At 41.0% G+C, this 144179-nt stretch overlaps 2 protein-coding genes across 2 annotated transcripts; one reads left to right on the top strand and one right to left on the bottom strand.

The window, feature by feature from the left end:
- Positions 1–4357: 4357 nt before the first annotated feature.
- Positions 4358–35105, bottom strand: TTC9 (tetratricopeptide repeat domain 9). Its single transcript, XM_036844241.1, has 3 exons — positions 34463–35105; positions 8311–8493; positions 4358–5965 (listed from the first exon to the last, which is right to left on the bottom strand). The coding sequence occupies exons 1-3, from the start codon at positions 34866–34868 to the stop codon at positions 5886–5888; spliced, it is 669 nt and encodes a 222-aa protein (XP_036700136.1). The 5' UTR covers positions 34869–35105; the 3' UTR covers positions 4358–5885.
- A 21360-nt stretch (positions 35106–56465) lies between these two features.
- MED6 (mediator complex subunit 6) lies at positions 56466–105907 on the top strand. Its single transcript, XM_036844297.1, has 9 exons — positions 56466–56482; positions 87082–87176; positions 90054–90213; positions 91289–91380; positions 93007–93089; positions 93395–93503; positions 94931–95046; positions 104868–104895; positions 105502–105907. Exons 2-9 carry the CDS (start codon positions 87155–87157, stop codon positions 105630–105632), a joined length of 741 nt encoding a protein of 246 aa, XP_036700192.1. The 5' UTR covers positions 56466–56482; positions 87082–87154; the 3' UTR covers positions 105633–105907.
- Positions 105908–144179: the final 38272 nt, after the last annotated feature.

Raw genomic sequence — 144179 nt, 5'->3', positions numbered from 1 at the left:
CTGGGCTGGCGGGAAGAGAAAGTGCAGGCACTGGGAGTGGGAAGCAAGGGCACCTTAATCTAAGCAGCTGCAGATCAGCTATTTTGGCCTTGCAGCCAGTTTTGTCTTTCCTGCTCTGAGGCACGGGATGTGGATACCATGGCGTTGGAAGGAGAGTGGGCGATGGCTGTCCTCTTCCCTGACAATTGCCTTCTCCTTGCAGCGCAGAAGCCGCTAGCCTCTGGGAGCAAGTGCAGCAAGAAAACTGTGTTGATCTTTGGGTGTGACTAGGAAACACCTGGTTCTGAAAACCATCAGAATTATTCCAACCGATTGCTGTGGAGTGTGATATGCTTGGAGAAGGCATGCGATGGAGTATGGGGCTTCCTCTGCTCCCCTAACCCCCAAGTATCTATACTCGTTCTATTTGATCAGAGAGTAACCCAGGGGCCTGCTGGAAGTTCACTTTCTTCTAGAGTGCAGTGTAGGGAAATACAGAAGATAAACATACGGGTATTAGTAGCCACACTATACATGAGGAAACTGAGGCTGAGGAGGGTGGGAGGAAGAAATGAATGTTTATTCCATGCTTACTCTGTGCCAAGTACTGAGCTGGGAGACAGGTACTTCTTAATCCTCCCAACAGCCTTTTAAGAAATATGACATTATGCCATGTATAGGTGAGGAAAATGAGGATCAGAAAAGTCAAGCAACTGCCCCAAGGTCACACAGCTAGTAGACGTCAAAGCTGGTATTCAAACAAAGCTCCATCTATCCACGCCGAAAGATCACAGGATTTGAAATAGTGGAGCTGCATGTTCTGATTGTCTGCTGGTCTACCTCAGCAGTGGCTCCTTAACCTGGCTGGTCAGCGGAAACTTTTCAGGACATTAAAAAACTACAGTATCTTAAGCATCATCCCCATGATTCAATGGATCTAAGGCACAGCCTGAGATTATGTATTTTTAAAGAGCTGCTTCAAGTGATTCTGATGTTTTGGAAAGCACAGCACTGGAGCACGTAGCTTCTCTTCTAACCCAAGTCTCCCAGGATTTCTTCAGTCCTCAGAAGCCCAGATCCAGTCCAGCCCTGCACTTAACTTCAAGTAACATTTGCCACCGAGTCCATCATTCATTCCAGGTTCAATGCTCAACGTTTATTGGCCACTTAGTATGTGCCAGGCATTGTACTAGGCATTCTAGCTGCAAAGATGAATAAACCACAGTGTCTGCCTTGAGGAACATCCAGATAGTGGGCCAGACAAATAGAAATAGGAAGTTCCGATTCCTATCTGTAGCAAATGCTAGGCAGAGGTAGACTCACGTTGTTTGGAATGCAGACTAAGGGGTCAAGGAAGGCTTTCAAGCAGTGATGACTTGAACAAGTCCTATAGGAGTTACCATGGCAAAGAGTGGATTGGAGGGGTGAAGCATAGCCAACCAGGCAGAGGGAACAGCATGGAAAGGCCCAGAGACCCAAGAACAATGGGTTCGGGGAATCACAAGAAGCTATGCAGCAGTAGAATGTAGGGAACCTTGGGAAGAGGACCAGAAGGTGTCAGTGGGAGAAATCACATGAAAGACCTTGTGTGTTATGCTGAGTTTGGCCTTTATTCTAAAAGTGATGAGGAGCCACTAAAGATTTCTAAGCTGTGGAGTGACATAATCAGATTGTGTTTTAGAAGGGCCACTCTGATAGAAATGAGAGGGTGAACCGTAGGCAGAAGAAGCTGGCAACAGAGGAACAAATTAATTGCAGAATTAAGAATTTATGTATGTCAAAAAGCACCATAAACAAAATTTGAAAGCAAAGCACTTGGAAAGCATATTTGGCAATGTTTCTTGCCAAAAATAATACTCTTAATAAAATTACATGTTGATGATAAAGATAAACATACCAATATCAAATAAATAGAAAAATCACAAAGAAGGAGGTACAAATGGTCAATAAGCATATGAAGATGCTATTCACTAATAAAGAATTGTGAGTTCATATAACATTGATATACTATTATTTTCCTATCATATTGGTAAAGATTTGGTAAGTGATAATAGCCACCCGTAGTGAGGGTGCAGGGGACAGGGCACTCTCAAGCCTGCAAATAGAAGAGTGCTTTGGTACAAACTCTCTGGAGGGCAGTTGGTAAAATATATCAAAATTCTTAAAGATAGCCAAACGATATCCTTCTCAGATTTTATCCTAAGGAAATAGTCCTAGATATGGGCAAAATTTAGCTACAAGAATGCCTGTTGCAATATTATTTACAATAAAGATTGGGAACGAATGAGATAATCACTATTGGAAGATTGGTTACCAAATGAGGGTCCACCCACATAATGAGGATGCTGTTGAAACAGTTTGGGAGACGAGCAAAAAATGTTACCTTCATGATATAGTGGGTGAAGTAGCACAAGGTGCAAAAAGTGTGTCCCATGTGCTACCATTTGTGACAAAATAGATACACACATTTGAAAATGCGTAACTGTCTCTGAAAGGATATACAAGTAGCTGGAGAGAAACTAGAGGCTGGCGGACAGGGCAGGAAAGAGATTTACTTCTGACTCCAGATCTTTTGGTACTTCTTGAATTTTGTACCTGTGTATGCATTACATATTCTACAATACAAATACACATTTTGAAAAGTAAGTTATTAAAGAGTATGTACAGTATGATCCAATCTTTGTTTAAAAAAATGCATGTGCATGTGTACATTTATACCAAAAAAACCAAAAGATACATCCAAAAGGATAACAATATCTGTCTCCGGTAGTAGGATTATGGGGCGGAATTTATCTTTTTTTTCCTAATATTTCTACAATACACATGTGAGGCTTTCATAATAATTACAATAAAAGTATAATTTTTTTTCCCCAAAGAGTCTATCACAAAAGTCCAAGCAGGAGATGGCAAAGCAGGTCAGATCCAGGATGAGCGCTCCAAGTATAGCTCAGCAGTGACATCTGCAAACAAAACGTGTAATTAAATAACAGTCCCTGTTTGGGGGAGGGATGAGGAGAAGGAAGCTGATGGTTTGTTAAGGGGAACAGACCTGATGTTGCCTACCAGCTCTCTGAAGTCTCTGGACAAACGCACAGGAAGTTCAGTCCCACCATCTCAAACAAGTCCCAGGCAGCTTTTTTCTTTGGGATCATTTAACTTTGGGTCACAGTGAATGGAGTTCCCAGCACGCGTACCTACGTTACCAGACAAGCAGAAAGCCTGGTCGCTTGTTCTATGAAGTCCCATGAGGTTGTCCTCACCTAGTTCTGGTTTTCAACCTTTTTCTTTGGAAGGATGGCAACAATCTTCTCATCCCCATCTGTCCAGCCCTGCCCCAACTCACTCGGTGAGGCAAGACCCCTCTCCTGCTCCACGTTGGGAATAGTTACTCTGAGTCCTTCTTCATGGCACGAAGACCAAAGGAAGACCCTGCCAGTTTGAATTGGCTCTGCACGCCACCTCTGACCTCATCTTCATCCTTCAGATCCTAACAAGCAGTCTGCCAACTCACAGACTTTCTGGGCTGGAGCCTCAGGAAGAGGGGAGTTTTGCACGTTTGCCTGTACTATGTGTGCTGCAGGGTGGTTTTGAGTTGGGGTCATGTGAAACCATTTTGGAGGAAGAGGGCAGAGAGAAGGACATGGTAGGCGTGGGGGAGAATGTGGCAGCAGTAACAGCTTTTTTCCCTTTTTCCCTTCTCCAGAGGGTGAGCTATAGGCAACCAACTGGGGGCCCCTGGATATTTCTAGCACCTTCTTGCAGCCCCCGTTGGAAGCCTTTGAGGAGCTATGTGAACATAACCTGTGCTGCTGGCTTCTGGGCCCCTCAGAAGTGATTGGATCCTGCAGTGTTGGAGCCTCTGATTAAATAAATAACCCAGAATTAACTTTGTGTTTCGTTTCAATCTCTACCTATAATTGTGACTCTTCCCCAAAGCTGGGGATGGGGTGAGGAATGCTAGGTGGATTGTTTGGATACACGCTGGCCCATCAGCAAGGAGAATAAACAATACACAGAAATAACTGCTGCGTCTCAGCTGCCGTTTCCGCCACTAGGGAGTCAAGCGTTAGGGACAATTTTTCACCTTGGGCTAAATACGAAAGGCAGCCCACGTACCATCATTGACGTAGTCAAGGTTTGTCACACATACTGTCCTGCTTTTGAATGGTTGTAACTACCCAATATTATACTTTTTAGGGCAGCAACTAACTACAGAGTAGTTAACAGCTGAAGCTCTGGAGTCAGACAGACTCGGTTCAAATCCCGGCTATGCCACTTACGGCCGTGCAACATTGGGCTAGTTTTCTCTTTTTCAGTTTTCTTATCCATCAAATGGGAATAGTAGGGTAATTGCACGAAAGAAATGAGATTATACATGTAAAGATCTGAGGATAGTGCATTTAATAAATGCTCACTATTAATATTATTGCATCTGTATATATTTTAATTTGTACAATATTGTCTCACGGATCACACAAAAAATACATGAAAGTGCTTTGAAAATCTTAAAGCATCATATAAATTAAAGGTATCATCGGTAATAATCTCCTATGACTATTTCTCAACTCTTCCAACTCCTTGGAGACTGGGACTACATCCTATGTCCCAGGGCAAACTGCACAATGACAGGCAAACAAGAAGTCCTCAGTAAATGTCTCTTATCTGACTGAAGCAACATGGCATCGCAAAAAGGGCACAGGTATCAGGAGACTAGGCTGGGATAAAATTAGTTTAAGGCAGGAGAGCCAATCTGCAGGCATCATTTAGTCATTCAACAAATATTTGTTGAACACATTCTATGTGCTAGATATTGAGTCCAGGTAATTTCATCAAAAAAGAGGCTACAAGTTCCCACATAGCCAAATCCCTGGGCAGTCTCCACAGTCCCAGCCTACTCTAAAAGCACAAAGGCGCAGCCAGCATTGTACACCACTGAACAAATGGCGCATTGCTTTGGGGGAAGCCCCATCCTACCTGGCTGCCAGCAGCCCTGATTGAGGGTTGTGGGAGGGAGTAAAAGTGAGGGAGTGGGCCACTTTCAACAGAAATGACAGGAACTGCTGCCTGTTAATTTATTTTTATTTACACTTAATTCGTCCGCAGTTCAGTCTCCCAGTCTATACAATGCTCTTTCCCCTAGATATCATCTCTCCCTCCCCCCATCCCTATGTGGTCAGCCCCTGGCCCACTCTACCCTGCCCTTCTGCTGTCACAGCTGCCTGCTGGCTGGGAGTCTGGGAGAATGGTATGTGTGGTCACCAGAGGGCACTGAGAGTGGGCTTCGATGGCATGTGAATCCTGGCAGAGTCTCAGATCCCCAAGTAGGAGAGGAGAAAGCACAAACCAAGACAACGCGTGAGGGAGGGAGGCAGGGCCTGAGGTTCTTGTGGGTGGGGAGCGGGTGTGTGTGCAGAAATCCAGTGTACAGATTCTCAGACTCTGTTGGCTTTACCAACGCTTCTGGTGTCTGTCGCATCCCTGGATTTGTCACAGTTGCCTTGAGATGCTGCAGTCTGTCAGGAAGCTGTGGAGGGGTCCAGCCCGTGGGCTCCGTGCCTGACGCCTTTGGGATGGTTCACCTGCCAGGCTCTGCCTCTGCCAGAAGCACTGGCCCAAGTCAAAGCTGCAATGGCGTTCCCAACCTGTGACAGTCCTCTCCAGCTGTTCCCGCTGAAGTTAGGTCTCTCCCAGCGGCTGCCCTACTGGAAAGAGGATGTCCCTTGTCAGGGCAACCCACCAGATTCCAAATCTGCCCGTCTCCTTCTTTTCACACTGGGAGTAGACAAAGAGTTGAGGGGCAATAGGAGGAGGAAGTGGGGAGAAAGGAACAGAACCCTCGGAAGGGCTCTCCACCAGGGGGTGCCTGGATGCCGCGGGTCAGGCTCGGCTCTAGAAAGGTGTTCTCGTTACATGGCTTCCTTCTCTCTCTGGGAGCATCGGCTGAGCTTCATCTCCGTCAGCTGGATATATCGAATCACGTTGGTGTCTGTGAGGAGAGAAACACACCTTAGGGAACAGCTGGTGAGGGGAACTCTTGGGTCTACGGAGAATCAGACCAAAGCTGTATCTGCAGACCATGGACAAGCCAGACTCACTCAGCCAAGGTCCAGCATGGCTGAGAGGGCATCCAGGATGTGGTTCCCCTCCTTCACTGCTCCACGCGGACAGGTCCCTGTGACCCAGAGGACAGACGGCAAGGAGAGGAGAGGCAGGGGACTTTCTCCCCTTATTTCTATGGAGCAGCAAACCCCAGTGGTCCTGAGTCAGCACAGTTAGTTGGAGTTTAACCTCAGGCAACTTAGAAGTTTCTCTGAGCCTCCTGTCTCGTCTGCAAGAAACAACCTCCATTTCTGAGTGCCTACTTTATGCCGTGTTTTTAACCTTCATTGTCTCACTGAACCCTCATTATAATCCTGTAAGGTACGTTTCCTCATCCTCACTGTGACCAAAGTTAAAACTGGGCCCCGGAGAGATTAAGTCAGATGCCCAAGGAGACACACATAGTTGCTGCATCTGAATCCAAAGGCTGCCTCTCCTGGGGATCATAATATCTTCCTCATAAAATTGCAGTCAGGACCAAAATAGATATGTCTAAAAGGGCTTAATCCAAATGACCAATAAATATGAGTTGATTGTAATGTTTTTTAGTTGGAGAGCTTGGAAGAAATTTGCTTCATTGTCTTATTTTGTTCTCACAAGTAAGGTTAGGCAGCCACTTCACCACAAACTGGGGAATTTCGCCCCAGTTCCAGCCCTTAACTTAGTGAGTGCGGAAGGACATAGAACAACTGTTCAGCCCTGCACACACCAAAATATGAATTAGGCTGCCTGAGATGTTTACTTCCGGAAGTAGAAATGAATGCTGTATAATATTCCAAAATGCCTGCCAGGGCATCCAGAACAGTACTGGCATATGGCAGGTACTCAAGAAAATTCTGCTGAATGAGTCCCATTCTTGGTCCTCAAGTGGCTTAAAGTAGAGTTGGGGGAACACGATTTATATACAGAAAACAAATCAGCAGCACATAAAAATAAAGATATTAGTGTTCTTTCAAAAAATAAAGAAAAGAAGTATATTGGGTATTTGCAAATTCATCCTAACAAAACTCCTTGGAAGGAGAATTGCATTAAAAAAAAAATCAGCCATATGAACAACCATGGCAACAGCAAGTCAAAGTCATGGTTTAAATGATACCTCCTCAGGGGTTCCCTGGTGGCACAGTGGTTGAGAATCCGCCTGCCAATGCAGGGGATACGGGTTTGATCCCTGGTCCGCAAAGATCTCACATGCTGCGGAGCAACTAAGCCCGTGAGCCACAACTACGGAGCCTGCGAGCGGCAACTACTGAAGCCCATGCGCCTAGAGCCCACGCTCCACAAGAGAAGCCACCTCAATGAGAAGCCCACGCACCGCAGCGAAGAGTAGCTCCCGCTCACCGCAACTAGAGAAAGCCCCTGTGCAGCAACGAAGACCCAACTCAGCCAAAAATAAATAAATAAATAAAATTTAAAAAAAATAAATAAATGATACCTCCTCAGAGAGGGTGTTCCTGACCACCTGGTCTGAAATAGCACCCTCTTTAATCTTGACCCTTTGACTCTGCTTTATTTCCTTCATAGCACTTACTACTACTAAATATTACATTATCAATTTGTCTGTTTGTTTACTGTCCATCTTCTTCCATTATAACATAAACTCCTTGAAGGTAGCAACTTTTTTTTGTTCCCTGCTATTTACCCAGCACCTAGAAGAGTTCCTGGCCCATTGTACCTGCTCAATATATATCTGTGGCGTGAATGAATGGCGGGGCTAGTGGATGTGATTTAAGCGAATGGTACAGATAACGCCTTCTCTAAGGACTGGGGTCTGACTGCAGGAGCTGGAGCACGCTTCCTGGAAGATGCTGGGCTTAGCCCCCAGATTATCCATTTGTATTCTGTCTCATCAGCCAGAATGTGAGCTCCTCACAAGTGGGGGCCACGTCTTCTTATCTACATCCTTGGCACCCAGCACAAATCTTGGCACATAGTAAGAATGCAATATGTACTCGTTGAATAAGTAAAGAGGGCTGGATTCTGGGTTAGAAAAATGAAGAATTCCATATTCTATTTGAAAAGAAGAGATGCCCAAACTCCCTGGAACCCAGACCCCAGGCAAAGGCATGGACTATGTGTTCTCCTTGTTCCAGGACCTAGCACACACCTGACCCCTCATTTGCCATTTCCCTCCCTGCCTGGCCCTGCCAGCCAGGAAATCTGACCATGGCAATGAGGCGGCCTGGGAGCTGCCCCAGGGGGCTGGTGGTAAGGAAACAGCAATTGCTGCCTTACCTGTTGGCTGTCGGGTCCTTGCTTCTTTCAGGTAGTAGAGTGCTTTGTCATAGTCTCCAAGGTGGTAGAAGGCCACACCGGACCGGTAAAGGGCCTTGAAATTCTCCCCTTCTTTCTTCAGGACTTTGAGGCAGTACTCTTTGACTCGTTCATAGTTCACCAGCTCAGACTGCAGCAGGCAGGCTACAGAGGAAGGGAGAAAGAAGGGAAAGTGGAAAGTGCCATCAACACAGCAGCAGCAGCCTCTGAATGTCTCCCTTTGGTTTCTCCTCTCTGACCAGAGAAGGTTTACGAGTGCTGGGGTTTATGCCATGGAGTTTGTCATCAAATAATCCTGGGTTCTAGGATCCAGTTTCATCTTCAACAAGCTGTGTGACCTTGAGCAAGTTACTTGACCTTGTATTATGGATTGAATTGTGCCCCCTGCCCCCCTCAAAAGATATGTTGGAGTCCTAACCCCCAGTGCTTTACAATGTGACCTTATTTGGAAATAGGGTCTTTACAAAGGTAATCAAGTTAAAAAGAGGTCATTAGAGTGGGTTCTAATCCAATCTTACTAGTGTCCTTATAAAAAGGGTACAATAGACTGAATGTTTGCGTCCCCCCGAACATTCACATGTTGAAAACTAATCCCCAGAGTGATGGTATTTGGAGGTGAGGTCTTTGGGAGGTGACTAGGTATTGAGGGTGGGGCCCTTATGACTGGGATTAGTGCTCTTATAAAAGAGACCCCAGAGAGCTCCCTCACCTCTTCTGCTATGTGAGGACACAGTGAGACAACAGCCACCTATGAACCAGGAAGTGGGCCCTCACCAGACACTGAATCTGCGGTGTCTTGATCTTGGACTTCCCAGCCCCTAGAACTATGAGAAATAAGTGGTTGTTGTTTGAGCCACCCAGTGTGCAATACTTTTGTTACAGCAGCCCAAAGAGACTAAGACAAATGAGAAGTTTGGACACCAAGACAGACACACAGGAAAGATGATGTGAAGAGACACAGGGAGAAGACGGCCACCTACAAGCCAAGGAATGCCTGGGGCTACCCGAAGGTAGGAGAGAAGCACAGCTCTCAGAAGGAACCAACCCTACCAACACCTTGATCTTGGACTCCTAGCCTCCAGAACCATGAGACAGAACATATCTATTGTTTAAGCCATCAGTTTGTGACACTTTCATTGTGGCTACTGTAGGGACAAGCCACAAGAGGCAATGATAATACTAACCTTGGCCAATATTTGTCAAGTGCTTCCCTTGTGCCAGATGCTTGCTTCATTGCTTTACTTGACTCACCTGATAGAATCTTTGGGATACTATAACAAAGGTCCAACTATTATTTCCATTTTACAGATGAGGAAGCTGAGGCCCAGAGAGGTTTAAGTAACTTCCCAAGGACACACAACATGAAAGAGGCAAGGCTGAGATTTAAATCAAAACTGTCCAGCTCCAGAGCCCAAGTTCCCTACTGAGCTGTTGAAGGGATTACATAAAATGACGGCACAGTATTTGACACAGGGCTTGGCACATAGTAAGCACCCACACTGTTACTTCATGTAATTATAATTCTTTGCAGCCCCTGCAATCCTGTGGCGACAACTGCCTCTGACTTTCCTCAAGTTCTCTTCCACACGTTTGTCTCTGCAGTCCCTGGGAGCAGGGGCCTCAGATGGGCTAGTGACCAGCCTTCTACAGAGCACACCTCTGGGCATGAGAGACCTGGGGGTCCCAGGCAAGAGGAAGCTGAGGCTGGCAGGTGCCTATGTGGGGCTCCTTCCTATTCCAGAGTCAGTTATCTCTGAGTACACCGTCTCCCCCTTGAAGCTTTCTCTCACCAGCGATCAGTCACAGGGCCAGGGCTAGGGCGAGGGTGAGGAAGTTTGTACCCTTGAGAGTGAGCACCTCCTTACATATTGTGCCCTAGGGGCCTCACTTGCCTCACCCTAATCCCAGCCTTGCTGAGCTACCTCGGTCTCCATTCCATCCCTCAAGCATTCAGTAGGCGTTGACTAAAGGCAAAGAGGGATGTCAAACACACTGGAGGAATTTTTTTAAAGGGGGTGGGGTGGGGTGGGGGAAGGGCACCTGTCTGCTTCTTCAAAGTGAATGAAAACAGACTGAGGAGGTCAAACCGCTGCTTCCTGCCAAGACCTGGCTGGTGGGACGTGGGAGGGTGCTGATGCGCTGCTCCTTTGCACTCAGGTTCCTCCCACATTGGAAGAACCATCCTCGGGATAGAGGCAAGTCACTGATTTTAATCTTCAGGGGTCTAACTTCAGCTGTTTTGATCCCTTAAATAACTTCCCAGGGACCTGAACTGCTGATTAAGAGACCAGATCTTTCATTGGGCATTTTAGACAAAAAAACAAAAAAACCCCAAACAAAAAACATCCTTTTGCAGGCTGAGTTGGAGGTATGACAACCAGGAAGTGGCAGAGAATCAGCCCAGATCTGGAAATTGACCCATCACGTTCCACTCGCTACAGGGCAGGAAACCAAACAAGTCGACAGAAGCAGCAGTCTGCTAACCCCGTGGGCATGGGCGTGGGTGGCTGTGGTCTCTGAGACACGCAGACCTGCTGGCACACTAGGGGTCCACCCTGCCGAGCTGATGCCACCAGCTCCCTGCCCTCTCTTCCCTCAGCTGTGGGGTGGAGGCCCCCCTGCCCCCCTGCTCCACCCCGATGCTGCTGGAGTTTGCCTTGGTGATTTCACAGCTCTGCCGACAGGGAGGGGTTCTGTCATGAGGTTCCTGCCTGGGAATAGGGCCTCCACACCCTGTAACCTGCCAGGCCCCACCTCCCCTGTGGTCTGAACCCTGGTCCACAGCCAGGTCTCACAGTTCACACCAGATCTGCAGGGGAATTCCAGACATTTTCACTGAATGAGTCCTGGAAATCGATTGCTATCCTTCTTTTGCCCAAGGTGGGGGGATGGTGTGTGAGGGGGAGGACTTTCCCATTTCCAGGCCTTTTTGCTTCCCCCCGGCCCCAGTTTTAGACATTCAAAAACTGTTTTTTAAAAGAAACAAAGATCCATTTCCTAGACTGCTTAGGTCAGCAAACAGAAGTGTCTGAGGATGGAGGGCTGGACGGGAAGAGGGCTCTCAGCTGAGAACAGAGGACACGAGATGGCGCGTGGAAGCTTGGACAGGAAACCCTTCAGTTCTGGGGGCAGCTGTTGGAGCCAAGTCTCACACAGGTAGCAGCCAGTGAGGTTCCCACTATAAATATTTTAAGCTGGGTAATTTTTTTTAGGGGGGGAATGTCCTGTGCATTGTAGGATGTTTAGCAACATCCTTGTGTTCTACCCACTAGATGCCAGTTGTGACAAGCAAAAAAAATGTCTCCAGATATCGCCAAATGTCCCCTGGTGGGGGGCGGGGGGAATCACCCTTGTGTGAGAACAGTTGATGTAGGTGGAAAGGAGAAAAAGCTTTCTATGTGGTGGGGGGGAGGGAGGGAAGGATGGAGGAAGGAAGGAAGAAGGAAAGAAAGAAAGAAAGAAAGAGAAAGGAGGAAGGAAGGAAGGAAAGAAAGAAAGAGAGAAAGAAAGAAAAAGAAAGGAAGGAAGGAAGAAAGGAAGGAAGGAAGAAAGATAGAAAGAAAGAGAGATTATGGCTTATTTGAGGAGGTTTGAGTAGCCAAGCCCAGCTGGAGCAGAGAGACTGAAGGGAAGGGTAAAAGGGAATAAAGCTAGAGAAGCAAGATGAAACCAGGACACACAGACCCTTCTGGTTCATGTTGAGGATCTGGGACTTTATTCTTAGGGCGAGAGTGGATTTGGATGATAAAATGATGGTGACTCGGTTGACTCAAGCTGAGGCAGAAAGGCAGGAGAAAGGGATTCATTCAAGCGGCACCCAGGAGTCAGAACTGACTAGCATTAGGGAACCCCTGAAATATGTCCCCTCTGCTGTTACACTCATGTGCTTAGAGCCCGTCATCCCAGGAGATCCTAGATTGCCATTTTGGATTCACTGATGATCCACGAGTTTTCTTCCACATTGTAGCAACCTGGTCTCCATTTGAAATAAGGTTTAAAATACGAGTCTCTGTGCTCTACAATACAGCACAGATCAACATTCTAAAGAGTACTGGGCTGGGAATCAGAAGAGCTGGATCCTCGTCCCACCTTTGCCACTAGCCAACATTAGGAAAATCACTTTCCCTTTTGGGGCCTCAGTAAAAACGAGGGGCCCACATTTCATTGAGTAATCTCTACCATCCATTTCCACCTAACAGCCTGTGAATATAAATGTTCGCCACTTAATAGAAGGATGAAATTGTTTCACTGGTTCCTCTTCAAAAGGACTTCTGTTCTATTACTTTTGGTAAGGCATCTTCTGCTGGAGATGACAATCAGAACTGGTGAGGCAGCGACTGAAGGGCTTGTCTAAAACAGTTCTGCTATGTGGAGATTTGTTTTGGCACAGAGACGGGATTATGTTCGGATGTGGTCTTCCCAAGCCAAGGCTCCGGGGCAGGATCTTCCCTGCAGGGCGTAAGCACTGCCACTGTTGGCCAGTCCCAGCTTAGGAGACAGTGGACTTGGGAAGGCAGGCCTCGGGCTGGCTGGAAAGGGAGCTTGTTCTTGTCCATGGCCTCGGCTCTGAGTATATATTTGGCTTCAAAGATGCAGTTATTAAGCGGCAGATGCCCGGTGGGGAGACATGTCCAAAGTGGACATGTGGAGATGGGCCCGGGCTCCCAGACCACCACTTCTAGAAGCTCTTTTCAGAGAAATATTATGAACTTTCTGGTCTCTGGGTCTTCTGACAAGTTTGAATAAATGCTGCATCCTGGAATCAACCAAGCTGTGGAGAATTAGGACAAGCTTCCATTCATACTTGGAAAGGAGTGCTAGAAGGGAAACTGCCTTCCCTGAGCCTAACATGGTGGCAGCAGTAGTGGCCAGTGCAACTTACAAGAGAAAGGTAAATTTGGAGGACAAAATTGGGGCGGTAAATCCTCAATCACTCCTCCCATGTGGAGATTCCTCTTCCATTGCCAACCTTGGGTGGTTAGGGTATGATTTTATGAAAAGAGCTTGGCAGGCTTTCTTAGCTCCGCAGAGGAGTCTGCAGTAGGAGAAAGAGAATCAGCAACTTAAACAGCCCCAAGCACTCACACACAGAGACAGAGGAAATCATAAGTTTGATGTTCCCCAAGGCAACCACACCGAGACCACAGGCTAAAACATGTCAGGCTCTCCTGGCTCTGGCACCTGTTTTGTTTCTGTTTTTCCTGGTGCATGCAGGGCATGGTGACAGCCCGGGCAAAACGCCACTTGTTGGCATGAGATGAAAGGAAACTGGATGGGAGGAGGAAGACCAAGTTCATGTAGCCATTGGTTTTCTTCTGACAGCCGATTCACTACCATTTGCCCTTACCTGCTGGACGGGAGGGAAGCCTGGGCTGGATGGGAGGGAAGGGAAGACCCATCTGGGGCCAGGAGTGAGGAGGGGGAACCCGCTGTTAGGAGTTGAATTGTGCTCTCTGTTAGGAGTTGAATTGTGTCCTCCCAAAAAGGTATGTTGGAGTCCTAAACCTCAACACCTCAGAATGTGATCCCGTATAGAGAGAGGGCCTTTACAGAGGTGATCAAGTCAAAATGAGGTCAGTAGGATGGACCCTAATTCAGTACGACTGATGTCCGTATAAAAAGGAGAAATTTGGACACAGAGTCAGACACACAGAAAAGACGATGTGAAGAGACACAGGGAGAAGATGGCCACCTACAAGCCAAGAAATGCCAGAGGCTACCAGAAGCTAGGAGAGAGGCCTGGAACAGATTCTCCCTCACAGCTCTCGGAAGGAACCAACCCTACCAACACCTTCATCTTGGACTCCTAACCTCCAGAACTGTGAGACAGTGTTTCTCTGTTATTTTAAGCCATGCAGTTTGTGGCGCTTTATGATGGTGGCCTTAGGAAACTAATGACCACCTTGCTCGTCATTTCTTTGGGAAGTGGGCCCAGGAACTGGCTATTATGTTCCTGGGGGAAATTTTCCCAAACCAAATTATTTGATCCATTTTCAAATTGATTTCAAAGGGTGCTGGCATAGTAGTCAAGTGGAAAGAGCTTGGATCAGGATAGAGGTGACGTTCAGGATATTTAACAACTGGTATAGGTCCTAAACACACTGAATAGGCACATGGGATTGTGCCAGTTCTGGGCTGTTCTGGCTGCACGTCAGTGCTGGATCTGGAGATACCGTCCTAGGCTGGAATCCAAGCTCTGCCACGCACTAGCCCAGGCCCTTGGGCAGGTTACTTCATCTCCCTCGGTCTCCTTCTTCTCATGTGTTAAATGAAGATAATAATACCTATTTTGTAGGAACTCTTGTGATGATAAAATGAGGTAATTAATGTTTGTTATATGCCCCACACAGCGCTGGGCACAAAAACTGATTCTCATAAATGCTAGTTCTTTAGGAAATCACTGGTCAAATGTGGTTTCCCCAGCAACGTGTTATGTTAATCAGAGGAAATTTCCATTTTGAATCCTACACACAGTGCAGGAAACTACAGCTTAATTTAAAGCCAATTTTCAAGAATAGGTCAGATATATTTTGGAGGGTAATTTAGAGGGTCTTTCTTTCTTTCTTTTTTTAGCATCTTGATTCTTTTTTTAAAAATTGAGGTAGGGACTTCCCTAGCGGTCTAGTGGTTAAGAATCTGCACTTCCACTGCAGGGGGTGTGGGTTCAATCCCTGGTGGGGGAACTAAGATCCCGCATGCCACGTGGTGTGGCCAAATAAAATAAAAAATTAAAAATAACAAAAAAAATAAAATTGAAAAAAAGTTTTAAAAATTGAGGTAAAGTTGACATAACATGATGTTTGTTTCGGGTGTACAACATGGTGATTTGATGTTTGTATATATTGCAAAGTGATAGAGGCTCTTTCTGTGGGAGAGCAATGGGAATGTAGTGTGTGCAGTGAAATGATGGGTATTTTTACTTATTAAACTTCATATCCAGGACTCTTATGACCCACCCAATTTTACCTTTCCATAAAAGTACTGATTTTCCTCTCTGTGTACATGAATGCTTACACTCAGTGTTCTGAAAACAACTTTCTTCTCTTGATTTCTCTCTTTTTTTTTCTTTCTGGACATTTATGTTGCCTCTACATTTTAGATACTGAAGTAACTTTATGATAAATATACTCATGGAGGTTTTGTTTATGTTAAATATAACCTATAATCCCAGGGTTACAATTACTAGGTCAGGGTGTGTGACCGTCTGCGTGGCCTTTGCCACGTAACACACAGATCTTTCCCCTTGACAGTGGCTGTTTACTTAGAGCCTTGGGCCCTCCCAAACGCCTAGGAATCTTCATTTCAGAAATAATCTATGTTTGGCTTGCTTTTATTTCACTGGGTTGTGGGGAGGGCCAAGAAGACAGCTGGGAGGAGACGGGCAAACCCCAGTTTGCACAAAGAGATGTCTACTTTCTAAGGGAGATGAAGAATTTAGGGGTAAGGCAGACCTGGGTTCTAATCCTGACTACCCCTGGCCAGTTATGCGGCCTTAGAAAGTGACTGGCCCTCTCTAAGACTAGTTTCCTCGCCTCTGAAATAAATACAGCAACTCTATCGAACTCACCGGTCTGTTCTGAGGATGAAGTGAGAAAGTGCACCACAATGCTGGATGCAGTGCTGGGCCCACAGCAAATGCTCCGTGGACATGAGCTGATTCAAAGATCAGCAAAAATGCTCCGCCCCCAAACCTGTGCAGCGAGGGCAGAGCTCATCCCCGATTTCTCATTTTTCCTTTCATGGTCTCGGATGTACATAAACTCATACTTGCCCCAAATGTTTCCCACACCTAGGTTTGATGCTTGGTTTTACTTACCAGTTTTCCTTTCAAAAGTGTGCTCAAAGGTGTGTTTTCCTATTGGCGGTGGGTGGGTATATGCAGAGAACATGATAAAAGCAGCTTTGCAGCCAGAAAAGGGGGCTTAGGGAAAGAATGGGGTAGGGTTCTGGGACTATTTTCTTTTCATTTATAGATTAGACAGCCTCTGAGTCAACAGTTGGTTGTACCCTCCCCCCACCCGTCTACATCCCTAAACTGCAGACGTGAATGCTGCCTCCTGCCTGCTCTCAGCCCTTCTCTCATCACGAGTGGATGATTGGGTACCACCGCCGATATTTCACTGACAGCTTTATGGATGGGGTGGCAGACAGACCCAAAGTTGCTGGGCTCCTCTGGAGTCCTAATAATTTGGGAAAGCTAGGAGCTCTAAAAGCCGGCTGTGGCAGGAAAATGAATAGGCCTGGTTCCTGACTCTATAGGGCATGAAAGAGCCTTTGAGAGAAGACGGAAATAGTTTTACGGAGAAGTTGCTGGCCAGTTTCAGTGCCTCTGAGTTAGTTGATACAAGACAATGTCCCCAGCACCAGCATTCACCCGGCATCCTTGGGTTAAAACGGCTCGCCTCTCAGAGGTTCAGCTTTGAAGTGGGTAAAAATGAAGGTAATTACGGCTGCTCCCCACCTTGAAGGCTTGTGAGCAGGATGAGAAAAGCCAGGGTTTCCCAAGGGCCGGACCTTGACATCTGATGAGAACCCCACAGTGTTTCTCATTAAATCATCCATGCTAACTGATCATCATTAGTTAACATGGAGATTCTGGAACCCTGTAATCCACATGTTTTTCTTAAGTCTATTTTTTTTTTTTTGGCTGAGCCACACAGCATGTGGGATCTTAGTTCCCCGACCAGGGATCGAACCTGCGCCCCCTGCATTGGAAGTGTGGAGTCTCATCCACCGGACCGCCAGGGAAGTCCCTGTAATCCACATTTTTAAAAAGTCCCCAGTGAGCACCTGCAGGTGGGCCGTCTCACCTGAGCTAGTACTTTACATTCTACCACTCTCGATGTATGTTTCTTCAGGAACATCTATTGGTTAAACCATGAGAGCCCAGGATAACCATGGGAGGCCCCAGGATTACCCACAAGGGCAAACAGGTCCCAGAAAGCCATGCCCTAGAGCCGAGAAATGGGCACATGTAGGCAAACAACTGTTCTCCGACAGTCAACATGTGACATTTTGGGTTCTTTCCTTCGTAGTGATTAGAGACTTCTGACTGGCGAATAGGAGCCCAGGCCAAGGAAATGAAGAAACAGGGTAGAACGCTGAGATGCTTCATGATGAGCTCAGGAGAATCTAGCCTTGCACCATAGGCAGTATTCATCTATCCTCCCAGAAGGGTAGTAAGAGTAAGAGCAGGTAACCTTGATCAAGCATGAATTGGCCAGGGAGTGTTCTAAGCATTAACTCATTTAATCTGGACAACAGCCTATGAGGTAGGTTCTAGTATTTTGCCCATTTTCCAGATGGGGAAACTAAGGCCCAAGGAAGTTCAGTCACTTGCCAAAGGTCACAAAGCTAATATGCATCAGGGCCAGGATTTGATTCTAAGCCATCTGTCACCTGAGACCGCGCTCTTCAGCATTACCCACAGTGCTCTCCTAGAATGTTCAACTGCCTATAATGAATTTTAATTCAGTTCCTTCATTAGACAGCTTTGAGGCTTGAGTTCTGCTTCTTGCCAGGTGCAACTGTGGGACCCTGTTGGTACCAAACTGTGCTCATTTTATTTGTATACTTTATCTGTATACATCTCATTTGGAAGCTTCCTATATAACCCTCTGGGACCCTCTACCCCTCTTATGTCTCTGCATTCAAAGACAAAAACAAACAAACAAAACCAAGTGCAGAGTTTCCACCAAGGCTTCTCTTTTTTAAGTCCTAAAACCACCTGCATCTCCAATTCCATTGAGAGTCGGCTGTGATCCTAATAGGGCTGACATGACACATCTCTGGTTTCTTCCTGAAACAACATCCATCTTAGCTGCTGCTGGCCAGACTAACACCAACAGTATTATTTTTTAATTGAAATTTTTATTGAGATAATATTAGATTCACATACAGTTGTAAGAAATAATACAGAGATCCCTTGCACCCTTTATCCAGTTCCCCCAATGATAATATCTTATAAAACTATAGTATAATATATTGACTACCATATTGACACTGATACAATCTGCAGATCTTATTCAGGTTTTCCAGCTTTACTTGTACTCATTTGTGTGTGTGTGTGTTAATTCTATACCATTTATCACATACGTGGTTTCCTCTGTCTACCGCCAAAGTTAAGTTACAGAACAGTTCCATCACAGGAGGGATCCTGTTGCCCTTTTATAACTACATCCATGTCTCTCCTGTATCCCACCTCCTTTTTCACCCTGACAACCACTAATCTGTTCTCCATTACTAAAATTTTGTCATTTCAAAGTGTTACATAAATGGAATCATATAGCATGAAGTTGTTGAGAATTAGCTTTTTTTTCACTTAGCATAATCTTGAGATAATCCCCTTGAGATGCATCCAAGCTGTTACAAGTACCAATAGTTCATTCCTTTTCATTGCTGAGTAGTATTCCATGGTATGGGCGTACCAGAGTTTGTTTGACCGTTCATCTGTTGAAGGACATCTAGGCCATTTCCAGTGTTTGGTTATTATGAATGATGCTGCTATGAAGAGTTGTGGACAGCATTCAGTCTCTCACCATTTAGTATGATGTTAGCTTTAGTTTTTTTGGTAGGTGCTCTTTATCAAGATCAGGTAATTTTCCTCTATTTCTAACTTGCTGAGAAGTTACCATCTTTCTAATACCTGTGAATTATAGTACAACCCGCCCTAATGGTAACGCTTTCACAGAACATGTAGGGTGGTCTTTTTCTAATGAGGCCAGATCTACAGGTACAGTCATCAAGTGAGCCCTTTTGTTTTCCAATGAATAAAATCATTTTTCACAGCCACAGACTCAGCTCACGTCCATCATGGCAGCTATTTATGACACATACCTTCTTTGCTTTCCAGACAAGCATCTGTAGGGCATCTGTAAACCCTCACACAGCAAAACTACATCATACTGGTTTACACATATTGTATGCTCAGTAAGTAGCAATACCAAACATTTATATAGTGTTTCATGACTCACTTGACCTTGACAGTGACTCTGGGAAAATAGGTCTTATTAGTCCTGCTTCCAAGAGGTGAGGCTTAAAGAAGTTAAGCGATTTGCTAAGGCCATTTGAGTTTTAGGGAAAGAGCCAGGACTGTCTAAGCCCAAGCCTACATTGGTTCCACTCCAGCAAAGCTGGTGGGTAAAGAGACCTGGACTCACTGATCCCTGAAGGTCTTTTCCAAGTCTAAGGCACTGAGAAGCGATGACAACTTCCTGCTGACTCAGGAAGCCAGCACCCTTCAAGTGGCAGTATCTTCATTCACATCATTCCTGCCCTGCCTGGCATCTAGATAGAGTTCCCCCATCACTGCTGATACTGTTCCCATGACCAGGAGTCATCTGGCTTTATCTCATGGGCTAAATCTCCTCTGATTCCATTCACATTAATTTCTGACCTTCTATTTTTCCAATCTAGCACATGCTTACACTGGATTCAAATAAACATTGCCAAGTGTTTCTTTTGTTTTGTTTTGTTTTAGCAACATTATTCTTGGAGGTCTCTTTACACCACCCCCAAGCTGCCCTTTGTTTCCCGCCCTTCGAATTCTTCACATGGATGTCCCCAGCATTCAAGGGCTGCTGCATCCCTCTCACCATCACCACACAATCCTGGGTACAGGCTCTTCGTAAACTTATTCGATGAGGATGCATTCATCACAGCCTGTGCCGGGGCTTTGTAAGGAAGTGGAGAGCATTCAAAAGATATTGATATCTTCAGGGAGTCTATATTCTTCTTATTCACCCTCTATTGGCCACTACTTGGCCGTGAACGTGGCAGTTGAAAGAGCTCAGGTGAAAAACCAGTGTAAAAATCTTATAAGCTAAAGGCTTATGTTGACAGTCCTTTAAGGGGTATCAAAATCTGCTCAAGAGAGTTGTAATGCCAAAGCCTGAGGTCAGCTCAGCCTTTTGGTGCCTGTCACATGCTCCTGTTCATGAGGGAAGGAGCAGACTTGGGTGCTACAGCAGCATACTTACAACTTATCCCATCCACGGCCCCCAACTCTTATCGACTTCCTTGTAGTATATACACAGAGAGAAGTGGAGTAGTAGGAAGAAAGTAGGACAGGATTACTGTTTGTCTTCATTAACACCCTTTCTTGGGTTAGAAGTGGGACTTTGGAAGGGCCAGTTGGGCCATCTGGAATATGACAATGAGTATATACCCAGAAACATTCAGAAGAAACCCATTGCCTGATAGTATCTTTACCTAGTTGGCTCTGGCCAAGGACACATGTCATGCCCATTGGCAGGAATTCTGAGCCAGGATGGGAGAAAACCTCAGAAGCCAAAATGCCATCTTGTTCTCTTTTTAGACTTTAAAAAATACCTCTCCTGTTCTGATCACCTCTCCCTCCATCCTTCTGTGACCCCAGCAACATCTCTCCTGTTCCTATTGCCTCTCCTGCCATCTTTCCATGACACCAGGGCAAATACCACGTAACCAGATACGTCTGGGGATAAGTTAGTTAACAGGCACACGTGTAGCAGAAAGAGCACCTCTGTGGCCTCTCTGTGGCAGCACTGTGTGTATTAGCAAAGTATTGGAAATAACTTAAAGATCCATCAGCAGGAGACTGGTTAAATAAATAACAGGGCATTGGTATAATGGAACATGACACGGACATTAAATCATACTGTAGAAAAATACTTAATGACACTGAAAAATGTTTTTAGTGTAAAATATTGGTGGAAAAAGTTGTGAACGTTTGTGCAGTACAACTTGAATCTTGTGAAAAATAAATGTGTGTGTGTGTGTGTGTGTGTGTATCAGGGTGAAGACTGTGTTATAACAGGCATCAGAGTTCCTTTTAGGGAAGAAATTATCTTTTTTTAGAATACCCTCATCAACTGTGATTTTATTAAAAAAAAAAAAATCACTTCTGCCCATTATGTCTTCAAAGAGAGCAGTGGGGGAACCTGGGAGGAGAGATGCAGTAAAGGCTTCTGAAGGGTTTACTGAGCAGAAAGCACTGGCTGTTCACGGAGCACCAATCTGGAGAGACCCAGGGTCATGAGAGGACTCCGGGCATTACGGTAGAGGAGTGCCTGTAAGGCGGGATTAAAAGGAGGCTCCAGGGGACGTGGCTGCTAGGGCTTTTATTCCCAGGACACCTGATCAAGCCAGGGGCTTTCCTCATCCGACATGAGGAAGGCAGCTCAGTAAACTGGCGCCAGCATAAGACACGAGGGGACAGGCAGAGCAGGCGCGAGGCTGCCAGCTTAGCAGCTTCTCCCTCTTGCAGGGGCCTTGCCTTCCTCCACAGCCTCCTTTCCCCAGCGCACCAGTCAACGCTCTTGCTTGTGAAGCTCCCCAGGGAACCCAGCTGATCACAGCACGCATCTTCTCTTCCTGGAACATCCTTGTTCTCTGCTCTCAGACTCTGAACTGGTCTAACTTGTGAGAGAATCCGAAGTTCTTTCCCTACTAGTTCAGTTCAAAGAACGGGTCAGAGAATCCTGGGGCAGAGGATGGAAAGTGGCAGAGAACAGACACCGTGTAACTGAGGCTTATTCGCTTGCACAACCTCAGGCCAGAGACATGTCTGCCTGGAACCCAGTAGTTTCTTTCTTTCTTATTTATTTATTTATTTATTTATTCATTCATTCATTCATTCATTCATTCATTCATTCTTGGCTGTGTTGGGTCTTCGTTGCTGCACGCGGGCTTTCTCCAGTTGCGGCGAGCGGGGGCTACACTTCATTGCAGTGCGCGGGCTTCTCATGGTGGTGGCTTCTCTTGTTGCGGAGCTCGGGCTCTAGGCGCGTGGGCGTCAGTAGTTGTGGCACGTGGGCTCAGTAGTTGTGGCGCACGGGCTTAGTTGCTCCGCAGCATGTGGGATCTTCCTGGACCAGGGCTCGAACCCATGTCCCCTACATTGGCAGGTGGTTTCTTAACCACTGCACCACCAGGGAAGTCCCAACCCAGCAGTTTCTAAGTGTTTTCTGGACCGCCTTATATTCTGAGAAGCTGGAAGCAGGCAAGGACCTCAGGGCCCAAAGGCCCTTGGTTCTGCTGGAGCTCAGTTGCCCTTCAGAGGAAGCCTGATGGCTTACTTGTTCACCCAGCCCCGTGGGCCCAGGTAGGAAACATCCATACCAAAGGCTGTTGGTTCACACCCTGCTCGCCTCCCCTGCACTTAAGAGCTGAAACTTGCTCTTAAGTGGCTACAGTGCAGGGGAGGCGAGCGAGGTGTGACCCCTCTTTTGCTCACTTGCTTCCCATAGTCCCCCACAGCCTCCTTTGCTGAGTCCTTTCTCCTCCCCTCTTGCACACTTTCCCGCCATAGTACCTACCGGAGTAGGAGTTAGATTTACACACAGCCATCATCTATTAAGCATCTGTTACGTGCCAGGCACTGTGCTAGGCATGCGTGCATGTGTCCTTTAATTTCAATCACCATCACAATCCTGTTTGGTGCACACTACTACTCCCACGCTATAATGGAAACAGAAGCTTGTCAAGATTAGGACCATCCCAAGGTTAACGGAGGAGTCGATGGGAAGTCAGGAGTCAAACCCAGATCCTCTTACGCTAAGTAAAGATCTTTTCCATCAGGCCACCTTGCCCTACAGGTTTTCTGTTCCTCTGTGCTCCCTTTCTTCCCTCCCATCTTCACTGGCACACACAGGAACGCAGCCCTTCTCTCTCTCTCTAGGTATCAGAGAAAATTCCACACAAGTTCCAATGACCCAGTGGCACCTACAGCCTGAGGTTCGGGTCCATTCAGGAAAGGAGCTCAGTTCTGACTCAGCAAGAGCAGTAGGCCCAGAATCACATCCCTCAAATGCTCAGATCTGGCCCGGACTCCTCAGGGCTCTCCAGTCTTGAGTCAATGGTGGCAACCCTCTGAGATGCTATAGCTTAGCCAGCAACTGTTCCCTGAAACTCTTGGCCCTGCCACTGGCAGTCCATTTCTTAAAAGCTTTTTTTTTTTCCCTCCATCAGAACTTCCTGGCCTAATACAGCCAGTCTTGCCAGATTTCTTATGGTGAATGACTGCCTGAAAGTTTGAATTTTGGAATAATCTGAGAAGGTCTAGCAGCAGTAGGTAATCTCTGGTGCCATCAATTTAGATTCCAGGGCCCAGGCAATATCTTATAGAGGCTTCCAACCCCTACTCTGGTTTCTCTCTGAGACCCTCTGTCTGACTCTATCGTCCTGGGAGACTGCCGTTTACTTTGGTTTACCCTCAAATTTGCAAGGTTACCTTGGAAATCTTAGTTGAGATCTTTATGCTTATTTGTCAGCACATATCAGTAAACTGGAACAAAAGAGAGCTTGTTTCCTGTTTCCTTCCTAAATCTGGTTGCTTCCAGAGGAGAGAGGCTAGAGGGGGGAGAGGGGAGCTAGAGGGTCTTCAAAATCCTAGACGGTTCAACACTTCTGAAAGGGGGACTTGGAGGGCATCTGACCCAACACCAATTGTTTACATATGAGGAAACTGAGGCTTAGAGCGATGTGACTTTTCCAAAGTCATGGAGCAAGTTAGCAGCAGGGTCTAGATTAGAACCCTGTTCCCACAACCACATGCCATGTTTTGAGGAGAACACAGTGGCTTTGAGATTTGGGCTGTGAACAGCCATGGCAAGTATCCAATAAAGATCTGATGAGTGAGTGAGTTTCCTTCTGGGTGCTGTGTCTGAGCTACTGATGGGCAGGATTTCCTAGACTCAGGGGCCAACAAGAATCTTGGACATGGACCACCCATACGGTCCCTTCCTCCACACCAGCAGCACATCACTAATGCTCAGGACCAGTTTGTGTCACAAGCTCTGACCCAACTTTCTTCCCTGCCTCACCAGCAGATTCAAACCGTCACTCACGTGCTACTGAGTCCAAAGGGGTGTCCCCCTACTGTGGGGTACCATGCTGCCAGGATCGAGCCCTATGTGTGCATTGGGGTGGTGGGCAGTGCAGAAAGGATAAGTCATATTATGGGATACTAAGAGAAAGTTTGGGGCTTGGGATAAGTTTGCTTGACATCTTTGGTGTCACAGTCTGACAGGATTAGACAAGGCACAGATAATATCCAGAACGGCATTAAAAATTATGTGTATAAGGTAGGTTTTCTTCGGGAATATAAAAGAAGAAAGCAAAACTACCCATAATCTTTCTACACAGATAATCCTGTCATCGTTTTTCTTAAAAAATAAAAGTAATAATGCATATACTTAGAAAAGTCATGCACTATAGAAAGATTTAGAATAAAAAGTTAAAAAAGGACATGGAGGAACCTTAAATGCATATGACTAAGTGAAAGAAGCCAGTCTGAAAAGGCTACACACTGTATAATTCCAACTATAGGACATTCTGGAAAAGGCAAACTATGGAGACAGTAAAAAGATCAGTGGTTGCCAAGGGTGGGGTGTAAGAGATAAAGAGGCAGAGCACAGAGGATTTTTAGGGCAGTGAAAGCACTCGGTATGGTACCACAGTGATAGGTACACGTCATTATACATTTGTCTAAACCCATAGAACGTACAACACAAGAGTGAACCCCGAAGTAAACCGTGGACTTTTGGTGATCGTGACGTGTCAGTGTAGATTCACCAACTGTAACAAATGTACCACTCTGGTGGGGAGTGCTGATAACGGGGGAGGCTAGGCATGCATGGGTGCAGGGAGTATATGAGAAATCTCTGTCCCTTCCCCTCAATTTTGCTGTAAACCTTAAACTGCTCTAAAAACAATGAAGTCTTAATCTTTAAAAAAAAAAAAAAGTGAAAGTCTCTCCCCAATTTCTCTGCCCAGTCCCTATTCAAGTGAAGTGAACAGCTTCACTTGCATGGTATCAGATAATCTTCTTGAAAGCAAGTACTGTACTAGAGTATATGTTGATGCTAGTTTATATCTTTTTTCTTTTTTTAAACACAAAGCAAATAAACACTGTTTTGCATTCTGCCTTTTCACGTAATAACAGATTTTGGAGACGGGTCTCTATCAGTCCACACGGAACTCTCCCATTCTGGGTAATGGCCACCCAGTTCAGAAAGAATGGAGAATTATTCTTTCCAGAGCTGGAAAGGACCTTGGAGATCCTGGACTCCAACCCTCGGTTTTTAGACATCAGAAAACTACGGCCCAAGAGGTAAAATTCCTTGACCCAAGGCAGCTGGTGAGTTAGAGACGGAACTTGCTGCCCACGTCACTCTTTACCGAGTCGCGCTTCCGCTGTGTCCTTGCTGGGGACGTCTGAACACATTCAAAGAACATCCCTCGCATTCTGCTCAACAGAAACACTTTTGTTTTACTGTATTAGCAAGTGCTTTTTTTGGTGGAGTACGTGCATTTGGGGAGCAGTTTTTTTGTGTGCGTTTGAAACAAAATGGGAGAGTCAGCCTCAATAGATATTTAATGCAGAAACCACGCATCAAGAGAGTTTTCCTGGTAGGTACTACTCAAGTATCCCTTTTGTCTTAAAACTGTTAGAACTAAAGGTGGAAATTTCCTTCATTGGGCAGTTCCCACTTTTTTTTTTTTTTTTTTAATTATTTATTTATTTATTTGTTTATTTATGGCTGTGTTGGGTCTTCGTTTCTGTGCGAGGGCTTTCTCTAGTTGCGGCAAGCGGGGGCCACTCTTCATTGCGGTGCGCGGGCCTCTCTCTGTCGCGGCCTCTCTTGTTGCAGAGCACAGGCTCCAGACGCGCAGGCTCAGTAATTGTGGCTCACGGGCCTAGCCGCTCCGCGGCGTGTGGGATCTTCCCAGACCAGGGCTCGAACCCGTGTTCCCCGCATTGGCAGGCGGATTCTTAACCACTGCGCCACCAGGGAAGCCCCCCACTTTTTTAAAAAAAAATTTATTTATTTTTGGCTGCGTTGGGTCTTCGTTGCTGTGAGCGGGCTTTCTCTAGTTGCGGCGAGCGGGGGCTACTCTTCGTTGCGGTGCGCAGGCTTCTCATTGCGGTGGCTTCTCTTGTTGCGGAGCATGGGCTCTAGGCGCACGGGCTTCAGTAGTTGTGGCACGCGGGCTCAGTCGTTGTGGCTCGCGGGCTCTAGAGCGCAGGCTCAGTAGTTGTGGTACACGGGCTTAGTTGCTCCGTGGCATGTGGGATCTTCCCGGACCAGGGCTCGAACCCGTGTCCCCTGCACTGGCAGGAGGATTCTTAACCACTGCACCACCAGGGAAGCCCCAGTTCCCACTTCTTATTTCTATTCTTATTTTTGTTCTCCTAAATATCCCTGCCCACTTAAAAGGATAATTTACACTTCGAATACTTTGTAGTTTATAAAGTACATTCATACGTTATCTTCTTGCTTCTCACCCTTATCTTGCGAGTCAGGCAGGCATGATTATACCCATTTAATATGTGAGGAAACTCAAGACCAGATTAAGTTCACATATGTAGCAAATGTGCCACCAGCTGTCACACGAGCCTCCCTCAGTTCCCCTCCCACTAGACACAGGGCCAACTGGTCTATTTACTGCTGGGTTTGGGGGAGGGGTTGTTTTTGTTTCTTGGGAGATAAGGTTTTGGCTCACAAAGTTAGAACTTATCAGCCAGTCATAAAAACACAAACTAAAAAATAAATACGACTTTACAGGATGTTAGGAGAGAAAATGTTCCATGCCACACAGAATAATACTGTGTTCAATCTCGTTTAGCACTTAAACCAGAACATATTTTTAAATGATGGTATCATCACTCTCATGACATTAAAACTGACCAGGTCTGGAGTAATGCATCTGGACAAGTCCAGATGTTATTCTTCTAATGGGTCATTTCCCGTCATTGTATCCACAAACTGGTTACTGAAAAGTAATGGCTGAAATGAATTCCTCCTCTTAGCACATCCACTTAAATTTCTCAAGACCTCTTAACTGGAATTCACACACTCTGGAGCAAAGGGGATAAAAACTAGGGGGAGGTATGGGTGGGGCTTCTGTAAGCCTCTAGGCTCATTAGAAATTATGACTCATCAGATTCTCATTCCTCTCAGGTCACCTTCCTAGTGACATAGAACCTGGTTACAGAGAGCAGGACGGTTTCCCCTTAACCACCCAGGATGGTCATGGAATGGGAATCCTAATCACACAAGGCACAATCACGGTAAAAGGAATAACTTACAGAAGACAAGACTGGAGGATGGGCAAGCGAGTTGCCCTAAAAATGTCAAGGCTTTTCCTTGTTACAGTGATGAGATGTATTTTTTGTTGCTTCAAAAGATAGATAGAATATGGCTGGATCGACAGAAATTTCAAGGAAGAAAATTTTAGTACCTAAGGAAGAAACGTCTAAAGATGGAGGTTGTGGGGTGAATGGTTAGGACTATAGTCTTTGGAATTACATACCTGGCAGATGAGAAATCCCAGTTTGCCACATACTACTGTGTGACCATGGGCAAGGGACTTAACTGTTCCAGCCTGAGCTTTCTTTCTCACAAAGTTATACAGGTATATATGCAAGTTCATGAAAGGCAGTGACCTTGTTCTTTATGTTTACTCCTGTGTTCCCAGCCCTCAAGTCCGAGTGTCTAGCACCTATTAGTTGCTCAATGAATATTAATGAAATGATTGAATTTCTTGGATCCTTAATATGAGACAAATGCTGGAATAAGTATTTTCATTCCTTTCAAACACATTTATGGAACATCTACTGGGGGCCAGAAGCTGGGCTCATCATGGTAGTCTTTACTACCATTATTGTTACTGCTATTATTATTATAGTTGTTGTTTTGTGGTGGTGGTTATTAAATAAGTCACTACAGGTAGTGGTGACTATCCCTATTTTTGGAAGTGCCTAAGCTCATGCTGATAACAAGGTGGTAATGTTGACAAGGAAATTCACACACCTCTGTAAGGTATGGAGTCATAACCAAATCTGAAATCGTAATTCTGGTTTTCCATAACTCTCGAGCTAGCTAGTTAGCACTTCCTTAGCACTTTTGTTCTTTTCACACAGACACACTGTGGAAGGGAAACCTTTGCTCCACAAGCTTCCTCTCTGTAAACCTTGTCTGTAATTTCAGTGCTGTTTTAAACTCCTTTTGGCCGAAAGAGAAGAGAAGGCCCACTTGGATATATTTCAACCCAGGATTCTTCTAGTTCAAGTCAGCTCTCCTTGGCACTACATATTCCGCTTCCTTTTTTTTCTTTTTCTTTAATTGAAGTATAGTTGATTTACAAATGTTGTGTTAGTTTCAGGTGTACAACAAAGTGATTCAGTTTTATATATATATTATATATATATGTATCTCATACTTTTTCAGATTCCTTTCCCTTATAGGCTATTACAAAATATTGAGTATAGCTCCTACATCCTGCTTCTTTTTAAAAAATATTTGGGAACTGTTGGTTTTGAGTCCTACCAGACATGGCATCATTTCATTGCTGATATGAAAATGTGTATGTATGTTTAAAAGGAAGATAATGAGCTTTACACTGCTTATGATCATTTCAAGGCCATATGAACACCATGAGGAAGACTAAACTCTTTTAATCTTCTGTAGTATTATCTTTGGCTTTTTAAAAAAGTTTGTTTGTTTTTGCTGCACCACGTGGCTTGTGGAATCTTAGCCCCCCAACCAGGGATCGAACCCAGGGCCCCGGCAGTGACAGCAACGAGTCCAGTCTTAACCACTGGACTGCCAGGGAATTCCCCTATCTTTGACTCTTTAAATGTCTGGTACCACTGTCCGTGCTGGAGCTGTGCTTGCTGCTATGTAATTAGGAATGGACCACACTAATCGCGTTGGTGATAATGGGAAACTCTGGTCCCAGCATGGACATCTGATTTCCCAAAGCCAAGTATCTGGGAATTAGGAAATTGCTGGTTGGCTTGTTGGTTGAAACATTTGATTTTCATCCTAGCTCTCTGGAGGAGGCACAACCTGGTGACGAAAGCAAAGAGCTGGCAGGAGAGAATGTCCCATCTGAAGGTCACTCCCAACCTGTGACGCTCTGTGAAGCTTTTGGCTGCTGCATATCTTGGCTTTCCTGTCCATCCTGCAGCCAAGTCCCCTTGCCTTGGATGGGGCACTCCCATGCCTTTTGGCTGTAGGGACTCTTACTTCAAGATATCTTAGAGAGTTTCTGGCTACGAGCCACCCAACTCACTACTTTTGCAGGTAAACTAAGGAACTTCAGAATCCACTTTAGAAACTCAGCCCAAAGTCTACATTCAGAATATTCTCTCCTTGAAAGCATTCTACAAGTTTCAATTCTCACATCCTTTCTTGGAAGATGATCTTTGAAGCCACATTTACAAGCTTAAGATTTATCGGCCAAGGGGCTGCCTGAGGAACAGCCTCAGGTTAACAATGGCTTGGCCAGTCAAACTCTCCCATCCAGATGGCAGTATCTTGGCTGAGCATCTTAGCATGAAGCCCCTCTTCTTTCCCCTCCTTTGCCAGTTCTTATCCCAACAATTCATCTTCTGGCTACCAGGTTACTGCTTGTCTCTAGCTCTTGACCTCTTTTTTTTTCCCACTGAGTTCTTGCATTTGTAATTTATCCATCTTCCTGCTTGGTTCTTTGGTTCCCACACCAATTTCTGTGGGGTACCTTTTGTCTTAGAATCTGCCTCAGGGTCTATATCTAATTCTGTCCACCTTAGGTGTATACGCTCAGTCATCTTCTGGTGTCCCATTGCAGGGGCGGCTTTAAGGGTGCAGTCACATAAGACCCATGCTCAGAAGGGCCCTGTATTTGGTTTAATGCTCTGCTGTTGACTTCTTGAAATTCTTAATTATTTTATCTTTGAAACTGTGTTTTGTAAGTGAAGCCCGACTGGATAATGGAGCATGAAGTTGAGCAGAAGACAGAGGTACAACTATTCTTTGCAGGCCCATGTAGTATATAGCATTCACGATGCCCCATGAGCACAGAATTCCAGTGGATCCACAATGCAGGGGAGTTCAACAAGCATAAGTAAGAGGGTCAGGTCAATAACTAAGCAAGCACACACATTGACAGCCCAAAGAGGCCAGGCTTTCCATTCAACCCAGAAATTGCTTCAAATGCAGAAAGAGAGCAATAGTGTTCTAAGAAACAAAAATAACCTAAAACCCCATCACATCCTTTCTTGCTTAAGTGCCCTGTACTAGCCAACCACTTATGCTGAAAATGATGACAGAGGAGGAAAGACTAGGGTAGGAGTATGCAATAGCTCCTTTTCCTTTCCTTACTCATCAGAAAGCCAAGACTGGTAGAAAGTGCACCTATAAAGTATGCATATAAAAAGTGAAATAAAAGCAGTTGAGTTTGTTTTGTCAGCATTTCCATGGTTCCAGTAAGAATAAACTACATATGCATGTACAAGCTACGAAACGTGAATTGTATAACTTACATGATTCATATACCAGTTAAGTGTTCTTATATTTCCACTTAAAACTGGCATTGCACACTATAAAGATGAATAGTAAATTCATGCCAATAATTTAAAATTGTAATTTTCTTGAAATGACATTAAATAGCAGATAAAAACACCATTTCCAGTCGAGAGAGAAACCATGAAAGAAAGGGAAAAAACTTTATCTTTTAGAACTTTTAATGACAACTTTCTCCTGCTTTTTTGAACACGGAGCCCCACATTTTCATTTTGCCCTGGGCCTCACAAATTATGTAGCTGGCCCCGGTCCCATGGCTTCAAGACACGTCCACAAGCACTGATAAAGCTGGCTCCCATCCAGGCCTTTTTCTTGCGTGACTTCTTTAGGCCTTGTCACTCCCCTGTCCTGGGACTTTCAGTTGGCATCAATGGATATTATCTGCCCCTTTGGTAAAAAACAAAACAAAACAAAACCAAAAAAAACCCTGCCCAAACATAGCTCTAAATGGATGGGAAAATGGAGGTAAAATGATGTGGTAGGGACTTATACAAAGTCACAGGGTATGCCAGGAATAGGGACATAAGCTGACTCTTGTCTAGCCTTCAGATCCAATGCCATGGCCTGTCTGCACCCATCTCCACTGTGGGCATTTGAGGCCTGAACATCATTTGAAAATACCAACAGAGTCATGCATTGCAACCTTTTGATCAAACCCAGCTGGGGCCACTACCGCCCCACAGGAACAGCTGTAAAGCAAAAGGTTCTGTCCTTCAAGAGGTTTTGCACAGAACATTCCAAGGCCCCAGGGGAGTCCTGTGTCTTGTTCAAGGTCAGTGGGAGTTGATCGACAGGCCAGTACATGCTTCTTTTGCAGCCTTGGTAAGAATCACATGCCTACATCTGCCCAGGCAGGATATCTTTTCTAATCATTGTATCAAAGTCATTAGAAATTCTGAAGGAAGAAGATGCTTCTCATTTCCTTCCTTGCATTTCTTAGAGAATAAGACATGCAAAATCAAATCTGGGGGTCTTGCACCCCTGGCCAGATCCCTACTAATCAGAAGGAACTCCAAGCCAGAACAGACCACAACCACAGGCACTTTGCACATTGCCTGCACACCCTTCAAGTGGTCACCTCAAGTCATCCAAATGGATTTTTAGGTTAACATCTCTTAGCAGATTCTAACTGCCCCCTTGCTGTTCTCTTGGAGCCTTCCATGCAGAGTGCAAGGGTCCACTGAACCTAGGTTTCCTCCCGAAGCCTCATAATAGTCTTTTGTTTGGTGCTGAGATGCCCTTAGCAACACAGCCTAATCCCCCAGGTGTTTCTGGGCTAGTTCATGTTGCTTCTAAACCCCAAACCTCTCCCTCTATGCACAGCTGTGTGGAAGGACAGATCCTTGAGAGAACCAACATCTTCAGACTGCTCTCTCCTGAAGCCCACTGGGTTGCTCAGCCCCACACTGCAGCCCCAGTGGAAGGGCCAGTTGCCTTTTTGCTGGAACAAACTTGCAGTTGCTGTCTCCTCCCTTTAATCAGGCACGGAGGGTGGGGAGGGAAGATTATCTTATGGGCCACGCTGCACTGTTCTGGTTCTAACAGCAATAACAGTGATCATCTTTCTTTCTCTTTCCATCAAATGCTCATTGTAAACATACATTTAAAAATTTTAGGTTGCCATTTAAAATAATCTTCACAAAAATATTTTAGTGAAATGTAAAAATGCCCTGACACAATGGCAAGTGGGAATAAAAACAGGATACAGGAGGTCCTTAGCTTTGTAAATAGTTTATGTTTAGCTATAGAAAAAAATACAGGAAGGAAATATATCACAATGGATTTCTTTAGGTTGGTGGGATTAAAGGTAATTTTGTATTTTCTAAAAGAAAACACATTTTATAGGTAAGCATTACTTTTGTAATCCATAAATTATTAATATTCATAAGTGGTAAGCACCCGAGAAGGCAGCAGAGGGGGAAATCTGCCATTGCTACTTTCCATTCTCTCACCACCAAAGTTTTCCAAAGTGTGTGGAGGGGTGGGTATGGAAGTGGAGGAACCATCCAGATCTTAGCCCTGCCCTGAGTGGGCTGGCCTGACCAAGGACACAGCTTTGGTTTCACCTTGGAAAGGTAACCACTTCTGGGGTAGAAAGTAGGCGGTGCTTGCCATCGGCTGGCAGCCAAAAGCATGGGGTGAGGGGCAACCCTATAATGCCCATGGAAAACGCTAAATATAAGACTCGATTACCACTCTGAAATCACTGCATTAGTGACCCAGAGAGCCCCCTCCTCCACCCATGGCCACGCTGCCCTTTATATTCATCAGGCAGTAATGAATATGCCAGAGACTTACGGGAAATAAAGGGAATCATGGTGTACCTTGTGATGGCTTGAAATAGTCCATCTATGCTGTATTCCTACTACTTTATCTGCTGCCGTTATTACTAGTACTGCTATCAGCACCACCATTTCCACAATTGCTACTACTACTATTATCATTAATCCTTTAAGTTTGTAAACTACTTAACAATCTACAAAGTGCCTGGGCTTTGCCTGATTAAAGATGACACTGGACATGCCGTTATGGGAAGGCAGAGGTAGGCTGGCACTAGAGATCTCAAAGGGCACAGAGCTGACTGGCACTTAGGAACAGAGCAGAATTATTCATACATTTTTTTTCATCCCCCAACTGTCTGGGCCCCAGACAAATCCACCGTCCCCAACCACACCCATTCTCACAACTTGACTCTGCTACAACTGTCCAGAGCTAGTTTAGGCAACTTCAAGGGTTAAGGATTAGGAGTGATGGCCCTTATCTGGTCAGAGGAACTGGATCATGCCCAGATCCCACCAAGTGGGGTGGGAGAAGAGGAGAGAGAGTGTTTTTCAAATATAAGGCCATTGCCTCTGCCAACATCTTCCACTTTCTCACATGAAAGCCCTGGAGTGACCCAGACTCCTCCGGTTTTAGAGACTTTAAAATTTTCTGTGCCAAAGTTAATTTTTAAAATGCCCGACTTTGACCTTAATCCCCAAAGTGTGCTCGGGAATGTATACCTCACCTTCTCATCCCAATAAAAGGGCTCCGTTTTCCTCAAGCCTAGCAGCTAGCTGGTGTGAGAACCAGTGCTACACGGAGCGAGGCAGGGAGGAGAGCGAGAATGCAGCACAGCTCAAGCCCAACCTTGGACTAGCTTTCCTTTGAGATCGCTCTCTTCACCTGGCAACCGCGGCCCCAGCAGAGCTCAGAGAGAAGAAAGTGCATTTTGGAATCCATTTTGCTTGAGATGCTGAAGGCATCGTAGCAAACTGCCCTTTGCTACTGGGGCCAAAAGAACTTGGGGAAGGACTTGACTCAGAGGGATGCGGTCAGCTGCGGGGAAGGCGAGGGCGAGCTCTGGCGCCAACGACCCCTGAGGCAAGCGGCCACTGGGCATGCGGTGGGTGCGGGTGGCCCACCCTGGGTGCTGCCTCCTGCATTTGGACCCAGGGCCACTGGTGAACAGTAGTAGGAGCAGCAGTTGTCGCCAGGCCGGCTGGGTCCCCATCTCTCTGTCCAGTTATTTATAGGCGAGATTTACGAGGATGCGGGGGAGGAATGCGAGATGACAACGAGTTTCGGAAGGTATAATCCTGAAAGTCACACTTTTCCCAAAGAGCCCCCCTCCCAGGTTCTCCTTCCCAGAGCGGCACGGTCCCAGCGGGGGCGTGTGCGTCGCGGCGCGCCGCGGCGGTCGGCTGCGACCCGGAGGCCCGGGGCTGGGGAATGGGGACCGGCGCCCGGCGGGAGATCGGGAGGGCAGGGGGAGGAGGGGCCGGGGGCGCGGCGCGGCTCACCTGCCAGGCTGTTGTAGCAGTCGATCTCGATGGCTTCCACCGTCTTGCTCTGCTCCTCCGAGAGGCTCCCGGGGTTGGGGGCCCCGGCCTGGGAGGCCGCGCGCGAGTCCCGCTCCCGTTCCCCGGAGGCCGGCAGCAGCCCCTTCAGCTCCAGCAACGCCCTGTGGTATTTGCCGATGGCTTCGCGGAATTTCTTATCCTTGTAGCACTGCGCCCCTTGGCTCTTGAACTCTTGCGCTCGCCGGATGAACTCGGCTGGCTCCGCAGCCGCGCCACCCTGGCCCCGCGCCGGGGTCCCTCCGCCGCCGCCCGGGACGCACAGCGGCGGCTGCGGCCGTTGAGCCTCGCCGGCTGCCGGCGGGCTCGGGTTCCCCTTGGCCCCGGCCGCCGAACCCTTCCTCTCCATTCGGTCGCCACCCGGCGCCCAGCGCGCGCCGCGATCCGCCCGCCGCCGCCGCCGCCGCCGCCGCCGCGCCCTCCCGGGTTTAAAAGCGGCGGGCGCCGGCCCCACGCCTGGCAAGCTTGGCCGCGGCCGTGACACCCCGCGGCGGTCTGTCGTCCCGCACTCCCATTCTCCTCGCCAGCTGCGGGAGGCTGCTCTCTCCTCCTCCTCCTCGGATTGCCTTCCCCTCCTTCCCTCCTCCCTCCCTCCCTCCCTCCCCCACTCCCGCGCCGCCCGCCCTCCTCCTCGCCCTCCTCCCCTCCCTCAACCTGCGGGCGGTGGCGACCTGGCCCTCGCGCGCTCCGGGGCTAGCGGTGTGGGGGACCGAGGGCCTGCTGGGGTTGGCGGTGATTGTCGCTGACCCGGAAGAAGCTTGGCTCGCCTGAAAGAGGGGAGGATTAATGACAAAGACGGGCCCGTTCTTTCCCATTCAATCTAGCCCTCGGAGACGCGCCTAGTCTGAAAGAGATACACGGGGGAGGGGGTCTGTGTGTGTGTGTGTGTGTGTGTGTGTGCGCGCGCGCGCGTGAGTGTTCTTTGCAGTGAGGCGTTAATATTTTTAAGGTGGCAGGGCCTCTTTTTTTGTGGATGCAGGTTGTCGCTGAGGTGCGTCTCCGTGTGTGGCTGCCCAGGCGCCCAGAACACAGTGGGCACTTCAGCGTGTAGGGCGCTGTATTCCAGGAGCCGCCGTGTGCTGACGCCTGGGTGTGCAGGCAGTTGTGCAGAATGAATCACAGACATCAGAGATGGAAAACACCTGTTACTGTTGGTCATCAAGGCTGGGCGTGCGTTCGAATTTCCATTTACAGGACAGTTCTGCCCTGCTTCGGGAGGTTCCATCCCTTGGTTCATTCATTCTTTCAGTCTGCCCTGAGTGGCGGCTGTCTACTGGGGATTTGCTGAGGTCAGGGGGCAGACAAAGATAGTCAAGGAAGGGACTGCCCTGCTCACCATTAACTAACTCCCAGTCTACTGGCGGAGATACACCACCCACCGGCAGAGTCACTCTGCCAGGCAGAGATTGGTAAGTGTCATCAGGGAGGAACAGAAAGTCCTGTGGAGCCCCAAGGAAGGGAAACTTTGTGCCGGAAATGGCCTTTGAAGGCCTTGACGGACGGGTAAGATCTGGGCACGAGGAGGTAGAAGGAAATGATATCTCAACCAGAGTGAGGAAACAGCAGAGGGCATGAAGTTCGGAATCTTGGCTGTGTTTAGGGCATTAGTGGTTTGATTTTTATGGCCTAAACAAAAGTAACTGGAAATGATGGGGTTAGATTATGGAGGCATTTGGATGAAGGGTTTGCATTTGATTTTGTAAACAGTGGAGAAGCCTGGCCTGTTTTTTAGTGCTCCCCCCTCCTTTATGATGCTGAGAAAAAAAGTATATGTATATATATTCTACAGCAGTGGTTTTTGAAGCATGGTTTCCAGACCTGCAGCATCAGGATCACCTGCAAAACAGAAATGCAGTTTCTAGGGTCACAGTCCAGACCTACTAAAATCAGAAACTCTAGGCATGGGATCCACCTCCCCACGCTTGGTTCAGATGCACACTCACGTTTGAGGACCCCTGCTCCAAAACCTTGCTACTCAAAGCGGAGACCTTGGACCAGTAGCACCAGCATCACCCAGGAGCCTGTTAAAGATGGAGAATCTGCAAAATCCCAGACCTACTGACCCAGAATCTGCATTTTAACAAGATTACCAGGTGATTCTTATGCCTGTGAAGAGTGTGAAAAGCACTGTTCTGGAGGATTTGCAAAGTACAGAAACGTATAAAGAAACCCCCAACCCTACACCATCACCCAGATATATTCTTTGTTAATATTTTGATGTAATTCCTACTGGTTGTTTTCTATACATCTGTATCTGTACAAAGTGCTCTTTTAATGAACATGAGTGGTATGGGACGATATATACAGTTTCCTGCTCTTTTTACTTTACATTATATGTGATTAAATAGTCTTTTAAAGCCTTATTTTTAATGACTTCATAATATTCCTTTTGTGTCTATAGCATAGCGTACTTAATCATTTTTCTGTGGTCAGATAGATTGATTCCAATTGTTTGCTATTATAAAAAACACTGAGATAATACAAATAATAGATACCACTTATATCATAACAATCCAGTGAAATAGGTGCTATTATTATCCCTATTTTGGACACCAGGTCACAGAGACTTGCCCAAGGTCACACTGCTAATAAGAAGTAGAGCTGAGATTTAAATCCAGGCAATCTGGTCTTAGTATCTACGCTCTTAACTAACTATATTTATACTTAAATTTTTGTCCTAATTTGTTTTTCCTTGCAAGAAATTATGCTAATGTCTAAAAATGTCTTGGAACATACTTTCAATCTGCTTTTTAGAAAGGTTGTATTAACTTGACCTCCCACCAGCAACGTACTAGTTTGCCAACATCCTTGCCACCACGGAGGATTAAATTTTAAAAAATGTTTTCTAATTTGATAAATAAGAACTGTGTATCAAACAAACTGGGATATCTCTAATTTCAAGGGTGAACATTTTTCACATGTGTACTTGCCATTTGTATGGTACTGAGGGTTTTTATTTGGACACAGCCTTAATGTACTAAATTATACCTTATATGTTACAGCACCTTACTTTTCTAAGTGCTTGAACGTCTTTAATCTCATCTAATCCTCCGCATAGCCCCAGAGAAAGAAAATGGTTTTTTTTTAACATCTTTATTGGAGTATAATTGCTTTACAATGGTGTGTTAGTTTCTGCTTTATAACAGAGTGAATCAGCTATACATATACATATATCCCCATATCTCCTCCTTCTTGCGTCTCCCTCCCACCCTCCCTATCCCACCCCTCTAGGTGGTCACAAAGCACGGAGCTGATCTTCCTGTGCCATGCGGCTGCTTCCCACTAGCTATCTCTTCTACATTTGGTAGTGTATATATGTCAGTGCCACTCTCCCACTTCATCCCAGCTTACCCTTCCCACTCCCCACGTCCTCAAGTCCATTCTCTACGTCTGCATCTTTATTCCTGTCCTGCCCCTAGGTTCTTCAGAAACGGAAAATGATTTTCTACTCACGCAGTGAGTTTATAGTAGTTTCTGATCAGTGAGAGATCATACTAGTTCAGTGGTTAAGAGGCTTTGGACTTAGACAGGTGTGGGTTGGAATTCTAACTTTGCTGCTTCCTGGGCAAGTTATTCAACTTCTGACAACTTCAAATTTCCTCACTCATTAAATGGGGTTACTACTTACTTCATAGAGTTGTTGTGAAGTGCATTGTAAGTGCTCAACACATTATGACTTTAATTATGACTCATTAAATCTCGTCGTTATTGGATTACATAATAATGTTACGGCAGACTCAGTCCATATTTGCCAACCCCTGGCCCTTTTCACTTTAAGGTATTGTGTCAGGTAGAGCAAAGAGAAGAAACTGGGAGTTGGGTGCTCTGAATTTTTATTGTTACCTTCCTACTTAGGTAGGAAGAGCCACTGAAAGCAAATATTAGATGAAGATCCAGGCCTGGGATTTGGCTACTGTCAGAAATAAGAGGTGAATTGGGTCGTGATGGTCACAGTATTTAAATGTGAGAAGTATTGATGTGCCCAATTGCTTTTTGTTTTCCTGCTGTGTCCTGGCTTAACGGTACAGTGTCTCATTCTTCAATGTTTGAGGACAGAGCTGCAAGAGACATGTAACGCACGTGGTACTATCCTGTGTAGGAAACAGAGCTCAGCATAAGAGCTTCAGACTAGCTTGGATGAAGGAGAACATGAGTGAGGAAGGGAGGGAATGTTATGGGTGGGGGGATGGTGTGAGAGGAAACTGACTATGCCCATCTGTCCCACTCTGCAGAGCCGTGTGTGTATGTCTAGAACAGTTTTGTTTGCTTGCTTTCAGTATGCTTCTGTCTCTGTCTAAGCCACTCATTGGTAAGTGTGTGCTGGTTTCTCAGAAATGGCCTCCTCCCTTCAAATGGAATTAAATAGGTGCCAAAGAGAATTTCTCAAACATCTTTTCATTAACTGTTGACTATATGCAGAGCACTATTTTAGCAAGTGAGTGAAGATCCAAATGACAGGCAATTTGGGCATGGATTTAGGATTCACAAACTCAGTGCTTCTCAAACTTTAACACGCATGTGACTCCACAGATCTTATTAAAAAGCATTCCCTGATTCTACTAATTTAGGGTGGGCCCAAGAATGTGCATTTTTTAAAAAAAATACTTATTTTATTTAATTAATTAATTTATTTATGGCTGTGTTGGGTCTTCGTCTCTGTGCGAGGGCTTTCTCTCTAGTTGCGGCAAGTGGGGCCACTCTTCATCGCGGTGCGCGGGCCTCTCATTATCGCGGCCTCTCCCGCTGCGGAGCACAGGCTCCAGACGTGCAGGCTCAGCAATTGTGGCTCACGGGCCTAGTTGCTCCGCGGCATGTGGGATCTTCCCAGACCAGGGCTCGAACCCGTGTTCCCTGCATTGGCAGGCGGATTCTCAACCACTGCGCCACCAGGGAAGCCCAAGAAGGTGCACTTTTAACAAACTACCAAGAGATGATGATACTGCTGGTCCATGGCCCACATTTTGGGGAGAAAGTATTTAAAGGAAAGGGACATTCCATCTCTCCCCTTCTCTCCTGGTCTTTGTTTTCTCCCAGAGAAGACTTGTTCATTAGATTGGGCAGATTCCAGGAAATTAATTGGTCCACATTTCACAAGGGCAGGGTTCTGAACCTCCATGCAGTTTCCTCTTCTATTTCGTGCAGCAGGAATAGGTAAGCTGAGCTAGAGCCTCCCCTTGGGATCTCGCCATCTTGTTTTCTCTTCCTCAAATGCATAGCCAACAATACTTTTTATTGCTTCTATTTCTGGCCCAGTATGGCAGGACAGAGGGTGAGATTTTGGTGTGTAATGGGGAGGGAAGCATTCGTGTAGGCCTTTACTATTGGCCTTTACGTTTCTCCAATCTTGTTTTTACAGGAGAACTCTGCACTAAGAAATTGGGCACCTATTCAGGTGAAAATAAAGTAATATTTTGACTTCTCATCTATAGATGCTTCTTGAATGTATTGCTTGCTCATGAACCTCACAGGGGAGAGTGATGATTGAGCCATAGTAGGTTTCTACTACATGGTTGGTTTCATTGATTCTTTGGCCCCATGTCATCAAAACCTCTTCCTTCATTCCTAACAGGCAAGCACTGGGCATAGGCCAATGAGTCCTATGGATGATCATACCACTAATGGTAATAGCTCATTGCCGCTGAGACGTGTTGCAGGATTTCTTAGAGATGTATGTGGATTATTTTGATGGGAAGAATTTGGTGTGGTACACAACAGAAGGCACAGTGCTCCTGCTGGCTTTATGGGCCTCAGACTCTGTATCTGCCCTTGGTCCTGACCTTGTTTCTGTTTCTTTGCGTCTCTGCCTTTCTCACTGCCTACTGGTGTTAGAAGACTGAAGCCTCCCTTTCTTTCCAAAGTCTCTCTGGAGCTTTCTTACCTCCTAAACAGATGGCATGTGCTGCTTTTTTCTCTTCCTTCAGCTCAGTTTTTTAAGCATATGTGAAAGACATATATTTGAATATCTTTTATACTAATCTAAGCTGTTCAGGGTTTGGTCACGTGCCAACAAAACCAATGCTATTTTGGGGATGTTTTTCTAATTGCACTCAACTTCACAATTTACCTGAGAAAATTACAACATTTCCATCACCAGTTTTTAATCCATATTCAACCTTCAAAAATCCCTCTATGGACAAGTGGGAGATTTTTAACTGTCTCATGCCCAGATGTAACATTAACCATATGAGGCTAATGTGAGTTTCATATTTTCATCCCCCCACCCCCACCCCAACAAGAAATTTCTCTATAATTCCAGAACCTGGTTCAGTCTGGTCTTATTTAGAAAAATAAGCCCTCTCTATCTATCCTTACACTCTCCTGCTACTCAGTCCATTCTGCACCCCCCAGTCTTCCCATCTCCAATATCAATTGTAGCCCTCCATGGGGTCTATGATGTCAGTTATTTGGACCTGCTACCCTGTCTTCCTTAAGGGATTCTTCCTTCCCCTATTCCATGTGGTCCTGGTAGAGCTGTCAATCATGGTGTCTATATTATGATTCATTTTTTATTTTTTATTTTTAAATTATTTTTGGTTGCGTTGGGTCTTCATTGCTGTGTGCGGGCTTTCTCTAGGTGCGGTGAGCTGGGGCTACTTTTCATTGTGGTGTGCAGGCTTCTCATTGCAGTGGCTTCTCTTGTTGCAGAGCATGGGCTCTAGGTGCGTGGGCTTCAGTAGTTGCAGCACACAGGCTCAGTAGTTGTGGCATGCGGGCCCTAGAGCGTGCGAGCTTCAGTAGTTGTGGTGTGTGGGTTCAGTAATTGCAGCGGACGGGCTCTAGGGTGTGGGCTTCAGTAGTGTGGCACACAGGCTCAGTACTTGTGGCCCATGGGCTTAGTTGCTCCACAGCATGTGGGATCTTCCCAGACCAGAGATCGAACCTATGTCACCTGCATTGGCAAGCAGATTCTCAACCACTGCACCACCAGGGAAGTCTAGATATTATGATTTATAATAAGAAATATATAATTGATCTTTATCTCTGTTTCTGGCACAGAGCTTCTAAAACCCTTGGAATTTCCTGAATAATGAGAGCAACGAAGGTGTCTTTTCTTTATATTGATGAGATGACTTTTGGAACTCACCTAAGGCTGGAGGCTGGTTGCTAGTGGAGTCAACCATGTGATTAGAGGACTGGAATTTTCAGTCCTTGGACATCCAACCTCTGGAGAAGTGGGGAGGAGTTGCAGCTGGAGTCCAATCACCAATGATCAGTTATTTAATCGATCATGCCTATGTAATGAGACCTCCATAAGAAAACCAAAAGGACACGGTTCAGAGAGCTTCCGGGTTGCTGAACACACGGAGATTTGGGGAGAATGGGATGCCTGGAGAGAGCATGGAAGCTCCGTGCCACTTCCCACATATCCTGCCCTATGCATCTCTACTATTTGGCTGTCCCTGAGTTGTATCCTTTTATACTAAATCGGGAATCTAGTGAGTAAATGGATTTCCTGAGCTCTGTGAGCCTTTCTAGCAAATTTATCAAACATGAGGGGCGGGGTGGGGGGGATCATGGAAACCTCTGATTTATAGCTGGTTGGTCAGAAGTACAGGTAACAACCTGGACTTGTGACTGGCATCTGAAGTAGGAGGGGGGTGGCAGTCTTGTAGGACCTGTGGAGTCTGATGCTATCTTTGGGTAGACAGCGTCAGAATTGAGGCTAATTGTAGGACACCCAGCTGGTGTCTGAAGTATTGCTTGTTGGTGTCGGGTGGAACTCCCCCTCCCCTGCACTGGAATTGGGTGCTCAGAACACCAGAAAGAGTGTCTGAGCCTCCACCTTCTCCTGCTAGTGCCTATTCTAGGCTTGGCCAATCATATCATACCATCTCTCTACCCTGTAGTGTTTGGTCAGGGAGGAGCACATGACCCAAGTAGAGAATCAGAATTTTCCCTGAGAGATATATACAGACATTGGGAGAGAGTGGTTTTTTAAGTTGGGAGGATTTGAGGTGGGGGCTATTGATGGCCATCTTGCTTACCACCTAGGGAAGGCCTATCTGAAAACCAAAGTTGAACAGAGATAAAAAGGATATGAGGGAGAGACAAAGCTCTAGTGGTATCCATTAAGTTCTTAGAGCCTGCAGTTTTTAATGCCCAGATACTTCCTTGGACTTCCTAGCATGTGAACCAATGGTGATTCCCCTTTACACTTGAGCTTGTTTGAGTTGTCATTTACAACTGAAAAACTATGGACTTATATGTTCCTTCTCTGGTATTTACCCTTTTCACCTACTACCTACTACCACCCTAGTTTGGCTGCTGTTACTTGTGGCTGGTAACCACAGCCATGTTCCCCTGCCTAGAAAACATTTTTTAGAGTTCTTTCACACTCTTCAAAAGTGGTTTACTTATTCATTTATTCCTTTTTTTTTTTTTTTTACAAAGGTTTATTTTTTTTAAACTTTATTTATTTATTTATTTATTTTAGCCGCAACCTGCGGCATGTGGAATCTTTGAGGGATCTTAGTTCCCCGACCAGGGATTCAACCCGTTCCCCCCTCCAGTGGGAGAGCGGAGTCTTTACCACTGGACCACCAGGGAAGACCCTTATTCATTTATTCTTAACTTTGTGTTATGGAAAAAATTTGAACATACATAGAAGAAATAGCAATGTAACAAATCTTCAAGAACCCATCATCCCACCATCATAAACAATTAATAGCAACCCATACTTGTTGCCATATGTTCAGTTTTTCATACATGTCATTCTCTCATATCTTTATACCTTTGGACTTCCAGTTCCCTGTGTGTTTCATCTTTCTGTATTTCTCATTTACTTGCTCTTAGAGCATTAGGCCTTTCAGGCAAAGTCACTCAGATTTGCTTCAAGACAGCACAAATGTCACTTCTACTGTGAAGCCTTACTGACCTCCATGTACATATTTTGTGTTCCTTCTGCTGTGTTCTGATAGCTCCTTTTTCATACTTTTATATTACATAACATTTATTCATTCAACATTAGTTCAACAAACACCCATTGAAAAAATTTACCATTTCAGGCATTGGAGATCTATCAATGAACAAGACAGGCAAAATTTTTCACATTCATAGAATGGAGGGAGACTGACAATAAATATCATAAATAAATAAATTATATAAGATGTTAGAATGTGATGAGTGCAATGAAAAAAAAGGGAGTTTAAGGGGCAATTGGTGTGTGTGCGTGTGTGTCTTCAAGTTTTAAATAAGGAAAATCAGATAGGCCACACTTATTACACTGCATAATGGTTATCTACTTGCTTTTTTGTCAACTAGACTAGAGCTACTTGAAAGTAGGAATTGTGTCTTATTTTTTTTTGTAGTTTTGTAATGGTTGTGGAAAAAATGGAATAAACAGAAGAATATAACTCAAAAGACTTTTGATATCAAGATTATATAATAAAAATTAAAATTTCCTTCTACCGCTGGACTCAGTCTTCCCAAATCCTTCCTAATGGCATCCACTGTTCCTTGTTTCTTGTGAATTGCTCCAGAGGTTACCTATCTATCTATCTACCTACCGATCTATCTATCTATCTCCATATCTATCTTAAATTGTAAGTATTATCTTGAAAATCATTGTATTTCAGTATATATAGAACTACCACATTTTAAAATATACCTATACAGTATTTGTTTATATGGATGTATCAGAATGTTTTTTACCAGGCATCAGTTGATGGGTGTTTAAGTAGAAACGAAGATGGTTTGGTGAACCACTCAACTAGTTTGGAAGTCAGGTAGCACTGTGAATCTGGTAATCAAATTTTTCATGCTTAACTAGGTCAACAGCTCCCTGTCAGGGAAGAGCCCAGTCTCCTCACCTCTGTGTTTATTATTTAATTTCACCGCAACCCAGTGAGGTTGTTATTATGATGCTTGCATTACAAAGAGGAAACCTGAGTTTTCAGAGGTTAAGTAATTTGCCCAAGGTTACACAACTTGGCAGTGGGGAGCAGGTCTGCCTGACTCCAGAGGCCATGCTTTTTGCTACCATTGGAGGTTTTGGTACGTCTGCTGGAGGTGAAGTAAAGAGGATTTACACAGACTGCTTGGTAGACTGTCTTAGATGACCTTAAAGATTCTTTAAGAATCTAGAAATTCTCTAATACTGTGCCATGCCTCACCATCTATTCTCTGTCTTTTTCTATCTGGTTTTGCCCTAGGAGACTGACCCCTGCACCAGCTGGGCTCCTTTGCCCTTTTGCTGCTGGTCAGCTTTGCCCAAAGGAAAGCCCCAACATGAGACTGGAGGATGGGGTAAGAGAGAGATGAATAAATTTCTTTCCCACTTTCTCTCTCCCTGGGGAACCATGGTTTTGGGGGTGGCCGTGTCCTGACATTATGGTAGTTATGATGGAGTGCCCCCTTCTCCTTGAGTCCACCTGTCAGTGGACTCTGATAACACAATTTCTGCCTTTTGCCCAAATATCTTCCCTCTCTTGATGGTCTCTGGATGCTTCAACATTCTTTCTTGGTTCCAATAACCGTGCCCATACTTTTGTAAGTAGTCTCAGTATTAAAAGTCTTCTCAGATGAACCATTAGAGTTAGATTTTGTTTTTTGCCATGACCCTATTATAAATATTGTTTTAAGATGTTATGCCTTTCAGGAGACCCTTAAAGACCTGATGCAGTCTTTAAGGGTCTCAGACTTGTAGTCCTGATACTATAAGACCCAACGAGGGCTTCCCTGGTGGCACAGTGGTTAAGAATCCGCATGCAGCAATGAAGACCCAACACAGCCAAAATAAATAAATAAATAAAATAAAGAAGGAAATAGAAAAAAGTTTTTAAAAAAAGACCCAACGAAATTTGTCTTTACTGGTAAAATTTCACATTAATAGGGCAAGCTATTTGGAGCTAATCACAACCTTTTTACTCTCAAATTCTATCTGCTTGGCAGCAGCCTATGCAGCCAAATGCTGAGACCTGCTCTGTTGTTGGTATGTGAAGTTGTGCGTATGTGGATTTTTTTCTCTTTGTTCTGTGCCTCATAATTTTATGTGTGCATTGGGAGTCATTTAACATTTTAACAGCCTTTTCTGAAACACACACCCATAACTTTTTTCCCTTACAGAATTGCTGGAGAGATGTATTAGTTATCCAAAACTGAGTAACAAATTATCTCAAAATTTAGCAGCTTAAAATATAATTTACTGTTCTTAAACAGTCCCACAATATCTGTGGGAGCATCTTAGTTAGGTGATTCTGGCTCAAGGTCTTTCAGAAAGTTCCAGTCAAGCTGATGGCCAGCACTGAAGTTATCTGAAGGCTCTACTGGAGGAGATTCCAGTCCCAAACTCACTCACATCATTGTTGGGAGGTCCACGTCCATTGCTGCCTTTTGGTTGGACATCTTAGTTCTTCTCTAGGTAGGTCTCTTCATAGGCTTCTTGAATGTCCTCATGACGTGCTACCTGGCTTCTGCCTAGGTGAGAGTTGTAAGAGATCCATAGTCTTTTAAAACCTAATCTCAGAAGTGACTTATCATAATTTCTGCCATATTCTATTGGTCACACAGACTAATCCGGGTACAAAGTGGTAGGGGACTACACAGGTTGTAAATACTAGGGGGTAGGGAATATTGGGAGAACATTTTTGGAGGCTGGCTACTTCAAGAGAGAAATAGGTATTTGTTTTTTTATTGTACTTATCTATTTGCTAGAGCTAAAGGGGGCATTTGTGTACTATCAAAAGAAAAATAAAATGAGATAAGCTGACCATTGCTCATAATATATATAAAAGCGTGCATTGTTTTTCCATGTCAGCACCATTATGTTTATTTATTTATTTATTTATTATACAGCAGGTTCTTATTAGTTATCCATTTTATACATATTACTGTGTATATGTCAATCCCAATCTCCCAATTCATCACAAAACTACCGCCCCCTCCCCCCTGGCTGCTTTCCCCCCCTTGGTGTCCATATGTTTGTTCTCTACATTTGTGTCTCAATTTCTGCCCTGCAAACCAGTTCATCTGTACCATTTTTCTAGGTTCCACATATATGCGTTAATATACAATATTTGCTTTTCTCTTTCTGACTTACTTCACTCTGTATGACAGTCTCTAGATTCATCCACGGCTCTACAAATGACCCAATTTCGTTCCTTTTTTATGGCTGAGTAATATTCCATTGTATATATGTACCACATCTTCTTTATCCATTCGTCTGTCAATGGGCATTTACGTTGCTTCCATGACCTGGCTATTGTAAATAGTGCTGCAAAGAACACTGGGGTGCATGTGTCTTTTTGAATTATGGTTTTCTCTGGGTATATGCCCAGTAGTGGGATTGCTGGGTCATATGGTAATTCTATTTTCAGATTTTTAAGGAACTTCCATACTGTTCTCCATAGTGGCTATATCAATTTACATTCCCACCAACAGTGCAAGAGGGTCTCCTTTTCTCCACACCCTCTCCTGCATTTGTTGTTTGTAGATTTTCTGATGATGCCCATTCTAACTGGTGTGAGGTGACACCTCATTAGAGTTTTGATTTACATTTCTCTAATAATTAGTGATGTTGAGCAGCTTTCCATGTCCTCCTTGGCCATCTGTATGTCTTCTGGGGAGAAATGTCTATTTAGGTCTTCTGCCCATTTTTGGATTGGGTTGTTTGTTTTTTTAATATTGAGCTGCATGAGCTGATTTTATATTTTGGAGATTAATCCTTTGTCCGTTGATTGGTTTGCAAATATTTTCTCCCATTCTGAGGGTTGTCTTTTTGTCTTGTTTATAGTACCCTTTGCTGTGCAAAAGCTTTTAAGTTTCATTAGGTCCCATTTGTTTATTTTTGTTTTTATTTCCATTACTCTAGAAGGTGGATCAAAAAAGATCTTGCTGTGATTTATGTCAAAGAGTGTTATTTCTATGTTTTCCTCTAAGAGTTTTATAGTGTCCAGTCTTACATTTAGGTCTTTAATCCATTTTGAGTTTATTTTTGTGTATGGTGTTAGGGAGTGTTCTAATTTCATTCTTTTACATGTAGCTGTCCAGTTTTCCCAGCACCACTTATTGAAGAGACTGTCGTTTCTCCATTGTATATCCTTGCCTCCTTTGTCATAGATTAGTTGACCATAGGTGTGTGGGTTTATCACTGGGCTTTCTATCCTGTTCCACTGATCTATATTTCTGATTTTGTGCCAGTACCATATTGTCTTGATTACTGTAGCTTTGTAGTATAGTCTGAAGTCAGGGAGTCTGATTCCTCCAGCTCCGTTTTTTTCCCTCAAGACTGCTTTGGCTATTCGGGGTCTTTTGTGTCTCCATACACATTTTAAGATGATTTGTTCTAGTTCCGTAAAAAATGCCATTGGTAATTTGATAGGGATTGCATTGAATCTGTAGATTGCTTTGGGTAGTATAGTCATTTTCACAATATTGATTCTTCCAATCCAAGAACATGGTATACCTCTCCATCTGTTGGTATTATCTTTAATTTCTTTCATCAGTGTCTTATAGTTTTCTGCATACAGATCTTTTGTCTCCCTAGGTAGGTTTATTCCTAGGTATTTTATTCTTTTTGTTGCAGTGGTAAATGGGAATGTTTCCTTAATTGCTCTTTCAGATTTTTGATCATTAGTGTATAGGAATGCAAGAGATTTCTGTGCATTAATTTTGTATCTTGCAACTTTACCAAATTCATTAATTAGCTCTAGTAGTTTTCTGGTGGCATTTTTAGGATTTATGTATAGTATCATGTCATCTGCAAACAGTGACAGTTTTACTTCTTCTTTTCCAAATTGTATTCCTTTTATTTCTTTTTCTTCTCTGATTGCCATGGCTAAGACTTCCAAAACTATGTTGAATAATAGTGGTGGGACTGGACATCCTTGTCTTGTTCCTGATCTTAGAAGAAATGCTTTCAGTTTTTCACCACTGGGAATGATGTTTGCTGTGGGTTTGTTGTATATGGCCTTTATTATGTTGAGGTAGGTTCCCTCTATGCCCACTTTCTAGAGAGTTTTTATCATAAATCGGTGCCGAATTTTGTCAAATCTTTTTCTGCATCTATTGAGATGATCAGATGGTTTTTCTTCTTCAATTTGATAATATGGTGTATCACATTGATTGATTTGCATATATTGAAGAATGCTTGCATCCCTGGGATAAATCCCACTTGATCATGGTGTACGATCCTTTTAATGTGTTGTTGGATTCTGATTGCTAGTAGTTTGTTGAGGATTTTTGCGTCTCTATTCATCAGTGATATTGGTCTGTAATTTTCTTTTTTTGTAGTATCTTTGTCTGGTTTTGGTATCAGGGTGATGGTGGCCTCATAGAATGAGTTTGGGAGTGTTCCTTCCTCCGCAATTTTGGGAAGAGTTTGAGAAGGATGGGTGTTAGCTCTTCTCTAAATGTTTAATAGAATTCACCTGTGAAGTCATCTGGTCCTGGACTTTTGTTTGTTGGAAGAATTTTAATCACAGTTTCAATTTTATTACTTGTGATTGGTCTGTTCATATTTTCTATTTCTTCCTGGTTCAGTCTTGGAAGGTTATACCTTTCTAAGAATTTGTCCATTTCTTCCAGGTTGTCCATTTTATTGGCATAGAGTTGCTTGTAGTAGTCTCTTAGGATGCTTTGTATTTCTGTGGTGTCTGTTGTAACTTCTCCTTTTTCATTTCTAATTTTATTGATTTGAGTCCTCTCCCTCTTTTTCTTTTTTTTTTTTTTTTTTTTTTTTTCAAAGACCCAAACTCCCTGATGGCTTTCAGGGAAGGGGTTTTTTTTTTTTTTTTTTTTTTTTTTTTTTTTAATTTTATTTATTTATTTATTTATTTATTTTTTTAATGCTATTCTTCTCTGCTTACATTCTTTTTATGTATGTATGTATGGCTTTGTTGGGTCTTCGTTTCTGTGCCAGGACTTTCTCTAGTTGTGGCAAGCGGGGACCACTCTTCATCGCGGTGCACGGGCCTCTCACTATCGCGGCCTCTCGTTGCCGAGCACAGGCTCCAGACGCGCAGGCTCAGTAATTGTGGCTCATGGGCCGAGTTGCTCCGCGGCATGTGGGATCCTCCCAGACCAGGGCTCGAACCCGCGTCCCCTGCATTGGCAGGCAGACTCTCAACCACTGCGCCACCAGGGAAGCCCCCTCTTTTTCTTGATGGGTCTGACTAATGGTTTATCAATTTTGTTTATCTTCTCAAAGAACCAGCTTTTAGTTTTATTGATCTTTGCTATTGTTTTCTTTGTTTCTGCTCTGATCTTTATGATTTCTTTCCTTCTGCTAACTGTGGGTTTTGTTTGTTCTTCTTTCTCTAGTTCCTTTAAGTGTAAGGTTAGATTGTTTATTTGAAATTTTTCTTGTTTCTTGAGGTAGGCTTGTATTGCTATAAACTTCCCCTTAGAACTGCTTTTGCTGCCTCCCATAGGTTTTGGATCATCGTGTTTTCATTGTCATTTGTCTCTAGGTATTTTTTGATTTCCTCTTTGATTTCTTCCATGATCTCTTGGTTATTTGTAACATATTGTTTAAACTCCATGTGTTTGTGTTTTTTATGTTTTTTTCCGTGTAATTCATTTCTAATCTCATAGCGTTGTGGTCAGAAAACATGCTTGATATAATTTCAGTTTTCTTAAATTTACTGAGGCTTGATTTGTGACCCAAGATGTGATCTATATTGGAGAAAGTTCTGTGCACACTTGAGAAGAAAGTGTAATCTGCTGTTTTTAGATGGAATGTCCTATAAATATCAATGAAATCTATCTGGTCTATTGTGTCATTTAAAGCTTGTGTTTCCTTATTAATTGTCTGTTTGGATGATCTGTCCATTGGTGTAAATGATGTGTTAAAGTCCCCCACTATTATTGTGTTCCTGTCGATTTCCTCTTTTATAGCTGTTAGCAGTTGCCTTATATATTTAGGTGCTTCTATGTTGGGTGCATATATATTTATTTTTGTTACATCTTCTTCTTGGATTGATCCCTTGATCATTCTGTAGTGTCCTTCCTTGTGTCTTGTAACATTCTTTATTTTAAAGTCAATTTTATCTTATATGAGTATTGCTACTCCAGCTTTCTTTTGATTTCCATTTGCATGGAATATCTTTTTCCATCCTCTCACTTTCACCCTGTTTGTGTCCCTAAGGCTGAAGTGGGTCTCTTGTAGACAGCATATATATGGGTCTTGTTTTTGTATCCATTCAGCGAGCCTGTGTCTTTTGTTTGGAGCATTTAATCCATTCACGTTTAAGGTAATTATCGATATGTATGTTCCTATGACCATTTTCTTAATTCTTTTGGGTTTGTTTTTGTAGGTCCTTTTCTTGTCTTGTGTTTCCCACTTAGAGAAGTTCCTTCAGCATTTGTTGTAGAGCTGGTTTGGTGGTGCTGAATTCTCATAGCTTTTGCTTGTCTGTAAAGCTTTTGATTTCTCCTTCGAATCTGAATGAGATCCTTGCCGGGTAGAGTAATCTTGGTTGTATGTTCTTCCCTTTCATCACTTTAAATATGTCATGCCGCTCCCTTCTGGCTTGTAGAGTTTCTGCTGAGAAAACAGCTGTTAACCTTATGGGAGTTCCCTTGGATGTTACTTGTCAATTTTCCCTTGCTGCTTTCAATAATTTTTCTTTGTCTTTAATTTTTGTCAATTTGATTACTATGTGTCTCGGCATGTTTCTCCTTGGGTTTATCCTTTATGGGACTCTCTGCGCTTCCTGGACTTGGGTGACTATTTCCATTCCCATGTTAGGGAAATTTTCCACTATAATGTCTTCAAATATTTTCTCTTGTCCTTTCTCTCTGTCTTCTCCTTCTGGGACCCCTATAATGCGAATGCTGTTGTGATTAATGTTGTCCCAGAGGTCTTTTAGCCTCTCTTCATTTCTTTTCATTCTTTTTTCTTTTTTTTAATTTATTTATTTATTTATTTATTTATTTATTTATTTATTTATGGCTGTGTTGGGTCTTCGTTTCTGTGCGAGGGCTTTCTCTAGTTGTGGCAAGTGGGGGCCACTCTTCATCGCAGTGCGCGGGCCTCTCACTATCGTGGCCTCTCGTTGTGGAGCACAGGCTCCAGACGTGCAGGCTCAGTAATTGTGGCTCACGGGCTTTGTTGCTCCGTGGCGTGTGAGATCTTCCCCGACCAGGGCTCGAACCTGTGTCCCCTGCATTAGCAGGCAGATTCTCAACCACTGCGCCACCAGGGAAGCCCTCTTTTTTCTTTATTCTGTTCCGCAGCAGTGAATTCCACCATTCTGTCTTCCACGTCACTTTTCCGTTCTTCTGCCTCAGTTATTCTGCTATTGATTCCTTCTAGTATATTTTTCATTTCAGTTATTGTATTGTTCATCTCTGTTTGTTTGTTCTTTAATTCTTCTAGGTCTTTGTTAAACATTTCTTGCATCTTCTCGGTCTTTGCTTCTGTTCTTTTTCTGAGGTCCTGGATCATCTTCACTATCATTATTCTGAATTCTTTCTCTGGAAGTTTGCCTATCTCCACTTCATTTAGTTGGTTTTCTGGGGTTTTTTCTTGTTCTTCAACTGGTACATAGCCCTCTGCCTTTTCATCTTGTTTATCTTTCTGTGAATGTGGTTTTTGTTCCACAGGCTGCAGGATTGTAGTTCTTCTTGCTTCTGCTGTCTGCCCTCTGGTGGATGAGGCTATCTAAGAGGGTTGTGCAAGTTTCCTGATGGGAGGGACTGGTGGTGGGTAGAACTGGCTGTTGCTCTGGTGGGCAGAGCTCAGTAAAACTTTAATCTGCTTGTCTGCTGATGGGTGGGGCTGGGTTCCCTCCCTGTTGGTTGTTTGGCCTGAGACGACCCAACACTGAAGCCTACCTGGGCCCTTTGGTGGGGCTAATGGCAGACTCTGGGAGGGCTCACGCCAAGTACTTCCCAGAAATTCTGCTGCCAGTGTCCTTGTCCTCATGGTTAGACACAGCCATCCCCCGCCTCTGCAGGAGACCCTCCAACACTAGCAGGTAGGTCTGGTTCAGTCTCCTATGAGGTCACTGCTCCTTCCCCTGGGTCCCGATGCACACACTACTTTGTGTGTGCACTCCAAGAGTGGAGTCTCTGTTTCCCCAAGTCCTGTCGAAGTCCTGCAATCAAATCCCGCTAGCCTTCAAAGTCTGATTCTCTCGGAATTCCTCCTCCCGTTGCTGGACCCCCAGGTTGGGAAGCCTGACGTGGGGCTCAGAACCTTCACTCCAGTGGGTGGACTTCTGTTGAATAAGTGTTCTCCAGTTTGTGAGTCACCCACCCAGCAGTTATGGGATTTGATTTTATTGTGATTGCGCCCCTCCTACCATCTCATTGTGGCTTCTCCTTTGTCTTTAGATGTGGGGTATCTTTTTTGGTGAGTTCCAGTGTCTTCCTGTCGATGATTGTTCAGCAGTTAGTTGTGATTCCGGTGTTCTTGCAAGAAGGAGTGAGCACGTCCTTCTACTCCACCATCTTGATCCAATCTCTAAAAGCATGCATTTTTATTACAAAGGCCAGATGAAATTCAGGATGTTGAAAGGAATTTAGAACTCAAAGCTCTTTCGGTTTTTTGTTTTCCTGTAAATTTAACTTCCTAATTTTAAAACTGGAAAGTATTATCAATGCACTTTTCAGATGTTAAAATATCATTGGTTCCTGGAACATTGCTTTGAAGCTACTCTGCTGATAGGAGGTTGTTTTCCATAAGATTATTCTGTCAATAGTTACCGTATGGTCCATTGGTTCTTAATCTTCTGCGTGGAGGAGTCATGGATTGCTTTGAGAAGTGTTGCCAGTGACAGAATCTGGTGATGGTGGTGCAGGCTACAGCATCCAGCACCTGGTGCTGGTAGCATGCTGCACACACTGCAGATTTATTTAGTGGCATGATTTAGAGACACTGTTCTTACCTACATAGCCCTGAGTCTTGCCCTGGTAATTCTGTGAGCTACCTCATAGCTTTTTTTTTTTTTTTTTTTTTTTTTTGCAGTATTTTGCTTGTTTCTATTGGCAAATTTTGGGGAATATTTATGTAATGGATGTGAAGGCGCTATGCCAGAGAGAATAAAACACAATTTAGAAAGAAGTGATTTCATTGATTTGGTCATTTACTGGTTATTTTGGGTTCAGTGCTTTTTAAAAAAAAACTGGAGTAAAATACATATAACATAATGGCATTAGGTACATGCATATTTTTATGCAACCACCACTGCCATCCATCTCCCAAATTGTTTTCATCTTGCAAAACTGAAACTCTATACCCATTAAACATGAACTTTCCCTTCACCCTCATAATCTTTTTTCTCTTGTGGTAAAAAGCATAAAATTTACCATCTTAATCATTCTTTAAGTGTATTGTTCAGATGCGTTAAGTATATTCACATGGTTCTGAAACAGATCTCCAGAACTTGTTCATCTTGTAAATCTGAAACTCTATACTCATTAAACAATTCACCTCCCCCTTCTCCCAGCCCCTGGTAACCACCATTCCATTTTTGGTTTTTATGAATTTGACTAGGTACCTCATGTAATATTTTCCTGTGGTTACCATTGCAATTACGTAGAACATCTTAGAGTGATAGCATTCTATTTTAAACTGATAATGACAGTTTTCAGTTTAAATAACTGAAGGACTCTTTAATAATTCTTGTAGAGCAGGTCTAGTGGTTAAACTTCCTCAGCTTTGGTTTATCTGGGAGCGTCTTAATTTCTCCTTAATTTTTGAGGGGCAGTTTTAGTGAGTATGATATTCTTGGTTGCCAGATTTTTTTTTCTTTCAGCACTTTGAGTATATGATGCCACTCTGTTCTGGCCTGCAAAGTGTCTGCTGTGAAATCCGCTAGTAATCTTAAGAAAGCGCTCTTGTATGTTATAAATCATCTTCTGTTGCTGCTTTCAAGATACTCTCTTTATCTTTGACTTCAGTTTGCTTGTAATGTATCTCAGTGTGGTTTTTTTTTGGATCTATCCTAGCTGAATTCTTTCAGCTTCTTGAATCTGTATGTCCATTTATTTCCTCAGATTTGGGAAGTTTTGCCATTATTTCTTCAAGTAAGATTTCAGCCCATTTCTCTCTCTTATTCTGTGAATCCCTAATATGTATATTAGTCCTCTAGATAGTGTCCAATAAGTACCTTATGTTCTCTTTGCTTTTCTTCATTCTTTTTTTTTCTTTCTGTGCCTCTGACTCAGTGATTTCAAATGACTTATCTTCAAGCTCACTGATTCTTTCTTTTGCCTTATCAAGTCTAATGTTGAACTCCTCTGATGAATTTTTCCATACTTTTGTATTTTTGAGCTCCAGAATTTCTGTTTGATTCTTTTTCATAGTTTCTATCTCTTTGTTGACATTCTCATATTGTTTATGCATCATTTTCCTGATTTCATTTAGTTTTCTATTTTTGTTCTCTTTTATCTCATTGAGCATCTTTATGACAGTTAAATTCCTTGCCAGACAGCTCATAGTTCTGTGTTTCTTTAGAGTCAGTTTCTGGAGTTTTATTTTGGTCCTTTAATTGGCCCATGTTTCCAGTGTTCTTTGTGTGCCTTATAATATTTAGCTAGGATTTGGGATTGGAAAAAAATAACCACCTCTCCCAGTCTTTGTGGATTCACCAACCAGCTCAACTGCAAGTTCTAGGACATCTCAAACTTTTTCTGATCCATTGCTCCCCCTGGTGTCTACCTGTGGTCTGCAGCTCTAACATGCTGCTTGCGTCCGTTTTCAGAGATTCCAAACTCTGGTACAAGTCGGGCAAGATAGAAATCGGTCCCTCAGGCAAACCCCCAGACAAGCTAGAATGCTGGACACATGGTCCACTCTTTTGTTTCCATATTAAGAGGGAGCTCTGGTCTGAGAGTTTTCCTCCCAGTTGCTCAGCACTATGCTGCACAGAGGAAGGGCAGGCATGGGTTTGCCAAATGCAGCAAATTTACCTACCCCTGTTGTTGGAAGCTCTTCTTGGTTTTACAGTGACCTGGCTGCTGTGGCTTCTTGACTGTCTCTAAAGTTCTCACAGAGGTAGTCTAGTCCATGTATTGTTAACTTGGTGTCTCTGTGGGGAAGGAGGGCCTGAAGCTTCTTAGTCCACCATCATGCTGACATCACGCTCTCCCCCCATAGCCTTTTAATCTATCTTTTTTCTACTCAAATCACTCAAATTTGAGTACCTAACTGGTACAATATTGTTGCCCTGGTATTGTGATGTTGGAACTGGGAAACCATCAAGGTTTGATGAATGAATGGAACATTTCAAGCCAAGGAAGAGAGCTTTTCCTGAGCAGGTGACTGTTCTTATGCAACTCAAATCACACTATTGACCATCACAAATGTTTGGATTTTATGGGACTGTCTGTTGCCTTGTGACCACCACATGTGAAGTGTGGGCTCGTAAGGAGCTGCTGAAGATGACCAAATTTTCTTTCCCTTCTCTTGTACTCAAGATCTCTTCAGATCTGCAGAATTGCATCTAAACTCCTGCAGATTCTGCTGCTGTGGCAACAATCTGTCACCAGCCAAGCTTATCATCCATTATTTATTTCCTTTCCTTACACTGTGCCTCAGCCCTCCCACTCACAGACTGCAAAGGCTTTGTCAGTAAATTCAGAGCTGAGGTGTAGGCCTGGGAGGGAGGTATTTGGATATAAAGGTTGGTAAGGCAGAGAAAAAGAATTAGGATGAACATGAAGCTTCATTTATACTTCTGTTTCTTATGTGTACCAGGTAATCTTATACTGGGGTTGTAAAATATCTGACCTATTAAGACCAGAAATCCAGGGCTCTCTGAACTTTCTTGATAAATCAAAGTTCAGGCTCACTGGTGGGATTTAAGGAGGCTGCTTATGGCTAATATTAAGAGAGAAACATGTGAAAGCATATATTATACCACATAGAGAAAGTTTATTAACAATTTCCCTTTTTTCTTTACCTCTTTCCTTTTTCTCTCTTTCCAGTTTTTCTTTACTTCTGTTTTCCAGCAACCAAGTTGTACTGTAGCTGATAGATTTATTCTATATTCACCAAGTACTTTTTGTGCTGACAAGGTAAGGTACTATATTGTTTTGAGTTGGCTACGTGGGAGAAGAGGAGAGGTCTAGTGAAGAATTCAGAATCAGAATGGATAGACCCGAATGCGGGGCTGGAAGAGCAGTACAAAGGTATTATGAGGGCTATCATGATATGAGTTGAGGACTATCAGACGGCTAGGGGGCAAGTTCAAAATAGCAAGCCAAGGGTTCATTTCCAAGTGTTGCACATTAGCTTGAAGACTTTGGGTAGCACAATGCTCCGGATTTTTTGGAAAAAAGTCTTTAAAAAAGTATAGTTGCCTATTGTACCAATCCTCTTTCAGTTAAAAGAAAAAGCCAGAGAAAGATGAAGCATTGTTTTATTTTGTTGCCTTGGTAAATCTGGGCTCTGGAGTTCCTCCTGAGCCCTGAGAAGGTAATCCAGCCAGCCTCGTGTTTCTGGAGCCAAAAGAAGAACCAAGTAGAATATTTGCTTTGTGAAGCAGAGACTCCTGCTGGCAAAGGTGACTTCTGCTGCCTGGGGAGGCACTAGGCTCTCCCAAGCTGTGGAGTGGGAAGCCAAGACTCAGCCCTTTCCCTGTACCTTCAGGACTGAAAATTAAACCTCTTGGCCTCAATTTGGTCTTGGGCCAACCTGTGACAGGCTCTACCTGCTTCTTCTTCCTTAGCTACTTCTAGTGTTTAAGCTAGACAAAAACTTGTTAAACAAGATAAACTCAACACTACCATTCAAAACCCATAATTTTAATGATGTAACTTATGTGAAATAAAATGTGATAAGGCTCCATGGTACAGGAACAAATCACTGAATCATTGAATAGGTGGCAGCAGGGGTTAGGTAGTGGGAGAGGGACCTCAGAGGCTACCCTGACCAAAGTGTAGTGATTACAGTGAGGACTCTGAAGCCAGCTTTTGTGTTCAAATCCTGGCTTTGTCATTTATCACCTGTGTGCATTCAGCAAGTGACAACTTCTCTAGGCTTCAGAGTCCCCATCTTAAGATTGGAGACAATAGTACTTCATAAAACTGCTGAGAGGATTAAATGCAAAATTCATGTCAAGTGTTTCATTGAGTTTCTAGAGCATAATAAATGCTTGATACATGTTAGTTATTTTTGTGGTAGTTATTGTCACCATCAAGACTAAGATAATAGATAGAAAATGGAAGCCAGCATAGCTAAAGAATGTGGGCTCCATGACCTTGGGAAAGCTATTTAACCTCTCTAAACCCCAGTATTCTCTCTATGATCATTGTGGGGTTTACATGAAAAAAATGTTTTCTGTAATTAGCTCAATATCTGAGCAACTGAGATATGAACTGAAATATAGAGAAGTTTGGTGCCAAACTAGAAAATCATCTCAGTGCTTTCTAAAAATGGGGGGATGGAGAGGAGTTTGGAGTTGAAAGAAGCTCACTAAAGTTTGAATTCAAAGGTCTACTATGTTTTTTAAACAATAGAGGCCAACCTAACTTACATTCAGGCAAGGGATATCATCATTCTAGTTTAGGCTGGGCTCTTCCCTAGGAGAACACCTAAGTTTTTGCAATGATGAATTTGGCTTAGAAGTGGGAGTTATGAGACTGGCAGCTATAAAGGGTGTTTAGACATTACCCTGTTCCAAACACTTAAAAAATTAGTTGTTGTTTGTGTTGTTTCTAGAAAACAATGTGACTTCATTACCACCCTCTTTGAGTCACCTCTCTCAAATGTAGCCCAGGTAACTGCCTGGAATGAAAATGATCTAGAATAGTTTAACAGATAGGATCTGCTTCATAACAAATACCAGGGTTTTTTGTTTTTTGTTTTTCATGCTGGATCTTAGTTCCCTGACCAGGGATCAAACCTGTGCCCCCTGCAGTGGAAACACAGAGTCTTAACCACTGGACCACCAGGGAAGTCCCAAACACCAGGTTTTGAGAGGTCTTTATTCAACAAGTAAGGGCAGGAAGCCAGAATAGAATATTAAATCAACTCATGCTCACGATGGGACAATAAAAGTATCCATCATACCTGTTTCCTTTAATATTTTTGACACAGCCCCAGCATTCCACTGTATACTCAATGGCTGCCAGAGCTCCTAAGTTTACATATGGGATTTATGGATTTTACTTGGTTTTATCTGCCCAGTAGACATATTCACTTGGATAATTTAGTGGCACGTGAAATACAACTAAAACAAAACCCACCTATTCTACTCCTTTCTCCAAACTGCTCTTCCCTCTGTTTCCTATTTCAGTAAATCATTCACCCACCTGCCAAGCTAGCTATCTTGAATTTTCCCTCCGCTCACCCTGGTTTCTTCATCAATTCCTATCAGTTCCACCTCTTAAACATCTATCATTTTAGTTCATTTCTTACTGTTACTTCTTTAGTGGAGGTCATCTTCTTTTCAGGCTTAGATTATAGTAACATATTTCTAAATTCAAGTCTGACCTTGTCACTCGCCTCCTTAAAATCTTTCTTTAGTATCCTACTGCTCTCCATTCCTCCGTGTAGTTTACAATGCTCTTGCCCCTGAGTTCTGCTCTAGGTTTGTCTCTCCCAATCTTCATATATTCTATGCTCCAGTCATTCTGAACATTCACTTTCTTGTTCTCTCTTGCCTCTCGGCTTTGCTTCATGCTCTTCCTTCTGCTTTGTAATTTGTCTTTCTTTCTTTCTTTTTCTTTTTCTGGCCACACCGTGTGGCTTGTGGGATCTTAGTTCCCTGACCAGGGATTGATCCCCAGGCCCTCGGCAGTGAAAGCGCAGAGTCCTAACCACTGGACTGCCAGGGAATTCCCTGCCTTGCATTTTCTTACCTCTCCTGTTCAGTTGGTAAACTCCTATTCTTCTTTCATGTGTCTGCTTAGACATGCCTTCTTCCAGGAAGTCTTCCCTATCTCCCTCCTGTGTTTTGTATCCTCTCTTTATGCTCTCAGACTGCTCTGCTTCCTCCATCATAGCTCCAATTATAATGTAGTTTAATTCTCAGATTTTTTTGTCCATATCTCTCACTACACTGAAATATTGAGACCATGTCTATCTTATTCACTGTTATTTCTCTGTCATCTAGCACAGTGGTTGGCACAGGAGTTTACATTCTAACTATTTTTTGAATGAATTTTGAATAATTACACAAAAATATTCTTTTTTTTTAAATATTGCAGCTCTCCTAAGGTAAAATCAGTCATACTTAGAGATATCAACATGTAATCAGAAATTGAAAGATCCTGAAGTTCTCTCTTGATCTGCATCTCCTACAAGTCCATCACTGGGACTTGCCATCCCATCACATGCTCAGTCCAGTGCAGGTAGCCTGTAGAAAGAAAGAGTGAGCCAATTGCTTGATGCGGGAGTGCTGAAATGCTGACTATGGTAATAGCTTGAGATGTCAAAAGTTTCCATCCCTTACAGATTCAAGAACCTATAAACTCATTGGCTTCTTATTGAAATATTTAGAAATGACATGTGACACATTATGTTTGCATTGAACAACCAACAAATATTCATTGAGCATCTACTATGTGCTGGATCCTATTCTAAACATCAGACAAAAATCCTTTGAGAAGCTTTCATTCTTGTGGCTTACTTAATCCTCTGACAAACCAAACCTACTAAACCCCTCATTACTAATCATAATGTAACATCTGTGGGAAAGACTTTGTTAGACTTGTATGTGCATGTGTGTGTGTGTGTGTGTGTGTGTGTGTATAAATTTTTTTTTTTTTTTTTGCTGTGTTGGGTCTTCGTTGCTGCATGCGGGCTTTCTCCAGTTGTGGCGATTGGGGGCTACTCTTTGCTGCGGTGCACCAGCTTCTCATTGTGGTGGTTTCTCTTGTTGCAGAGCACGGGATCTAGGCACGTGGGCTTCAGTAGTTGCAGCACGTGGCCTTAGTAGTTGTGGCTTGTGGGCTCTAGAGCACAGGCTTAGTAGTTAGTTGCATGGGATTAGTTGCTCCGTGGCATGTGGGATCTTCCTGGACCAGGGCAGGAACCCGTGTCCCCTGCATTGGCAGGTGGATTCTTAACCACTGTGCCACCATGGAAGTCCCCATTCTTTTTTTTTTTAGCTGAAGTATAGTTGCTGTACAATATTATATGTTACAGGTATATGATATAGTGATTCACAATTTTTAAAGGCTATACTCCATTTATAGTTATTATAAAATATTGGCTATATTCCCCATGTTGTACAATATATCCTTGTATCTTATTTTATACCTAATAATTTGTACCTCTTACTTTCCTACCCTTATAGTGCCCCTTCCCCCTTCCCTCTCCCCACTGGTAACCACTAGTTTGTTCTCTATATCTGTGAGTCTGCTACTTTTTTGTTAGATTCACTAGTTGGTTGTATTTTTTGGATTCCACATGTAAGTGATGTAATACAGTATTTGCCTTTCTCTGTCTGGCTTATTTCACTTAGCATAATGCCCTCCAAGTCCATCCATGTTGCTGCAACGTTCTTAAATATATATGAAAAAACTGAACATATTTGTACAGTTTTTTGTATCACCATGTGGCAATATGTCTTAAAGAAATAGCATATCATACCTGATACATTGCATGCCAGATAACACAACACATAGATGCATGGTATTAAAATGTACATTATTGGCAACATTTACTAAATATTCTTATGTTGATGGATATGGCTTCTTTGATAATGGCTGGTTCATCTATTTTGTTGTAATATCCATATAAATTTGTGATATTAGCTAATGTTAGTTGAATATTCATTACGACACTATACAAATTCATCCCCTATGGTTCTGTCACTGAAAGGATGAATTCACCTGGGAGGTCACTTTCTGCAGTCAACTTTAGTTACAGCAACCAAGAAATCTCAGTGAGCTTCTGTTGGTGCTGTTTAATACACCAAGTCTGACCCTTGTGAAATGCTGAGTGGGATGAATGCTATGATGCACCACCCAGACACCCCTTCAGGAGTGAAGAGCTTATGCTCAGCTGTTGGGACAACTCTGAAGTGCTATCCCACTGCTAGAGCTTCTCTTTTTTAATTTTTTAAAAAATTTTATTTATTTATTTATGGCTGTGTTGGGTCTTCGTTTCTGTGCAAGGGCTTTCTCTAGTTGCAGCAAGTGGGGGCCACTCTTCATCGTGGTGCGTGGGCCTCTCATTATCTCGGCCTCTCGTTGCGGAGCACAGGCTCCAGACGCGCAGGCTCAGTAATTGTGGCTCACGGGCCTAGTTGCTCCGCGGCATGTGGGATCCTCCCAGACCAGGGCTCGAACCCGTGTCCCCTGCATTGGCAGGCAGATTCTCAACCACTGTGCCACCATGGAAGCCCTAGAGCTTCTCCTGAGGCTGGCTAAACCCATTGTCAGGCTTGCATCAGAGCTCAACCTTTCCCTCTGCTGACTCTTGCTTCCCTCCCCTCTTTTCCATGGAAGTTGATTCCCAAGCCATGCTTGCTGAACACCTCAGAGTCTGTCTCCCTGAGGGCTTACTCTGTGACACTGAGTTAGACAGTTAAGTGCTCAAGGACCCTCTAGCCGTCTCAAGCAACCTAGTTTTTAGGAGATGGTTTCTGATCCCTATAAGGTGTGCCTCCCCCAAACCCTTTTCTCAGCCCCACTGCTCTCAGAGACCAGGTTCTGGGCAGCAAACCTAATTCCAGACTCTACCTATTGGTAGAGATGAGACCCGGAAGACATTGCCTGGCTTGGGTAGGATTAACCCAGGAACTGTTCAGGCTAAGTGAGGATGAACTGTCATCATGGATGTTTGAACTGGGAATACAGAGATTTAAAATGAAATTCATTTTGTTGGTCCAAGGCAGCATTTCTCAATTTTTTTTTTCATTATTGAGCCCTTAAGGAGCCTTTTTAGAGGCTTTTCTCTAATTGCCATCCTCCCCCATGACTTTTTAAGGAGGGAAGGTGTTTTTTTAAAACAATTTTATTGAGATATAATTCACAGACCATAAAATTCACCCATTTAAAGTGTACAAATCAATGACTTCTAGTATATTCAGAGAGCTCTACAATCATCACCACGATAATTTAAGAACATTTTATCAACCCCCAAATAAACCCTGTACCCATTAATTATCACCCCAAGCCCCTACCTTCATTCCCCCCAGCCCCAGACAATCACTAATCCACTTTCTATTTCCATAGATCTGCCTTTCTGAACATTTAATATGAAAAGAATTATATAATATGTGGTCATAGGACAGATATACTATACATTTATTTAGGTACTGCATATATATCTGTGCTTTATACATAAAGAGAGTGAAATTTTTTTACCCCCCCCCCCCCAAGAAACAGTTTTCATTGCCCCATTGAGAATGCATGACCCTATGTGACAGTTTCTTTCTTTCTTTCTTTCTTTCTTTCTTTATGGCTGTGCTGGGTCTTCGTTTCTGTGCGAGGGCTTTCTCCAGTTGCGGCAAGTGGGGGCCACTCTTCATCGCGGTGCGCGGGCCTCTCACTACCGCGGCCTCTCTTGTCGCGGAGCACAGGCTCCAGATGCGCAGGCTCAGTAATTGTGGCTCACGGGCCTAGTTGCTCCGTGGCATGTGGGATCTTCCCAGACCAGGGCTCGAACCCGTGTCCCCTGCATTGGCAAGCAGATTCTCAACCACTGCGCCACCAGGGAAGCCCGACACTTAGTTTCTACACAGAATTTTCCTAACCAGTTGCAGATATCAAAACTGAGTCATTTGTTGGTAATACATGATTATCAAAATGAGGTCTTTGTGTAATTGGTTTTAATTACTACCACCACCTCCAGAACTTGGCTACAAGTGAACTCTTCATGGGCTTAAATAGAAGTGGGTACACTTTTTCTGACTCAACCCAAATATGCCTTTATAAACGGAAGAACCTGATCCTTAGAAGTAGCAATCTGTACTCCATCTTTTACCTGCATCTGCCTTTGAATGGACACCTGGAGATGTCACTAGGGTGAGCATATAAGTCAAAATCACTCAACAGGGTAGGTACTTAATATATTTTTTTACTCATTGGTGGATGAACCATGCGTTAGAAACCCTGGGTTTTACTTCCAATCCTGCTACTAACTAGCTGTGCAAGTCACTTCTCCTTCCTGTGCCCTAATTTACTTATTTGCAAAGTGAGGAAAATGGGCCTCATGACATCTAAGACTTTCTCATTCCAACATTCTATGGTTAATACCAATTGCTTCTGTTTTAAAGCTACAAATAGCCCTTGAAACTTTTGTAGGATTTTTTATATCAGATAAATAAAATGGAATAATAGTGCCATTGTTCTCCTTTGGCCAGTTAATTTTCACTGAACAATTCAAGAAAAAAAATATTTATCAACTAATTACTAGGTGCTGGACATTGAACAAAACTAATATCATTTCTTCCCTCCTGGAACTTAGAATCTGTTGGAGAGAACACGGGGGGGGAGGGGGGGGAGGGGAGTGAACAAACAAATGAAAATATTTATAAGCAGTGATAGATGCCATAAAATAAAACAAACAAACCCAGTGAGAGCTCATATGAATTAAAGGGAGAGGGAGGTTGCCCTTACATGAGGCAAGCATGGAGGATACAGTCAAGCAGAGACCTGATAGGAAGTTTTAATTCACTCAACACTCAACAAATAACTATTGAGCTCTTCCTATGGGCCAGGCACTACTCTTGGTGTTAGAAATAGAGCAGTGGAAAAAAACCAAAGTCCTGGCCTCAAGGAGCTTGCATTCTGGAAGTGAAAAGGGGGCAGAGGTGGTCTACAGTCTGTGAGTGTGTGGGAGTGGTGGGTGGGATGGAGTTATATCTCAGGCCAAGGAACTAGCTGGTGGGAAGATCCTGCAGAGGTCAGCTGGGTATTCCCCAAACCAAAATCAGGCCAATGTGGTGGGAGCATAGCAAGGGTAGTGAAACTTGGTTGGAGAGGTGAACTGGAGCTAGATCATAAGCAGTTTCACAGGCCATGAAAATGAGATAAAAAGGTTAAATGAATATGGCTTATGGAAAGAGCCTAGCATGAATTTGAACTGAAGCCACTAACTCTAGGTTTAAAATTACTTTGCTGGGTAGCAATTTAGCTGATGATTGAGCCCCACATCCATAACGCAATGAGCCATATTCTTAAATCTGGAAATGCAAGAACTTCTGCAGTGTATGTGCATTGTTTACCCACAGGGCTGCTATGATACCAGTTACTTGGCGGGGTCATGGCAGTGGTGAATATGTGTGCATCCCTGGGATGGGGAGATAGGGCTATAGCTTGTCTGGATCCTTAAAGGTCAGAGATCCACAACCCATAAAAGAAGAGGTCTAATCAAAGGATTTGGACCAATAGAGATCTACAGCAGCACCAAGAAACATATTTGGTCATTTATTCATTTATTAATGCCACACTGGACACTCTGAAAGCTTATGACCACACGAGTTGCCCCAAAGAAGACAGAGACAATTTGACTATTACAATATAAATGTGATAAGTATTGTGACAGAGAAGTGCTATGGATGCTATGGGAACATTTAAAAGGGCTACCTAACTCACAGTGGTGATGGGGAGGGTCTGGGAAGAATTCCAACACAACTAACTTGAGTTGCCTCAACTAAGTTTTGAAGGACTTCTAGGAGTTGGCTGGGTAAAGAAAGGGAAGTTTATTCTAGGTAGAGAGAACTCCATGAGTAGAAGGATCAAGATGAGAGAGATTAGAGTGCATGGCTAGGGGCAAAAGTAGAGAAATGAGGTTGGAGAGGAAAATAGAGGTCAGGTCACAAAGGGCATTGTAATCCATGTCAAGGAGTTTGGACTTCATCCTGAGGACAATGGAAAACCAGTCCATAATTTTAAGCAAGGGAGGGACCTACTATAACTTCAATAATGAATAATAATTCATTCAAAAGTGTGCCAGGCACTCTTTTGAGGATTGTCACATACGGCTCACTTAATCTTTTCTAGAATCCTTTGAATTAAGAACTATTATTAGCACCATTTTGTAAATGAGGAAGCTGAGGCACAGTTAATGTAGGAACTTTTCCCAGGGTGGTTCAACTAGTAAGTGGCTGAACTAGAATCCCAAACCAGACTGTTGGCTCCACAGAGAAGCACTTAACTACCATGCTACCTATTTAATTCCTTGTCACCCAAAGTGTGGTTCCTGGGCCTGCAGCAGCAGCATTATCTGGGAGCAAACCTCGGACCTCACCCCAGACCTACCAAGTCAGAAACTGAATTTTAACAAGTTTCCCCAGGTGATTCGCAGGCGCATTAATGATTGAAAAGCACTGGCCTAACCCCCATGAGAGAACTGGGTCAGAGGTGATGAACTGGAAGATAAATACCCCATCTAAAGAGGAATACTGTTTTAGCTCCAGTTGATTGTTGAAGGTCAAAATGTAAAGAGCACCGCCACCCCTTCTGCAAGTTCATTTTTCATGTTTTGATGGCAAGGAAAGGATAAAGATTTTTCAAAATATATTGTGCGGGGCCTCACTGTGTTGGCTAACAAAAGATGCTTGTAAGTAGCATTTGCTGTAGCAGCTGCCAGTGTAAAATCTCTGGCTCACATTTTAGTGATTTAGAGGGCAGGGAGAACCTTCTGTTCCCTTGGGTCATTTATTTAGTTGCTTTTTATTGTCACTAGGATGACAAATATTTGAGGGTAATGAGCAGGGAATAGGTCTAGGGGCAAGGGGCCAAGGAAGGCCCTCCACCTGTGTTTCACCTGGAGTTTTGAGAATTGCCTGTTCTAAGTGGCTCTTATGTGGTCCATTCAAGTTCTCCAGGATAATACATTGGGGTTTGGAGCCAAAGTCATAGGTTGGTAATGAAAAGCAATTATTTTCGTGGTGTGTCTGAGATCTTATGGTTAAAGTTGAAGACAACTTGTGAAGAATATGGGGGCTCAGGATCTTGACCATCTGACCTTGTCTTTTCAGAGGGTAATCAATATACATATGTTTGGGAACCACTTTTTCAAGATATTCTGGGGGATAACTGTGAAGTGTTAGAGCCTTACAATGTATGATGTAAAAATAAGTGTCTTTAGTAAGGTTGCTCTATTCTCTAACTGCCAAGAAAGCCAAAGCAAGAAGTATAGATTTTTCTTTTGCAGACTTGTAGGGAGCCATGAGAAGTTTTAAATGGCAGAATATATATAATTGTATTTTAGAAATATCACTCTGATGGGAATACGAAGAATGAACTGCCAAGGGTAGAGATTGAAGATCAATAAGGAGAATATTTTAGTGGTCCAAAAGAGAGATGATGAGGTCATGAACAAAGTCATTGGCAGGGCTACAGCGAGGAAAGATGAATTCTCTTTGCTTCAAACATTGCCCAGGCACATAAGACTCTAGTCCACAGCTTTCCCTTGACCTCTAGCTCTTATTCCAATTGCCTTCTGGATCGCACTGTTTAATATGTTCTATAGTCATCTCAAGCTTAATATGTTCAAAACTCCCCTTCTCCTCTTTTACTCCCTGTCTCAGTGAATGATATCAAACCATTCACCCAAGCCAAATAACTAGGAATCACCCTGGACTTTTCTCACTCCCACATCTATTCAGTTACTAAGTTCTTTAAATTCTACTTTCTTGATGCCCATCACATCCATTCCTTCCACTTCATTCCATTGCTATTTTCCCTACTCATGCCCATATTCTTTTTCACTTACGCCATAGGCAATAGTCTCTCCAGTCACTTATACCCTTCAAACTGTCTTTCATACAATTGCCAGATAACGCTTTCTAAAATGAAGATCTTACCTTATTATTACTCTAAGTAAAAAATTCTCCAATGGTTCCCCAATTGCCTACAGAATAAAGCCCAAATTACTTATCACGGACTACAAGCCCTCCAATTACTGGGCTTCACTTTGCCTCTTACTGTTTCTTATACTCACTCATTATCCACCTTACCCAGACATAGGGAAATGTTTGCAATACTTTGAAAATTCCAGGATGCTTCATGTCTAAATATTTCTGTTTCCCTTCCTTTTTCCTCCCTACTCCTCTCTTTCCTCCCCTCCCTACCCCATCTGGAAAAAAAAACTTCATCTTTCATGTCAGTTCAAATGTCATATAAAGCCTTTGCTGAAAACTCCACCCCATTGCTCCCCTTATTTCCTGGGTAGAATTTCTTTTTTTTTTTTTTTTTTTTTAAAGAGCAGTATTACTCTCTTCAGCTATACTTTTTTTAAAAAAAAGATTTATTGATTACTTGATTGCTTGATTGCTATGTTGGGTCTTCGTTTCTGTGCGAGGGCTTTCTCTAGTTGCGGCAAGCGGGGGTCACTCTTCATCGCGGTGCACGGGCCTCTCACTATTGTGGCCTCTCTTGTTGCAGAGCACAGGCTCCAGACGCGCAGGTTCAGTAGTTGTGGCTCACGGGCCCAGTTGCTCCGCGGCATGTGGGATCTTCCCAGACCAGGGCTCGAACCCGTGTCCCCTGCATTGGCAGGCAGATTCTCAACCAGTGCGCCACCAGGGAAGCCCCCTGGGTAGAATTTCTTAATCCTTAGAATATAGTAATGGTATAATAATAAATATTCATAATAATTATTTATTGAATAAGTGAAAAATGTGTGTGTGCTCTTTCCCTAGTTTGTTAGTAGAAGAGTTTTGTTATTTGTTTTTAATATTACATCACTGTCTAGGAGAGCTTATTCATTCCCGTGGGCTTCAGTTACCAACTCTACATAACTGACTTTCAAAGAAGCTCTGGTTCTATGTCTTTTAAGGCTTATCAGATAGTCCAGGGGGAAAAATAAACCAGAGGCGGAGACAGTAATCCAAAGTCTGTTATAATAACCTAAGTGAGAGGCAGTGAGAATGGAAATTAGGGGAAAAATTTAAGAGACGTCAGAGAAATGAGTTGCATCCAGGTCAGATGAGGGGCCTCCTGCCACCGCTCTGAAATTACACAGCATGTGCTGACGTCTACTTCCCGAATGGTGAAGGCTGACACAAGGAGTGTTCACCGGACTGAGAAGGTCAAGTATTATCAGAGCACCACTCCTTCTCTCTTCCCTTCTCTTCTCAAACTCTAATGTACAGATTGCTGAGAAATCAGCAAAGTTGGGAAACAGGAGGGAAAATCCCAGTTTCTCCTTTCCCTACCCAAGCCCCGGGCCTAACCTTTGTACTTGGGCTTCTCAGATATAACATATAAAATAAAGACTGCCAACTACCCTTAGCAGTTGCATAACATTAGACCAAAAATTTTCCTTTATTCTCTCTAGTCACAATTTATGGCTTTTGGCAGATTGGCATGCTGGACACATGAATCCATTTCAACTTATTATCAGATCTGGATTCTCCTGGATTCACATTGAGTAGTGTGGCTCCAGGACAAAATCCTATGTGTGGTCAGGTTTGACCACAGGGAATTACAGGACTTTGGTAATTGCCTGGCAGGCCTCATGGGGGAAGCTGCCCTCCCCACATCATACTTGTGCATTGTAGTTTTCTGGAGGGAGTTGCAGTCAATGACTCAGGCCTTGTTGGGCAAGCCATGCTCGTATGCATATCTCCATTCCCAGCCCGGGCACCTCCATTTGGAAGTCTCTTTATCCGGGGCTTTGGCTGAGACATTTTCCAAGCCCCTCCACCAAGACCTCATTATCAGGGACCCTTGGCTGAGGCCGTTTTTCTCACTTTGACTCAGTACTTTTCACACCTAGCCCTTTCCCCTCTTCCTTCCTGTAGACACACAGGTCTGTAAAAGAGCAGGAGCTTTTTGTTCAGGGTTCTTTGCCAGTGAGATGATGTCTCCCATCTGTGCTTCCATTGATCCTTGCCTGGGGCCGTTCCATGGGGGAAAATGCAACACTAGGGAGCCAATGCCTTTCTCTTTTGCCTCTTGCTTGCACTGTCACAGTAAATGAATAAAGAGGTTTGATTGTTACTTTCATTTTGGCTTGTTATCCTAATTGAACACCTCAACATCTGGCAGCTTGGCACAGATCTGCCTGGTTTCTCTGTCCTTTAACTAGGTATAAGAATATCCTATCCTAACCCCGTTCTGTGAAGGGTGCTGGGCTCTTGAAACAAGAGTTTTTTCTTATACATTCCATATATTCTATTTTTTCTTTTCACTCTAGCAAGATTCAAATATTTCAAGAAAAGGAGAATGGATAATTCAGATGCACGTGAGACTACACTGGATAGGATATTAAAACCTCTTTAAAAAAAACAAATATTCTTGCTTGGCCTACAGAATAGTGTAACTAATTTTGGCCAGATGGAGCATGATTATGAATTAGCTACATGTAGATGAGATTTGAGACATAGACAATGACCCACTGCATAGCTTTAAATTATACAGACGAGGCTCTTTGCCCATGGTGGTTTAATTATTTTCTTGGAAGACATTCATTCTTCTTCATTCAGGAAGCCTAATGAATTTTATAATTACCTTTTCCTCTGAAGTCTACAAGTGATAATTCCCCATCTGGATTGGTAAAGAAGAACCCACAGCAGGAAATATTATTGATGTGTGAAAAACTCAGGACTGCACTTTTTTGCTGACCATTCCCATTTTTGCACATACGCAACAGCTGATTGAAGTGCTTGTATCTGGGAGGAGGAGAGCAAATTTCTTTTACCCCTCCAAGGTCTATACCTCCATTACTTTGGTAGTTCCTGCCTTAGTTTGGTCCATCATCATTTCTTGTCTGGATTGTTAGGAGCTATTACTTAGTATTCATCCAATTCAGCCTCCACACTGACATCTGAGTTTCCATGATCAAATAACAATCTCCATTGACTAGCCGTTGCCTTTAGGATCAAGTCAAAACTCTTAAGCAAATAAGATCTGAAACAAATGGGGCACAAGGGTCTTATCTTTCATCATCATCTTCCAGCATCATCACATTGTTTGCTCAATGCACAATACACCTGCTCTCTCTTGAACAAAATCTCTTCCACATCTGAATTTGCATTAGCTATTCCCCCAGCCAAAGTGCCCATTGCCTTTTCTCTTCTAGGAAAAAAAATCATACTCATCTTTTCATACAAGTTCAAGTTTCGGTTTTTGTGTTCAATATGTAAAAAGCAGAACAGCAAAATGGGAAAGAGTAAGGGGACTGGAGACTTGGGCTCCACCACTGATCACTGTAACCTCAAGTGACTTGTTTAACTTCCCTCAGCTTCTGTTTCCTCATATGTAAGGTGGCAACTTTTTCCTTCCACCTTTACTGATGTATGATTGACAAATAAAAATTGTATATATTTAGGCTGTACAATGTGGTGATACATATACACTGTGAAATGAATACCACAGTCAAGTTAAGTAACACATCCATCACCTCACATAGTTACCATTTTTGGGGGGGTGTGTATGGTGAGAACACGAGATCTACTCTATTAGCAAATTTCAAGTATACAGTACAGTATTAGTAACTATAATCACCATGAGAGTCCCAGAAGTTATTAATTTTTAACTGAAAGTTTATACCCTTTGACCAACATCTCCCCAGTTTTCCTCAGCTCCTGGCAACCACGATTCTGCTGTCTGGTTCTATGAGTTGTAGATTTAATAGTAAGTAACACATGAGGTTGTTGGGACGATTAAGTGCAGCAATCTTTTTAAAGTGCTTAGCACTGTACCTGCCATATTGTAAGTACTTAATATGTAAATGTTAACTATTATTCCTATTTTTGCTGACATTGTTCAACTCCAACTCAATTGTATTTTAACTTTGTTATGTTTCAGCTTAACCAGCTTTTATGCCTAGAATTATATTAATTTGGGTGAATTGAATGAGCAAGGTAACAGTCATTACCAACTCTAGTTCCTTTAGTCCTTAGCATTTATCACAGCTGTATCTCATGGAGTATGGTTGAACAAGTGATATTGAACTGCCATGTGACAGTGATACTTTTAAGTGTGATTCCATCAAGAAGTTTTAAGCCAGGATCAAACTTTTGTATTTTGGGCATTCTTAGAGTCCAGTCAGGTATTTTTAATGCTTTGCATTAATAATAAGCAACATTAAAATAACCAAATAATTTCAAGACTCTGCCTTTGTAAAACTCTTTCTACCTATGTTTGCTATGTCTGTATGGAGAAAAATACTTTTACCGAATTTATACACACAAGTGTGATTTTTAAATACTACTTTGAACTTACTCTAATTTGAAATTTGACTTATTTCATGTTAATTACACATCAAAATAAAATTTATTTTCATTCTATATCAAAACGCCACAGATACATTGTGATTTTTAATCTAGCTTTTGAGATCTGACAAACGCTTATATGTAAATATAAGTTTCTGGTAAGAAGGGTAATAAAACTTGCAGCACAAATTAATTATGAATTACTTATCTCATCTTTGAGTGTATACATGTGTACAACCATGTCTTATCATCTAAAAATACAAACTTAGGGGACTTCCCTGGTGGTCCAGCGGCTAAGAAACCACGCTCCCAATGCAGGGGTCCCAGGTTTGATCCCTGGTCAGGGAACTAGATCCCACATGTCGCAACTAAGAGTTTGCATGCTGCAACTAAAGATCCCGCATGTGTCAACTAAGACCTGGCGCAGCCAGATAAATAAATAAATAAATATTAAACAAAACATACAGACTTAAATGTCTTAAGCATGGAAGGATTTCCCCATTATTCCACAGCTCCCCATGAGCTTTACAGTTGATTTGTCTTCTGTAAGCCTGTAATAGTAACACCTATTACATCACTTTTCAATTTGTATTACAATATTGGGTCACAGGGCCATTTTATACTCACCCACAACTGACAGCTGAAGAGATAAATAAAAATGATTAGATGAATGATCACTGAGAAGACAGATTGTTTCTCTGAGTGATTTGTCCACAAATCAGACAGATACTTCCAGGTTTGTGTATAGCATGTTAAAAAACAAAGCCCTGAATGCTAGCACATGTATAATTTGGTTTTACATTTTACATGGGTATATGGTATATCCAAATAGTATATGCATTGATACTTTTCTTGCATATAACTTGGGAATAACTTTTGGCATGGACTGGAGACACAAGAAAAGACACTATTACAAAGTCTATCATCTCATACCTTTTTTCTGTTTTTAAGTTTTATTTGGCTGTTAGTGAATTTTTTATCTTGTTTTAGTCCAGATCTGTGAAATGACATTGAAGCTTACACTTGAGCACTCACAGGAAAGTAAAGAATTAGCTCACATTATATGTCAGGTTCACATAAAGCCATACTCACAAGGACAGATAATCTGTGACGCAAAGGGTCACTTTATCTGGCAGGAAATGGAAATGAACCCAGAAATTTTCCTTCTACCAATAAACATTTGGTAAATGTTTTTTATAAATACACTTTATACATGACCCTAAGAAAATAAAATTATTTTCTTAGGTCCACATATATGAAATCTAGAAATAAATAAAACATAAACTGTAAGAAAACTCAGCAGGAGACAATTATTGGAGAATACGAAGAAAAGCATAATTACTAGGAAGGCAAGCTTGGTATCAGGGTTACCAGGCAACCAATCCCAAGAGAAAGTAACATGAAAGTGGATTAGGAGATGGAATCATCCAAATGCCTGGGCAATTAGGTGTCTGAGAAGGAGTGGAAATGGATGTGTTATCATTTCGTGGAATCTAAAGAAAATTTCCTAAGTCAGCAGAGAGAGGATAAAGAGAAGGGAACTATCTGTCAACACAGACTTTATTAACCATTTCCTGACTTTTCCCTGTACCTACTCCCCTCTAATGAAATCACATTCATCACTCATTGGCAGCATCTGCAAAATAATAAACTTAAAAAAAAAAAGAATATAAACCTTTCCCCCCATTCTAATCTTGCTTACGCATAGGTAGATTTTTCCAGGTAAATATGTGTGTTCGTGTGTGTGTGCACGTGTACCCATGCACATTTGCTCTCCTGTATACTGAGCTGAGAGTGTGAGTGAAGGAAGGGAGAGGATAGCATTCGAAGTTTCCAGGTAGAACCACTTCCAAGGGCGCAAAGACATAAACATCCTCCACAGTTCTGGAATCTTCGATAAGCTCAGTATTGTAGGAGGGCTTCAGAGTGTGAGTGGTGGTTTGTGGTCTGGAGATAAAGCTGAAAAGCAAGTTGAGGCCCACTTAACATTTCATTCTGTGGGCAGAAAATAGGGAGTCAGTAGAGATTTTAGAACAAGAAAACACTTTTCAAAGAAAAGTTCCCCTAGCAACAGTGCTCAGGCAAGACAGAATGAGGGTTGAGATGAAAAGCGCAGCAATGGTGTTGCAGAGGAGGAGCCTGATACAAGAGAGGTGCCTGAGGAGGATGGACGAGATTTGGTGAAGTCAGGAAGAGGGGAGGCAAGGTTTCTCAGCTAAGATCAAGAATACAGGCAGGAGTGAAAATCTTTCAGTCTGGGACGCAAAACAGCAAGTCGGAGCTGTCCAGAAGGCAGTTGCAAATATGTTCCTAGAACTTAGGAAAGAGATCTAGATTAGGCTACTTTGTAAACCATGGTAACATAGATGGAAATTGAAGCCACAGTGTGAACTGGATCATCAAGAGAGGAGAGTGAAAAGCAGGAAGATAGAAACGATGAGGCATGGAACTAAGGACTAGAGAATTTGAGAGTAAAACAGAGGAAGAGAAGCCAATGTAAGAGGTAGAAAAGGAATGGTCTGAGAGGCAGCAGAAATGCTAGGAAGGTAGTGCTATGGAGACCAGAAAAAGATAGTTTTGAGATGTTGGGGGTGTCTAATGCTTCCAGATTCTGTAACCAACACTCAAAGGATGCATTTCCTTCTTAAGCATACATGATCGTATAAGGCATAAAGCAAACCTAAACAAATATCAAAGAATAGGTATTATAGAGAACATGTTCTCTGAAAACAATGCAATTAAGTTAGATGCTAGCAACAAAAAGATAAATTTTAAAATGCCATATATTTGGAAGTTAAAAAAATACATATAAGTAACTCATGTGTCAAAGAATAAACTGAATTAAAACCTAAAGAACACTGAACAAATGATAATGAAAACACTATACTTCAGATCTTGAGGTATACAGTGAAAAGGTTTCTTCAAGGAAAATTTATAGCCTTACATGCTTATTGAAGAAATAAGTAGAGGCTGAAAATTAATGAACTAAATGTTCATCCCAAGAAATTAGGAAATGAGCAACAGAATAAAGCCAAAGAAAGTAGAAGGAAGGAAAGAAAAAAAAATAAAAGCAGAAATAAGTGAAACAGAAAAAGATACCAAAAAAAAAAAAAAGAGAGAGAAAAAAGAAAAAGATACCACAGAGTGAGTTAATAAAGCTAAATGTTGTTCTTTAAAAAATACAATCCAGGGCTTCCCTGGTGGCGCAGTGGTTAAGAATCTGCCTGCCAATGCAGGGGACACAGGTTTGAGCCCTGGTCTGGGAAGATCCCACATGTCATGGAGCAACTAAGCCAGTGTGCCATGACTATTGAGCCTGTGCTCTAGAGCCCGCGAGCCACAACTACTGAAGCCTACGTGCCTAGAGCCTGTGTTCTGCAACAAGAGAAGCCACGGCAGTGAGAAGCCCGTGCACCACAACGAAGAGTAGCCCCACTCGCCACAACTAGAGAAAGCCTGAGCGCAGCAGCAAAGACCCAATGCAGCCAAAAATAAATAAGTAAAAAAAAGAAAAAAAGTTTATTAAAAAAAATCCAATTGGATAAACCATTAGTGACATTAATCAAAAAAAAAGAAGAAAAGATATGATTAAAAATGGGGACATATGTGCAGCTATAGCCTAGATTAAGAAGACAATATGAGAATACTATGAACAATTTTAACACTAATAAGGCCTAGGAATTACTTCTTTCTTTCCTGTAATCTTATTGAGGAAACTACCAAATCCTTTACTTGTAGGTCCCTAAGAGTAAAGCAAAATCTACCAGCAGATTTGCAAGCTATTGCCTCAGCCACTCCTTTCCCAAGGTTTGCTGGCATAGTCACTTGAGATATAGCAATTTGACTTTCAGCATCACTTTCTAGGGCTCTACTTGCTGTATCAGTGTTTAGCCAACGATCTTCTTTGGGATACTCTCTTTGCTTCACTCCAGAGTTAGCAAAACAGCTCAGGGGCATGCTCAGCCCAACAAGATGAGACTTGTTAGCCATCTTTGAATGCCATAGTGAAGTCTAATCAATTTAGTCAGCTTTTGCAATTTTTTTAAAAATAATTTTTTTGGTATTTATTTTTATTTGGTTGCACCGGGTCTTAGTTGTGGCAAGCAAGCTCCTTAGTTGCGGCTCCCAGGCTCCTTAGTTGTGCATGCAAACTCTTAGTTGCGGCATGCACGTGGGATCTAGTTCCCTGACCAGGGATCGAACCCGGGCCCCCTGCATCGGGAGCTCAGAGTCTTAACCACTGGACCACCAGGGAAGTCCCAGTCAGCCTTTGCTATTGCTTTGTGATGCTGCATGGAGTCTTATTGGAGGTTTAGTACTGCCCAATCTCATGGATACTTGACCACTGTCCTGCAATGGGAACAAAATCCAAGGAGAGGTTCTTGGAGGGAAGATGATTCTCTTTCTTCTGGACTACGCTTATCTGTACTCTATGTTTGGGATTCTAGGGTTGGACTCTTAGTGATCGGGTTTTTTGGTCTACAATTATAGCTAATTCCTAAGGTGAACAGCTGCCTTCAGAGGTACTGCCCAGGGTCAGGTTTTGGTGTTTGCCATGCAGGGGAAGTGTAGATTTTCTCACAACCCTTAAAATACAAAATATTTAGTACCATATCTCTCCATGGACCATCGAGGCCACTCCCAGAGGTTCCAGGGAAAATTTTCAGAAATACCTCCTAAGCAATTCCGAGGTAATTTTCTGTCCTGTTCTGTATTTTGAAGTAGCTGGCTTTTTGCTCATTAAATAAGAGAGAAAAAACTCACACAAGTTTAATATTTTCTAGAACATTTTTCTGGTAGGATATCACACAAAATACAACCTTGTGTTTTTCTTTTTATTCTGTGTATTTCCAGAACATTAGCATAAATGAAGTTGTTGTTGTTTGTTCTACATTGTTCTAAGATCAAGAGAGATTTTCAGGAGTTTTCTTATAACTTCCCACAAATCCACTTCCACTTAACAATCCCATTACATTTATTCATTATTTTTTTTTTTTTTTTTTTTTAAGATTTTTAGAAATTTCATGTAATGTCTGAAACATTTATATTAACATATTTCCATACAAATAACCCAATGAAAGTTTAGTATTAGTTGTTTTGTTTGTTTTTTTATACTGCAGGTTCTTATTAGGCATCAGTTTCATACACATCAGTGTATACATGTCAATCCCAATTGCCCAATCCAGCACACCACCATCCCCACCTCACCGCAGTTTTCCCCCCTTGGTGTCCATATGACCATTCTCTACATTTGTGTCTCAACTTCTGCCCTGCAAACTGGCTCATCTGTACCATTTTTCTAGGTTCCGCATACATGCATTAATATACGATATTTGTTTTTCTCTTTCTGACTTACTTCACTCTGTATGACAGTCTCTAGATCCATCCATGTCTCAACAAATGACTCAATTTCGTTCCTTTTATGGCTGAGTAATATTCCATTGTATATATGTACCACATCTTCTTTATCCATTCGTCTGTTGATGGGCATTTAGGTTGCTTCCATGACCTGGCTATTGTAAATAGTGCTGCAATGAACATTCGGGTGCATGTGTCTTTTTGAATTACGGTTTTCTCTGGGTATATGCCCAGTAGTGGGATTGCTGGGTCATATGGTAATTCTATTTTTAATTTTTTAAGGAACCTCCATACTGCTCTCCATAGTGGCTGTATCAATTTACATTCCCACCAACAGTGCAAGAGGGTTCCCTTTTCTCCACACCCTCTCCAGCATTTGTTGTTTGTAGATTTTCTGATGATGCCCATTCTAACAGGAGTGAGGTGATACCTCATTGTAGTTTTGATTTGCATTTCTCTAATAATTAGTGATGTTGAGCATCTTTTCATGTGCTTCGTGGCCATCTGTATGTCTTCTTTGGAGAAATGTCTATTTAGGTCTTCTGCCCATTTTTGGATTGGGGTGTTTGTTTCTTTGATATTGAGCTGAATGAGCTGTTTATATATTTTGGAGATTAATCCTTTGTCCGTTGATTCATTTGCAAATATTTTCTCCCATTCTGAGGGTTGTCTTTTGGTCTTGTTTATGGTTTCCTTTGCTGTGCAAAAGCTTTGAAGTTTCATTAGGTCCCATTTGTTTATTTTTGTTTTTATTTCCATTACTCTAGGAGGTGGATCAAAAAAGATCTTGCTGTGATTTATGTCAAAGAGTGTTCTTCCTATGTTTTCCTCTAAGAGTTTTATAGTGTCCAGTCTTATATTTAGGTCTCTAATCCATTTTGAGTTTATTTTTGTGTATGGTGTTAGGGAGTATTCTAATTTCATTCTTTTACATGTAGCTGTCCAGTTTTCCCAGCACCACTTATTGAAGAGACTGTCTTTTCTCCATTGTATATCTTTGCCTCCTTTGTCATAGATTAGTTGACCATAGGTGCGTGGGTTAATCTCTGGGCTTTCTATCTTGTTCCATTGATCTATGTTTCTGTTTTTGTGCCAGTACCATACTGTCTTGATTACTGTAGCTTTGTAGTATAGTCTGAAGTCTGGGAGTCTGATTCCTCCAGCTCCATTTTTTTCCCTCAAGACTGCTTTGGCTATTCGGGGTCTTTTGTGTCTCCATACAAATTTTAAGATGATTTGTTCTAGCTCCGTAAAAAATGCAGTGGTAATTTGATAGGGATTGCATTGAATCTGTAGATTGCTTTGGGTAGTATACTCATTTTCACAATGTTGATTCTTCCAATCCAAGAACATGGTATATCTCTCCATCTGTTGGTATCATCTTTAATTTCTTTCATCAGTGTCTTATAGTTTTCTGCATACAGGTCTTTCGTCTCCCTAGGTAGGTTTATTCCTAGGTATTTTATTCTTTTTGTTGCAATGGTAAATGGGAGTGTTTCCATAATTTCTCTTTCAGATTTTTCATCATTAGTGTATAGGAATGCAAGAGATTTCTGTGCATTAATTTTGTATCCTGCAACTTTACCATATTCATTAATCAGCTCTAGCAGTTTTCTGGTGGCAGTTTTAGGATTCTCTATGTATAGTATCATGTCATCCACAAACAGTGACAGTTTTACTTCTTCTTTTCCAATTTGTATTCCTTTTATTTCTTTTTCTTCTCTGATTGCCGTGGCTAGGACTTCCAGAACTATGTTGAATAATAGTGGTGAGAGTGGACATCCTTGTCTCGTTCCTGATCTTAGAGGAAATGCTTTCCGTTTTTCACCATTGAGAATGATGTTTGCTGTGGGTTTGTCATATATGGCCTTTATTATGTTGAGGTAGGTTCCCTCTATGCCCACTTTCTGGAGAGTTTTTATCAGAAATGGGTGTTGAATTTTGTCAAAAGCTTTTTCTGCATCTATTGAGATGATCATATGGTTTTTATTCTTCAATTTGTTAATATGGTGTATCACATTGATTGATTTGCGTATATTGAAGAATCCTTGCATCCCTGGGATAAATCCCACTTGATCGTGGTGTATGATCCTTTTAATGTGTTGCTGGATTCTGTTTGCTAGTATTTTGTTGAGGATTTTTGCATCTATATTCATCAGTGATATTGGTCTGTAATTTTCTTTTTTTGTAGTGTCTTTGTCTGGTTTTGGTATCAGGGTGATGGTGGCCTCATAGAATGAGTTTGGGAGTGTTCCTTCCTCTGCAATTTTTTGGAAGAGTTTGAGAAGGATGGGTGTTAGCTCTTCTCTAAATGTTTGATAGAATTCACCTGTGAAGCCATCTGGTCCTGGACTTTTGTTTGTTGGAAGATTTTTAATCACAGTTTCAATTTCATTACTTGTGATTGGTCTGTTCATATTTTCTGTTTCTTCCTGATTCAGTCTGGGAAGGTTATACCTTTCTAAGAATTTGTCCATTTCTTCCAGGTTGTCCATTTTATTGGCATAAAGTTGCTTGTAGTAGTCTCTTAGGATGCTTTGTATTTCTGTGGTGTCTGTTGTAACTTCTCCTTTTTCATTTCTGATTTTATTGATTTGAGTCCTCTCCCTCTTTTTCTTGATGAGTCTGGCTAATGGCTTATCAATTTTGTTTATCTTCTCAAAGAACCAACTTTTAGTTTTATTGATCTTTGCTATTGTTTTCTTTGTTTCTATTTCATTTATTTCTGCTCTGATCTTTATGATTTCTTTCCTTCTGCTAACTTTGGGTTTTGTTTGTTCTTCTTTCTCTAGTTTCTTTAGGTGTAAGGTTAGATTGTTTACTTGAGATTTTTCTTGTTTCTTTAGGTAGGCTTGTATAGCTATAAACTTCCCTCTTAGAACCGCTTTTGCTGCATCCCATAGGTTTTGGGTCGTCGTGTTTTCATTGTCATTTGTCTCTAGGTATTTTTGATTTCCTCTTTGATTTCTTCAGTGATCTCTTGGTTATTTAGTAACGTATTGTTTAGCCTCCATGTGTTTGTCCTTTTTACGTTTTTTTCCCTGTAATTCATTTCTAATCTCATAGCGTTGTGGTCAGAAAAGATGCTTGATATGATTTCCATTTTCTTAAATTTACTGAGGCTTGATTTGTGACCCAAGATGTGATCTATCCTGGAGAATGTTCCGTGCGCACTTGAGAAGAACGTGTAATCTGCTGTTTTTGGATGGAATGTCCTATATATATCAATTAAATCTATCTGGTCTATTGTGTCATTTAAAGCTTCTGTTTCCTTATTTATTTTCATTTTGGATGATCTGTCCATTGGTGTAAGTGAGGTGTTAAAGTCCCCCACTATTATTGTGTTACTGTCGATTTCCTCTTTTATAGCTGTTAGCAGTTGCCTTATGTATTGAGGTGCTCCTATGTTGGGTGCATATATATTTATAATTGTTATATCTTCTTCTTGGATTGATCCCTGGATCATTATGTAGTGTCCTTCCTTGTCTCTTGTAACATTCTTTATTTTAAAGTCTATTTTATCTGATATGAGTATAGCTACTCCAGCTTTCTTTTGATTTCCATTTGCATGGAATATCTTTTTCCATCCCCTCACTTTCAGTCTGTATGTGTCCCTAGGTCTAAAGTGGGTCTCTTGTAGACAGCATATATATGGGTCTTGTTTTTGTATCCATTCAGCCAGTCTATGTCTTTTGGTTGGGGCATTTAATCCATTCACGTTTAAGGTAATTATCGATATGTATGTTCCTATGACCATTTTCTTAATTGTTTTGGGTTTGTCTTTGTAGGTCCTTTTCTTCTCTTGTGTTTCCCACTTAGAGAAGTTCCTTTAGCATTTGTTGTAGAGCTGGTTTGGTGGTGCTGAATTCTCTTAGCTTTTGCTTGTCTGCAAAGCTTTTGATTTCTCCATCAAATCTAAATGAGATCCTTGCTGGGTAGAGTAATCTTGGTTGTAGGTTCTTCCCTTTCATCACTTTAAGTATATCATGCCACTCCCTTCTGGCTTGCAGAGTTTCTGCTGAGAAATCAGCTGTTAACCTTATGGGAGTTCCTTTGTATGTTATTTGTCGTTTTTCCCTTGCTGCTTTCAATAATTTTTCTTTGTCTTTAATTTTTGCCACTTTGATTACTATGTGTCTCGGCGTGTTTCTCCTTGGGTTTATTCTGTATGGGACTCTCTGCGCTTCCTGGACTTGGGTGGCTATTTCCTTTCCCATGTTAGGGAAGTTTTCGACTATAATCTCTTCAAATATTTTCTCTGGTCCTTTCTCTCTCTCTTCTCCTTCTGGGACCCCTATAATGCGAATGTTGTTGCGTTTAATGTTGTCCCAGAGGTCTCTTAGGCTGTCTTCATTTCTTTTCATTCTTTTTTCTTTAGTCTGTTCTGCAGCAGTGAATTCCACCATTCTGTCTTCCAGGTCACTTATCCGTTCTTCTGCCTCAGTTATTCTGCTATTGATTCCTTCTAGTGTAGTTTTCATTTCAGTTATTGTATTGGTGATCTCTGTTTGTTTGTTCTTTAATTCTTCTAGGTCTTTGTTAATCATTTCTTGCATCTTCTCAATCTTTGCCTCCATTCTTATTCCGAGGTCCTGGATCATCTTCACTATCATTATTCTGAATTCTTTTTCTGGAAGGTTGCCTATCTCCACTTCATTTAGTTGTTTTTCTGGGGTTTTTTCTTGTTCCTTCATCTGGTGCATAGCCCTCTGCCTTTTCATCTTCTCTATCTTTCTGTAACTGTGGTTTTTGGTCCACAGGCTGCAGGATCGTAGTTTTTCTTGCTTCTGTTGTCTGCCCTCTGGTGGTTGAGGCTATCTAAGAGGCTTGATGGGAGGCTCTGGTGGTGGGTAGAGCTGACTGTTGCTGTGGCGGTCAGAGCTCAGTAAAACCTTAATCCACTTGACTGTTGATGGGTGGGGCTGGGTTCCCTCCCTGTTGCTGTGGCGGTCAGAGCTCAGTAAAACCTTAATCCACTTGACTGTTGATGGGTGGGGCTGGGTTCCCTCCCTGTTGGTTGTTTTGCCTGAGGCAACCCAACACTGGAGCCTACCGGTGCTCTTTGGTGGGGTCAATGGCAGACTCTGGGAGGGCTCATGCCAAGGAGAACTTCCCAGAGCCTCTGCTGCCAGTGTCCTTATCCCCACGGTGAAACAGAGCCACCACTCGCCTCTGCAGGAGACCCCCCAACACCAGCAGGTAGGTCCGGTTCAGTCTCCCCCAGGGTCACTGCTCCTTCCCCTGGGTCCCGATGCACACATTACTTTGTGTGTGCCCTCCAAGAGTGGGGTCTCTGTTTCCCCCAGTCCTGTCAAAGTCCTGCAATCAATTCCCTCTAGGCTTCAAAGTCTGATTCTCTAGGAATTCCTCCTCCCGTTGCCGGACCCCCAGGTTGGGAAGCCTGACGTGGGGCTCAGAACCTTCACTCCAGTGGGTGGAATTCTGTGGTATAAGTGTTCGCCAGTCCGTGAGTCACCCACCCAGCAGTTATGGGATTTGATTTTACTCTGATTGCGCCCCTCCTACCGTCTCACTGTGGCTTCTCCTCTGTCCTTGGACGCGGGGTATCCTCCTTGGTGAAGTCCAGGGTCTTCCTGTCAATGATTGTCCAGCAGCCAGTGGTGATTCTGGTGCTCTCGCAAGAGGGAGTGAGAGCACGTCCTTCTACTCCGCCATCTTGGTTAATCTCCACCCACATTTATTCATTATTGAAATGCAGAAGTTTGTTATTGATCTGAGGGCCATTGTATCATCCATTCATTTACACATGATTTGTTAATTCAACAAATATTTGTCGAGCACCTATTACATGGAAGACACCATGCCAGGGACTAGATCAAGTATATCAGGCAAACACATACCTGACCATGTCCTTAATGGAGTTTACAGTCTAGAGAACTTCTTTTTAGGAAAGAGTCTTAATTCAGGCCCTGGAATTATAGAGGTATCCCTATAAATAAGGGCACACAGGTGAAGAAGTGGGAGGATATGACGTGTGTAAATTTAGACTATTGGAAAGAATGTTAAAGAAAGTAAAACATAGTAAAGAGGAGCAGTGTGTCAAGTATTTAAAAGGCACCTATGTGAGGAATCTCGATTGTAGCCACATGGAGGAAGGTGCGAGCAGGTAATTGTTGTTAATGTGCTATTAATTTCTCTTAACCAATCAGAAAATCATTCCCACCCTCTTACTGAAGAGCTTTTTGTTTTTCTCTTTCATTTGCACTCTAACACTTGCATATCAAACGATGTAAGTCCCCAAACCACAAAGCCTCAAAGGGCCATATTGTATATAGGGGAGGCAGGTACAAATTTTTAGCATATCCTACAGAAAAGGGAGTAGATTACATCACCATTACTGATTTTATAGAAGAGAGAGTACAAAGCAAATTGTGTGTGTGCGTTGGGGGGTGGTTTAACACAATAAAACCTTATTTCTTGCTTTTATCCAGGTCCCATGTAGGTCAGCGGGGTGGTTCAGCACCATGGTCAGCCATTCAGAGATCCTGGCTCTCCCCATTTTCAATCCATGACTTGAAGGTCTCTCTGATATCTACCAAGTGGAAGCAGAGAGAGATAGTGGAAAAGGCACCAATGCTTTTAACCACCTTGGCCTGGGGATGACACTAATCACTTCCATCCATACTCCATTGATGAGAACTACCTATGCAGCTACATCTAGATATAAGGGGAGTGGAAAATGTAGATTAACGATGTACTCACATAGATAATAAGTTTGTGAGCAGCTAATTCATCTGCCTCATTCAGTCTCCTCATTTGCAAAATGGGAGTAATAATAGCATCTGCCTCATAAAATTGTTAGGGGAAAACTGGATAATTCATCAAAGGGCTTAGCACAGTGCCTGATCCACAGTAAGTGGCTCAACAAACAGCAAATATTTTTGACATCCAGTTTAAATTTCCAGTTAGAACTAATACCTTTGTGGCATTCTGCTCCTTAAAGTCTTTAATAGCTTCTCATTTCCTTTGAATAAAAAAATAAATTATTTACAAGGCCATCTATCATCTGACTCCTACCTTCTTTCTTCGTCTCTTCCCACTATTCCTCCTTCACTTATATGATTCAGTTTATATTGGCCTTTTCCTGGTTCCCAGACCAAGCCACTTTCCACTGCAGGGTCTGTACACTCTTCTCTCTGCCTGAAAGGCTTGAGCCCCAGCTCTTCATGTGGCTGATTCATTCTCATCCTCCAGGTATCAGCTCAGATATATCACCTCCTCAGAGAGGTCTGTCCTGACCATCGTATCCAAAGTGGCTTCCTCCAGTTAATCCCTATCTCATCTCCCCCCATTTTTGTTAGCACAATCTGTAATGCTCTTCTTTATTTATGCACTTGTTTATCGTCTGTCTTTTCCATCAGACTTGTTGACTCCTTGAAGTCAGAGGCTTTGCTTACTGCTTTACCCTCTGCAACTAGAGTTGAGCAAAACATAGAGTAGGTATTAAATGATTGGTGGCTGACTGAATGAATGAATGAATTTGCTGAAGATTAATTGAAGATCTTCTCTGGGTCTTTTACCTTAGCCTATCCACATATTCACATTTCAGTATTATTATGTCCATACGGCTTCCAGATAGCACTCTAGGCTTCCCTCTCAGCCTTGAAAATACAGTCTATACCCAACGCCACTTCCCTTTACTCCTGAACATACTCTCCTCTGACCCTTATCATTCCACAGAAACTATTCTTGTTAGGGGCATCCTGTTTACCGAATCCAATGCCTGCTTCTTAGCCCTTATCTCACTTATCTGCTTGACACTGTGAGTACTCCTCTCTTCCTGAAACTTTTCTGCTTTGACTTTATACTACTGTAGATACCTTTGTAAGCAGTGGTTATGAACTGGGGGCAGTTTTGCCCTCCAGGGATATTTGGTAATGTCTGGAGGCATTTTTGGTCATCATAACTGGGAGGGGGCTGCTGCTACTGGCATCTGGTGGGTAGAAGCCAGGGTTGCTGTTAAACATTCTACAATGTACAGGACAGGTCCCCATACTTACAGCCAAGAATAATCTGGCCCCAAATGTCAATAATGCAAAGGCTAAGAAACTCTAGTATACAGAATGCCCTGCAGACACTTCATGTATAAGATGGACATGTTCAAAAATAAATCATTACTCCCCTTTTCACCTACTTACTTGTTACTTGTTATTCCTAATTTGATTAACAACACTTAGGCTTATAAAGCAGTATCCTGGGAATAAGTTTTTATTTCCTGCCTCTCCTTCATCAGGCCCATCTACTAGTCACTAATTCCCTTTTGATTTTATCTCCTAAATATCTGTCATCCTTTTTCTTCCCTCAGCTACTACTGCCTTTGTATGAGTGTAGACATCATTTAGTTTGCAACAGTCTCCTAAACGGACTCCCTGTTTTTAGGCTTATAAATGCCTCCAACTCATGCTCCTTGGACAATCTTTCTAAAATGGAAGCCCAATTACATTTCTCCCACTGCTTACAAGATAAAGGCTGAGCTCCCAGGTCTGGCCTACCATGCTTACCATATGTTTTATTACCTACAGATCTGTGTTCTGTTGTACTTATTCCTAATCCTCTTCTAATAAAAACACAAGAAAACAGAACCAACAAAACAAAACAAAAAGCTTGATGTTTCACACTTCTGTTTATTGGACATGATAACCCCTGTTTTGGAATGCCTTCTCCACCAGGCCCTCACCAGGCCTTTCTCCTTTGAAAACTCTGCTCTGTGCATGTGCATACTTTTATTGGGACACATACTGTATACATACCATCTCAAGTATAAAATCCCAGTTCAAAAAGTGGAGTGTAACAAAGAAATATATTTTTATGCCACTTAGAGTTAAAATTTTTGAATTCCCAGTCTATGAGGTAGAAAATTCCAATAAATTCATGGTCCCCCACCCCCTTACCTCTGTTTTGTGGTTAAATTCTGGGGGAACCTTCATAGTACCTAAGTTTTGGAACAGATATAGGCACTAACACTTCATCACCATACAAAGGGCTTCTTCAGATTTGGGGGTTCTCTTCTTGGCATCTGTGTCTTGCTTGCAGATATCCTCATCATTTTGCTTTTATGGAGCTTGAAAATCTTTCTAAGGCTTCCTATGGCTCCTTCATTCCACAGAATTATTCCCTCTCTGGCATCTTGCTATCTAGCCCAGATTAGCCAGAATGCAGACATTAGGTCTTTACTCAGGGACCCAGGTGTATTCCCTTTCTTTTAATCTTGTTAATATTTTGCTTCAGAAGCATTTCCTGTCTTGTCAAAATTTGTCTCAGAGGCATGTAATATTTTCTTCAATGGGTTTAGACTTTTAATGGGCTTAGTCACATAAAAGCTAACGACTGTCAAATTCTTCCTGCTTAGTCCGGCCCATCCCCACACTTGAGGCAGGGTGAAAAACAGAATGGCCAGTAGCTCCTAAACTGAACAGTTCATTGGATACACCTGAAAGAGCTTTTAAAATGAAAGATGTTACCACCCCCAACTCTGCACAATCAGAATTTGTTTTTATAAACGATCACAGGAGATCAAGGTCGAATTTTCGAATCCCTCATTGGTGGACGTTGGGCAGGGCTCTGCTCACTCTGTTTTTCCTCAAAGTCTCCAAATTTTTACCCCGGTAGTATGCCCTGCGTCTACCTCTCCTTCTTTTGGCGCTGCTCTCTCCTTCCTGCTAGCAGCTCCTAGCCTCTCCCTCCCCTTCTTACCCCTTCCCTCCCCACCGCGCTCCACCTCCCAGCCCCGCCCCGCCCTTCTCTGCCTCGTCCCACCCCTCTCCTCCCCACCCAGCTCTACTTCCCGGCTCCATCCCGCCCCCCTCCTCCTTGCCCCGCTCCACCTCCTAGCCCCGGCCCACCTCCTAGCCCAGCCCCACCCCTTCTCTCCGCCCCTCCCCTCTTCCCCGCCCCGCTGCTCCTCCCAGCCCGCCCCACCCTCTCTCAGCCCCGCCCCTCAGCCCCGCCCCGCTCCACCTCCTAGCCCCGCCCCACCCCTTCTCTCCGCCCCTCCCCTCTTCCCCGCCCCGCTGCACCTCCCAGCCCGCCCCACCCTCTCTCAGCCCCGCCCCTCAGCCCCGCCCCGCTCCTCCTCCTATTCTCTCCGCTTCTTCCCTTTCCCTGCCCGGTCTTCCTGGCCTCGCAGTCTCCTCCCCTCTTTTGGTTCCTCCTTAACATTCCTCTGCTCTGCAGCAGAGCTCTTTCGTCTCAGACTTGTTACGTTTACTCTGCGCCGGAAGAAGAACCTGAGAACGCCTTTGGAATTATGGCGGCGGTGGATATCCGAGGTAACCTGTGCTGTCCCCTTTGTTTCCTGATTGTTTGGAATCTGGTTTAAGGATTTATAGCTCTTGAGGGCAAGATTCCGGTTCCTTTGTGGTGTCTCCCAAGCTCTTTGGAATGTTTTCTGTGAACGACCCAAAGCGCCAATCTGTCGAAAAATTGCCTAGATTTTCGCAGTTCTTCAGGAGTCTCTTAGAAGCGTCAAAACGAAGGGGTTGGAAGAAGCTCTGGGCTTTGAGTTGTGCGGTGTTGTCCTACATACGTATCTCTACAGCAGTATTGGGGCTGTTCTGTCCAGGTGAAGGAACGACAGAGAAGGGGGTGGGGTCGTGAGCCGACAGTGTTTGGTTCATTCTTGGCACTTGGCCTGGGGCCTACCTTATTCCTGACGTTTGAGGTTCCTTTTTCTATATTAACCAAATTGGAGTCTAGCACACATATTACAAATATATTGTCATTTATATATTGTCAAAATGTCCAGTGATCTTCAGCAGTTCTGGATAATGTTTACTATATGTCTTTCGTTATGAGTGAGAATATCAAGTACCTAATTTCATTACTTGCTGATTGTTAGAGAGCTGTATTAGAGCCATGCCAATATGCTCTCCCTTGCTTCTGAATAAAAAAGAGAAACATTTAGTCCATCAGGCTATTTAGCTTTCATAACTTTTAACTTTTTATTTAGATTTGTTAGGGTCATTGCAAAGGCTCTAAGGTGGGAACATGTCCGAAGAACAGCAAGGGGGCCAGTATGGCTGAAGCACAGTGAGAGAGGAGGCGGGAAGTAGATGAGGTCAGAGAGAGAATTGGTGTGGTGACTTGATCATACAGGAATTGTGGGCCGTGGTACGGCCTTTGGTTTGTCCTCTGAGTAAAATAGAGAACCACCTGGAGGGTTTTGACCAGAGGGGATGAACGTAACCTGACTTACTTTTTTTTAGGATCACCTTGGCTGCTGAGAACACTGTAGGAGGGCAAAGGTAGAGTTAGGGAGACCGGTTAGGAAGGCATTTTTGTAATGCATGGAGATTTGGAGGTGGCTCAGACTAGGGTGGTAACAGTGGAGATGGTAAGAAATAGTTGGGGTCTGCGTGTTTTGGTAGTGTATTCTCTTTATTGGGCTGTGGTCACAGGTAGTTTCTATGTGGGAGAACTAATATATCCTATTTCACAGCCACACACCACCCTCTTAACCCCAGTTAACTAGTTTGTAACTGAACATCCTTGGATACTGGAGTGTGTGTTATTTTATGACCGGTGGAGTAACTTGTCCTTAGCCCTTAATCTTGAATTAGTAAACATTTTCTAATTCTTACCAAACAGGTCCTGTGCTAGTTCTGATGAGTAACCCACAGCCCCAGTTCCTTAAAAAACTCAACATTTAATGGGAAAACATTTGTATTTGTGGGTTATTAGTAATTAATAATAAAACTATATAGAAACCACTATGAGGACATAGAGAAAGAAACCATTATTTCTGCCTTGCAAAGTAGAGAAAGCCTTTGCAGAGATTAGTGACATTTGAAATGAGTTTAATCTAGCGTGACCATTTGAATATCTAGTAAACCTATACCCTTTTGAGAATGAAAAATGTTTCTATTTTTTTTAAAAGTGCATAAACTAGAAAAAAAAAAAAGAGGCACAAACTAGGACAGCCTTTGGTTAAGCCAGAAATAAGTTTGTTCATATTAATCTTAAAAGAAATTGACTACCAACACTACCACCATCATCATCATAATGAACATTTATTGGGTTATTACAATGTACTAAGCATCTTACGTATATAATCTAGCATGGAGATACTATTATAATCCCTATTTTATAGATGAGAAAACTAAGGCATGGGGAGGTAGAAGTTTTCCATTCTTCCTCCTTCAACCAGTAATTATATAGGCAATTTGATGTTTCATGACTTACAGCTAGTGGGATTTAGTACTGTCAGTGGTATGACACATTGCAGCCAGTACCCAATAAAAGCTCATTAATTAAAGCTATCTAGCCCTACTTATCATGTCTTTTCTTTTTCTTTTTCTATTTTGAAAAATTTAAGGTTTAATTCTTTAAAATATGAAATTGTATGGCTGTAATTAAGGGCATTCTACTTTTCATTTGCCCCTTTTACATCTTTATTATCTCATCTATAATAATAGATTCCTAACTTATTTCTGTCTCTTTAATTGGAAGATCTCCCACTAGTGGCAATGGATGTGTTTCCTTTGGCATACATATTGTCTGAAAATTTTTGAATTAGTTGCCAACATTATAAAAACTCAGGATTTCCAATATTTTGAAAGACCTCTCTAGATTTCAAATCCTATAACTTCTTCAAGTAATTGAGTTATTCTTTAAACATATACTTTTATTTATTTATTGAATCTTTGAATTTTATTTATTTTTTATACAGCAGGCTCATTAGTTATCTCTTTTATACATATTAGTGTATATATGTCAATCAGAATCTCCCAATTAAACATATAATATACTTTTATATTTCCCTACCTTTGTATATGCATTACCTGTGCTTGGAATTACTTTGCCTCTCTTTTCTCCATGGTGAGCCTCTATTTATTCTTTAACATATAGTGCTAAAACCCACCTCCTCCTCACCCCATGAAAAATCATTCCTGTTCCCTCAGGTAAGGTATTCTGCTCGCTTCACTGTGCTCTCATAACACATTTATTCATACCTTTATTATGGATCTTGTGTTGTCATTGCTTTCTTGCATACTTATCTCTTCTGCTGGACGGTGAGGGTATGTAGATTAGGGTCCACGTCATCCTTATATTCATAGTGCCTCCTACATTATATGCATAATAAATGTTTGTTGGATTGGATTTTTTTCTCTTTTCTCATCCTTTATCATTTTGTTTCCTTTCTATAGATAATCTGCTGGGAATCTCTTGGGTTGACAGTTCCTGGATCCCTATTTTGAACAGTGGAAGTGTCCTGGATTACTTTTCAGAAAGAAGTAATCCTTTTTATGACAGGACATGTAATAATGAAGTGGTCAAAATGCAGAGGCTAACATTAGAACACTTAAAGTAAGTTATTATAAGAAGGTAGCATCTTTGCCAACTGCAGATTTCGTAATGAATAGTTCTTTCCAGCTGTGGATCATGAAGTACAGAGTAGAAGTTTTGGAAGAACCGGAGTTTTGTTTGGGTTTGTGCAAATTTGACATGCAAAGGAATTACTAGTAGTCACTTGTAACCTAGGAAGTCTTTTCTTTATAACTTCACATGTTACTGTCCAGTTAAAATGCAACTATGAGGTTTAGATGTAAATCTCATTGATTTCAGCAATGCAACTGTTGTCCTTAACCAGGTAACTATATATGTTGTCTCCTCTACATCTAATTTAATGTCTTAAACCACAGTCGAGTTTACAGTAGATTTTTCTTTGTTTGACAAACAAAATTTTAGCCAAATTTAGCAAGATTCTTCAGACTTGGGATGCTAAATAATTAAGAATTTATTACTATTACAAAAGTTTCTGAAACAACTGTGTAATGAAGTTTTTCATCTGTCAGCTAAACATGGGGAGCAGGGGATCTAAGAAATTAAATTTCTGGTATTTTAAATAGCTTTTGTTATGAGGTAAATATTTACATTTACTGAGATACCTTGGTGTTGCTTTTAAACATAGTATGTCAGGAAAAAATATGTTGGGGGTGAGGGTAAGGTTTTTGATGTTTTCTGGTTGGGTACAATATATAGTAGCGATCTATATTAAGACAGGTATAGTGTTCATGTATATTTTTATATTTTATATATATTTATAGATCTCCTTGGTCAGGAAGCATCCTGATATTTTGGTTGCCTTTTTTGAAATGTAGGTTCATTGTAGTTTCATGACTGAAAATACTCCGATTTAAGTTCATCATGGATTTTTGTAGAGAAATTTTGTTGTTGTTTAAAAACGAAATCTTACTTTATCTGTGCCCCACCTACCTGGGAAAAATAGCCAGTTTTATTGAACAGCCAATTTTTAATATCAAACATAGGCAGTTTTATCCTGTTTACAGTGTTGCTATACTGTTATGTGGTAATTTGAATGTTCTACAGAATTGTTTGTAGGGCATTCATAGATCTCTGAATGTCTGTGTCCTGTTTTCAGTCAGATGGTCGGAGTGGAATACATCCTTTTACATGCTCAAGAGCCCATTCTTTTTATCATTCGGAAGCAACAGCGGCAGTCCCCTACTCAAGGTAAAAATATGTAAACTTCAGGCATTATTTTCTTCTTAAAATACCATGATTTATTTACTCCTGAGCTATACGTTCTTATTTTTGTGGATTGGGTTCTGTTTTAGGGATTTGTAGGAATCCATGTGTACGCTTCCTATGCTTTCCCTTCTGTGAGGGGCCACAGCAAGTGCACCTTCCCTCTAGTAGTGAAGTGCAGCCCCACGTGTGTAATATGTCTGCTCAGAGCTCGGGGAAGACTCAGACTCTGAGTCCAGAATTTTTATTGAGGGCTGATCATGTAGACGTCCTCTGCCTGTCAAAATTCTAGTCTCTCAGAAGGAAATCAGGTTTAATTCATGATACATGCAGTTGCACCACATTCATAAAAGATCAATGGAAAATCCTCATTGACACATTCAACCAAAATTACCAGACAAAAACTTGCTTTAGAAATCATACTGAAAAGTATAGAATTCAGACTTGATTTTGAATCAAAGAGCTAGTCACCTATTCCAGAGATGACCAGCTACATCTCTTAAATTAGATACTCTCATCAAGACCTTTGAGAATAACCTTCACCCTAGTATTGATTCCAGAGAATGACTTGCTACTGAAGTTGTGGTTCCAGAGTCAGGAGTCCAAATTTACTTTCAAAGTCAAAGATCTAGGACTTCCCTGGTGGCGCAGTGGTTAAGAATCCGCCTGCCAGTGCAGGGGACACGGGTTCGAGCCCTGGTCCGGGAAGGTCCCACATGCCGCAGAGCAGCTAAGCCCGTGCGCCACAACTACTGAGCCTGCGCTCTAGAGCCCGCGAGCCACAACTACTGAAGCCCGAGCGCCTAGAGCCCGTGCTCCGCAACAAGAGAAGCCACCGCAATGAGAAGCCCACGCACTGCAACAAAGACCAAACACAGCCAAAAATAAATAAATAAAGATAAATAAATTAAAAAAAAAAAAAAGTCAAAGATCTAGAGTCTCTGCCCAGAGAAAACGAGAAACTTAGAAGAAAGACAAAGCTGGAGACAAGAGTTCCATGATGAAAGGGTTCCAGGTACAGAAACGACAGAAGATGGCACCAGCCTCACTAGCCACTGTTTTATTCTTTAGGACCTCGGACTGGGGCACAGAGGCAAGTTCAGTGTGTCTGGTATCTTCATCCTGGGCCCTAAATCTCTCTTGCTCTAAGGTCTTATTCCCCAAAGTGTGGTTGACTGACAGCAGCCTCGGATCACTTAGGAACTTGTTAGAAATGCATTGTCCCTACTGAGTAAGAATCTGATTTTAACAAGATACTCAGGTGATTCAAATGCACGTTAAAGTTTAAGAAACACTGCTCCTAGGGCAAATTTTTTTTAGCAAACTTTTTCTGTGAAGGTCCAGAGACTAAATACTTCAGGCTTTGTGGGCCTCATGGTCTCTGAGACAACTATTCAACTAGTGCCATAGCAGCCTTAGATAATAACGCAAATGAATGAGTGTGGTTATTTTCCTATATAACTTTATTTACAAAAACAGGACTTGCCAAACCCTATCTGAAGCTTTAGTATGGGAAAATGTCAAACTTTAGTTGTTCTTTTTATGGAAATATATTTAGCAGTTTGTGTGCATAGCTATATTGATAAACTTTTTTTTTCCCCACTGCTTTAGTTATCCCACTGGCTGATTACTATATTATTGCCGGAGTGATCTATCAGGCACCGGACTTGGGATCAGTTATAAACTCTAGAGTGGTGAGTGTCTTTACATACTTTAAACATTAAAGAAAACTTCTAACTGAACTACCTTGCTACCAAGAATTAAACAGGAACTCCTCTCCCTTGTGTAAGTTGGTATAAAGTGTTGACTATTAGAATATCTTAAGCATTGGTTCCTATGGGCCAACTCCATATTCAAAGTATATACCACCCCTAGATACATAGTGATTCAGGTTCTGAAAAGCAGAAGAGTTACTGTCTTTGCATATGTAATATTTTGTGTTCACTCTGTAAATTTTGGACGATTGATGAGTAATTCAGAATTGTTTTCTCTTTATAAGCTTACTGCGGTACATGGCATTCAGTCAGCTTTTGATGAAGCTATGTCATACTGTCGATATCATCCTTCCAAAGGGTATTGGTGGCACTTCAAAGATCATGAAGAGCAAGGTAGGTGGGACACCGAGACCCTCCTAAAACACTTTTTGTTACTTGGAGAATGAAGCTGCTTTCTTTCGGAAAATGGCTATTGATGATTTCTAGCTGTGTTTTACTTCTCCATAGGAAGGTTTCATAGGATGATGACATTGTCAGAGCTATGATTCATGTAACTAGATGTGGTAGTAATAGCATTCCCATAGGAACAGGTACAAATTTTAATCTCTTTGGTACATGATAATCTTTGATAAGTTGATGCAAGGTTTTAAAATATTTAGGACATGTAGGGGAAATCAGTGATGAGGAATGAGTAATGATGATATTTCCTGCTTACCAAACTGTTGAGTCATCTTGAAGTCTGGAACCCAAGTCTTCCAAGTTTTTGAAACAGGGGAGATGCTCTTAAAGCCCTATCTCCAGATGACCAGTCTGTTTTCTGATCTTTCCATGTTACCGTCTGTCGTGATGCCAGGTCCTCTAGTTGCCATAGCTGCTAATCTGCTACTTGTTCTGCACCATATTTTACCAATAAAAGTACTTCTAGAGATGTATCTATAGCAGTATACCTATATTCTGCATTTCTTTCTAGAGAAATAGCAACTTAAAATGAATTACTATGGAAAAGGTAGCCTTTAAATAAAATTCAGACCCGTGGAATGAATGGTCTTTGAGATACAGTTATATTTATTCGTAATAGTAGGTCCCAGCGACAACATTTGACTTAGGAAAGTTTGCATCAGTTGAATAAACTTCTCCCAAGAGCTCTTTGCCCCTACCCTAATGAAATGTTTGGAGTAAAACTTAACTGGAACCCTTTCTTTATATAGACAGTCCACCAGCACACTCCCCTCCCAAGGAAAATCCCACATGTGATTAGCTTCCTAATTTTTCTTGCAAGTTCTTTTCTCTCTTGTCTTTATGATCTTCTGTTGTTTGCCCTGTTTTTTCCTGTGGATTATAGTCTTCATAATTGAGTATGGTTACTTGAGTTTTATGAAAGTTGCATTTTCCATTTGTACCTATTAGGTTTTGTGGGAAAAGTCCATTTAATACACTTAAAATATACACAAGATAATTTCAAAACAATAATCTGAATGTGACTTAGGTAATTATGGAAAATTTAGCCTTAAAATTTTCCATAATTAAGTAATTCTGGAAACATAAGAACGATGTTTATCCATGTTTACATGCTAAAACTGAAATGTCTTTAAAAGATATATCAGCTTTTTAAATGTTAGAATTTTAACCTCATTTCAGAGGGAGAGTTTGAATGCTTCTCTGTATATGCTATGTTTAACGTATTTGGGGCGATTATCTTTGGAATAGCAGACATTAAAAATAATGAAATTTGAATATATTCATGGCAGACAAAGATTTGTAAAATATAAGGCACCAAAGTAGTTAGACAATGTTTTGATTTGGACTTTATATTTTAATAGATAAAGTCAAACCTAAAGTCAAAAGGAAAGAAGAACCAAGCTCTATTTTTCAGAGACAGCGTGTGGATGCTTTACTCCTAGACCTTAGACAAAAATTTCCACCCAAATTTGTGCAGGTAATGAGAATGCATGTGGTTAATTTTGATTCAACACTTTTTCCTGGCATATTTATTTTTAATTGAGAACTGTTTCAGATGTGACCTAAAAATACTGATTTTCCTCGTTAGTTAAAAAAATGATCTCTGAGTCAAAGGAAGGTTTTTCAAGGACTTAATGGAGGAGGTGGTAAAGGGAATGGAATTAGTACTGTTCTGTGCTCTAAAGTTTAATTCCTCATTGAATCTTCATAAACTATGAGGACTGAATATAGATAATATTCTCATTCAGAAGGTTGCTGAAAGTGTCATAGATGGTAACAGAACTAAAATTTGAAACTCATGCTGTTTTTACTGTATGTGCTGCCTTCCAGCCTGATGTAGAGGGTATTTAAGTCCTTAAATGATAGAATAATAAAAACTTTGTAATAAAAAGAATAGTACATTTGATGTGGAGGGTTTGGCATGATAAATGGAGGAGGCAGGAGTAATAATAAATAGACATATAACATATACTGGTGTTGGAGTTATATGAATTCCATTATGTTGTCTTGGGCATTCCAACAACAATAGCAGGTCCACGTACTGTGGTATTAAATGAGCTTTTGCAGAGAAGTAAGTGTGAGATGGAATATGTGAACATGTTATTCTTATGGTTTGTCTCAGCTCTTACTTATCTTTACAGGGCTGTGTACACACAAGGTCATGTTTTTCCTGTGGAGGGCCTATTTAAGAGATTTTCGAGGGTTGTTTTAGACTGAGATTTTTCACACCCTGAGATGACTTTAGAATAGGCCTTTCCTTCCCCCTTCCCTGACTCTACTGGATGAGATGTACTGTTGGAATGGTGACGTGGTAGTGAAGGGAGCAGAGGCCACAGCTGGAACTCAGGACCAAAAAACCAGTTTAGAGAAATCTCATGCATTGCGCTTGAAGATGAAACAGTCTGTTGAATAAATAAATAAATGAATTATAGCTGTGTGTAAGATAATGAGTAGTGACTACAGAGTGTATGAGGTTAGGTGTGGTTGGCCATTCGTGGCAGAACACCTAGACCTTCACAGTACAGTAGCCCCTAGGCACATGTGACTATTGTGCATTTGAAACACAGCTAGTCCAAATTGAGTTGTGTAATGTGTGAAATACATACTGGGTTCAAGCACTTAGTACAGAAAAATTTATAAAATATTTCATTAATAGTTAAAAATATTGGTTATATGTCAGTGATACTATTTTAGATATATTTGGTTAAAAATAATAGAATTCATCTGTTTCTTTCTGAAAATGTGACTACTAGAAAATTTTAAATTACATATATAGCTTGTATTTGTGACTCACATTATATTTTGGGCAGTGCTGATCTAGAATATGTGAACAGAAAATGCAAAACCAAAAACATGAAAGGTGATTAATGAACACATACTCAGAAACCGAGAAAATCCCTTAGTTTGTTCTTTGTCTAGTTTCTTGAGGTGTAAAGTTAGATTGTTTGTGATCTTTCCTTCTTTTTAATGTAGGATTTATTGCTATAAACTTCCCTCTTAGTACTTCTTTTCCTGCATCCCATAAGTTTTGGTATGTTGTATTTTCATTTTAATTTCTCTCCAGATAATTTCTGATTTCCCTTTTGATTCCTTCTTCGGCCTACTGGTTGTTCAGGAGTGTGTTGTTTAATTTCCACTTATAAGTTAGCAGAAGGAAAGAAATTACAAAGATTAAAAATTATGAAATAGAGACTAGAAAAACAATAGAAAAGAATCAGTGATACACCAGAAACTAACAGAACATTTTTTTTTTTTTAATTTATTTATTTATTTATTTTTGGCTGTGTTGGGTCTTCGTTGCTGCATGCGGGCTTTCTCTAGTTGCGGCGAGTGGGGGCCACTCTTCCCTGCAGTGCGCGGGCTTCTCACTGCAGTGGCTTCCCCTGTTGTGGAGCACGGGCTCCAGGCACACGGGCTTCAGTAGTTGTGGCACGCGGGCTCAGTAGTTGTGGCTCGTGGGCTCTAGAGTGCAGGCTCAGCAGCCGTGGCACATGGGCCTAATTGCTCCACGGCACGTGGGATCTTCCCGGGCCAGGGCTCGAACCCGTGTCTCCTGCATTGGCAGGCGGATTCTTAACCACTGTGCCACCAGGGAAGCCCTAACAGAACATTTTAAATCAACTATACTTCAATAAAAACAACAACAACAACAAAAAAGCAAGGAAACTAAGAGATGGTGTTTTGAAAAGATAAACAAAATTGACCAACTTTTAGCTAGACTAACAAAGAGAGGAGACTCAAATAAAGTTAGAAATGGAAGAGATGTTACTACTGATGCCACAGAAGTAAAATGATCATAAGAGACTACTGTAAACAGTTTATATGCCAAGAAATTGGGTAACCTATAAGAAATTCCTAGAACATATGACCTACCAAGACTGAGTCATGAAGAAATAGAAAATCTGAACAGACCAATAATGAGTAAGGAGACTGAATCAGTAATCACAAACTTCCCAAAGAAATGTCTAGGAACAGATGACTTCATGGGTGAATTCTACCAGACATTTAAAGAGAATTAACACCAATCCTTCTCAAACTCTTCCAAAAAAATTAAAGAGGAGGGAACACTTCCAAATTCATTTTATGAGACCAGCATTACTCTGTTACCAAAGACCAAAAGACACTACAAGACAAGAAGACTACAGTCCAATAAAAATAGATGCAAAAATTCTCAATGAAATACTAGCAAATCAAATGTGATAGCCCATTAAGAGGATCATATATCATGATCAAGTGGGATTTATCCCTGGGGTGCAGAGATGGTTCAACATACTAAAATCAATCAGTATGATACACTACATTATCAGGATGAAGGATAAAAATCACATGATCGTCTCAATAGATGCAGAAAAAGCATTTGGGAAAATTCAGCATCTTTTTATGATAAAAACAGCAAACTAGGTATAAAAGGAATGTACCTCAACATCATAAAAGCCACGTATAACAGACCCACGGCTATCATCATGTTCAGTGGTGAAGAACAAATCTTTTTCTCTAAGATCAGGAACAAGGATATCCACCCGCCACAATTCTATTCAGCATAGTGCTGGGAGACCTAGCCAGAGAAATTAGGCAGTAAAAGGGATCCAAATGGGAAAAGAAGTTAAATTATCTGTTTGCAGATGATATGATCTTATACATAGCAAACCCTAAAGACTCCATTAAAAAACTGTTATAACTAATACATGAATTCAGTGAAGTTGCAGGATACAAAATCAACACACAAAAATCAGTTGTACTTCTATATACTAACAACTATCAGTAAAGGATATCAAGAAAATCCCACTTACAGTAGCATCAAAAACATACTTAGGGATAAACTTTTTGTTATCAGCTTTATCGAGGTATAATTGGTGTAACATTGGGTAAGTTTAAGGTGTACAACCTGTTGATTTGATATACTTATATACTGCAAAATGATTACCGCCATAGCATTAGCGAACATCTCTGTCATGTCACATAATTACTGTTCTTTTTTATGGTGAGTTCATTTAAGTTTTACTATCTTAGCAACTTTCAAATATATAATACAATGTTACTAACTATAATTACCATGTTGTGTATTAGATTTCCAGAACTTATTTCATCTTATACCTTTCACCAACATCTCCCCATTTCCCCCACCCCCTCAGCCACTGGCAGGCATTGCTGTACTCTCTGTAGGAGTTTGAACATTTTAGATTCCACATATAAGTGATGTGATATATCATATTTGCCTGTCTGACTCCACTTAGTATAATGCTCTCCAGGTTCATCCTTTCACAAATGGCAGGCTATCCTTCTTTCTCATGACTAAATAATATTCCTGTATATGTGTGCGTGTGTATCACATATGTCTCTCTCACACACACACATATATATATCTCACATCTTCTTTACCCATTCTGTTGACAGACATGTAGGTTGTTTCCATACCTTGGCTATTGTGGATAATGCTGCAGTGAATGTGGGAGTGCAGGTGTCCATTCGAGATCCTGTATTCATTCCCTTCAAATATATACCCAAAAGTGGGATTGCTGGATCATATGGTAGTTCTGTTTTTAATTTTTGGGGGAACCTCTGTACTGTTTTCCAAATTGGCTACACCAATTTATATTGCCACCAACAGTACACAAGTATTCCCTTTTTTTAATATCCTCACCAACACTTGTTACTTCTTGTCTTTTCTATGGTAACCATTATAACAACTATGAAGTGATATCTCATTGTGGTTTTGATTTGCATTTCCCTGATGATTAGTGATGTTGAGCAACTTTTCACGTACCTGTTGGCCATCTGTATGTCTTCTTTGGAAAAATATCTATTCAGGTCCTCTGCCCATTTTTTAATTGAATTGTTTGTTTTTTCACTGTTGAGATGTATGAGTTCTTTATATATTTTGGATATTAACTTCTTATCAGATATGCAATTTGCAAATATTTCCTTCCATTTTGTAGGTTGCCTTTTCATTTTGTTGATGACTTACTTTGCTGTGCAGAAGCTTTTTGGTTTGATGTAGTCCCACTTGTTTATTTTTGCTTTTGGTGCATTTGCTTTTCACGTCAAACCCAAAAACTGATCACCAAGACTGATGTCAAGGAGCTTACTGCCTATGTTTTCTTCTGGGAGTTTTATGGTTTCAGATCTTACATTCCAGTCTTAATCCATTCTTAGTTAATTTTTGTGTGTGGTGTAAATTAACTGACCATATATGCATGGGTTTATTTCTGGGCTCTCTATTTTGTTCCATTGATCTATGTCTGTTTTTATGCCAATACTATACTGTTTTGATTGCTGTAGCTTTGTAATATAGTTTGAAACCTGAGCTATCTGTATTCCCATTTATTATTTTTGTGAATATTTAGCATTATCCACAATAGCCAAGGTATGGAGATAGCCCTAATGTCCATCAACAGATGAATGGATAAAGAAACTGTGGGATGTACATATAGTTGAATATTATTCAGCCTTAAAAAAGAAGGAAATTGTACCATTTGTGGTGTCATGGATGAACCTGGAAGATACTGTGCTAATTGAGATGTCAGTCACAGAAGGATGAATACTATATGATTTCAATGAGGTATCTAAAATAGACTTACAGATGCAGAAAATATTATAGTGGTTGCCAGAGGATGGAAGAAGGGGAAAATAGGGAGTTCTAAAAAGGCTGTAAAGTTACAGTTATATAAGATGAATAAGTTGTAGAGATCTGCTGTACAACATACTGCTTACAATTAACAATATGGTGTTGTGCACTTAAAAACTTGGTAAGAGGATGGATCTCATATTGAGTGTTCTTAACACACACGCACACACAAACCCCAAACTGAAGGAGCAGAAGAAATCTTTTGGAGGTGATGGATATGTTTATTACCTTGATTGTGGTGATGGTATCACAGGTGTATGTATATGTCCAAACTCATCAAATTGTGTATATCAAATATGTGCAGGTTTTTTTCGTGTATCAGTTATACCTCAATGTACCTGTAAAAAAAAGGAAAGGGACCAGAAAATACTCTGAAGTTTTATTACTCTTATGTGTTTGTGAAGGGAAGGGTAGTGAAATATGAGACTTAAAATTTCGATTAAGGTCATATTGAGAAGAATTGTATATGCTCCACAAAGGAGTTTGTGGTTAGTTCTATAGTCCAGTGTTTATTCACTATTTTAAACCCATAACCTGGTACCACTCCTGTAAACATACGTTTACAGGTACATTAAATGTTATTTGAAGTATTAAAACAATAGCTGTCATCACTAAAGACAAATGAAAGCAGTGGTAATTTTTGTACATTCTTTTTCAAATACATCCTCTCTTGAAGTAAACTGAGATATCCTCTGCCTCATCTTCTTGACACTCAGCACTGACTAGCTGTGAATTATTGATGATGGTAGTAGGGACCCATTAAATGTTTAAAAACAGTTGCAAGGAAATAATGTAGTTACTTGTTTGTTTTAGGACGATAACCATTAATGGTATAGAAGATGCATAGGAAAATGTGTCATGTACCACAATGTTCATTGCAGTTCTATTTACAATAGCCAGGACTTGGAAGCAACCTAAGTGTCCACTGACAGATGAACAGACGAAGATGTGGCACATATATACAGTGGAATATTACTCAGCCATAAAAAGAAATGAAATTGAGTTATTTGCAGTGAGGTGGATGGACCTAGAGTCTGTCATACAGAGTGAAGTAAGTCAGAAAGAGAAAAACAAATACCGTATGCTAACACATATATATGGAATCTAAAAAACAAAAAAAAAAATGGTCATGAAGAACCTAGGGGCAAGACGGGAATAAAGATGCAGACCTACTAGAGAATAGACTTGAGGATATGGGGAGGGGGAAGGTGTAAGCTGGCACAAAGTGAGAGAGTGGCATGGACATATATACACTACCAAATGTAAAATAGGTAGCTAGTGGGAAGCAGCCGCATAGCACAGGGAGATCAGCTCAGTGCTTTGTGACCACCTAGAGGGGTGGGGTAGGGAGGGTGGGAGGGAGGGAGATGCAAGAGGGAAGAGATATGGGGATATATGTATATGTATAACTGATTCACTTTGTTATAAAGCAGAAACTAACACACCATTGTAAAGCAATTATACTCCAATAAAGATGTTAAAAAAAATGTGATGTTTGGAGTCAAGGAAGTTAGACTATGGAAAGCCTGAATTAATTCTGTGGCCATAGATAGAGAGGAAACAGATTCAAGATATATTTCAGATTTAGCATTGCCTAAATTTGGTGGTTGGATGTGGAGAGATTGGCATTATGGATGATTCTGAGGTTTCAGGCCTAGGATTAGAATCAACTTGGTGTTGAACCCAAATTCAGAATATAGGAAAAGAAACAGATTTGGGGTTAAATATAGTTGTTAGGGGTTCTATTTTCATAAGCCAACCTCCAGAACATTCAATAGCTTACTGCTGTGTTTGGGTTCTGTGGTACTCCAGCTGAATGACAGTTCCTTTTTCTCTGGCTAGGGGTCCTGACTTGAATTCCATATACTGTTCTATCCCGGTGAGCTAGGCTGGACAATGTAGAAAGCTCAAAGACTCTCTTGAATCTTAAAACAAAAAAACTTCACTTTGTAGAAAGTTATGGAAATTTAGAAACATATATAAAAATAGAGGGAATAATAAAAAATGAAACCCCCGTGTACCTATTGATATTATCCTGCTTCAACAGTTATCAGGCATGGTCAATCTTGTTTTCTCTCTTCTTGCCCTATTTCCTCCCAATTATTTTAAGCAGGTTGCAGACTACATATCGTTTCAGTGAGTTTTTACATTTTTCTTGTAAAGGTTTAGCCATAGTCATCCTTAAGTTGTCATTTTCCAGAACCTCACCTTCTTTTAACCATCCAGGGGCCAAAAGCCAACTCAGAGAGAGAGAGTATGTCAACTCTATGTAGCAGAACTAGGAGAAGGAAGGCTTTCTCTAGAACTTTTAATAATCTCTTTGTTTCTCTGACCCACAGCACTTCTCCTCAGATCTGGAGAAGAAAATAGACTCTTGGTCTCCTTGAAGCCTTCTGTGAGCTCCTAGTTACCCATTGTGTCTCCCAGAACCATTCGTAGCTTAGGACTTCTGGATCCGAGGGATGTTGCCCCTTTATGGGGGTGCTCAGGAGAATATTGGAGAAGTCCTGCATTTTTCCTTGAAGCTCCTTTTTCCATATTTTAACTTCTGTTACTACTGAAATTAACAAAACTGATGTGATAGGAGTTCAGGCCTTCAGTGCCTTTTATTATGAATGTCTTTTCAGTGCTGTTTTCAGAAACTGCTAGGACACCATAGGATATTGCTTCAGTTAGGTTTATTCCAAAGTTACCTAATAAATTTTGTCAGAAAGGCCACCTCCATTCTATTTTCCCGTCTTAAACCACATCCTACTAGTTTGTGTGACAGTATTCACTAGAAAAGATTAGACAGTGTGCACTAGGTAGATAATGACATTATTTTAATGTCTGGATATGGTCCAGTGTCCAATATAGTTCAAGTGGTTCAGTGGTAGCAGTATAAGAATATCCCCTCTCAATTTCTCATTCCTCAATGTTACACCATCTATTTCCTCTCCTGTTTTAAAGTAAAGAAAAATTATTAGTTCCCTCAAATTACTTTAGACATGTTGAAGTCCTAATATGTTCATAAAATAGGTAATAATGTTGTTGTGTTGGGGGTTCCCATGACCACCCCCATGTTTGGAGATTTGCTTGAAGGACTCACAGGAGTTATTACAGTGACATAGTAGGGCTATACAGCCAGATATAAGGAAAAAAGGCGTTGGTGGAGTCTGGAGGAATCCATCTGCAGGCTTCCTTACACTCTCTTCTTCCCATGAAGAGTCATACAGAGTACACTCTTGCCTCAACAGTGAAGATGCAGCAACATGTAAGTGATATTTCTGCCCAAGGAAGTCCATTAGAGACTCGGTGCCCACGTTTTTGGGGGAGGTTTTTCAGGTAGGTACCTTCTACCTAACACATACCAGAATTCCACATTCTTTGAAGGAAGGCAGGTATTCAACAAAAACAACATTTTTTATACAAACAGTCTAGGCATAATGAACTGCCATTATCAGTTACAAAATGGTGGGAACCCTCCTGAAATCCAAATTTCCAGATAGCAGCCAAAGGCCAACCTTGCAGCCTGGCCCTTCTAAGGATAGTAGCCTCAGGCCTTCTATGTTAACCTTTTCTGTACAATGGGTAATAATGGGAAGGTCAATTTTGGTCTTATTAAGTATAATGGTTCCCAGAACTTGTAGTTGGAGTGGGCTAGTAGGCAGTTTGTAGCATGAATCTGGAGCGTGTGACATCAGAAAATTGTGTAGTCTCTAGTCATAGGAATAGATAAGAAGCTTAAGGAGGGCATGTAAATTCAGAAAGAAATTCAGAAAACAAATGGAGGCATTAAACTTTATAAAAATAAAGAGAACACTTTTATTCTGAGATGACAGGGAAGTATCGAGAGGTATTTTTTATGTATATATGTCTGTATATAAAGGTATAATAAGTTTGGAGGTAGATAGATGGGAGAGAACTTGGGGCATTTGACACCCTTATTGGCTGAGGATGAGGGGTAGGTTGTGAGCCTTGAGGAGGAAGAAGGAGGGAGAGGAGGAGGAAAGTGTTTTAAAGCATTTAACTTGGGTAGTGAGAACAAGGAGATGACAGGGCCCCCTGAAGTAAAAGAATTGCTGTGCAGAATGAAGGATCTGACCTTGTTCCTGACTCCTAGTGCCCCCATCATTTTTTCCTGCAGTTTGATTTCTAATAGTACACTCAACAGAAGCCTTATATTCATAGAAAAATACCTCTTTTTCTTTACGTCCCCTACCTGCCAACTGTAAAAGTCAGACATCCAAATTTCATTCTACTTACTTACAGCTCATATACCCTATGCAAATAAGTCTCTGGAGTCTTGAAAGGCTCCATTATTCCCTCTCATTGGATTCTCCTTAGCTACTTTTTATAAAGCATTGTAGCCTCGGTGCAGAGGCAAAGGGCTTTGTTAATGTTCAAGGGTTTTTTTATGTTTGATTCTTTTGTTCTAGTTTTAGATTTGTGTCTTTTCTGGAACAGGGGAATAAGAAGTAGAAAATGATAAATTTACTTTTTTATGGTACATGGATAGTAGTTCCTCTTCATGAAGTCATTTATAATATAATTCTCATGCAGGTGTAATTTTAATGAAAATTATGATGTCAAGAAGCAAAAAGCTTTGCTAACCTGCCCTGTTTTCTTCTTCCTCTTCCTCCACCCCTCTTCCCCACTTTTTTTTTTTTTTTTTTTTTTTTTTTTAATTACAGCAAAAGTCTGGAGAAAAGCCTGTCCCAGGTATGGTTCATCTGATAATTCTTATCAAACTTGAAATAAGACCAAACAACCTGTATAACTCAGTAACAATCATAACATGTGAGGTGAATTACGATCATTTTGTCCTTTTAGACTCTCTAATGCTAGTTTGTTACTCCTAACCTTTGATCTGCTGATTGCCAAAAGGTGGTGCTTTTGTGGTAGTGATACTAGTATTTGAAAGATGCGTTAGAGTGGGATGAACAGGTATTGAGGGTGTGTGGAGAAGCTGAGGTGATTCGAGGTTGTCAAAAGTTTGAAAAAAGGCCTTCTGTTTCATCATTGAGAATAGGTATTGGACTATCCATTGACCTGGCATAGAATAATTATGTATCTTTTGTATGCATAATGTCTTATTTAAATGTCATGTGTTTTTGTCTAGTATCATAATTTGCTTGTATTATCAGGTTTTTGGTTTGTAAATTGGTTCTTATACATCTGCCTGATGAAACAGCTAAATTTAGAACTTGAGATAAGTAGTTCTAAATTAATTTGAGAGTCTGAACCATTCACATTAACTGTTGTCTAAATTGGTCTTATCCCTCCACCCTCCTCCGCCTCCAAAAAATATCTGCTTTTGATGCCTAGTGGATCAGACAAAGAAAGAGGCAGAACCTATACCAGAAACTGTAAAATCTGAGGAGAAGGAGACCACAAAGAACGTTCAACAGACTGTGGGCACTAAAGGCCCCCCTGAAAAACGAATGAGACTTCAGTGAGTATTGGACGAGAGAGACGCCTGCAAGACTCCTCTTGTCCATATTTTACCTCATTACTGTGACAGGCTCTTGAACTTTAAAATTCTTTGTCACAATCATTTGTATAGAATGTGCTTGTTCTTTGAGAAAGGATGTAAGGATGCTCATGCTTCCAGTCTGAATATTTTTAATGTATCTTTTGTAAACTTTTCCCTACCGGACTTGATCAGCTTCCTCCCTCACATGTTTACTGTGATATATGTTTAAAGACAAAATAAAGGTATTTGTATAAATTAGTTTATCATGACTTTTTCCCCCGTGTTTTCCCTCAGAAATATTTCCACATGCATTTTGTAAACACAAAGGATTAATGTTAAAATAGTAGCTAAGCTTATTTTCTATTATTAGTTGCATATTCCTCAGTATTAAAATAGTAAAGTTACTGACAATTTGAAAGATAAAGAAAAGGAAAACAACCTCATTCAGCAATATCACCACCCTACAGATACTATAACAATGTTGTGGATTTTCTTTGTCTTCTTTTTCTGTGTGTAGATTTTTTTTTTTCTGGCCGCACCGCGTGGCATGGAAGCATGGAGTCTTAACCACTGGACCACCAGGGAAGTCCCTGTGTGTAGATATTTTTAAAACCATAGTTTGTAATTATTGTGTTCATACACTTTTATTTTATCGTATTATGTCTGTTGTATGCGCTATTCCATGTTTACTTAGTTTTTATAGACTTTTTATATTTTATTAACTGAATAATTCCTATGAGTGATTATATCTGTTTTCTTAAACTCTCCCTGTGTTGTACTTAAGTTTTTCCCAATTTACAATTTGCATTAAGGCTGTAGTGATTACATTATTTAAATAAGGCTGTAGTGTATCATGAGTTTTCAGTATTTAGTATTTATTTCCTTAGTATGGAGTCCCAGCCGTAGAATCATTAGAATCTGTACTTTTTTTTTTAGACCTGTTATTACTCTAATAGCAAAATATGAAAGTACCAAGTTCTCTAGAATCTCGCTGACACTGAGTATTGTCATCTACATTTTTAGTGCCAATTAAGTAGCAAAAAAATGGTGTTTCATTATTTTAAGTGGTTGCATAGTTTCTCATCTTTGATTCTTTTATGAAGTGTCTGATTTTCTGTATTGTGTAAGATTTTTTAGTTTTTTTATTTTGACATAATTTCAGGCTTACAGAAGAGTTGTCAGAGTAGTACAGAGAATTCCTCCATATATACCTTTTGCCCTAATTCCCCGTATATTAAAGTTTTCCATATTTGTCTTATTCTTTAATCTCTATCTCTCTTTCCCTATGTCAAACTCCTGTTGTCATTTGCTGTTTCTCCCTCTCTCTCTCTGTGTGTGTGTGTGTGTGTGTGTGTGTACATATACATATAATACACACATATATACACCTTTTATTTTGGATTGAGAGTCGGTTGCAATCTTGATGCCCATTTTCCCTAAGAACTTTAGTGTGCATTTCCTAAAATCAAGGACATTCTTTTACATAGCCTTGGTACAATTATCAAAATTAAACCGGTATGATACCATTATCTAATCTGTAGGTCTTATTCAGATCTTGCTAGTGGTGCCAAGAATGTCATTTACAGCAAAAGAATATCCTGAATTGTGCATTAGATTTAGTTGTCCTATCTCTTTAGTCTCCTTTAATCTGGAGCAGTTCTTTAATCTTCCATGTTTTTCATGACTTGATATTTAAAGAGTAGGCCAGTTATTTTGTTGAATGTCTCTTAATTTGGGTTTGTTTGATATATTTTCATAATTAAATTCACCTCATGCACTTAAAAACATTTTTTTTCACGTTCCAAGCATTGTTTATTCCAGGATTGCGAGAATGATTCAACAGTTGGAATCTGTTACTCTGAATTAACATATTAATTGCAAGAATACACTTTTGTTAGGAATACCATGGAAAAGATGCTTATGGAGGCACGTGCTGTCAATTTGTCCCATTTCTGGTGATGTTAACTTTGATCACTTGGTTAAGGTAGTGTTTGTCAGGTTACTCCACTGTAAAGTTAGAAGTTTTCTTTTTGTAATTTAGGTATTTTGGGGGGGGAGTAGTTCGAGGTCTGTAAATACCCTGTTATTGCTCAGAACTTTTACCCTCCAGTAGCATTCACTGATAATTCTTGCCTAAATCATTTATTACTATTATGGTTGCCAAATGGTGATTTTCTAATTCCTTCATTCCTTCTGTGTTTATTAGTTGGCTTTCTGCTATAAAGAAGAGCTTTCCTTTCCCCCCTACTTATTTATTTATATCCTTGTAGACTCTTGGATTCTTATTTATTCAACGAGTTATATTTCTTTACTATCATTAATTTATATTGATGCTCAAATTGTCCCAGATTGGGCCAATGGGAACCGTTTCAAGCTGATTCTTAGGTCCTTTTGACATGACCTTGTCATTCATTGAGGATTTTCTTTATGTTTTGGCACAATAAGATATCCCAGGCTCATTCCAACCCTGGAGTCAGCCATTTCTCTAAGGATCCCTAGTTCCTTTTGGTGGAGAATATATTTGCAAATCAAGATCTGTGTGCTAGGTGTGTTCATTTGCTACTGGGGTGTCATGGCTTCTGGGCTTTGTCAGCTGATAGAGTTAAGAAATAGATACATACTGGGACTTCTCTGGCGGCCCAGTGGTTAAGACTGTGCTTCCACTGCAGGGGGCATGGGTTCGATCCCTGGTTGGGAAACTAAGATCTTGCTTGCTGCGTGGCATGGCCAAAAAAAAAAGAAAAAGAAATAGATATGTACATATGTGTGTGACATGAGTGAATGCATATATGTCCACACACATATCTATCTGTCTATTCTATATATATTAAAAGCAACCAATTCACACTGATAACACCAATTCCAGTTTATCATCACAGGGTTCACTCTGTTCTCTTTCACATTTGTAACTTTCTTCCACATTGATGAGAATTGTTTCTTGTTATCCACAATGTTTGTACTTATTTGCTTAATCCTAGAATAACAGAAAGTTGTTTTAGAGTTGCTAACCTATACCTCTGCAAAAAAAGAAACCTCTTAATTAGAATTCAGTATTTACTTAGAGTTCTTTTTGTCTTTAGTTTGTAGATATATGGTTCAGATACTGTGTTTAAAAATTACTCGGGTTAATTTTTTTTTCCAGTGTGGTTACACTACTCATTTATCAGATGTTCCAGTTCATTTGGTTCTGTTTTGAATTCCATTTTAGTTTTTCCCCTCATTATTATTGATTACTTTGTTTTGTTGTTGTTCTGTGGGATGTGAGTTGTTAGCATAGTTCTTAATGGCAGACCTGTCCAAAAGAGATTCTGAGTATCATACCCCTTCCTCATTTCTTCTTTCTTTTCCACCTTATTCCTACCTGCCCCTCTCGAAGAAATGAACCTAATTAGTCTCTAGTTTACCTTTACTGTATTTCTGCTGCACAAATGAATAGATGTTTTCTTATTTCCCCTTCTTACACAAAAGGCAACATATTATCTGAACTTCTGCACTTTGCTTATTTTCCACTTATTTAAGCATGAACTTTGAGATAAAGATATTAACTCTAGTATTTTTTCAACTTTTTATTTCCAGCAAAGCTCCTTTTTCTTTCACTTACATTATTTTAAAATTTCACTTAACAGAAAAGTACACAAAATAATAGTACAGTTCATTGTACCTGTGTAAACTTACCATGCAGGTAAAGAAATTGAACATTGCCAATACCCCAGAAGCTCCTTTATGTCCCCTCCTAATCACAATGTTTGTCCTGATTAGAGGTCACACTTATTCTCAGTTTATGGTAATCATTTGTTTTCTTTACATTTTTACCACATCACCTTGCATCCCTAAATAAATTTTTAGTTTTGATTGCCTACTTTTTATTTTTAGTATGAGTAGATTCAGTATGTATATTTCATGTATGACTTATTTTGTTCAATATTATGTTTGTGACATTTATCAACGTTGTTTCATGTTATTGTGGTTCTCTTATTTTCATTTCTGTTCAGTATTCCTTTACATACATGTATTACAACTTAAAAAAATCCATTCTAATGGTGATGGACATTTGGATTGTTTGTAGTTTTGGGCTATTGTGAAAAATTGCTTTTATGAATATTCTTTTTGGTGTATATTATAGGCTGAATTGTGTCATCTCACCCCCCTCTCCACCCCCAACATGTTGAAGTCCTAACTCGCAGTACCTCAGAATGTGATATTATTTGGAAATAGGGTCATTGCAGATGTTATTAGTTAAGATGAGGTCATGCTAGAGTAGGCTGAGACCCTATTTTGATGTGACTGGTGACCTTATAAAAAGAATGCCACATGAAGAGACAAAGGGAGACACCATGTGAAGATAGAAGATTGGAGTGTTGCATCTATAAGCTTAAAAACACCAAAAATTGACACCAAATTACCAAAAGCAAGGAAGAGGCAAGGAAGGATTCCCCTGTAGGCTTCAGGGGGAACATGGCCCTGCACATACCTTGATTCTGGACTACTAGCCTTCAGAACTTTGAGATAATAAATTTCTATTGTTTTATTTTCCAGTTTATACTCCCACCAGCAGTGTGCGAGAGTTCCTATTGTCCACACCTTTGTTGACCCTTGATACTGTCAACTAAAGAAAATTTTAGTCATTCTGATGGGTATACAGTGGTATCCTGTTGAGGCTGAAATTTGTATTTCCTGGTGATTTGATGATGTTAAGCATTCTTTCCTGTGATTGTTGGCTACTTGAATATCCATTTTTGTGAAGTGTGTTTTTTGCACATTTTTCTACTGTTTTGTCTGTGTTTGTCTTATAGAGTAAGAAGAGTCCTTTGTATGTTTGGATAAGAGTCCTTTGTTGGTAACATGTATTGTGTTTAAATGTATCTTCTCTCCACTCTGGCTTGCCTTTTTACCCTTCTTAATTTTAACGTAACTCAGTTTGTCAATCTTCTCCTTTATTGTTAATGCTTTTTTGTGTCTTGTTCGAGGTTTTTCCCTACATTGAGGTTATGAAGATATACTCCTCTGTGATTATCTACAAGCTTTATTATTTTACATTTCACATTCAGGAGTATAGTCCATTTGGTTGGGATTGGTCTATAAATCAATTTGGGGAGAACTGACAATTTAGCAATATCGAGTATTCAGAACCACAGACTTGTTATATTCCTCCTTTTATTTAGGTTTTCTTTAACTTCTCTTAGTAAAGTTATGAGCTTTCAGAGTACAGGTCTTGTACATGTTTTGTTAAAGTTACCACTAAGTATAATGTGTTTTTTTGATGCTGTTGTAAAAGATGTTTAAAAAATTTTAATTTCCATTTGTTTGTCTCTAGTATATAGACCTTGTATCCTGTTACTTTACTAAATTCAATAATTAGTTCTGGTAGCTTTTTTGTGCATTGCTTAGGAATTTCTACATCCATGATCAATGTCATCTGGGAATAAAGAGTCTTATCTTCAACCTGTATACCTTTCAAAAAATTGTGGTGAAATATAAATAACATAAAATTTACCATTTTAAGCACTTTAAGTATACAATTCATTGGCATTAACTACATTCACATTGTTGTGCAGCTATCATCACCATCTCCAGAACTTCTTCGTCGTTCCAAACTGAAACTCTACTCATTAAACACTCCCTTTTTTCCCCTTCCTCCAGCCCCTGGCAACCACCATTCTACTTATGTCCTGATGCATTTGACTGCTGTTGGTATCTCATATAACTGGACTCATACAATATTTGGTTTTTTTGTGTCCGGCTTATTTCACTTAGCATAAGGTCTTCAAGGTTCATCCATATTCTAGCATGTGTCAGAATTTCCTTTTTGAGGTTAAATAATATTTTGTTGTATGTATCTATGTATGCACACACACATTCTGTTTATTCATGCGTCAGGCCATGGACATTTGAGTTGCTTCCACCTTTTCACTATTGTAAATAATGCTAGTACAGGGACTTCCCTGGTGGTCCAGTGGTTAAGACTCTGCACTCCCAACGCAGGGGGCCTGGGTTCGATCCCTGGTCAGGGAACTAGATCCCACATGCCACAACTAAAAGAGCCTGCATGCCGCAGCTAAAGAACCTGTGTGCCACAACTAAAGATCCCGTACGCAGCAACGAAGATCCCACCTCCCACAACTAAGACCCAGTGCAGCCAAACAAATGCATAAATAAATATTTTTAAAAAAATAATGCTGGGGGCTTCCCTGGTGGCGCAGTGGTTGGGAATCTGCCTGCTAATGCAGGGGACACGGGTTCGTGCCCTGGTCTGGGAAGATCCCACATGCCGCGGAGCAACTAAGCCCGTGCGCCACAACTACTGAGCCTGCGCGTCTGGAGCCTGTGCTCTGCAACAAGAGAGGCCACAACAGTGAGAGGCCCGCGCACAGCGATGAAGAGTGGCCCCCACTTGCCGCAACTAGAGAAGGCCCTAGCACAGAAACGAAGACCCAACATAGCAATCAATCAATTAATCAATAAATAAATCTTAAAAAAAAAATAATGCTGCTACAAACAGTGATGTACAAATATCTGGCAATGCATGTGGGAAGGGGTGCAGAGCCTCCATGCCCTTTCGGGGTGCACCACTCTCCGAATCTCCCCATGTTCACTGACCGGAAAGCTTTCAGAACCTTGTCCTTTTAGGGTTTTTATGGAGGCTTCATTACATTGATATGATTGATTAAATTATTGGCTATTGGTGATCTAACCCAACTTCAGCCCCCTTTCCATCCCCAGGGGTGGGGGTGGGGTGGTATCGAAACCCTCTAGTCACAAGGTTGGTTCCTCCAGTGACCAGCTCCCATTTTTAGGTGACATAGGGGCTTTCCAAAAGTCACCTCATTAACATCACAAAAGACACCATGGTTCTCCTCTCAGGAAATTCCAAGGGTTTTAGGAGTTCTGTGCCAGGAAGAAGAAGACCAAATATATATTTCTTATTATAAATCACAATATCACACCTAACAATTATTGAGGTTGACCATCTTTTTATGTGCATATTGGTCATTTGTGTATTCTTTTTTTACATAAAATATTTTAATAAAATTAATTATAAAATTCAAGCAGAATATTTGTATATCTTTGGAGAAATGTCTATTCAAGGCTTTGGCACATTTAAAAATATTTTTTAATTAAGGTATAGTTGATTTACAATATTATGTAAGTTTCAGATGTACAACATAGTGGTTCACAATTTTTAAAGATTATACTCCATTTATAGTTATTATAAAATATTGGCTATATTTCCTGTGCTATACAATATATCCTTGTAGCTTATTTATCTTATACATAGTAGTTTGTACCTCTTAATACCCTTCTATCTTGCCCCTCCCCACTTTCTCCCCACTAACCCCTTATTGGTCATATCATTTGCAAATATTTTCTCCCATTCAGTAGGATGTCTTTTTGTTTTGTCAGTGATTTCCTTTGCTGTGCAGAAACTTTTAAGTTTGATTAGGTCCCATTTGTTTATTTTTGCTTTTATTTGTTTTGCTTTAGAAGACAGATCCAAAGATCTATGATTTATGTCAAAGAGTGTTCTGCCTATGTTTTTTTCTAAGAATTTTATGGTTTCTGGTCTTACATTTAGATCTTTAACACATTTTAAGTTTATTTTTGTATATGGTGTGAGAAAATGTTTTAATTTCATTCTTTCACATGTAGCTGTTCAGTTTTCCCAGCACCACTTATTGAAGAGACTGTCTTTTCTTCATTGTATATTCTTGCCTCCTTTGTTGTAAATTAATTGACCATAAGTGCATGGGTTTATTTCTAGACTCTCTCTGTATTCTGTTCCCTTGATCTGTGTGTCTCTTCCTGTGCTAGTACCATACTGTTTTGGTTACTGTATCTTTGTAGTGTAGTCTAAAGTCAGGGAGTGTGATACCTCCACCTCAGTTCTTTCTCAAGATTGTTTTGGCTTTTCAGGGTCATTTGTGTTTCCACGCAAAATTTAAAATTATTGTTCTAGTTCTGTGAAAAAATGCCATTGGTATTTCAGTAGGTACATTGAATCTGTAGATAACCTTGGGTAGTATGGTCATTTTACCAATATAAATTTTTCTGGTCTATGAACACAGTATGTCTTTCCATCTGTGTCATCTTCAATTTTTTTCATCAGTGTCAGTGTTCTGAGTTCAGATCTTTTACCTCCTTAGGTAAGTATATTCCTAGGTATTTTATTCTTTTTGATGCAATTGAAAATGGAGTTGTTTCCTTATTTTCTCTTTCTGATAGTTTGTTGTTAGTAGATAGAAATGCAACAGATTTCTGTATATTACTTTTGTATCCCGCAACTTTACTGAACTCATTGATGAACTCCAGTAGTTTTTAGTAGCTTCTTTTGGATTTTCTACATATAATATCATGCCGTCTGCAAACAGTGACAGTTTTACTTCTTCATTTCCAATTTGGATTCCTTTTATTTCTTTGTCTTGTCTGATTGCTGTGGCTAGGACTTCCAATACTCTGTTGAATAAAACGTGGCAAGTGTGTGCATCCTTTTCTTGTTCCTGATTTAGATGAAATGCTTTCAGCTTTTGACCATTGAGTATGATGTTAGCTGTGGGCTTATCATATATGGCCTTTATGATGTTGAGGTATGTTCCCTCTATACCACCCACTTTCTGGAGAGTTTTTTTTATCATAAATGGATGTTGAATTTTGTCAAAATCTTTTACTGCATCTATTGAAATGATTATATGATTTTTATTTTTCAGTTTGTTAATATGTATCACATTTATAGATTTATGCATATTGAGCCATCCTTGTATTCCTGGGATAAATCCCACTTGATCATGGTGTATGATCTTTGTAATGTACTGTTGAGTTTGGTTTACTAATGTTTTGTCAAAGATTTTTACATCTATGTTCATCAGTGATACTGGTCTCTAATTTTATTTTTTTCTGATAATCTTTGTCTTGTTTGGATATCAAGGTGATGTTGGTCTCAAACAATGAGTTTGGAAGTGTTCCTTCCTCTGCAATTTTTTGTAATAGTTTGAGAAGGATAGGTGTTAACTCTTCTCTAAATGTTTGGAGCATTCACCTGTGTAGCTCTCTGGTTCTGGACCTTTGTTTTTGGGGAGTTTTAAAAAATTGCTGATTCACTTTCATTACTGGTAATTTGTCTGTTCATGTTTTCTATTTCTTCCTGGTTTAGTCTTGGGAGATTGTACATTTCTAAGAATTTGTTCATCTAGGTTCTTCATTATTGGCCTATAGTTGTTCACAGTAATCTTTTATGATCCTTTGTATTTCTGTGGTTATAACTTCTTTTCCATTTCTGATTTGGGCCCTCTCTCTTTTTTTCTTGATGAGTCTGGCTAAAAGTTTATCATTTTTGTTTCTCTTTACAAAGAACCAGCTCTTAGTTTCATTGATCTTTTCTTTCTTTTTTTAGTCTCTATTTCATTTATTTCTGCTCTGATCTTTATGATTTCTTTCCTTCTAACTAACTTTGAGTTTTGTTTGTTCTTCTTTTTCTAGTTCCTTTAGGTGTAAGTTGGGTTGTTTGAGATTTTTTCTTATTTCCTGAGGTAAGGTTGTATTGCTATAAACTTCCCTTTAGTGCAGCAATTCATTGGTTATTTAGTAACATATTTTTAGCCTCCACGAGTTTGTGTCTTTTGCAGTTTTTTTCTTGTAGTTGATTTCTAGTCTCATAGTGTTGTGGTCAGAAAAGATGCTTGATATGATTTCAACTTTCTTAAATTTACTGAGACTTGTTTTGTGGCCTAGCATGTGATCTATCCTGGAGAATGTTCCATATGCATTTCAAAAGAATATGTGTTCTACTGGTCTAAGTGTGCCCTTGTTTCCCTACTGATTTTCAGTCTGGATGATCTGTCCATTGATGTAAGTGGAGTGTTAAAGTTCCCTACTACTATTGTGTTACTCTCAATTTCTCCCTTTTAGTCTGTTAATATTTTCTTTCTATATTTAGGTGGTCCTACAATGGGTGTGTATATATTTACAATTGCTATATTTTCTTGGATTGATCCTTTGATCATTATGTAATGTACTTCTTTGTCTCTTGTAACAGTCTTTGTTTTAAAGTGTATTTTCTCTGATATAAGTATTGCTACTTTGGCTTTCTTTTGATTTCCATTGTATGAAATACCTTTTTCCATCCCTTTACTTTTAGTCTATGTGTGTCTTTAGATCTGAAGTGAGTCTTTTGTAGGCAGCATATATATGAGTCTTGTTTTTGTATCCATTCAGCCACTCTATGTATTTTAATCGGAGCATTTAGACTATTTACATTTAAAGTAATTATTGATATGTATGTTCTTATTGCCATTTTTATTGTTTTTGCAGTTCTTTTTTGTTTCTTCTTCTTTTGTTCTGTTCTTTTGTGGTCTGGTGACTATTTTTAGTGTTATGTTTGGATTCCTTTCTCTCTGTGTGTGTATCTGTTACAGATTTTTGGTTTGAAGTTACCATGAGCTTTATATGTAGCTATCTGTCTATCTATGCTGTTTTAAGTTGATAATCTCTTAATTTCAAACATTTTAATAACCCTGCATTTGTACTCTCCTCCTGTCATGATTACTGTTTTTGACATACTTTGTATCTAGTTGTTTTGATATCCCTTAACTGTTTACTGTAGATATAGATGATTTTACTGCTTTTGTCTTTTAACCTTCCTACACATTTTGTATGTGGTTGATTTTGTTACCTTTACTGTATATTTGCCTTTGCCGATGACCTTTTTCCTTTCGCAATTTTCATGTTTCTAGTTGCGGCCTTTTCATTTTTGCTTAGAGAAGTCCCTTTTACATTTCTTGTAAAGCTGGTTTGGTGGTGCTGAGCTCTTTCAGCTTTTGCTTGTCTGTAAAACTTATGATCTCTCAATCAGATCTGAGTTAGAGCCTTGCTGGGTGCAGCATTCTTGGTTGTAGGTTTTTCCTTTTTCATCACTGTAAATATATTGTGCCTCTCCCTGCCTGCAAAGTTTCTGCTGTAAAGTCAGCTTTATGGCCTTATGGGAATTCCCTTGTATGTAACTTGTTGCTTTCCCCTTGTTGCTTTTAATATTCTCTCTTTACCTTTAATTTTTGCCATTTTACTTATAATGTGTCTTGGTGTGTTTCTCTTTGGGTTGATCCTGTTTGGGACTCTTTGTGCTTCCTGTACTTGTATTACTTGTATGTCTGTTTCCTTTCCCATCTTAGGGAAGTTTTTAGCTGTTATGTTTTCAAGTATGTTCTCTGCCACTTTCTCTCTTCTCCTTCTGGAATCCCTATATTGTGAATGTTAGTATGTTTGATGTTGTCCCAGAGATCTCTTAAACTGTTCTCATTTCTTTTCATTCTTTTTTCTTTTTTCTGTTCAGCTTCAGTGATTTCCACTATTCTGTCTTCCAGCTTGCTGATCTGTCTCTCTGTATCATTTACTATACTGTTGATTCCTTTTAGTGTATTTTTCATTTCAGTTATTGTGTTCTTCATCTCTGTTTGGTTGCTCTTTATATTTTCCTAGTCTTTGTTAAAGACTTCTAACTTCTTGCTCTGCATCCATTCTTCTCCCGAGTTCTTTGGTCATCTTTACAATCATTACCCTGAACTCTTTCTTAGGTAGAGTGCCTATCTCCCCTTCACTTAGTTCTTCTTCTGGGGTTTTATCTTGTTCCTTCATTTGGAATATGTTCCTCTGTTGCCTCATTTTTGCCTAGCTTGCTTTTTTATTTCCGTTACTGGTAGATTGGTTATGTTTCCCAACCTTAGAGAAGTGACCTTTTGTAGGAGACATCCTATGTGTCCCAGCAGTGCAGTCCCCTCTCGTCATCTGAGCTGTATGCTCTAGGGGTGCCCCCTATGTGGGCTGAGTGGGTCCTTGTGTTGTGGTGGGCTGACTACTGTGGGTGGTCTAGTAGGCTTGGTTGGCCTCCAGTATCTTTGGTTGCCAGGCCCTGCCTGTGCAGAGGCTGCTGGCTGCTGGTTGGTGGGGCTGGGTCATGAGTCGGCTGGCTGCAGGACCCCAGGGCTAGTGCCGGCCCTCTGGTTTGTAGAGCCAGGTCCTAAACTCTGGCTGCAGGGCCCAGGGGTTCCAGAGCTGGTGTCGGACTGCTGGTGGGTGGGGCCAGTTCCTGACACAGCTGGCTGCAGTGTCTGAGGTGTCTTAAAGCTTGTGTTGGCCTGCTTGTGGGTGGGCTGGGTCTGCAGGCTGCAGGACTGCAGTTGTCCTGCAGCTGGTGCCTGCCCACTGGTGGGAAGAGCTTGGCCCCAGTTCCTCTGGCTGCAGGACCTTGGGGGTATCAGGTCTAGTGCCTGCGCACTGGTGTGTGGGGCTGGGTCCTGGACCCTGTGTTGGGCAGGGCCGTGTCCAGGGGCAGCTGTGGGCTCAGGGGTTCTTAAGGCAACCTGCCTGCTGGTGGGTGGGGCTGTGTCCCTGCTTAGTTAGTTGCTTGACCTGTGGCATCCCAGTACTGGTGCCTACAGACTGTTGGGCAGGGGCAAGGCTGGGTCCTGAGGCTGATAAGCTAGAGGGAGGATTCCAAAATGATGCTTGCCAGCACCAGTGTCCGTGTGGTAGAACAACATCCCTAAAATGGCCACCACCAGTGTCTGTGTCCCCAGGGTGAGCTCCAGTTGCCTCCTGCCTCTCCGGGGACTCTCCAAGATCAGCAGGTAGGTCTGACCCAGGCTCCTTTCAAATAACTGCTTCTGTTCTGCATCCAGGAGTATGTGAGATTTTGTGTGCTCCCTTTACTTTGTCTCCATTTCTCCTTCCTTCCATCAGCTCAGGTCAAGGAAGTAACAAGGATTAAAAAGATCCTGAGGTGGGCTTATGCTTTGGTGTGTTAGTGGATCAGCAAGGAGAACAGCTGAAAAGGAGTGAACAAAGTGCAGAATAGGTAGGAGATGAATCAGAGAGATAAGGAGGGAGGGATGGGTAGTGGTGGCAGGAGTTGTATTGGGTAGGACTTTATAGAACATTCTATAGACTGTTATTGTGAATGAGATGGGAAATCATTGGAGGATTCTGAGCAAAGTAATGATGATATGACGCATCATTACTTGTAGAAGCATTCACTCTGTCTCCTGTGTGGGAATTGAGTGTTGAGGATCAGAATGGAAGCAGAAGACAAATTAGGAGGCTATGGCAGTAATCAAGGTGAAAGATGATGGTAGCTTTGACCATGTGGTAATAGTGCAGGTGGTGAAAAGTAATCAGATTCTATGTATATTCTGAAGGTTGAAACAATAGGATTTGCTCACAGATTAGATATGAAGTAACAAAAAGAAGAATCAAAGTTGACTGTAAGATTTTTGTTCTGAGCATCTCAAAAGATAGACTTGTCATTAACTGGGATGGGGAAGACTGAGACAAGCAGATTTAGGGATGAGGGTGGGAGGGGGGAGATAAATAATTCAGTTTGGACATACTTATTTTGAGGTGTTAATTAGACATTCAAGCGGTGATGACAAGTAGGCAGTTGGAAGCATGCATCTGGATATTAAAGAAGTCTCAGGCTGGAGGTCACATTTTGGAGTCATCTGCGTGTATATGGTCTTTAATACCATGAGGTGGAATGAAATCACCAGTAGGATGAGTGCAGAGAGAGGGGAAAAATATCCAAGGACTAAGCACTAAAACACTCCAACATTTCGAGTTGTGGAGATAGAAAGAATAGCAATGACTATGAGTAGCAGCAGCCAGTGAAGTGAGCCCCTGAAAACCAAATGAAGAAAGCAATTCAGGGAGGAGGGAGTGGTTAACTTGGTCAAATGCCAATGATAAGTTTTTGAAGATGTTGTTCCTTTTTCGTGAAATTTTTACATTTTGCCTCCCAGCTTGCTTATTTTTACGTCTCAGATCAATTGTCTCTTCCTCAGGGAAGCCTTTTCTGACTCAGACTAGTTTATACATTTTCATAGGCCCTAACATTCTCTTTTGGGAGTTCTCAACACAGTTATACTTAATTATTTGTTTAATGTCTGCCTCCTGTATTAGACTTTAACTTCCATAAGCAATATCAGAGTTGATTGTTGCTACATCCCCAGCATTTCTCACCGTGCCCAACAGCAGTAAATGTTTGCTGAATGAAAGGATGAATGAATGAACACCCACGTCCATGTATGCTATGACTAGCACATTTTAGGATGACTTAGAAAACTCCACCCTAACACTCTTGGCCTGGTTCATACTTTGGAACTTGAGCAACACCAAAGCAAAATGCTGAGTTCTTGGCCTTGACTTTTTTTTTTTTAACATCTTTATTGGAGTATAATTGCTTTACAATGGTGTGTGAGTTTCTGCTTTATAACAAAGTGAATCAGCTATATGTATACGTATATCCCCATATCTCCTCCCTCTTGCGTCTCCCTCCTAACCTCCCTATCCCACCTCTCTAGGTGGTCACAAAGCACCGAGCTGATCTCCCTGCGCTATGCTTGCCCTTGACTTTTGCCTATGAGGAACAGCAGAGAGTGTGGAAGGCAACACCACCATCCTTACTATGTGACAGATGTTTTATATGTGCTGTCTTTAAAGTTCACGTCAATCCTGTAGGCAACTGATAGTGGTGTTACAATCAAGGAAGTAAAAATTTGCAGAGATTAAAATGTGGAAGTACTATTGCTAATAAGTGGCAGAACTCGGATTCTCCAACTTTAAAGTCTGTGCACTGTCTTCTATGCTATGCAGATTTTTAACTCTTAGTTTAATGATTAAGAATACAGCCTAGGTTCAAATACTACTTCACTTTTTGCCATCTGTGTCCTTGAGTATGTTATCCAATCCTTCTGGGCCCGGTTTCTCCAACTATAAAATGGGGATAACAGCAATACCTACATGTCAGGATTGTTTTTTGAAAGTTAAATTAATTAATATTATTTTAGATTAGAACCTGATACTTGATAAGCATTCAGTAAGGGTTGGCTGCTTTCATCATCACTTGTCCTTCTGAGGTGACTCAGTTTAGCTGTCACCTCTTTTAGGAAACCTTTCTGATTGCCTCTTCTCCCCTCCAATAACTTATGCTTCCAAGAACCCTGTGTACACCATCTTAGAGCACTTATCCTACTCTACTGTAATTCTGTAAATTCTCACATCTATTTATCCCAGCTAGACATGGAGCAACTTTAGAGGGCAGGAGGGTCTCCACAGCTCTGTACAGTGTACTTGGCACTAAACACACACACACACACACACACACACACACAATGTTTGAAAGTTAGGTAATTCATCAGCACAATTACCCAGAGACACCTAATTGGGTGCTAAAGGCAGCTAGAGTCTCCCGGGTTCCTTTCTAGTAGCCAGGTTGGTAACTATAAGGTTTGGTGCCTGTTTGTTATTTTTATTTTAGACTAGACTTTTCCTTGCCAGATTCCTTTCCGAAACTAATTCACTGGAGATCTTTTCAGACCATTACCTGCTTTTATGAAAACCATAAGAACAGAAAGCACATTTTCCTGTGCTTTCCTTTGACTGCATGAGTTTTGCCTTTTAATATCTTTTTGTAATTCTCATCTCATTTCTGGCTCTTTGTTTATTAGCCTTATTCTCTCCTCTGATTTCCTCTACCATTTCTACTTCAGATATTACAAAGGAGCCTATACCTTTTAATGCTTTGTCTTAGTTATTATGCCACACACTTGTTCCCTTATACCTGGTTAAAGGGTGTAGCCACAGAGCTAATATAGTGAAAGCACTGGAACACATTTCCAGGGTTTCCTGCTGAGAGCAACCCTGCCTTAAATAGAACTAAATACTAAGGAAAAGCAAAAGACATTTAATTTTGGAAGTTAGGCGCCTGCTTATCTTTTGATTAAATGCAGAGAACCAAGAATATCTGCCTTTAATCAGACTTTCTAAAGTAATGAACTGTGGGTCATTGGGCAATGATCATGCAATGTCTTCCCTTTCCAAAGACATTTTCTTTAAATCAGTGAATATTTTGCAATACTCTGTTTCCTATTTTAAGTTCTTTTACTCTTTTCTTGAGTAGGGACTCTTAAAAACAGAGTAGTACTCTGATAAAAACATACGATACTGAGGCAAGGAAAAAGAGTTGGACTGGAATTACTGTGTAAAGAATTGTTAATAGTGAGGGAAGGACACTGCCCCTTGGAGCGGGACCGCTGTCTGAGCTTTCTGCATAGGCTGTAAGGTCACAGTAGGGGGGAGCACACTCGTATCCACAGTGGCAATGTTTTTCATCGTTGTGTACTCCTCTCTTATGACATTTCTACAATTTGCAGAATTGAGGGTTGAATAATTGACACAGCTCCTTCTCGTACATATCTTGCCTAGAGCATGCAAGGTGCCATCTTTTACTTCTCCAATATCAACTGTATCCCTCCCAAAGTGGTAGCTGGTTTCCCAACACTTGGTACCGTTAACAGTGTTATCTGAATTATGGTGTTGTGTTATTTTAGATTGGGAATTGTTTCTATATATTCACACTGCACTCTTTCACACAAAATATTTCAAGGAAGATATCTTTTGTATGTTGAATTTCCACGCCATATTGGCCACAACAATCTCCTTGTACATTAATTGTTTTGTAGCAGCTCGGGGGGCACTCCTTGCTGTTTGGTCAAAAATATATTGACATTGTTTATTGTGGCTGTTGTACATTTTGTGATAACAGTAGTTGCTGTCACCACAAGGCATCCCATCCTGCATATAGAAATTGTCAGGGCATCACCTTGAACTTCCATTGTACCACACAGGAAGGTCACATTCACTGATATGTGCTCTACAGAACATTCCAAGAGAAGCAGACTTACATTTTACATAGCAAGGTCCAAAAGCACAGTCTGCCCAAGGTTTCAGATCCCTTCTGCACTGACATTCTGATCCACAGTCACAACAATCTTCTTCACCTTCCACTACCTTGTTACCACATTGTTTCAATGGGATAATGTTTTGAGAAGCTGGTGTATTCATCAGACAGACTCCCTTGTGGTTAATGGGTTAAAATAACTTCCATAACTGCAGTTGCTAAAAGCACTGGTATTTGTATTATAGGCATTCATGATGCAATGTTTTTTCCTACATGAACAGAATTCCTCTGTATGAGACATACCAAGATTATGACCCCTGCAAAATGAAAGAAATCGATTTATCTTTGAGGAATTTATAAACTGCTAGCCCAAAATGACGGTAGCACATTCCTGAGATTCAGGCCAACTTAAATATATTAGGAAAATCCTTGCACACAAACAGATCCCCCAAATCAGGTGGCAGACGGGGATAAAGATGAATACTTTTCCATTCACTGACGCTGTCAAGAAGTTGGCTCATGTGTTGTTCAACATTTATGAGATTCCCCTGGTTCCAAATCTCAATCCCAATTAAAGAAACATGAAGGCCTAGCCATAGGTAGATGGAATCTGTTACCTTGATCACATTTAATATATCTTCTGTTGCCTTTGAGACACTGTTATTTGAATAATTGAAACTGTAATTGTCCACCACCACAAGCACACTCCACAAAGGACCAGTGGGTCCACCAGCCATGGGAATGGCCGTTTTGTGGCATTGTGGCAGTTTTGAATTCTCTGCCTTGAACTCCAGCTTCTGACATATTTATTTCCTCTTCTAAGCTGCATTTCATGGGAATTGAACCTTGTTACTGTCTTATACAACTGGTGTTCAAATGTGGTAGAGTCCTTAAGGGCTCTGTTTCATAAGTGGGATCATTTATCGGTGGCATCCCTCGAAAGGCCCCCAAATGCTGGACAACCAGGGAATTGGGAGCCCTTCCACATAACCATGAGAGTAGCAGTTATTCTGGATGAAGGGCTGATTCTCATGGAAGCCGCCCTGCTCCGTGTAGGTAGGTGTCTGGAAACCAAGAGCTTCTTAGGCTGTAGACGAATGACTTGGGTGCAGCTGTCGGCCAGCCCGCGGGACACGTCGAAGGCTCCACGTGCGCTGGGGGCGTTGGAGGCCTTCCAGGGAAGCACCACGTGGGAGACCAAGTGCCAGGTGGGCTGGGTTTGCGAGGAGCCCGCGGGGGGCCTGGAGTACCTGGAGCCTGAGCCGCAGGAGGGCGCCCAGCAGCAGGCACCCGGCCCACACCGCTTTCCACGATGCGGCCTTTCGGAGAGCTTGGGTGCAGCTGTCAGCGGTGCTAGGAAGGTGGGTGTTGGAGACTTGAGTCTGAAACTCTGCTTCCGAGGCAAATCCTCTTCCAAGGCGGGAACCCAGCCTCCTGGGTTTGGCGGCCGCCGCCCCGCCCCAAAGAAAAAGGGCGGTTCCTCAGTGTTGGTTCGTCATAAGGAACTGGCGCCAGGGTTCCAGGGTCTGGAAGGTGGGCACAGAGAGGCTTAAGGGAAAAAGCAGAGTGAGAACAAGAGGGAACTGAGCAGGCAACCACTCGGCTTGGAGGGGAGGAGTGAGAGGGTGTACAGTAGAGGAGAGACAGCAGCAAAACGGTGCACTGGGGTGATGGGAATTCAATTCAGAGGAGAGAAATTTAGGGAATCTTAGCACTCTGGAACCAGAGGCTATGGAAATTGAGAGCCCAAGCCTGGTTCACTTCTTGGTGTCGGTCCTGAACAAAAAGGCAAAACTAAACTTTCATTAACTTGTTTCCACTGTGGGCTGATAAAAGTTTGCTAAAGCCAGCAGCTGGTTGTCCGTAAAAGCGATATACTGTAAGTGGGCTTCCGTGAGGAAGACTAAGAGGGTGTTGCTGCATTTTTGCTAAACTCCTGCAGTAGATAGTGAAGTGTGTGTGTGTGTGTGTGTGTGAGTGTGTGTGTGAGAGAGAGAGAGTTAGGGACTGCCAATACTTTAATACAGTATCATTTTTTCACCCCTTTAAATTTTTATTTTAATAAAACAGCTTTATCGCAGTTTATTTAATCTATAATAAACTGCACATACTTAAATTGTGTAACAAGCTAAATTTTCACATATGTGTACACCCCTGAAACCTTCACCATTATTTGCTTATCTGTTTTCCTGTTGATGAACATTTGGTTTGTTTCTAGTTTGAGGCTATTACAAATGAAGCTGCTGTGAGCCTTCATGTATAAATCTTTGTATGAACCTGATCTTTCTTTTCTCTTGGGTAAAAACTTGGGAGTGGATAAAGTATATGTTCACATCTTTTGCCTATTTCTTGAGGAGTTGTTTCTTTTCTTACTGAGTTTTGAGTTTTTTATATATTTTGAATAGTCCTTTAGCAAATATATGTTTTGAAAATATTTTATCCCAATCTGTGGCTTGTCTCTTCATTCTCTTAATAAAATATTTTAAAGAGAAGTTTGTAGTTTTGATGAAGTTCAACTTATCAATTTGTTCTTTTATGGATTTTGCATTCTCTGCCATATCTGAGAAATCTTTGCTTAACCCTAGGCCCTAGGTTTAAAAGATTTCTCCTAAAAAGGAAAAAAAAAAAAAATTCTCCTCTGTTTACTTTTAGAAGTTTTATAGTTTTCGGTTTTACATGTTGGACTGTGGTCTATTTTGGACTAATTTTTGTATGTGGTTCCAGGTATGAAAGTAAGTTCTTTTGTGTTCCATTCAGTTGTTCCAGCACTCTATGTAAAAAGACTATCCTTTCTCCAGTGATTTACCTTTGTACACTTGTCAAAAATCTGTTGCCAAATTTGTGTGGGTGTATTTCTAGTCTTTCTATTCTCTTCTATTGATCTGTCTATTGTTACACAAATAACCCACTGTTTTGAGACTGTAACTTTATCTGTCTTGAAATGAGAAAGTGGTAGTCCTCCAACTTTTTCTTCTTTTTCAAAGTGGATTGGCTATTCTAGATCTTTTGCATTTCTATTTGAATTTTAGAATCAGTTTGTCAAATTCTACAAGTAAAACCTTCTGATTGATCATTCTGGGGAAAATTGACATCTTAATGATGTTAATTATTCAGATCAGTGAATAAGATCTCACCACTTATTTAGGTTGGTGTTAATTTCTCTCAGTGATGTTTATAGTTTTAAGTTACAGGTTTTCCACAGCTTTTGTCAGAATTATTGCTAAGTACTTAATTTTTTTTTTTTTTTTGCTGTGTAATAGTATTCTTTAAAATTTTTAATTTCCAGTTGTTCATTGCTAGTATATAAAAATAGAATTGACTGCTGCATATTCATCTTAAGTCCTTTGAGCTTGTTAAACTCATTAGTACCTTTTTTTATAGATTCCCTTAGGTTTCTACATAGACATCTATAAATGTCACCTATAAATGAAGACAATTTTAAATCTTCCTTTCTAATCTTGAATCCTTTTATTTCTCTTTCTTGCCTGATTGCACTGGCCAGAACCTCTTGTCTTGTTTCTGATTTTAGGGGGAAGGTATTCAATCTTTTACCATTAAAATCTACTATTAGCTGTAGATTCTTCCATAGATGCCCTTTATCATGTTGAAAAGTTCCCTTCTATTGACAGTTTTCTGGGAGTTATTATTAGGAATCGATGTTGGATTTTGTCAAATGATTTTTTCTGATCTATTGATGTGATCAGATTGTTACTGGGCTTTCTCCGGATTCTTGGACAGCAATAGCATAGAAATGAATATCACTCCCAAAAGATTCTTAGGCAAGCAATACTTTTTATTGAAAGGATAGCCTGTGCACAAGGGAGATGGTGAAAGAGTGCCATCTCCCCAAGGATGTTCAGGGAAAAGGTTTTAAAGGCAGTGTGAGGGCGGGGGCCACAGGGTGCCTGATCAGCTTGTGCTCAGTTCTCAGTTTGGTTGGCGTCAAAGTGAAGTTTTGAGCGTCATCAGCGTTCTGGTTTCCGTCGGTCTGGGGTCCATGTGCTTGCAGTCAGCAGTTTTCATCGGGTGGGGGTCTGCTTCCTGAAGCAACAACTTAGGAGTGTGTGTCAGGCCTGTATCTCTAGCTTTTAGGGAGCTGGGAGTTCAGTGATTCTGCTGTCTGGTGGATTTATAGTTCCGCTTTTGTCCTTTGGAAACTGTACATACATCAGTGGGACAGAGATAATCTTTTGCTTCTGTGGGTCTCTAGTTGTTGTCTCAAAGAACCAAGCCTTCAGGAGCTTTGTTTTACTGGGCTTGTTAGGCCTGTTTGCTCCAGGCCGTTCCCTAGCTCCTTTTCCAAAATGGCTGTGTACTCTTGTCTTCCTTTCTCAGTGTGATTATTCACTTTAACTTTCTTAATATGGTAACATACATTGATTGATTTTCAGACCAACCCTATATCCATAGGATAAATTTTATTTGATCATGGTGTATTATCCTTTTTATATATATATTTTTAAAATAAATTTATTTATTTATTTATTTTTGGCTGCTTTGGGTCTTCGTTGCTGCGCGTGGGCTTTCTCTAGTTGCGACGAGCGGGGGCTACTCTTCGTTGCTGTGTGCGGGCTTCTCATTGCGGTGGCTTCTCTTGTTGCAGAGCACGGGCTCTAGGCACGCGGGCTTCAGTAGTAGTGGCACGTGGGCTCAATAGGTGTGGCTCGCGGGCTCTGAAGTGCAGGCTCAGTAGCTGTGGCACACGGGCTTAGTTGCTTCGCGGCGTGTGGGATCTTCCCGGACCAGGACTCGAACCTGTGTCCCCTGCCTTGGCAGACAGATTCTCAACCACTGTGCCACCAGGGAAGCCCTGTATATTGTTGAATTCAGTTGCTAACATTTTGTTTAGGATTTCGCCATCTATGTTCATGAGGAACATTGATCTGAATTTTTGTATTAATGTATTTTTTTTTAAATAAATTTATTTATTTATTTATTTATTTATTTATGGCTGTGTTTGGTCTTCGTTTCTGTGCGAGGGCTTTCTCCAGTTGCGGCGAGCGGGGGCCACTCTTCATCGCAGTGCATGGGCCTCTCATTATCGCGGCCTCTCTTGTTGCGGAGCACAGGCTCCAGACGTGCAGGCTCAGCAGTTGTGGCCCACGGGCCCAGCTGCTCCGCGGCATGTGGGATCTTCCCAGACCAGGGCTCGAACCCGTGTCCCCTGCATTGGCAGGCAGACTCTCAACCACTGCGCCACCAGGGAAGCCCTAATGTATGTTTTAATCTGATTTCCACATCAGGGTAATGCTGGCTGCAAAGAGCTAGCTGGGACATATTTCCTCCTCTTCAGTTTTCTTGGAGAGTTTGTATAGAATTGTTCTCTCTTCTTCCTTATATTTTTGATAGTATTCATAAGTGAAATCAGTGTGGGCCTGGAGTTCTCTTTGTGGGAAAGTTTTAAATTACAGATTCAATTTCCTGAAAAGATACAGAGCTATTTAAGCCATCCATTTTCTCTTGCATTAATTTTCATAGTTTGTGTCTTTCAAGGAGTGTGTCCATTTCATCTCTAAGTTGTCTAATTTGTAGAAAGAAAGTTGTTCATATTACCTTTTATTATCCTTTCAATAACCATAGAATCTGTGACACCATCCTTCAACCATTCCTCATATTGGTAATTTTTGTCTTTCTTTCTCCTGATCAGTATGACTAGAGGTGGATGAATATTATTGGCTTTCTTAAAAAAAAAAAAAAATCAGCTTTTGTTTTTGTGTGCTTTTTTTTCTTTCTGTTTTTCTGTTTTCTATTTCATTAATTTTCATTCTGATCTTTATTACTTCATTTAATCTATTTGCTTTGGGTTTAATTTGCTCTTCTCTTTCTGGTTTCTTGAGGTGAAAGTTGAGATAATTGATTCGAGACCTTTATTATTTCTTTTCTTTTGTTGTTGAGATGTAATTGACATATAACATTGTATTAATTTTAGGTGTTCAACATAATGATATGTGTACATATTGTGAAATGATTACCACAAAAAGTTTAGTTAAGATCCTTCACCACACATAGTTACAGATTTTTTTCTTGTGATGAGAACTTTTGAGATCTACTCTCTTAGCAACTTCCAAATATACAATACAGTGTTGTTAACTATAGTATCCATGCTGTATGTTATATCCCCAGGACTGTTTTATCTTATAATTGGAAGTTTGTATCTTTTGACCCCTTTTACCTATTTTACCCAACCCCCCACCCTTGCCTCTGGCAAATACCAATCTGTTCTCTATATCAGTGGGTTTGGTTTTAGATTCTACATATAAATGAGGTCCTGCAATATTTGTCTCTCTCTGTCTGACTTATCCTGGAATAAATCCCACTTGATCATGGTGTATGACATTTTTAATATATTGTTGAATTTGGTTTGCTAATATTTTATTGAGTATTTTTGCATCTATGTTCATTAGAGATATTGGCTTGTAGTTTTCTTTTCTTATAGTGTCCTTGTGTGTTTTTGGTATTGGTAATGAGGGCCTTGTAAAATGAGTTTGGAAGTGTTCCTTCCTCTTCTATTTTTGGAAGACTTTGAGAAGAATTGGTATTAATTCTTCTTTAAATGTTTGGTAAAATTCACAGGTGAAAATATCTGGTCCTTGACTTTTCTTTGTTGAGAGGTTCTTTTTTCTTTTTTAACATCTTTATTGGCATATAATTGTTTTACAATGTTGTGTTAGTTTCTGCTGTATAACATACTGAATCAGCTATATGCATACATATGTACCCATATCCCCTCCCTCTTGCATCTCCCTCCCACTCTCCCTATCCCACCCTTCTAGGTGGTCACAAAGCACCGAGCTGATCTCCCTGTGCTATGCAGCTGCTTCCCACTAGCTATCTATTTTACATTTGTTAGTGTGTATATGTCAATGCTACTCTCTCACTTCGTCCCAGCTTACCCTTCCCCCTCCCCATGTCCTCAAGTCCATTCTCTACATCTGTGTCTTTATTCCTGTCCTGCCCCTAGGTTCATCAGAACCATTGGTTTTTTTTAGATTCCCTATATATGTGTTAGCAAGTGGTATTTGTTTTTCTCTTTCTGACTTATTTCAGTCTGTATGACAGACTCTAGGTCCATCCACCTCACTATAAATAACTCAATTTCATTTCTTTTTATGGCTGAATAATATTCCATTGTATATATGTGCCACATCTTCTTTATCCATTCATCTGTCGATGGACACTTAGGTTGCTTCCATGTCCTGGCTATTGTAAATAGTGCTGCAGTGAACATTGTGGTACATGACTCTTTTTGAATTATGGTTTTCTCAGAGTATATGCCCAGTAGTGGGATAGCTGGGCCATATGGTAGTTCTACTTTTAGTTTTTTAAGGAACCTCCATACTGTTCTCCATAGTGGCTGTGTCAATTTACATTCCCACCAACAGTGCAAGAGGGTTCCCTTTTCTCCACACTCTCTCCAGCATTTATTGTTTGTAGATTTTTTGATGTTGGCCATCCTGACAGGTGTGAGGTGGTACCTCACTGTAGTTTTGATTTGCATTTCTCTAATTAGTGATGTTGAGCATCCTTTCATGTGTTTGTTGGCAATCTGTATATCTTCTTTGGAGAAATGTCTATTTAGTCTTCTGTCCATTTTTGGATTGCGTTGTTTGTTTTCTGATATTGAGCTGCATGAGCTGCTTGTATATTTTGGAGATTAATCCTTTGTCCATTCCTTCATTTGCAAATATTTTCTCCCATTCTGAGGGTTGTCTTTTCGTCTTGTTTATGTTTTCCTTTACTGTGCAAAAGCTTTTAAATTTCATTAGGTCCCATTTGTTTATTTTTGTTTTTATTTCATTTCTCTAAGAGGTGGGTCAAAAAGGATCTTGCTGTGATTTATGTCATACTGTGTTCTGCCTATGTTTTCCTCTAAGAGTTTTATAGTGTCTGGCCTTATATTTAGGTCTTTAATCCATTTTGAGTTTATTTTTGCATATGGTGTTAGGAAGTGTTCTAATTTCATTCTTTTACATGTAGCTATCCAGTTTCCCCAGCACCACTTATTGAAGAGGCTGTCTTTTCTCCACTGTATATTCTTTCCTCCTTTATCAAAGGTAAGGTGACCATATGTGTGTGGGTTATCTCTGGGCTTTCTATCCTGTTCCATTGATCTATATTTCTGTTTTTATGCCAGTACCATACTGTCTTGATTATTGTAGCTTTGTAATATAGTCTGAAGTCAGGGAACCAGATTCCTCCAACTCCATTTTTCTTTCTCATGATTGCTTTGGATATTCGGGGTCTTTTGTGTTTCCATACGAATTGTGAAATGTTTTGTTCTAGTTCTCTGAAAAATGCCATTAGTAGTTTGATAGGGATTGCACTGAATCTGTAGACTGCTTTGGGTAGTATAGTCATTTTCAGAATGTTGATTCTTCCAATTCAAGAACATGGTATATCTCTCCATCTATTTGTATTATCTTTAATTTCTTTCATCAGTGTCTTATAGTTTTCTGCATACAGGTCTTTTGTCTCCTTACGTAGGTTTATTCCTAGGTATTTTATTCTTTTTGTTGCAGTGGTAAATGGGAGTGTTTCCTTAATTTCTCTTTCAGATTTTTCATCATTAGTGTATAGCAATGCAAGAGATTTCTGTGCATTAATTTTGTATCCTGCTACTTTACCAAATTCATTGATTAGCTCTAGTAGTTTTCTGGTAGCATCTTTAGGATTCTCTATGTATAGTATCATGTCATCTGCAAACAGTGACAGTTTTACTTCTTCTTTTCTGATTTGGATTCCTTTTAGTTCTTTTTCTTCTCTGATTCCTGTGGGCAAAAATTCCAAAACTATGTTGAATTATAGTGGTGAGAGTGGGCAACCTTGTCTTCTTCCTGATCTGAGAGGAAATGGTTTCAGGTTGTAAACACTGAGAATGATGTTGGCTGTGGGTTTGTCATATATGATCTTTATTATGTTGAGGTATGTTCCCTCTATCCCTACTTTCTGGAGAGTTTTTATCATAAATGGGTGTTGAGTTTTGTCAGAAGCTTTTTCTGCATCTATTGAGATGATCATATGGTTTTTCTCCTTCAATTTGTTAATATGGTTTATCACATTGATTTGCGTATATTGAAGAATCCTTGCGTTCCTGGGATAAACCCCGCTTGATCATGGTGTATGATCCTTTTAATGTGCTGTTGGATTCTGTTTGCTAGTATTTTGTTGAAGATATTTGCATCTGTGTTCATCAGTGATATTGGCCTGTAGTTTTCTTTTTTTGTGACATCTTTGTCTCTTTTTGGTATCAGGGTGATGATGGCCTTGTAGAATGAGTTTAGGAGTGTTCCTCCCTCTGCTATATTTTGAAAGAGTTTGAAAAGGATAGGTGTTAGCTCTTCTCTAAATTTTTGTTAGAATTCACCTGTGAAGCCATCTGGTCCTGTGCTTTTGTTTGTTGGAAGATTTTTAATCACAGTTTCAAATTCATTGCTTGTGATTGGTCTGTTCATATTTTCTATTTCTTCCTGGTTCAGTCTTGGAAGGTTATTCCTTTCTAAGAATTTGTCCATTTCTTCCAGGTTGTCCATTTTATTGGCATAGAGTTGCTTGTAGTAGTCTCTTAAGATGCTTTGTATTTCTGCGGAGTCTGTTGTAACTTCTCCTTTTTCATTTCTAATTTTATTGATTTGAGTCCTCTCCCTCTTTTTCTTGATGAGTTTATTAGGGAAGTTTTTGACTATAATGTCTTTGAATATTTTCTAAGACCATTTCTTTTTCTTTTCTTCTTCTGGGACCCATAGAATTCAAATGTTGGTGCATTTAATGTTGTCCCAGAGGTCTCTGAGACTGTCCTCAGTTCTTTTCCTTCTTTTTTCTTTATTCTGCTTCCTGACAGTTATTTCCACCATTTTATCTTCCAGCTCACTTATCTGTTATTCTGCCTCAGTTATTCTGCTATTGAGTCCTTCTAGAGTATTTTAAATTTCAGTTATTGTGTTGTTCATCACTGTTTATTTGCTCTTTATTTCTTCTAGATCCTTGTTAAATGTTTCTCGTATTTTCTCCATTCTGTTTCCGAGATTTTGGATCATCTTTACTATCATTACTCTGAATTCTCTTTCAGGTAGATTGCCTATTTCATCTTCATTTATTTGGTCTTGTAGGTTTTTACCTTGCTCCTTTGTCTGTAATATATATTTTTTGTTGTTTCTCTTTTTTTATTTTTGATGGGTGGGGCTGTATTCCTGTCTTACTGGTTGTTTGGCCTGAGGCGTCCAGCACGAGTTTTCAGGCAGCTGGGTAAAGCTAGGTCTTGGTGCTGAGATTAGGACCTCCGGGAGGCCTCACTCCGATTAATATTCCCTGGGTTTTGAGGTTCTCTGTTAGTCCAGCGGTTTGGACTCAGAGCTCCCACCACAGGAGCTCTGGCCCGACCTCCAGCCTGGGAACCAGTATCCTGCAAGCTGCATGGTGCAGAAAAAAAAAAAAAGAGAGAGAAAGAAAAAAAGGAGCAGTACAGTATCTAAGAATAAAAAACAACATAAAATTCGAAAGATAAAAAATATATTAGGAAAAATAAAAATATAATTGAAACAACTGCAACAAGGTAAAATAAAACCACAACAGAAAAACGAAAAAGAGAAAGGGGGGTTGGGGTGGGTGGGGGGAACAAGCCAAAAGGAGAGAACAGCAACAAAGTATAAAGAATAAAATAAAATTAGAAAACTAAAATATTTATCAGGAAAAATAAAAATATAAATGAATCAACCACAATGAATCAACAAGGTAAAACAGAACCCCAATCTAAAAGAGGAAAAAAGAAAAAAAAAAGAAAGCCTTGGCTATGGGGGCAGAGTTTAGGCGGGGGTGGAACTTAGGCAGGAGTGGGGTTTAGGGTGGGGCGGGACCTAGGTGGGTGGGGGGTGAGCGTGGGGCAGGGCCAAGGCTCAGGACCCATGCAGTCAGAAAAGGCCTTGGGGGCGGGACCTAGGCCGGGCGATGTTCAAGCATGGGGCGGGGCCTCTGCTTAAGACCCGTGCAGAAAGGGAGGCAGTGCTTCCAAAGGAGGGCCTCTGGAGTGTGGAGTTTCGGAGTTTGGAGATAAGGCCCTGGGTGAGTGTACGTGGGTGGGGTTTAAGGCCCAGCTCATTAGAGAGGGTGTCAGAGGGGGTCTCTGAGTGTAGAGGTGGGGCCCTGGGTGGGGGTGTAGGGGTGGGGCTTGGGCTCTGCACAGCAGGAGGGAGGCTCCAAGGGCAGAGTATTAGACCCAGGAGCCCAGTAGGCTCCCCGGCGCCTAAGTGGTTGGGGAAAACACTGGCCACATTCCCTTCTGTTCCTCCATGCCCCACCCCACCATCTCCCCCAGTCTCCCCCATCTCCACTGGACTCCTAACCATGGGTGGGTCCCTCTGGGTGTAGGAACTCCTCCCCTCCCCCAGCCATCCCTCAGGGGTGATGGTCCCAGAGGTCTGGCCTTTACTTTTGCTCCCCCTTCCCTCCCTCCCACTCCCTCAGGACCCACGCAGCTGGAGGGGCCCTTGGTGGGCAGAGGATCAGGCCCAGGGTCTCAGCGGGCTCCCGGGGGCCCGTGTGGGCAGGGGAAACCTGACCATGCTCCCTTTTGACCTTCTGTCCTCCCAATGGTCCCTCAGTTTCCCCCTTCGGCCGTGGGATCCCTTCCCCTCCCTCAGCCGCCCCTCAGGGGCGTCATCCCGTCCCATCTCCACTTCTGCTCCCCCTTCACTCTCCCCATGCCCCACCTCCTACCCGGTCACTGGGGATTCCTCCCGTCCCCTTAGGTGTCCGTGGTCCCCCACTGGTGCCTGGTAGGTGCCCTAGTTGTATGGAGACATGAATTTCGTGTCCTCCTAGTCCTCCATCTTGACTCCGCCCTCTGTTGAGAGGTTCTTGATTACTGATTCCATCTCCTTCCTAGTAATTAATCTGTCTACTTTTTCTATTTCTTCATGATTCAGTCTTAGTAGGTGGTAGATTGTATGTTTCTAGGAATTTATCCATTTTTTTCTAGGTTGTCCAGTTTGTTGGCATGTAATTGTTCATACTGTTGTCTTATGATCCTTTGTATTTCTGTAGTATCAGTTGTAACATCTCCTCTTTCACTTCTAGTTTTATTTGGGTGCTGTTTCTCTTTTTCTTTATGAATCTAGCTAAAGGTTTCTTCTATTTTGTTTATCTTTTCAAAAAAATGAGCTCTTAGTTTTATTCATCTTTTCTATTATCTGTTTAGTCTCTATTTCATTTATTTCTACTCTGATCTTTGTTTTTTCCTTCCTTCTATGAACTTTGGGCTTAGTTTGTTCTTCTTTTCCTATTTCTTTGAGGTGTAAAGGGTGGTTGTTATTTTAGATTTTTCTTGTTTCTTAATGTAGGCATTTATTGCCATGAACTTTCCTCTTAGAACTGCTTTTGCTGCATCCCATAAATTTTGGTGTGTTGTATTTCCATTTTCATTTCTCTCAAGATATTTTTTGATTTCTCTTTTGATTTCTGCTTTGACCCATTGGTTGTTATAGCATGTTGTTTAATCTCCACATATTTGTGAATTTTCCAGTTTTCTTTTTGTAATTGATTTCTAGTTTCATACCATGGTGGTTGGAAAAGATGCTTGATATGATTTCAATTTTCTTAAATTTATTAAGACTTGTTTTTGGCTCAACATGTGATCTGTACTGGAGAATGTTCCCTGTGCACTCGAGAAGAATGTGTATTCTGCTGTTTTTGGAGAAATGTTCTGTATATGTATGTTAATTCCATCAGATATCACGTGTAGTTTAAGTCTAATGTTTCCCTATTGATTTTGTGTCTGGATGATCTTGCCATTGATAAAAATGGGGTATTGAAGTCCCCTTCTATTATTGTATTGCTGTCTATTTCTCCCTATTATTTCTTAATATAGGCATTTAATACTATAAATTTCCTTCTGAGTACTGCTCTAGTGGCATTCTGTATATCGTGATTTTTGTTTTTATTTTAATTTAAAATAGTATTTAATTTCCCTTGTTTTGTCATTGAAATTTTCAATAGATTGGTTTTTTTTTTTTTTAGAGCAGTTTTAGGTTCACAGAAAAATTGAGTGGAAAGTACAGAGTTCTCACATACCCCACTCCCTTGGCTCCACACAAGCACAGCCTCCCTACCATCGACATCCCACACTTGAGTGTACATTTGTTACAATCAATGAACCTACATTGCTATGTCATTATTATCCAAAGTCTGTAGTTTACACTAGGGATCACTCTTGGTGTTATACATTCTTTGAGTTTGGACAAATGTATAATGACATATATTCAACATTTTATCATGCAGAATAGTTTCACTGCTGTAATAATCCTCTGTGCTCTGTCTGTTCACCCTCCCTCTCCCTAACTCTGTGCAGCCACTGATGTTTTTTACTGTCTCCAAAGTTTTGCCTTTTCTAGAATGTCATATTGTTGAAGTCTTACAATATACAGCCTTTTCAGTTTGGCTCCTTTGCTTAGTAATAGGCATTTAAGTTCCCTTGTGTCTTTTCATATCTTGATAGTTTTTTTATTTAAGCACTGAATAGTGTTTTGTTGTTTCGATGTACCACAGTTTATTTATCCACTCACCTACTGAAGGACACCTTGGTCACCTCCAACTATTGGCAGTTATGAATAAAGTTGCTATAAACATCTGTGTGAAGGTTTTGGTATGGACATATGTTTTCACCTCATTTGGGCAAACACTAAGGAGCACAATTGCTGGATTGTATGGTAAGAGTATGTTCAGTTTTGTACATAACTACCAAACTGTCTTCCAAAGTGGCTGTACCATTTTGCATTCCCACTAGCAGTGGACTAGAGTACCTTTTGCTCTACTTCCCTGCCAGCATTTTGTGTTGTCAGTGTTTTGGATCTTGGCCACCCTAGTAAGTGTGTAGTGGTATCTTGTTGTTTTAATTCACTATTTCATGGTGACATATGACGTGGAGCGTCTTTTTATATGCTTACTTGTCATCTGTATATCTTCTTTGATGAGATGTCTGTTCAAGTCTTTTGCCTATTGTTAAATTGGGTTATTTTCTTATTTTTGAATTTTAGCAGTTCTTTCTGTAATTTGCATAATATCCATTATCAGATATTTGTTTTGCAAATATTCTCACCCAGTCTGTATCTCTTCTCATTTCTTAACAAGGTCTTTGCAGATCAGAAGTTTTTTTTGTTTTGGTTTGGTTTTTTTAATTTTTATTTATTTATTTTTATACAGCAGGTTCTTATTAATTATCCATTTTATACATATTAGTGTATATATGTCAATCCCAATCTCCCAAGTCACACCCTCCCCTGACTTTCCCCCCTTGGTGTCTATACATTTGTTCTCTACATCTGTGTCTCTATTTCTGCCTTGCAAACTAGTTCATCTGTACAATTTTTCTAGATTCCACATATATGTGTTAATATACGATATTTGTTTTTCTCTTTGTGACTTACTTCACTCTGTATGACAGTCTAGGTCCATTCACGTCTCTACAAATGACCCAATTTCGTTCCTTTTTATGGCTGAGTAATATTCCATTGTATATATGTACTACATCTTCTTTATCCATTTGTCTGTCTATGGGCATTTAGGTTGTTTCCATGTCCTGGCTATTTTAAATTGTGCTGCAATGAACATTGGGGTGCATGTGTCTTTTTGAATTACGGTTTTCTCTGGGTATATGCCCAGTAGTGGAATTGCTGGGTCATATGGTAATTCTATTTTTAGTTTTTTAAGGAACCTCCATACTGTTCTCCATAGTGGCTGTATCAAATTACATTCCCACCAACAGTGTAGGAGGGTTCCCTTTTCTCCACACCCTCTCCAGCATTTGTTGTTTTTAGATTTTCTGATGATGCCCATTCTAACCATGTGAGGTGATACCTCATTGTAGTTTTGATTTGCATTTCTTTAATAATTAGTGATGTTGAGCAGCTTTTCATGTGCCTCTTGGCCATCTGTATGTCTTCTTTGGAGAAATGCCTATTTAGGTCTTCTGCCCATTTTTTGATGGGGTTGTTTGTTTTTTTTAATATTGAGCTGCATGAGCCATTTATATATTTCGGAGGTTAAACCTTTGTCCGTTGATTCATTTGCAAATATTTTCTCCCATTCTGAGGGTTGTCTTTTTGTCTTGTTTATAGTATCCTTTGCTGTGCAAAAGCTTTTAAGTTTCATTAGGTCCCATTTGTTTATTTTGTTTTTATTTCCATTACTCTAGGAGGTGGGTCAAAAAAGATCTTACTGTGATTTATGTCAAAGAGTGTTCTTCCTATGTTTTCCTCTAAGAGTTTTTATAGTGTCTGGCCTTACATTTAGGTCTTTAATCCATTTTGAGTTTATTTTTGTGTATGGTGTTAGGGAGTGTTCTAATTTCATTCTTTTACATGTAGCTGTCCAGTTTTCCCAGCACCACTTATTGAAGAGACTGTCTTTTCTCCATTGTATATTCTTGCCTCCTTTGTCATAGATTAGTTGACCATAGGTGCATGGGTTTAACACTGGGCTTTCTATCCTGTTCCATTGATCTATATTTCTGTTTTTGTGCCAGTGCCATATTGTCTTTATTACTGTAGCTTTGTAGTATAGTCTGAAGTCAGGGAGTCTGATTCCTCCAGCTCCGTTTTTTTTCCCTCCAGATTGCTTTGGCTATTTGGTGTCTTTTGTGTCTCCATATAAATTTTAAAATTTTTTGTTCTAGTTCTGTATAAAATGCCATGGTAATTTGATAGGGATTGCACTGAATCTGTAGTTTGCTTTGGGTAGTATAGTCATTTTCACAGTATTGATTCTTCCAATCCAAGAACATGGTATATCTCTCCATCTGTTTATGTCATCGTTGATTTCTTTCATCAGTGTCCTATAGTTTTCTGAGTAAAGGTTTTTTACCTCCCTAGGTAGATTTATTCCTAGGTATTTTATTCTTTTTGTTACAGTAGTGAATGGGATTGTTTCCTTAATTTCTCTTTCTGATCTTTCATTGTTCGTGTATAGGAATGCAAGAGATTTCTGTGCATTAATTTTGTATCCTGCAACCTAACCAAATTCACTGATTAGCTCTAGTAGTTTTCTGGTGGCATCTTTAGGATTTTCTATGTATAGTATCATGTCGTCTGCAAACAGTGACAGTTTTACTTCTTTTCCAAATTGTATTCCTTTAATTTCTTTTTCTTCTCTGATTGCCATGGCTAGGATTTCCAAAACTATGTTGAATAAGAGTGGCGAGAGTGGACATCCTTGTCTTGTTCCTGATCTTAGAGGAAATGCTTTCAGTTTTTCACCATTGGGAATAATGTTTGCTGTTGGTTTGTCATATATGGCCTATTATGTTGAGGTAGGTTCCCTCTCTGCCCATTTTTTGGAGAGTTTTTGTCATAAATTGGTTTTGAAATTTGTCAAAAGCTTTTTCTGCTTCAATTGAGATGATCATATGGTTTTATTCCTTAATTTGTTAATATGGTGTATCACATTGATTGATTTGCATATATTGAAGAATCCTTACATTCCTGGGATAAATCCCACTTGATCATGGTGTATGATCCTTTTCATGTGTTGTTGGATTCTGTTTGCTAGCATTTTGTTGAAGATTTTTGCATCTATGTTCATCAGTGATATTGGTTTGTAATTTTCTCTTTTTTGTGATATCTTTTTCTGGTTTTGGTATCAGGACGATGGTGGCCTCGTAGAACAAATTTCGGAGTGTTCCTCCCTCTGCAATGTTTTGGAAAATTTTGAGAAGGATTGGTGTTAGCTCTTCTCTAAATGTTTGATAGAATTCTCCTGTGAAGTGATCTCGTCCTGGACTTTTGTTTGTTGGAAAATTTTAAATTACAGTTTCAATTTCAGTGGTTGTGATAGGTCTGTTTATATTTTCTAATTCTTCCTAGTTCAGTCTTGGAAAATTGTACCTTTCCAAGAATTTGTCCATTTCTTTGAGGTCGTCCATTTTATTGGCATATAGTTACTTGTAGTAGTCTCTTATAATCCTTTGTATTTCTGTGGTGTCAGTTGTAATATCTCCTTTTTCATTTCTAATTTTATTGATTTGTGTCCTCTCCCTGTTTTTTCTTGGTGAGTCTGGCTAAAGGTTTATCAATTTTGTTTATTTTCTCAAAGAACCAACTTTTAGTTTTATTGATCTTTGCTATTGTTTTCTTCATTTCTATTTCATTTATTTCTGCTCTGACCTTCATGATTTCTTTCCTTCTACTGACTTTGGGTTTTCTTTGTTCTTCTTTCTCTAGTTCCTTTAGGTGTAAAGTTAGATTATTTATTTGAGGTTTTTCTTGTTTCTTGAGGTGAGATTGAATTGCTATAAACTTCCCTCTTAGAACTGCTTTTGCTGCATCCCATATGTTTTGGGTCATTGTGTTTTCACTGTCATTTGTTTCTATGTATTTTTTACTTTGATTTCTTCAGTGATCTCTTGGTTATTTAGTAGCACACTGTTTAGCCTCCATGTGTTTGTGTTTTTTACAGTATTTTTGTTTCTGTAATTGATTTCTAATCCCATAGCGTTGTGGTTGGAAAAGATGCTTGATATGATTTCAATTTTCTTAAATTTTCCGAGACTTGATTTGTGACCCAAGATGTGATCTATCCTGGAGAATGTTCTGTGTGCACTTTAGAAGAAAATGTATTCTGCCACTTTTGGGTGGAATGTCCTGTAAATATCAATTAATCTAACTGGTCTATTGTGTCATTTAAAGATTGTGTTTCCTTATTAATTTTCTGTTTGGATGATCTGTCCATTGGCGTAAGTGGGGTGTTAAGTCCCCCACTATTACTGTGTTACTGTTGATTTCCCTTTTTATTTTTGTTAACATTTGCTTTTTGTATTGAGGTGCTCCTATGTTGGGTGCATAAATATTTATAATTGTTATATCTTCTTGGATTGATCCCTTGATCATTATGTAGTGTCCTTCATTATCTCTTGTAACAGTCTTTATTTTAAAGTCTATTTTATCTGATATGTGTATTGCTACTCCAGCTTTCTTTTGATTTCCATTTGCATGGAATATCTTTTTCCATCCCCTCATTTTCAGTCTGTATGTGTCCCTAGGTCTGAAATGGGTCTCTTGTAGACAGCATATATATGGGTCTTGTTTTTGTCTCCATTCAGCCAGTCTGTGTCTTTTGTTTGGAGCATTGAATCCATTTACATTTAAGGTAATTATCGATATGTATGTTCCTATTACCATTTTCTTAATTATTTTGGGTTTGTTTTTGTAGGTATTTTTCTTCTCCTGTGTTTCCTGCCTAGAGAAGTTCCTTTATCATTTGTTGTAAAGCTGGTTTGGTGGTGCTCAATTCTCTTAGCTTTTGCTTGTCTATAAAGCTTTTGATTTCTCTGTCGAATGTGAATAAGATCTTTGCCAGGTAGTAATCTTGGTTGTAGGTTTTTCTCTTTCATCACTTTAAATATATCCTGCCACTCCCTTCTGGTCTGCAGAGTTTTTGCTGAAAAATCAGCTGATAACCTTTTGGGGATTCCCTTTTATGCTATTTTTTGCTTTTCCCTTGCTGCTTTTAATATTTTTCCTTTGAATTTAATTTTTGTTATTTTGATTAATATTTGTCTTGGTGTGTTTCTCCTAGGGTTTTTCCGGTATGGGACTCTCTGCACTTCCTGGACTTGGGTAGCTATTTCCTTTCCCATGTTACAGAAGTTTTTGACTATAATCTCTTCGAATATTTTCTAAGACCATTTCTTTTTCTCTTCTTCTTCTGGGACCCCTATAATTCGAATATAGGTGTGTTTAATGTTGTCCCAGAGGTCTCTGAGACAGTCTTTAAATCTTTTCATTCTTTTTTCTTTATTCTGCTCCTTGGCAGTTATTTCCACCATTCTATTTTCCAGCTCACTATTTGTTCTTCTACCTCAGTTATTCTGCTATTGATTCATTCTGGTGTATTTTTCATGTCAGTTATTGTGTTATTTATCTTTGTTTGTTCTTTAGTTCCTCTAGATCTTTGTTAAACATTTCTTGTATTTTCTCGATCCATGCCTCCATTCTATTTCTGTGATTTTTGGATCACCTTTACTATCATTACTCTGAATTCTTTTTCAGGTAGGTTGCCTATTTCCTCTTCATTTATTTGGTCTTGTAGGTTTTTACCTTGCTCCTTCATCTGTAACATATTTCTTTGTCATCTCATTTATTTTGATGTGTGTTTTATATGTGTCAGTTAGGTTAACTTGATTAACTTGATTATCTTTGCTTAAATCTTCTACTTCCTTATTCATTTTTTTTGGGGGGGGGGGGTTGTTGTATTCATTGCTGACAGTGTGCTAATACTTACAAGTAGATTTTGAATTTTTCTCTTTCTCCTTTTTGTTTTGTCAGTGTTCGCTTTATGTATTTCAAAGCTATTTGTTAAGTAGATACAAATTCCTCTTGAATTTTATCATATTAAATATATCTTTATCTCTGTAAGTGCTTCATCTTTTCTGCTACTAATATGGTTTGTTTCCTTTCTTTTGCCAATATAAATTAGTAAACTATTGTTATTATTTTAGAGTAGCTTTTCTTTTCTCTCAATTCAGACGTTGAACCTTTTTCTCTGGAGCACGTTGAATTAGATTCTGATTTGCATTTAGAGCCAATAAGGGGCAGTAGGAGTATGTCTTGAGGATACTAGGCATCCCCTAGCAGGATAATTTTCCCAGCTGACATAATTACAGTGTCTCCGGCTAGAGGTGGTTAGACTTTTCAGACAGGAAATGTGTAGTCTCCCTCCCTGGTAAAGGAGAGTCAAGGATACTTGGGAGCATCTAGATACTCTGAACCAATCCAGTCCACCTGGAATTCCTCTTTTCAAGTGTCAAGGTTTTTTCCTGTCTCAATCAGATTTCCCACTACAGTCTTGGCAAATCTCTGTATTCAACTTACTCTGTGATTCTGTAACTCCACAGTTAAATTTTGATTTTCTTTGAAGTTGACCATGTGGCTAAAAGAGAGATATTTTTTGGGGGGGGTGGTTGTCCACCAGTATCAGAAATCTGAGCTGAGAATTTAGAGCCTTGAACCTCATTTTGCAAAATCTCCATTAGAATTTAGTATAGCTATTCCACATCTCAGTCCTTGAGATACTTATAGGCATCATCACAGCCCTCCCTTGGTCCCCCCCACACTTGCTTCAGTAGGGCACTTCATCACAATCAATGTGAGTAGTAATTTAATTAATTTTGATATTACTATGTGCCGATTCCCCATTCAAAAGGAGTTCAGCATTGTGTTAAGGCCATTAACATACCCAAGCCAATCCCAGAGTCCCATTTTGTTTGTCTCTCTTGGCAGCACTCTTGGTACCAAGTCCTGTATCTGTCAAGATCTAGTTCAGAAAAGAGAAACCCACCAAGAGCAATTACTATCGGGAATTCTTGAAAAGGTAATAGAGGACTGAAAAGGTAAAAAGGGAACACTGAGGTACACAGAAGTATGAGTTGCCAGAAGGAGTTCCTCCCCTACGATTGGGGGAACAAAGGGAAGAGGTTGGGGTTATCATAACCTAGAAGCTGTCACAATGGGCCTCATATGTCTGGACCTGGAGTGTAGAAGATAGGGCATTACGAGCCCAGGTGATGTTGGTAATTTTGGAACTCAGAAAAGGGGTACTGTGGAGTTGATAGCTGTACCTACTATAAGGTAATGCTGAGCTGGTACTGGTTCCTTAAGGACTTGGAAAAAGGTCCTCTAAAACTCTGACTCAGATATTAGAGAGAAGGGGGGTGCTCTTTTATGGGGCTTGTATCAAGGAGCTTTGTGGTATAGCCAGGGAACATCTGAGAAAGAGACACTGGCTGGCTGGTGTGAGTTGCCCAGGGTACTGGAAGATGGCTCTGTACATCTGGTTTTCAGACTTCTGAGGAGGGGGCGCTGTCCCCTGGGTACCTTTGGTAGGGCTTGATAGAGCTGGTTCTGGGAATGTGGTAACCGACTCTCGCCACCAGAGTAAGATCCCATTGCAGGTGGTGGTCACTGAAAGTAACAGCAGGCAAACAGGTAGAGCCCCTTGTCCTTTCGTTTTGCCTTTTATTCTCCCTCTCATGCCCTTCTTGACAAAACTCTTCAGGAAGCCAGCTAGAAATGGGGAAATATAATGTGCAGATTCCCATCTCCAGCTACATAGACAAAGTATAAATTTTAGTTTTGGGGTTCAGAAAATAGTTGATAATCAGCATAAGATGTGTCAGCAGAATGCTGCTGTAGCTTCTGTGGTGACAGGTAATAGCAGGTGATACTGATCTGTGTGAAGCGCTCTGATGTTTTCTGTTGTTTTATTTAGTTGTGGCTCACTAAATTGATTTCATGACCCTGAATGGTTTGTGACCTAAGTTTTTGAAACACTGAATGAGCTGTGACTAAGAGTGTGTGGAGACAAGGTAAAATAGGGGTTTTGAGGAGTTTGAAATAGCTGCTGGAAGTAGAAGAGTTAATTACTGATACAGTGGAAGATTCTTACACTGCTTGAAGTGCAGGTAATGCTAGAGAGGAAGAGCTTTGGTGTGACACCAGTTCACGTAATTAATGGTAATGTGATGGTCCTTCAGGACTTGTCTTTGGAATAGTGCAATAGTGACAAAGACTGGTATGACTCAAAGATTCTTGGCAATGAAATTTTCTATTATTACCATATCATATTTCTGATAAAGCTTAATATAGGTTATTTTCCTCTTTATAATGCTTTAATAATCCTCTTCCAACTCACACATTTCCATCTTAATACCCCCAAATCTGTAGCAGATACCAAGGATATCATGAAGAGAGACATGGAAAGGAAATCTGGTCACTAGGATTTCACCTATATCAGAGATGCTTTCCCTAAGAGGTTTCATCTAGTATTCTT

The sequence above is a fragment of the Balaenoptera musculus genome, chromosome 2 (assembly GCF_009873245.2).
Source record: "Balaenoptera musculus isolate JJ_BM4_2016_0621 chromosome 2, mBalMus1.pri.v3, whole genome shotgun sequence".
Lineage (NCBI taxonomy): Eukaryota > Metazoa > Chordata > Mammalia > Artiodactyla > Balaenopteridae > Balaenoptera > Balaenoptera musculus.
This window is presented reverse-complemented; position numbering and strand designations above follow the sequence as displayed.

Excerpts from the sequence above, each read along its gene's own strand:
- TTC9 (XM_036844241.1), bottom strand. The coding sequence starts at position 34,868 with ATGGAGAGGAAGGGTTCGGCGGCCGGGGCCAAGGGGAACCCGAGCCCG. Across the intron at positions 8,494-34,462 it reads CTGCTACAACAGCCTGGCAG|CCTGCCTGCTGCAGTCTGAG; the intron begins GTGAGCCGCGCC and ends CTTCCTCTGTAG. Across the intron at positions 5,966-8,310 it reads AAGGACCCGACAGCCAACAG|ACACCAACGTGATTCGATAT; the intron begins GTAAGGCAGCAA and ends CTCTCCTCACAG.
- MED6 (XM_036844297.1), top strand. The coding sequence starts at position 87,155 with ATGGCGGCGGTGGATATCCGAG. Across the intron at positions 93,504-94,930 it reads CAAAGATCATGAAGAGCAAG|ATAAAGTCAAACCTAAAGTC; the intron begins GTAGGTGGGACA and ends ATATTTTAATAG. Across the intron at positions 95,047-104,867 it reads TTCCACCCAAATTTGTGCAG|CAAAAGTCTGGAGAAAAGCC; the intron begins GTAATGAGAATG and ends TTTTAATTACAG.